The following is a 130494-nucleotide window of genomic DNA, read 5'->3' as shown; positions in this document are numbered from 1 at the left end:
AAAAGACAAAAACAAAAGAAAATTACTGAAGAAATAAAAAATTCAGCAGCTGTTATCTATCCACAACCCACCAGAAGTAGCTTTCCTTCCCCCCTCATCCAGAATTAGTGGGTGAGGACTAAGGAGACTGAGTTGGGCCTGGGTTACGTGAGATAGCTTACATTAAAAAAAAATATATGTACGTCTATATTATTTATATAAGGAGGTCTGGTTCGTTTGGTCCGGTTGGATAATTTTCGCATATGAAACCGAGAACCAAACCGGTACTTGCTGAGTCCAGCAAAATGGAACCTGGAACCGGATCGGAATCCGATGCGAACCATTGAAAATCAGTTGATTGGGTATGGGCCGGTTCCGCTTGAGTGGATTTCGGTTTTTTTGCTCACCCCTAGTGTATGCCCACATAGACTTGTTCGTAAAAATGTACCCAACGCGTGTAATGCTAGACTATAATATGGATAAAATTTAGTCAGCATGGAATAATCTTATGTAGGTCACAATATAGCGACGTCGATGGCCACGTCAGCTAGATTTGGCCCGATGTTGTGTCAAGTTTGATTTGAGAAAACGTCAAAGTATAAAGATGAAAAATAGATCTTTGCCCGATTATAAATTATATACATCTGGAAGGGTTTATTTTGACATTTTCTGCTAGAATGTTACATTTTGAGAGAAGGTTTATCTCAACTTCGCATCTTATAGTGAAGACTTCGACATTTTTCGCTCGATTTAAGCCTAACTTCAACACATTCTTTTCCGCATAGAATCTAACTAGAACAAATCACAACTATGTGGAGAGGTTCTCATCTGAGGCATTTTCGGAGAAACACATGATTTCTATGTGAATATGAAAAGCAAATACTTATAGAATTTCCTAACTCTGGTACTCTTTGAAACGACTCTTTTTATATATTGACCTTTGGCAACTCGGAAAGTCAACCTTTTAGGCTTCAAACCCACTTTTGTAGCCTGAGATGGCATTGGAGTTAAAAAGTTCAAGTTGAGGATGCGAGCCACTTGAGTTGAAAAGCATCGTCAAACCAACAAGTCAACAAGATAGTTCGAATTTTGGATAGAGAAACACCTTTTCCCCGTGTGACCAATGTTGTTGCTATTTTACATGAGTACTATACGTTTCCTCCGACCATCGTTCCGATAAGTAGATTACAAGCGTGGATAACGATCCCGTACTAAATCAACTAATTTTAAATGTAGGTGAAGTCCGTGATCGTAACCCATCAACCAGAATGGTGATTGAACGAGGTCTAGCGGTCGGAGGACAACACGGCGCTCGAAGTTAATCAAAAGGGTTATGTTTTCCTCCATCCCTAATTGGAGGAAACTTCCTTCAACTATTCTTTCGAATGGTGAGTCGTAAATGTGCACGTCGCCCACATCTACTTTGAATTAAGTTCGCGTGCGGATGATGTCCATATCTTGTCATTCCCACGGATCAGAGACGTGGTTGGAGGACTATGTTCATCTGAAGGCCGACTTTGTTTTCTTATCCTATTAGAATTTCTCTTCGGTCGTTCGCATGACAAAACAAAAGTCCAAGTTTTTTTCCTCACAATGTCTATCACACAATCTCACATGGTCAACGTGGGTTGAAAGCGGATTCGTTGACTAAACTAAAGATCTTAGACTACGTAAGTTGGATGCCACGCAAGAGATTGTTCTAAAGTTGTTATCCTATGTGACATTATTAGAGATGACGGCACGAAAAATAGAGCCATTTGTAGCAAATTTTCCCTTTGCCATGCTCTATCTTCCTCAATTAGATGTCCAAGCTGACACAGAATGGACATTCTGTCGAAAGAGTGAAATCTAAAGTCTGAAATTTTTTGTCGGGAATTTTCAGGATGAGTGGATGTACAACCATTTACCACCAACTTTGGATCAGGATCCAATTAGAGCCCAGTCACAAATTAGACAGAATTGAGAGATTTCACATAAATGCAAGTGTCTTTTGGTTGGGCTAACTTTGGTTCATGAGATATCCAACGTGTCACATGCAAGTTTTTCTACCGAAATAGGAATTGCCACGGTGAGTATGGGGCGACTTTTATCGTTGACTTTACATGTTAGCATGCAATAGCTTTTAAAGATTTGGATGCTCATATTAGAACAAAAAAAGCCAGTAAGGTCAACTTTAATTTGTTCTTGTACAAACCCTAAAGGAATATCATGACGCGATATTTCCGACGTGGAACTAGAATATGATAAGGCATCGCCTATTTGTCTAATTAGTAGGTTTTTGTGTATGAAGTATGACAATGCGCAAAGTGTAAGGACACAACGTGATCAAGAAGTTTAGGTTAAAAGGGCCAGATGAAGAAATTATACAAAAAATTTTTTTAATTCAATTTTTTTTTAAATTTCAACTTCTCGAATTCCTTCACCTATTATAACTAGGGGAAGCACGTTGAGTACTACGATTATCTTTTAGGCTCACGTAAGTAAAAACCAGTTTCTTGAAATTATGCTAATGTCACATTGAGGCCCAACCCACAAGTCTTTGCCAGGCCCAGCCCATCCAAGAGCTAAAGAGTAGATCCATTAAGTCCATGATTAGGTCTCCTAAGTATGATTCAATTAGAGATCATGCAACATGCAACTCTTTCCACTATGGAACAAATGAAAATTTGCAATGGCCGAGGCTTGACGACCGATGTAGACGCCAAAGGAACTGATGGAAGTCGGGATCGGTTGAGAGGCCTGTTACAGAAGCTGGGTCATTGAGTCCAATTCAAGAGCTAGTGGCCAAACTCAAGACCTGGCCGGCGTTGATTCAAGAGCTAGTGGCCAGACTCAAGACCCTGGATGGCATCTCCAATGCACCCCGACGACGGCCTGCATAAAAACACACACTTGCCCAACAAACATGAAGACTTTGGAAGTCAAGGCATTAACAGAAGTAAGATTACTTGCCGCCCAAGAAACTTCCTGCTTCACTTACTAAGCAAGTGGGCATGAGCAGAGAGGAAGAGAGAGTTCCTGGAAGCCAGAGCCTGTAACATTCATGTCCAGGAGTAAACTGAGACAACTGAAAAAACAAGAGAATTTCTCAAAATGTACATACAAAGAAAGACAAAAGCTGACACCCGTGCTATATGGGCATGTTGGCTACAAAATCCTTCTCTACCTAGGAAAATAACCTAGGATTCTAAGTCCTTTAATTGGAATCTATACCCCTTCCTTATGATCCAATGAAGCTATTTCACTTTCCATTTCTAACCATCTTCTTCAGGGAACAACTCCTTGAGCAAAGGAGAAATCCACTGAATCTGTATATAGGTGATTTCCCAGAGATCATCACCTTCCTTCTGCACCAGGATCTCACTCTCCTTCATCTTTGTGATGATCTTCCTCAGCAAATCCGGGACCAATTCCTTCAAGATTTCGGACTCGCCGTATGGCCCCAAGTTAGCCTTCATGCAGGTGTCCATCCTCCTCAACACTCCGAGCCAGAACGTTCGGAACCCGGGGCTCTCCGAGATCTGCTTCAGGAACTGCAGGTACACGTCGGTCAGGAGCTCCATTGCGATCTTCAGAGTCCCTTCCATGCTCCGCATCTCCCTCTCCGCGTTCTCGCGCCGCGAGTACTCCAGCATCTTCTCGTGCAGGTCGTCGACCATCGCGAAGATCACGAGGTTGAAGCAGTTTGTGCAGTTAGTCGAGGTGAACTCGAGGTCCTCAGCTAACGCGAAGCTCCTCTGGAGGGATAGGATGGCGTGGTTCCTGATCTCTTCCCGGCGGGCCAGGCTTGTCTTCCGCAGTGCCTCACCTAGCTTGACGAACAGGTTCAGCGAAAAGTTTGAGGAGCCTAGGCCTTTTAAGTTCTCCTCAAATGAGGATGCGCTGTAGCTGCTTCCAGGATCGGACAATCCGTTCCTGTGCCACTGGATCAATAGATTCACGGACTCGGACAACAGGTCCAGTATTTTCAGGTTCTTGTCGAGTGGACTGTTTTTGAGCGCCACAAAGCCAAATGCACAGTCGATGCAATACGCGTAAGTCATCCTAGAAACGTGTGTTCCGTCGGATAAAAGCATGATCAGAGTCTCCACTCCCTGATCATATGTCTCCGGGTGTCGGCCAGTGACGGATAGCAAATGGAGGACTGACTTCCATCCAAGCTGGGTTTGTAAATTTGCAGGGTATTCGATGAGCATCCTGCTGACTGATTTCGTTATGACCTCACAACACGTGTCAAGAATTTCCTTGTCGAGCTTCCACATCAAATTGATTGACCTGAAGATGAGTTCCTCGGCGATGCTGTCCTGTTGAGGTACAGCGAGGAGCTTGAGACAGACCTTTAAGAGACTCAACATGGCCTTTTCAGCAAACGGAACTGGAGAGAACAGAGGGAACTGTGCAACTGTTAACAGATTATCATGGAAAGAAGCCCAGAACGTGGAGAATCTATGAACGTTGGCCAATGCGATGGCGACGATCAGTTCCCAGCAGAAGCCAACCGTCTCTTCTTCTTCAACCGGCGTGCTGAACTTTTGGCCTTTACCAGCGGCTGCGAATATTAGAGAACGGCCGAGGTTTAGTATGGCCTCGTCGGGAAGGCTTGAACTGTTGGTAAAGATGTTCCCGATCCGGCATTGCCTGATAATCTTCACGTTCTGTTCGAATTCGCTCAAACCAAGACTCAGAGATTCCTCCGCGGTCTCCAGGGAAAGGAAATGAGAGAACCGACCCATCATACCGTAGTTTTGCTGTGTGCCGGGTCTGAAATCTTGGTTAGGATTAACTACGCCTGACTCACATCGCGTGTCCATTGCCAGGTCCGATGATGAAGTGGAAGAGGCATCAGTTTCAACCACCGATTGCGGAAGTAGCTTAAGTCTTTTCAACTTCAACAAGCAGTCGATGATATTCCTCCAAGCCCCACGAATTGAGGACCCAAAGTTGTTTGCGATGGTAAAAACAGCGAGAGTAGCCATTCTAGGCTTTAAATCATGGCTAAAAGCGAACAGAGTTTCCTCAGCAGTGGCGTACGGGTTCAGGAACGTGGTGAATTTGCAGAAGGAAGCAAGGAGCTCGTCAAGTGTGTCTTCTAATCCATATTGAGCAATCCTAGCTATCGAAAACAACCCTTCAACGCACTCGTGAAGAAACTCATCTTCATCAGCATGCTCAAAACAAGCGCAAAGAGTCGCCACCGACGGCCCTGCAATGGTAGCGAACATGTCCCTACCCAACGTACTGTTGAACTTGCACTCAACATAAGGATGAGCATTCTTTGATCTGTTCATCAGTTCTATCCATCGGCTCGGGCTCATCTCCATGGAAAGACCTGATTGGCCGTAGAGCTTGATCGCGTTATTCGATATCGAGTAAAATAGCTCGGAGAGGTACTCTCTCGGGAGATCGCTCCCGCCGTTAATCCCTCTGTTGTTCTTTATGAACTCCTCCTCTGTCATCTTCTTCTTCACCTGGGGATTGTGTTGGTCAGTGTTGAGCATAATGAGAGAATAGCAAAGAACAAAGACCGCATCCTTGCTGACGAAAACCTCCGCCGACTGCTGATCGTAGAACCTCTCCGAGAACGCCTCGAGGATCCGCTCAATCTTCTGAGCCTCTCCTGGCAAACGGAATGTCTCCAGATAAGTTCTGAGAGCCGTGTCGAGAATCATGCCTGCGCATTCAAAAGTGTCTGTGAATTCCTTGAGGACTTGAACATGGAATTCATCAGGGTCACCGAGATAATCCCCGATCATGTTCTTATCGAGGCCTGGGGTGTAGCGGAAGAAGAAAGCAAACGCCTTCGGATCCATAGGGTCAGACACCAGGCGAGAAAGCTTCAGGTACTCTATTCCCTTCCTTTCGTCACGGTTAAAATGGTTTTCCGCGATCATCATTTTCCGTTTCTGTGCTTTCCTCATTCTCGCCGACTCCACCCAGTTCTCATCCTCATCTTCGAATTTCTCTACCCAAAAGGGTCTGTATTCTGTGATTTCGACTGCATGTCTTGCTATCGTGCTCGAATTCTCTTCGCAGTTGATGTTATCTGCAATGTTGTGAATCACTATAACAAGCCCCTCGAACGCTTGGACTTGTAAACTCGTAAATGGATTAGATGTCGGAAAGGCGTGCTTGCACAGCAACTTCCCCATTTCTTCGAAGACATTTCGGCAAGTGACATTGCAGTCGTAGTTCACGTAGGCTTCGAATATGAAACTAGGTTGCCGACAAAAGTTTATGATTCCTTCGATAGCGACTTCCTGGAGTTGAGTCGAGGTTGCGAACATCGCAACTCTCAACAGGACAAAGCCGAAGAAGGCCTCCAACTGCAAACGGATAAACCTGAAAATTTTAAACGAACAGTTCATTTATCCGGCCACTTTCATCATGATACGGGAACGACAAAGATTAGTAATTCTTCCAACGTCAGAACAGAACCTGCGTAGGAAGTGATAGATACTCAGTATTGTGCTGCAAATCATAGCCAGAACAAGCTGGCTTGAAGACATTCCATAATGGATCAAATGGTGAAACAAGTCATCTTGGATCATTCTTAAGAGCTTCGGGTGCTTAGCGATTGCATCTCCGCTCAAATCGATCGCAGAATTGATCAAAACCAACGCAAAAAGCTGGACATCTTCGTCGGTGGCGTGAGATGTGTTCCCTTCTGCTTCCACTATTTCCACCACATTCAGCAACGAGCACAGGAAATGGAAAATGTCAACTGTGCATCTTACTCCATATCCAGAATCCAAACTACCACCGACATCATCGGTCTCCGACTCGGAATTGTTATCCCCATCCCTACCTTCGATCTCGGGCAACCGTGAGAATATGATCTGGATCAATTCGTGCATCGTGTACCTCGCGTTTCGCTGAAGCAAATCCCCTCTGCTGGCGGATTGTTGCACGACTTGAAAGCACGTGTTGACAATGGTGCAAACGGCTTGATCGGAGAGAAAAACCGAGGCCCGGTGCTTCATGATGCTCGAGAGTACCTGCAAGATCCGCATCATGACCGCCTCTTCGGACCCGGAATCGGTCCTCTCGAGGCGGCAATTCACGGTTGCGGTGACAATCGAGTTGATCGCTTCCCTCGCGCCGAGCGTCTTCTCGTCGAACATTTCCAACTTGAGCATCTTCAAAATCGACGAGAGAGCGATGCCGGTGGCGGCGGCAGGGACCTCGTCGCTTTGGACGACGTCGAGGAATGGGGAGAGATAGATCGAAGGGTCCATCACCCGCCATTCCTGCTGGGGATTGAAGATGAGAGTGCGCAGGGATTTCAGGGAGTGCGCTATCGAGGAATCGTATTGGTCCTCTTGGGTAGGGAGGAAGGGCCCGGCCGGGTCAAGGGGCCTTCGGATCACGGCGAGGACGGCGCCGACCTCGGTGTTGAGCATGCAAGAGAGGCCGAGTTGCTTCCTTTTGGATCTGGGGTCGTGTTTGGCCCTGTCCCTGCATTGTGAAGAGTCCTCTTCTTCTGAAGCTCGTTGGGTTAATTCTTCTGCCATTTTGAGCGCCAAGGAGACAAGATAGACACAATAAAGCAACAAAAGAGCAACGGTTGAGATTTAAAAGACAGTTAGAGATGAGAGACTAAGAGTGCTGTGAACTCTTGGCTGGTAATTCTTGGAATGGCCATCTTGTGTGGAGGACCACATCCGTCCCCAACTTTTCCTCTCTCTATCTCTCTCTCTCTGCAGTAGCATCGCCCTTATGTTTCACAAAAATGTAGATTGAGAGTTTTATTGACTTATTGAGAATGCTATAAGTCCGGTTCTACCCACAGGAAGAGAGCTTAATAGCTTAGATTATCTAGATCAGTGACGCAGTTGGGTTTCAACGCCCGGATCATTACTTTGCTTTCAAGCCCCAAAACCCATCAGCATGCAAGGAAGAACGTAGCGAATTCGGCTTAGACGAAAGTCAAAAGTTTAAGGAAGTACGGAGAAATGAAGATGACAATCAAACCAAGAAAAGGGAAAACAGAACTAATCTTCATACTCGAGGAGATGACAAAAGCGATGATCACGAGATTTCCGGATTGGATTTTTCTCGCAACATCAGTCCGGACGTAGATTTAAACAACCTTCACCAATGATGCAATTTAGATCATACATTTCATGCATCAGTGTGATGCCCAAAGCACAAGCAGTAAGCACAACCAGAGATGTGCATATTCCCAATTGCAATAACGGACACAAATGCTTATGCCCCTGATTCAAAAACAGAAAAATTTGTATTTACCATAGAAGTAGACCGGTCAAATGCCAGTCACAAAAAAAAAAACAGAAGGGGAAAAACATAAAACATGAACGACAGATCTAATTTGGCATAATTTCACCCAGACCACTAATAGTTACAGGTGACAAATGAATTATGCTCTGCCAGCATTACGAGTATAACAACAAAGCCATAAACCTAAGCAGTCGGAAAAGCTCTATTCACCAGTAGCCAGACCACACTATAAGAAATGAGGTTGAGATCACCATCCAATCCACAACACAAAATCCTCGAATGGGCTCATCCACGTCACGAGAATGGTTATAACTCACATAAGGTCATACTTACAAAATTTGCATTAGGACCAGCCCATGAGTCATTGTTACTTACGTGGGTACAGGCTCTTCAATTCATGCCAGAGGCAAAAGAAGGTATCCAGAGAATCTTCATCGTCATTCACGTTATGTCCTCCAGTTTGTGCTACAGATAGTAGCGTCTTCAGCCACTCTTCATGAAGGGTTGAAAACTCCAACCTCTGCTCGCTTGATTTGAAACTTTTGCCAACTGACATCTTCATTAGTTGGCCAGCCTTTGAAGCAGATTCAACCACCTGTTGTGGAATTCCAGCCATACAAGCTACTTGCAAGCCATAACTCTCAGGACATGCCCCAGACGAAAGCTTGTAGAGGAAAACCAGCTCCTGGTCGCTCTTGGAGTGATTTCCACCATTCGACTTGAGAGCACAGGCCATGTGTTGCAGGGTAACACGTGGATGAGAGCCGAATTCCTTTGTCAGAGGGTGGTAGTGTGTTGCAAACAATAGCCGGCAATTAACCTTCTCAACAAGATGCCGGAATACCTGTCGAGATATTTACTATGGTTCTGAGTCAAGGCTATAAAGAAAAGTATAAAGAAACCATGTTTTGCAAAGAATTTAGCAGCCCTTTGTCTGCAGAACAATGCAGTTAAGATCCATATCCTGGTAGAAGTTGGCAGGCAATCCATGGAGCTTATTAGCTCAAACATTCACACGAGTTTGGGATCAACAGAATGAGATTGTAACTCTAGTATGATTTGCACTCATCCAGAACTAGTTATGGCCGCAGATGATAACTATACTGGATGACGGGTGAGCAGGCTTTACGATGATGACACTCATTAGGCAGGAGAGAATTCTTAAATTTCATGAAAACGAGAGGATACCATAATTATTAGATTACAGGAAGAAAAAAGAAGAAAAATAAAAAGCCCAAAGCCAAGGTCTTACAGCATAGGCGATGGCATAACCATCAAAAGTGCTTGTCCCTCGACCAAGTTCATCAAGAATAACAAGAGAATCTTCAGTGGCATTTTGAAGAACTGATGCTGTTTCTGTGCACTCAACAAAGAAGGTACCTGCCGGAGAGAGAGAGAGAGAGAGAGATAAGATACAAAACCTCGAAGATTCAAAAAAGTGCAATATGAGTCGTTAATTGATGGTCATATGCTCTTTTGCCCTGCCAGCAATTTTTCATTCACACTCCTGGGGAACAATCTATTTATTTAGTACACATCAGTCTGCTCAATCTTCCTCAACTTTCACCATGAAAGTATAAATCACATGCCGAGGATCCACAATAAGTGTTTCTCAATTCAATAAGTTGATTTGACCTCACCAACCGACTGGCCCCATCATTTCTTATGGGCACAGGCATCGAGGAAAATGAGTGTTACTCAATTCAATAAGTTGATTTGATCTCACCAATCGACTGGCTCCGAAATTTCTTACGCATCCCAAGTAAGTGAGAGAAAGTGCACTCACCCAAAGATTAGTAGTTCAGGTGTCTTGACTTATGTCATTATCAAGGCGTATCGAAGAAGAGAAATAGTTGTGACAGCCTCACACCCAAAGTACCACTTAGACCTTGATTTGCCATACCCAGCACATAAGCTATTTCGAGACTTGCAAACTGAAGGATAACAAGTTAAAGCAGTAAATCAGACGACACTGATATTTCATTAGAAGGGGACTTACTCTCGCCAGCCATTATCCTATCAGTGGCACCAAGCCGTGTAAAGATGATGTCAACTGAGGAGAGTATACATCTCTCACAAGGAACATAACATCCCAACTGCAAGTCAACAAGGTAGATCAAGAATCAACAAAAGATCATTCAGAACTTTAAGGTTACAGATTGCTATTTTCATTTGGAAATGACTAAAGGCTTTAAAAATATGTTTCAATCTCTCTTAAAATTCTTTGCATCTAAAGACATAAAAACCTTTTTAAAAAATCTAAGTAAAGACTTCGAACAGCTTATATTCATGTCTTGTCCAGTTGAACCTTAAAAGTGAGGACTTAAACACATGGAAGAAAAGGCTTTTTTCACTTAACATTAGTCTCTTCCTCTTGATCTACTAATCTCATTGCTACTGTTTTACGATTACTCAGAAAAGAATGCAATCAATCATGTTAAATTTCTTTTATGCGTTGTTTGCGTAATTGCTACCCTCCCTTTCTTTTGTTCTATCAGATATTTCAGACTTTCAGTGAAAATGCAGACGTGTGTCCAGATCTGTCAAGCCCACAGTTTCTCTTTGGATGATAAAGCTCTAAAGTGCTTCATTGAACAAGGTTCAAGAAGCTTTTGATTAAGCTCATCGAACAATTGCTGACACTTTTTCAAAGATTCAAGGGCGTATCTTGCTGAAGCTTTGGATCTTTAGTAAGGCTTCAGCTAGACTCAAATCCTATTGAAAGGGCAGCTAGCTCTTACATGAAGAGGAAAAGAAACAAAAGGAAAAGCTTCATAGTTGCATATTGGCAGGAACACACACACACACAAGAAAAAAAAAAAAAACAATGCTCATGTTCCTGGGGACCTCGTGAGTTTTGAGAATGATATTTTGTGAGATAGAGTAATTATGTATCTTCTAGATTTTCATTTTAACCAAATTTGAGATTAGACAGAACTTTGTAATTTTTTCATCTCATAAGAATTATGTTTCAAAGATATTTTCACAATTTTGATATCCTTCAGAAATATTTATTTTCTTCTACCAAGTTCTTAAAAGATAGAGTAGTTTTAATTCCCGTTTCCACATAAAACAAAAGAAAACCTCTTTCCAAAACCAAAAGCAACATAAAAAGCTTTGGAAATGCTAAAGCATCTAGCAATTAGTTTTCTTTCATCATACATACGGTTATACTATAACTAACCTGGGCAAGTATAACTGCAAGACACGTGGCGCGCAAAAGTGTTGATTTTCCACCCATATTTGGTCCAGTCAACAGCAATGTATGCGGATGATAACCATCTGTATCTTCACCAAGAAATATGTCGTTAGGTACTGGCAATCCTCCATTCTCACCCAAGGCAAATGGATGCCACAGCCCTGTTATCTTAAGTATTGGTCCCTTGGCCTCTCGGCTTAAGCGCATTGTTTTTGATTGAGGCAAAATGACAGGTCGAGATGAAGCTCCAAGTGAAGATTTTGCAGTCAGTGTAAAAGATCTTAATACGTCAATACAGTTGATGGCATGAACGACAGCAGACCATTGGGGGGCTTTCTCAACAAACAATTCAATCAGAATAGAAAGGGTTTCAGCATCCGAATCCGTTACATCATGGTCCTGTTGTCAACACAAATTCGAGTAAGATAGCAACTTTGAGCAACATAAATGGCTTCCACATAACATACCACAAAAGCATATCAGATAAAGTTAAACTGTGAAAGACCAAGACCAATTAATCCAGTAGCAAATTACTAGCATAGAAACGGAAAGGTCTTTTTCTCTAGAAGAGAGGAGACAAGGGGAGAAACTTGTCTAGACTTGGGTCCATATGGATCATGTCAATCACAGCCCTTCATCATGTGGGCCCCACAAAAATCGATGGCTGTGGTTCCATATGGTCCATGGACCATTGCAAGTACCTTTTGGAATTACTGTCAACTAAAATAAAGAATCCCTCTTGAGGAACTCCTTCGATTAGATGGGCCAAATCGAGAATTCAAGTAGATGTATCAGGACATCAGTAATTCACTATACATAATGTTCTCTCTTGTTGGTCTATATGGTAGAAACAGTCGGGAGGGTTAGAAGCAATGGTTTCTCTGGTGGTGGATGTCAGCGGCTTAAGTATGCTTATCTCCATCTCATACATTTAGCCTACATTATATGATAGAACACAACCATTGAGCAACCCCACTAACATACCAAACCTCCAAAATGACTAACTAATCAGTCAGCTGTTAGATTGTCCATAAAAACAGCTCGTGTATATAAAACATCAAGTATCCTATTAGGAAACATTTGGCGTGTCTCCCAAATTTATTATGATAATAACGAGGTGCACATTTATAAGGACAGTTTCAAACATAGACAAGCTCAATAGCGGAAGGAAATGGACCTGGTACTTTGGGAAATCACTATCAATGGCTGCTTCAAATTGGGTGAGATACTTATCAAGCCCATTGTTACTGCCTAACACTGGAATTCCGAAGACTTTTGATAGCGATGAGCTTATGTTCCTTTCTTCCTGTAATAACATTAGCAAATTCACCGCAGTCCGCATGCCTTTCACAAGAGACCCAAAAAATTTCACCTGACAAAATAATAAATTAGATGCATCAACCTTTTAGAAAACTGTGGAAAAGCAATTAAGAGATTGTTTTCCTTTCTTCATACTGTCAAACATTCTTTATCAACCGAAAAGATAAGGAGTATGAAATATTTAAGCCAGATTCTTGCCCATAAAGCCTGAGAGTCGAGACAACAGAGACCAACTAAGCTGGTGAAACGTTAACCATGTAAAGGTTCCTCCCAATCAGAATATCTTATAAAGCTCATCGCCGACTAACCAAATTTTTTAGTACTTTTTGCGCAACCAACGGCAGTAACAAGGAGGCTGATCGCTGAACGCTGGACTTGACCCTCCCGAGCAGCCTTTCTAAGTCTGGCAGTTTGCGAAGATTTTGAGCAATAAGAGACATTACTTCTGGTTGTGCCGACAGACTATCGATGACATTGAGTCTATCATTAATGCTCTCTACATCTTTGAGGGGATGACAGATCCAGTGTCTTAAAAGACGCTTCCCCGAACAAGTTGTACAGTTGTCAAGGTACTTGTATAATGTACCTGAAATGAAAGCAGAGCAGAAGCATAATGCAGACACTAAAATTAATGATCAATACAAATGCAACAGTGGTACATTACGTGTGCAGAAATGCAAGTATATAAAATGTTACACTTAAGTAATTACTCACCTGATGTACCACCATCCGCACTGTTGCTGAAAATCTCAAGATTCACCAATGTCTGCCCATCCATTCTGAGGCAACCCTTATACACCTCATAAGGCGTGATATCGCCATTCTTCAAAACATCATCTAACTGCAAGACAATACCCCGAGTCGTAAACATTCAGAAAGAAGCATAAGGAGGTTCTAGTTTGTCACGTTTGAATGGCCGTTTTAACAAGCTTACCATCAACCTTGACATATGATCAATAAGACCACCTAATGCACATAAGGCAACATCATGTTGCACAACACCATCAAGTGCACAATTCGGCAAGATGGAACACCTCTTGAAGTAGTCTTTTGACTGAATTGAATCCATAACATCAGAAGAATTTGGGAAACCGGCAACTGGCATCACAGGAGTCAGTTGCACTGCCATATTGCCTGCAAGATAGAAAACCTTCATAAACATTGAAGGCATGGTAATGCCCCTCACCACTGCAGAGCTAAGACGAGCATTAACATTGTTGGTTCCATCACACACTTGACTAATGAGAAATTCAGAAGACAAAAGCAAGTAAAGAAAAAGCAACGTGCATGTAATCCTTCTTCCAGTTTAACAGGTGATAAATTATCATGCAGAAAGCACACGTCATGCCCTCTGTTAGAAATATACGTGCCAAGTTACACTTTTCATATTAGGGTCATGTAAAATACAATTGTATTAATATCGTAGCTCATACAAAAATTTTGTTGAACGAGTCGTGCTATCTAATGAGATATCACAAGAATATTATGCTTCTTTCTGTGAATAAGAAATAAAAATAAGGACAATTCAAAAGACATGAAATTAGCTAAAAAATTCGAAGTTTTTTGCCAAAGTATAACATTCTAGGTATTTTATACATGTATAATCCAGTCTATTCCAAAAGAACGAGTATTTTTTTGCTACTTGAGTGAATGTACAGGTAACTGAACTTCAAAGAATAACATGCATATATGTATTTTACGTAAAAGTATGAGCATTTACTAACTGAGATTGTGCTGGAAATTTCAATAGCCTTCCAAGTCTAATGCCTGTTTATCTAACCCATTATTGCAGTCCAACTTCGCATCCCTCTTTATCAGATCAAACACCTCCACGACATTTGCTTGTTTCTCACATAAAAGTTTGAGAACAATCAAGTGACGGCCATACACTGTATTATCAGGACTCATCTGATAAAGAGTCCCGCAATCTCTTTCAGCATACTTTTGCTCCAGAAAGTAAAATAAATAAGTCAATACTGCCAACAGGGGAACGAAATTTTCGTCACGAATATTATAGGACATATTTAAAATGGATGAAGAGATCTGCTAAATCCTGTGAGCCTAATGGTCTTGACATGTTAAGGAACCTACATTATTGGAGCCAACCAGGACATTGAAGTCCTAAATCTGAAGTCAAACTGCTCTAAGATCAATACCAAGAAGGGTAGAGCTATTGAATAGCAAAAGGTCACGAGCAGCATAACCATATATAGTGATATTCGTATATATATGCACTCTCCAGGAGAAGATGCCAGAAGCCCAGAAGCACCCAGGCATCAAAGAACCAACGCTCAAAGAGCAAGTTAAAGTCAAATAGCAAACACCCATACTCCAAACATGTACTAATGTTGCTCTACTATCCTACAACATTTGCCTTTCCCACAAGAAAATTCAATACATCCTTGCCCATGGAAGAAGGCCCAGTGAAGCAAAATCTACATTAGGTGACTTAGTACCCACGTATTGTCAGTTGTGGCTAAAAGCAGAATGAACTGGATAGATCCACGCCATTCATCAATGCAGCCTTAATTAGTAAGACACCAAGCAATGCCAAAAGAAAAGTTCCCCATCCCACACAAATAAATTCCACCCAAGCAAACAATATAAGATTTCTATAGCACAAAATGGGGAGCCTTTAGATAGGTCAGAGAACTACTGTTCCCAGATGAAACAGCAACTAGCTAACAGAAAAACAAATCTAACAGCATTACAAACGTAGTATGAATCAGATTGATCGGATTAGAGTTCTAATTTAAAAGAAAATGATAATATGTTGGATGCAATAAGATCTGAGGATTGCTTATTCTTCTACATAGTGTGTGTTCGACATCTCTCACCTGTCAATGAGTACTTTCTGATTGCTTTCAACGCTTCTTTTGATAAACCTGCAATGTTTAGAGAATACTCTGTCATGTTTAATAACCTCAAATTGGACTCTTTCCCGCCCCAGGCGGAAAACACAAATTAAAGCACTCCTAGCAGGTGCCAACGCAAACCAACAAAGCTCATTACCACCCCCGCAAAACATAAATCAAAATAAGAGCACAATTTAAATTCGGGCAGAGAGAGAGAGAGAGAGAGAGAGCTTACTTCTGCTCTCATATATTACTTCCTTGGGTGCTACCTGCAACAAGATTTGAAGTTAGTGGTTTAAATTAGCAGAGCGGTACACGCTGAGAATAAGAAGACAGAAATGAGTACCTGCATCAACAGAGCCCCCAACGCGGCACAAGAAGCATCATCATTAATGGAACCAACCCAAAACTTCAGAGCAGCACAATCAACGAAAGCAAAACCATAAGCAATTGAACTGCTCTCTTGTCCATATTCCCCCTAAAACAAAAAACGGTAAGAACACCAACCTTAGAAGCAACCTCACAATTTCATGTGTGGCGAAAATTTTAATATATACACTATCAATGGCAACTTATCTAATACCTTATTTATTCCATATCAGAATAAATTTCGTTATCCAATGAGGACCTTTGGAATCATTTTGTTGATAACGAGCCTCATCTTCACTTAGTTTCCGGGGATGACAGTTATTGCTTAAAGTAATGCATCGCGACTAGTAAAGGTTGACTTCATGCCCAATTCATACATCATCAGAGAAAGAGTAAATGCAAAAGTCTACCTCTATGCTTCAGTTTTCATCGATGGCACTGTGAAGTGCTTATATCATCTAGAGATAAAGGCGTGCAAATGAAACATATCATGGGAGTATCCACTACCAACAAAGGAATAAGCTAAATAAGCTAAATAAGCAAAAAGCAAAAGCAGACAAGATAACACTTATACATCAACCTGGGTTGAAAATATTTACATCTCGCAATTACTAACCTCTTTTATTGCAAGAAGATGAACAGCATCAGGGCCAATGTTGCTATCCACTGAGGTTGATGGAGTGATAACATGAACCAATTTTCTTGAAATTACCTAATCCATGTGATGCAGTAAAATACTAAGGTGAGCACTTGAAGTAAAAGTAAGCGCAGCGCACTAAATTCGAACCTCCTTGCACCAAAATAAAAGATAGAAAATGCTTCATGGGTTTCACATAAACTCGTGACTAGAAGAGAATATGGAAAACTAATAGCAAACTCAGGCTGGTGTAGCAGTCAAATAGGTGGGTAAGAAACTCATAGAGATTACTCAGAAGGCACAACAACAATAGACCAATGCACCATCCGTCTGAACCAGTCACTTCACTATCTAAGCATCCATTAGATGATTTTACATCTCGCTCTTTTACACCACTAGTTCTAATTCATCTGCGCAGAACATCTAGTGAAGGCAACAAGTTATTCACAATCATCACATGTTCTTGACCTGTAGAAGCAAACGGTGCCTTCAATCTGACTTGCATTCCCGTAATTTGCACATCTTGCATTCTTCAAAGGCTAAACTAGGTGAAAGCTTGTTTCCAAGTAATAGCAAAATGCAAAAAAGTAGACAAGGTATGGAATAAAGAGATGAGCAACAGAAGAAACTTCAGGTCCATGTCGCTTCTCAAATAAATTTTCATACCGTCAAAATTCCAACTAAACAACTTAAACACTAGGTAGAATATGTATATGAGATAGTCTACCACCACTTCTCACATGCAAACCAAATGAAGAGGCACATATGAAATTGGCAAACAGAGATACAACAGACAAGAACCACTTGCCAACTGAAATATTATGAGGCATGGAAAATTAAGACTTGGCTCTAGTACGTCTCAGAGAGTCCAACCCAAGAGACCGAGTTATTAGGTAAAAGAAACCTACATTTATATAGAAGGCAGACAAATTCCATGAACAAGTAACTATGGGATTCTCCAACCCATACGCTTAAACCACTTTATCGAGCTTACAGTGAAGGAGAGTGCAGTATGGCAGCCAATCTAGGGCTAAAACTGGACAACATAGATACAAATTCTTCCTGACCTTCAGTATGTCCATCAGTTCATGATCCTCAAATAGAGCAGGTGAGGCCATGTTACTGTCGTGTATTTGAACACATAAGCAAAGAAGAGAAATGGGATGCTTACAGAATTTGGACCTCTGGCTTTTGCTTGTGCAGATGTCTCCGCTTGCTCCACTCGTCCAACTTTATATCTTCAAAAACAGACACAGCAAACCTAATATACATTGATGCAGGAAAAATAGACATACAATGCAGCACCAGATGAAGTTGTGTTCATCCTAAAAAGTATAGTCCATTATAACATAAATTGGCTTCTAGAACTCATCAACTCAATGACCATGTCATATAAAGAAACTCACTAATAACACAAGCTCTTAATTTATCCATAAAGAAAAATTGGGGCAATTGATTAATCTTCATAATTTTGTAGAAAGTCGGTCATTTCCTTACCCACGAGCAACCAGTTTCTGAACAGCATCGTCAATTCCACTCTCGGAGATTCCAACCTGGTTAGCAGGGTAGAGAAAATGAATATATCAAATTCAGTTCACTACTTTCTTGAGTAAATTGCCCACTTCTAATCGGCCACTTCTAACCGGCTCACAATAAATCTAAAATGAGTTAAAACATTCATCCAGAATACCTGCCGACATTTTCCAACGCCACTTAATGTAATCTTCCAGTCAAGCTCTTTGTGACCAACGTCTGCATCCAGTTCATACAGCTCATAAAACTTTCCCTGCATTGGAAAGCATTCAATACCTTTTAGACATATGACACCAAAGAAATATAGAGCCATTACTAGAATCAGAGGGTGAATTCTGATCCAATACCACAAGATGATTTAGTGAACCAAGACATGTCAAAAACTTGGGCAGAACTTGAAGCACCATAGAGATTGGAAAGTACAAATAACTTTTCCCATGTGGAACAGATATCTTGCCTGACAAGCACCTCATGCACCAACAAAAAATCAACCATTCTTATTCTATAAATTTGCAGTGAAGCATCCTCCAATTGGAAATCTACAGTATGATCAACATAATATATAGTATGAGAAGCAGAAGAAACTAACCACTTTAAAGAAAAGCACGACATCCATATATTGACATTTAACACTCCAATATTGTCTCTGAGTAGCTGACATCTTGCTCAGAGCCTCAGGAGGTATGTAAAGCGTCTGCTTGTCATAGAGAGGATCATCAGGTCTTCTTCTGTTAGCATCCCTAATTCGAGAAGGATCAAGCCACTCAAATTTGCTTGTAGGATCCTGCGTGTCTTTCTCATTCTTATTTGACGATTTGCGAATAGAGTCATGGAGAATTTTCAACTTTTTTCCAGGATTGAAAGAGGATGAGTCATGTTTAGCCTCTAACTTAGGAGTTTCCTCTTGAACTCGCTTAAATCGAGGCACAAGGGGTCTAACACCTGGGGTTTCAGGACCAAGAATGTCACTGTCACTTTCAATTTCCATGAAACATTCTCGATCAACCTTCTTGCTGAACTTGAAATCATTGTCCTTTCTAGGATGACCGCTGAGGTCACTGACTTTATCAAATGGAGGGGAAGCCTTAGATGTACCATTGTGCGACTGTGAATTGTGCCTGCAAAAGTAAGTTTTGAGTAGCCCAATGGAGAAAGAGAAGCTAATTAAGAAAAAAACAGGTATCCATATATGTATGACAGTTCATGGACATAGAAGCGTCACGATGCACAGAATCAATATCAATACACCCGATGAGAAGAAATAGAAGTAGCCCTTAGCCACACACACACTCGTGGGGCACAGGGGAATAAGTTCATGGAAGTTCCGTGTTTGTTTGTGTTTGATCATTTCTAAACAAGAGCCTTATGCAGACTCAACACCTCCCCTGGAATGCGATACAAACATATGGGTTCTGACATTATGTGGCACAGTCAAAGGGAAGTGAAGGAACCAGCACATCACAAGAATTTCAACCTAAACCATTGCTAAAGCAGGTATCACGTTATAAACCTAAAATTAAACGTTTATTGAAAGACTGTAGCTTCACAATGACACAGCTTGAACATAGGCTAGTACTAAAAGCAAATTTTGACAAAATCAAACTAACATCTAGCTGAGTTCTATCAACGTGGTTTTCTCGCTAGAACACAACAATCAAAACTGTGAAAAAAAATAAAGAGTAATCATACACATCTGCACGCTGTTCCTCGACCTTAATTCAAACAGAAACACAGCTTCAAGCAAAAGTACTCGCTTAATTAAAGGGAAAATAGAAGCAAAAAAATAAAAGCAGAAGCACCAAACGATATAGAAAAGGCATCCAAAAATTAGCAAGCAAAAATCCCCGGCATTTCTCCGATGGATAGGGAAAAAGTACCGATCGTTCGTCTTCTCTCCACCGTCGACCCTACCAAACTTGCGCATGATGCTGGAGAACAGAGAGGGACCGCCGTCCTCGTCGCTCGACCGGAGAATCTGGCGCGGGACCTTCTCCGGCGGAGTGTCGGTGCCTCGTACTTCCGCGGACGAGCCGACCGCGCATTTGCCCGGGACGGCGGCGTTCTGCTGGTGGTGGTTCGCCGAAGGCTGAGTCGACGGGAGGCCGGAGCTCTGGCTCTCCGACGAGGGCCTGAGGAAGGAGAGGATGGACTTCTGACGCTGCATTGCGGAGGTTTTTAGGCGCAGAAATGGAGGAGGAATAAGAAGAGGAAGAAGAGAGGGAGAAGCCGAAGTAATGACTGGAACTTCGAGCGCGCCAACTTTAGCCCTCTCGATTTTTTGAGGGCAGCGCCTCAGCAGTCAGCAGTCAGCATCGGGAGGGGGTTGAAAAATCCGAACCGATCGGACCGGATTAAACCGAACCGACAATTACTTCTATTCATTTAATGACTTTTCATGTCAACGAGAGTAAAAACCAGACCGATCTCTGTCACGTCACACGTGGCGGTCACGATACGAACTCATGGTTTAAGCGACGACGACAAACACGCTTTAAACCATTTAAGAGTGTCAATTTTTCTTAATCTTATAGGTCAAGGTTTAAGCTACTTTGCTATTGTAACGAGGTTGAATGTGTAAGTGTAAGATCGGTGATTATATTCCGATGGTATGATCTATCGATTGATAGGAGCAATACTTGTCGATCTAACTTGCTCGAAGATTATTATGGAACCCAATCCACATTAAGGCCGTTATCCGAAGGGTAAACATAAGGTAGGGATTAAACCGAATCACTATAAATCGTGGTGTGCTTTACTTTTTCAGATCATTATTGTTAAAATTCGCTCCCTAGCACCGCCATCACATAATAACTATTATCAACGTCCTCCGTGCATATTAAATCATAATTCGTTTCGGGGTGCTGTTGACTTCTATTTCGCAAAAATTTTTAATCATCATTCTATCTATTCAATCCCTCCCTTCTAGGTCGTATTATTAGCCCATCAGGTCCGCGTTTTGAAATTCGAGCGCGAAAGGCACTTCAAAATGGATTTGCTGAATTCTACGAAAATCTAAGTGCGACTGGTAGTAAATGCGTTGGGGAATAGAAATGACGCGAAATCGAAATGCATTGACTTAGAAAGGAAAGGCACATGAAGTTGTAAGGCGCAAGGAATTGAGCATTGAAGGACATTGAAAGACGAGTTGTGATCAGCTTGTTAAACAAAGTTCTCTCGAGCGCATCAAATTCCAGCGGCCACCCATGATCTTTCCCTTCAAAATCTTTCAGAGCCAGGGAGAGTTGAAAATGGGAGTGACGACAGACTTAGCGTGAAGATACTTGTGGAGAGCTTCCAAGCCCATGTCCCTCCCAAAGCCACTCATCTTGTAGCCTCCGTAAGGCGCATCGTTGTCGAACGCGAAGTAGCAATTGATCCAGATAATCCCTGCTCGGATCGACCGAGACAGGGTGTTCGCCAAGTTAATGTCCTTCGTCAAAATTCCCGCCGCGAGCCTGTACTGGGTGCTGTTGGCTCTCTGTGTTGCCTCTTCAACAGTCCTGTGTTTGCTTAGTGTTTTGACATCAGCAAATGTCTGTTGTTTCATTTGCATCCAAACACATACCCAAATGTTAAGGGGTTACAGGCATACTCACTTGAACTTCATGAGCGACATCACGGGTCCGAAAATTTCGTCCTTGGCAATCAGCATATCCTCCTGATGTTTTCCGAGGAAACAACAAAAGCGCGAAATTGGAACTGGATTCCTTATTATTGTCAATGTTTCTGTGTGAAAAGAGATCAGAATTTTTACCACGACGTTGGCAAAAATCTTGGGCTGAATGTAGTACCCTTTTCTGTCCAGAGGCTCACCCCCGGTCAAAAGAGCGGCTCCTTCTCTCTTTCCGTGCTCGATGTATGAAAGTATCTTCTCGAACTGCTTCTTGTCGACCTGTTCCAGTCGTTAAATCATAAGCGATCATTCACGTCATTTTGCACATTCGATGCCAGCTATTGGGGTCCTTGACGGGAATTTGGATCAAAAGTATCGCCGACCGGCCAATTTTTTGCCTTCTCCACCAACTTCATCTGAAACTCCTGGTAGATTCCTTCTTGGACATAAACACGAGAACCCGTGACGCATATTTCCCCCTATTGTCAAAGAGTTAAGTCATGGAGCTCTCTCAACTTATCACTCATCGGAATACAATGTATCTTACTCACAGGCATAGTTTTAAGCAGCTTACTTTGTTGTAGACGACTCTGGTAAGAGCGATATCAGTAGCTGTATCTATGTCGGCATCATCGAAGACTAGAAGAGGCGATTTGCCCCCAAATTCAAGTGACACCTGCTTTAAATTGCTCGTAGCCACTGCCTGCATTACTAAGCGCCCAACTTCCGTGGATCCCGTGAAGCTGACCTTTATGATTTCGAGACAGGTAATTGAAGGTTCGATCCCAAAACAAAGCAAAAGAATGGCAATCGTAGTTTTGGTCACATTTTTTTCGATCATATGCTATTTTATTAGGGACAGATAACAATCATAAGATTAGAACTAGGACTTTACCATATCGATGTCCATATGATTGCTAATAGCTGTACCGGCTGTTGGTCCAAAACCGGTTACAACATTGATCACCCCGTCTGGAATACCAGCCTGATCAGCAAAACAACAGAAGAAACCATCAAAAGTCGAAACATCTCGAATAAGACCCTAATGGAATTGAGTGTACTAGGTCTAGTTGTAAATATTAGTTCTAAAATCAAAAGATGCAAGCAAAAAGCTTAGGAGAAGGACTGTGACAATTGTATTTGATATTGTGTTCTGCTGGAAAACTCAAAAGTGTCTTTATTTCCAATCTGATGAAACATGAAATGTAAGGTTCCGAAAATGATTGCTTTACCTTCTTAGCTAGATGAGCATAAAAGAGGGCCGAGAATGGGGTCTGCTCGGCGGGCTACACAACCATGGTGCAACTGGCCGCCAACGCGGGGCTGACTTTTATGGAGAACAAGTTGCTCGGGAAGTTCCATGGTATGATGTGCCCGACCACACTGATGGGCTCACGCAGCGTGAATGCATGGAGCTTACCCTTCGTCTTCAGTACCTCCCCATGGACTTTATCTGCGGCACCAGCATAGTACCTCAGCAGCGAGGAGGCACTGGGAATGTCCAAGTCCTTGCCCCAGGAAAACAGCTTCCCGGCATCGATAGCATCCAGAGCAGCCAGTTCTTCGATGTTCTCATCGATCAAGTCCACGAATCTCGACATGATCCGCCCCCTTTCCCGGTCATGACATGAGCACAAGTGACAAACATGAACCACCAATGATAGCTGTTGATGAGTCTATACAGACACCCCGTGTGATACTGGCAGGAGATTATTGTGTATGATGCATGCTAGCATTAGGACTGTAATACTACGATACGGACACTTACGTAGCCAGACATGCGAGGCCATGGCCCATGATCAAAGGCTTCTCGAGCAGCTTTGACAGCCAAATCAACATCTTCCTCATCACCTTCTGCAACTCTTGCCGTCACTTCTTCTGTTCTTGGATTGATTGTCTCGAAAGTCCTTCCTATTGATCCGTAACGAGGGAAAATACACAAAACAAGAAAATCAAAGATTATTCACTTGTCACAATTGAACCGCTCATCTTATATCCCAGGCCAATGAAAGACTTCACATAAACCACGGACTAGGGAAGATGTGAGTCGAAACTCGAGAGGGACTGCACCCAGTTTTATTTAGTCATGTGCCCGAAATTGAACTATTTCTGTTGAAACTTATGTTTATGGAGTAGCAGTAATCAAAAGAACAGGTGACTTGCTGCACACAAATTTTCTACTAACTTGTCACCATTTTCGCTTATGTGTTTGATGGTAGATATGTTAGTTTTAGGAAAGTCAGGCTCTGTGGTTCAAGAATATGTTCATATAATCAAAGTAAGTAGCTCATTTTTCCGGACTGGCATGCTGTCAATAAAAACAGCATAAAAATGTCTTATGTGCAATTCATAAAAAAGTACTTTCTTTCTAAGAACCTAAATTTGACTCAAGATTTACGATCAATGTCTAGATTTGTCAAACGGGTGGGTCAGATCGAGACAGGTTGTATGTAAATTATATGAGCTGGAAATGGGTCCGACCCAAAAGGGAACCAACATTTGACGGATGAATATGGTACTGAGATTTTTCATTTGCATACTACCTCTCATATGAAGTGAACAATGTGGAAAATATTTTCCTTAAAATGATAACTTGCATCACCTGAAATAATTGGTCGATGATAAAAACTTTTCATTATCGACGGCACCTTATGTCCAGCGACAACAGGGCTCTCAAGGAAAAACTTTACAGAGAGGGACCGAAGAATGGTGAAGAGATGGAAATCCAACCACCTTTCACGGAATCGACGAATCGTCCATTGATGAAGAGCTTGGTGAACTTGATCTCCAGAACATGGGCTCAGGCTTCGTCGCACTAGGCTTCGCACTTCCATTATCGTTGCTGTGCTGAGCTGCCATTACAGTAATGCGTCCGAGCTCTCCTGTTAAGTTCCAGGGAGGGGTCGGATTCTTATACTAGTGGACTGGTGCTTCTTGATTTGGCGTTTTTAGCAAAGGGATCTTTCTCTTATCTGACACCCGAATAATAACAGATAAAAGATATTGTATATGATCTCCTTAAGCCGGCTGCATAAAAAATGATTAGTTTCTCATTCCTAAACAGATTATGTCCAGGGGGAAGAATATGCTTGAAAAGCTTTTTTCATGTTATGCATGATTTGCTCCTGTAGACAGTGATAATCAATGAAGAAATTTTCAAAAAAAGCTATAAAGTGGAGCTGTTTTCTAAGAAAAAAAATGATTAATATGGTCATTGTCTTGGGATATGAGGTTGCCGAGTTAGTCTCAAATAATGGTCCGAACTCACTGACCGTCTAGCTTTTCCCAGTGGCCGAAGAGGGAGCAAATTTTAAAATTTGCAACTTCTTTCAGGTTTTTCTTCTTCTTTCTCACTTGCTCAAGTCTTTGATATTGAGGCGGGCACCCAAAAAAAAAAAAAAAAAATCGTTGCGAGCATAACGCCTGCGACATCTTTGACTGATTGGTCGTGCAGGTTGATCGAATGGTTTCGTCCTGGATCTAAAAGATGAAACATTGGAAGGCAGGCACCAAGTAGAGGAAAAGAAAAAGGGGAAAGCAGACAAAGGAGAAAACACTTCCCGACTTGCTTTCCTCTTCTCTGTCCCTGTTTTGTTTTCTGTCTTTCGCTGAGAATTTTCTGTCCTTTTCTTTGTGGTCTTCAGCCGCGAGCCCCCCTTGTTCGTGTGGGCGTGCACCGTTCGGAGATGCGGTTTGTTGGAGATACCGTTCCTTTCCCTGAAGTGGTTGAGCAAATCAATTCTTTAGTTAGGAACTAGTCATATACAATTAGCAAAGTATCCTCTGCATATTTTCCCTTTCATTGTGTTCATATGTTGTGTTATAAATAGAGCCTTGTACATCCAATAGAAGTCTAGTAGCTGTAATATTTTTAGAACGATAAAATTCTTTTCGTTCATTTATTTTTGTGAGTGATATTAGCGATCGTTTCATAAAAAATTGTTCATTTTCAATTAAACAAACGCACTCTCAGACAAAATTGGCACCGCTCTTGTAGCTGGAAATGCTGCCGGCTGAGATTTGGTCGAGCGGCAAAGCTTGGACCCTTTCTTTAAGACAATGTCCATTAGGGAAAAGTGTCAAAAAAGTCATAAACCTATTGTATGGGTGCCAATTCAATCATAAACCTTTTTTCGATGCCAATTCAATCCTAAATCATTTTTTAATGTCAATTCAGTTCTAAACATTTGGTATTAGTGTCAATTCAATCTTAGACCTTTTATTGGTGTCGGTTTAGTCATAAGCTTTTTGCATTTGTGCCAATTGAGTCAATCTAGTCAATTTTGGCCAAAAATTGTTGATGTGGACGTCGATTGTCCTATGTGATATGGTTGGTGCAGAGGTGGATATTTTTTAAAATATTTTTATACAATTTTAAATATTTTTAATAATTTTTTTGATTTATTCTTTTTCTTCTTTTTCTTTTCTTGAACTTTTTTGTTTGATTGGGGGCCGGCAAGAGTCGTCGGTTGACCCCCGCCAACCCCAGGCGAGGGCTAGCGACCCTTGTTGGCCTCCAATAAAACAAAGTGCAAGAAAAGAAAAAAAGAAAAAACCAAAAAATATAAAAATATTTAAAGATAATATTAAAAAAATGTCCACGTCAATACCAACTATGCCACATAGGACAACCGACGTCCACATCAGCGATTTTCGATCAAAATAGGTTGGGTTGACTCAATTGGCACAAATGAAAGGATTTATGACTGAATTGGCACAAATGCAAAAGATTTAGAACTGAATTGGCACTAAAAAATAGTTTAGGACTGAATTGATAGCAATTCAATAGGTTTAGGACTTTTTTTATACTTTTTCCAATTACATTATGTACACTTTTTTGAGAAGATGGCTCGACTTCAACCTTTTTATGTGAAATCCTCCTATAATTAATGCGCGTGAAGGAGGCGAAGAAATGTCCGTGCAAACAATTTAACACATAGGCTGAACCTAAGAAAACAAACCTAGGTCACATTACATTCCGTTCCCATTCCGCATCGATTCGGATTGTATCGGAGTGTCGATTTTACTGGCATGCAAGTTCATATACGCGATCTCGAGGAAACCTTACAACCAGTATATGGATATGATGTGAGGTTGAGAAAACCTTGCAGCCCATATACACTGATAACCTCTCGCATTGGATTTAATTACATAAATTACATTGGATCAAATGATTGCTTAGTCAAAAATATTGTAAGAAAAGATGTCAGTATAAGGAAAACTTTTGAGGATAGACAACAAAGAAATTGCCCACAAAAGCTGCCCGGTTTGTAGCATGAAACCTTTTTACATCATGCGAGTGCGAAAAACGATCTACATTCCTTTTCTTGTAAATTATGCCATGAATAGTATGCTGTGTTTGTTTCGAAGAAAATTTCAGGATAAAGGGAAGTGCTTTGCGAAAAATCATTTTTCTAGGAAATGCTCTTCCCCTTTTCAAGGTAGAAAATTCATTTTCCTGACTTTAAGCATGCAATTTTTTTTTACCATAAATGATTTTTCATTGACTGATCAATTTAAGTAAAACCAAATGCGTGAAAGTTCAAAAAATTATTTTGTGGAAATTGCTTTCACTCAAACAAACACACCCTTAATTATTCATTATTTAAGCCATCATATGATGCAAAGCTTTCCACCCCCATAAAATCTCTCAAAGCCATGGAGAGTTATAAATTGGGGTCACAACAGATTTCACATGTAAGTATTTGTGGAGGGCGTCCAAACCAAGATCTCTCCCAAAGCCACTCATCTTGTAGCCGCCGTAAGGACAGTCGTTGTCGAATGCAAAGTAGCAGTTTATCCAGATGATGCCCGCTCGGATTGACCTTGACACTGTGTTTGCTAGATCTATGTTCTTCGTCAGAATCCCTGCCGCTAGACCATACCTCGTATCATTGGCCCTCTTGATCACCTCCTCCGTGGTCCTGCAATCCATTGTAAAATGTTGATTGGAGCACAATATACTTTGATAACCCTCTCTGTTTGGTTCTGTTAGAGATAGTGCTTGCTCAATTGCATCCGAACTGGGATAGGTACTAATCTCGGGGACGAATAGCGGCTTGTACTCACTTGAATTTCATGAGCGACATGACGGGGCCGAAAATCTCATCCTTCACGATCACGTTGTCCTCCTGATGAAGGGAGAGAATCAGACGAAAATGTAGAACAGACAGAAGTTTAGTTACTCTCAAAACAAAGGTTCATGTTCTTTAAGGAATGGGCTGTGGATTGGTAGTGTACCTTAACATTTGTGAAGATTGTTGGCTGAATGTAGTACCCTTTGGTGCCCAGAGGCGCACCGCCAGTCAAAAGCGTGGCTCCTTCCCTCTTTCCATGCTCGATGTAAGAAAGTATCTTCTCAAACTGCTTCTTATCGACCTAGAATTTTCCGTAATTCGTGTCAGGCTAATTTTCAACCATATGCTTTATCGCAAGATCTAGCCTGTTCTTGCTACTTGATTTTGTTCGTTCTTACCTGCGGCCCTTGACGGACGTTCGGATCAAATGGGTCACCGACCAACCAAGCCTTCACCTTCGCCACTAGCTTCTTCTCGAACTCTTCATAGATCCCTTCCTGAATATAGACACGAGAGCCTGCAACACATATTTCTCCCTAAACAGAGAGTGGAATCGAGAAACCGTCATGATTTCAAGTAGTAGGAGCTTATCTTTGTTTTCGTAATTGCCATAAAAAGTTCAGACACTGTACCTTGTTTAATAGGATACCGGTAAGAGCAAGATTAGCAGCACTATCCAAATCAGCATCATCAAAGACTATAAGAGGCGATTTCCCACCCAATTCAAGCGAAACTTGTTTCAAATTGCTTGTCGCCGCGGCCTGCATCACTATGCTACCTACTTCCGTAGATCCCGTAAAACTGACCTGAAGTGAGGTTTTAATGCTGCATCATTTAAAAGCTAAAAATTGACAAGCATATTTATATCAAGTTCAACCAATGTTGTGTCATCTCAAAGAAAGAACTCTTATTCGTACCATATCAATGTCCATATGACTGCTTATCGCCGCACCGGCCGTTGGTCCAAAACCGTTTACGACATTGATCACTCCATCAGGAATACCGGCCTGATGAAAAGCAAACCAAGATTTTAGGCAAAAAAATTACCTCATCAATTTCCTGGTATATCCTTTTTTTTTCCTGACATAATGTTCAAAATAGGGTTTTCAGCTGCAATTGTATTGCTGTATTCAGAATTTTGATTCAAAACCAGTGGAACATTATTACTAGAAAGCTTAACCATCACTTCTAGACTAACAAATAACCAGATTCTTTCATTTTGTCAGGTGAAAACTAGTTGTTAGAAATTAAGACTTGCTTATTAGTACAATTATATGCTAGAAAAATGACTTATGCTCTTACAAATTAACTTTTTTGAGTCAGATTGACATACCTTCTTAGCCAAGGTAGCGTAAAAGAGAGCTGATAGAGGGGTTTGCTCGGCGGGCTTCACAACCATGGTACAACCAGCCGCCAGTGCGGGCGCAACCTTCATCATGAACACGGTGGTCGGGGCATTCCAGGGGATGATGTGCCCAACCACGCCAACCGGCTCCCGCAGCGTGTACCCTTGAAGCTCACGTGACATCTTTAGTACCTCGCCATGGATCTTGTCCGTTGCACCGGCATAGTACCTGAGCAGCATGGCTGCGTGAGGGATTTCCAAGGCCTTGCCGGAGCTGAATAGCTTCCCCCATTTATAGTGTCCAAAGCTGCCAGTTCATCTATGTGCTCTTCGATTAAGTCTGCGAATTTCGACATGATCCTTCCCCTTTGCTAGTGATATGATTTATAGTCATAGGTCATACAAAAGTGAAAATACGTGAACAATAGAATCCAGAATGAAATGGGGCTAAACTATGTTTTGGAGGTTTAGATAGAACTACATAAATTTAGCTATGTGAAACGAAAATTAAAAGACAAGAAACAAAAAAAAGGACTTACGTTACTAAATTTTTTTCGGTCCAAGATGAGTTACTAATTGAAATCGAACAATGCCACACTTATTCAAACTGATTTCAAAAGTTAATTTACTAAGTGATGTGCCAAACTATAAATGATCTTTTAAACAAGTGAGCCACATTCAAGAACCTTATAATTTGACACGTCGTTTTGTAATCCGATTGTTCTAGCATATTGTATTGAGATAACACTAGGCATGTATCATCCAGTATGCTTCTCTAAACGCAAGAAAATGAACCAAAAGCATATGTTCCTAGCAAAAATGCTAAAACTAGACATGTCAAGTGTAATAAACCTTTAAGAAAAAAAAAGGGTTACTCATTCTTAACTCATATTTGATGGGCTGAGTTATTATATGAGTTATCTATATCCTGTAAATAAGTCATAAATAGGTTTAGAATGGTAAAACCCAAAAAAAATATAGGTGTTATTTAGGTTCACAACTTTCTTAAACCCAACCCAAATCTATAACTCTCTCTCACCCGATCTCGTGATCACTTACGCCGCACTCTTACTTTAGTTTGGGTAAATTGGGTTAAATATGAAAGTAATTTAGCAATATAGGTCAAGTTGGGTATGCGTTGCGTTAGGTATAGGACACTAGATTTGTATTATATGAAAATGAGTCAAAAAGGCTAAATGGGTCAATTTGGGTGGTGGGATTATTTTCAACCCGATGTGAATTGACCCACATGTTTGATGACTAGTAGTCAAAAGAGGCATTCCAAGTGTTCAAAACAAATGTGAAAAACTAAGTCTCCGTTTGTTCGGTGGGAAAAATGAATGATTTAAAAAATAAAAATAATTACATGAAAAATATTTTCATTATTCATAGAAATATTTAGACATAAATTGTTATTGATAATGAAAATATTTTCAATTGAAACAAGTTATCACTTACAGAAAATTTTAAAAATATTTTTCAAATCATTCATTTTTCAATAAAAACAAACAGTGCCTTAGAATAGTTATTAAGTAAGTCAATCACATGTTAAGAATGTTAGGAATGGGTAAACTTTATCATTCATTTTTATCTCGATATGAATGACTCATTCCGGAAAGTACTAAAAGTTAGCTACCTTAAACTATTCAATTTCCTAAACATCACCACCAAAAAAAAAAAAAAAAAACTGTACAACTGCAGCTCTGTGAATAAATTAGGAAACATCTTTTAAGTTGATTATATGTACTCTAGCCTCTATGATTGGTCGAAGAATCCTACCAAGAAAAAAAGTCTCAATGTCTGTCAGATGTAAATTAATCGTCTCACGACATGATTGGGATTATAATAATCTCCATCAATTTTTTTTTTTGTTTAGATTTCGAATATCTGTAGTCTAATTAACTGGTGTTATTAATGTGTCATTGCTAAATGGTGTGCCATCGCACAGAACATTGTATAGCTCATGAGAAACCCACTAATATTGCTAATTTGATGATTTTGGGATTTTTATTAGGGCATTATTTTTTTAGAAATGCTTCACCGATAATGCTGTCAAGAACGATACAATGTCAATCATAGATTTATACACTATTACCGCGTGTTTTGCATAAAAAACTTCATTAATTGGGAGATCATAATAAAAAATAAATTGATAGTACTGACAGACTATCAAACTAGTAGCGTTTTTATTTTATTTTATTTTATTTTATTTTATTTTTGGTAAGGGCGTTTTTATTTTCTTCTGCCTAGAAAGCCAAAAAGATTCTGCTCATGAGCTCAAGAGCTAGCTTTGGGACACTGCGCTCTATGCTCTTGACTCATAGAGACTTTACTTGGTAGTTGATAGTTGCCCATTATTCTTCTTAGCGTTGAGACTACGCTCGAACCCGTCAACAATTCCATAGTTAAGATAAAAAGGAAAGACAAACACAAAAATCGATTCACTAAATGAAGTGTCGATTTAGTGAATGATTCCGGCTAGAATTAATCACGTCGTGTCGATAAAATCAAATTCGTGAGGGAATTTTGTGAAATGGCTCCTAGTGGCATTGTCTATTTTTAATTTGATGGAAAAAGGAAGGGAGGGGACGTACGTAGCCGGGCATGCGCGGCCAAGGGCCGTGGTCAAATGCTCGGCGGGCAGCTTTCACGGCCAAATCCACGTCCTCTTTGTCTCCCTCTGCAACTCTCGCCGTCACTTGTCCATTTCTTGGATCTATCGTCTCCAATGTCCTCCCTGTTCATCCAGTTTCAATCACCATAACACATTAGAAACTTCAGAAGAAGAAGAAGGTTTTGTTAGGAGTGCGACTCTCTGTCAAGGTCAATCGTGATTCAGCTGGTCGTTTTCCTTTAAATCCTCTGTTTTCAGTACTTTGGAACAGAACATCGAATCGTATTCATCAGAAAGAGAACTGCTCGAATGAGACGCCACAGAATGGTTTGTTTACGGCGCAACTTTATTCTTTTTCCCCTTCCGGAGAAGAAAGTATTAAGCTAGCTAGAACAGAAGAGCGCATCTTTCTGTGAGAAGTGCGTGGGGGAAACGGGAAACCAAAGGAATGGATCTTCCTCGAGGCAGCGCCAAAAAACTTGACGAGAAAACCGGCGAATCCTACCTTTGACAGAGTCGACAAACTCGCCATTGATGAAGAGCTTGGTGAACTTGATCTCTGGAACAAGATCATCGTAAGTCTTCGGACTCCCGTTTGCATTGCTCTGGTTCTCTACCATCTCTCTCTTCTCTGCACTCAGAATCTCTTAAGGGTCTCTTTATATAGTAGATAAGTCATTTTCCTTCTTGCAACACGCAGGCGTATCTTTTTTTTTTTTTTTTGGGTTGGGGGGGGGGTTGTAAAGAAATTTCATTCAAAATTAGGGTTGTCACCCGCAAACAGCACCGGCAGGCGTATTTAGGAAAGATACACTTCAGCAATAATTGTCCAAAGATTCCTAAATTTATTTTACGGCAGCCAATTAAGTCTTAAACCTTTCTAATTATATCAATTTTGACCTAAACTTTTTAATAATTTGCTAATTTAGTCCTAAACATTTTATTTGTGCCAATTTAGTCATATATTGATAAATCGTGAAAATGTTTACTAAATTGATAAATCGTGAAAAGAAAGAACCCAATTAGCATAATTGAAAGATTTATGACTGAATTGACAAGTCCTCAAAAGGTTAAGGACTCAATTGGCACAATCGAAAGATTTAAACCACCATACAATAGGTTTAGAACTTTTAAAACAAATTTCTCTTTATCCGCTGAGTATAGGTGACGAGACGAAAGATTAGCCGGGACACAAAAAGATGCTCGTTGAATGGCTTGGATAAGGGCTAGTACTTCGCACAGGCGCTACTTAAGTTGAGGGGATGTAACGTGAAAAACGTGTAATCACAGGAGACCCCTCGATCAACTAGGTTAGGAGTTTAAGATCTTCGATGTGCAACATAATTGGTGAGAAGACACAAACAATCTGACGTGAACGAACCAATTTAATTGATTGATACTTATGGCTCAAAGGTCATGTGCAAGATATTGCTAGTTTTCTTCCGGAGCATCGAACGGGACGACGGGCTAGTTTTATTATAATCATGGAAGGTAGGGAGTCTTTTCTTCATAATATGCACATCCATGTGTATTAAAAAAGTCCCAAGCTATTAGAAACGGACCAACATGCCTTTCGTATCTTAATCGTCACTCCCTTTTGCTCGAAGACTCTCTGGCGGAGAAATTTTTCCTAAAAGTCATAAATCTGTTACTTTTTTTAGCAATTTAATCTTAAACGTTTTAATTATATCAATTGATTCTTAAATATTTTCATGTTTTTCTTATTGAGTCTATCCAACCAATTATGGTCAGAATTCACCGACGTGGATATCGGGTCCTAAATGTCGTTTGTTGAAGTATTTATCACACATCGCTTGACAACGGGTCCTAAATGCACTTTATAATTATGTGGTCTCTGTTTGACAACGGGTATATCCTTTTTATGTTTATGTGGTCTCTATAAGTCTATCGATTTAAGTTTTTGAGTTGAATTTTCAAACAATATTGAAGTTTATCATTCATTCCCCAATTATTTAATTTATCTACTTGTACGTTCTTTTATTTGCACCATATATGTTTCGCTATTTCACATCTTGGTTAGGATGTCAAGCATTGAAAAATGGGCTAATATTTTCCTTCATCGCATCATGGAGGATTACAACCTAGTGGAGGAATTTCCTCCAATAAAAGCCTCATGCTTGCCCCGTTTGTTTTCTAGAGAAAATAAGGGTGCGCTATGGAAAATAAGAGTGCATGATAATACTTTTGAAAGTGAATTTTCACTTAGAAGTGCTTCTAGAGCGGAAATCCATTTAATAATATAACTTCTCAAGCAGAAATCTATTTGGTAAAAAATTTATTTCCGAAAAAAATTTCTATTTCTGAGATAAGTTTTCACTTATGAAATTGTTTTTCCCTTAATTTGATAGGTTAAAAAGAATTGTTTCTTAACTCAAGAAGTACTTCTCGCCTCACCTTCTTTCATTATACCCCCGCTCTCTTTTTTTACTACACTTGCCTCCGCCAACCTCCACCGTTGCCCACCACCGACCATTGTCCTCACTGCCAACCACTAACCATCACCCGTTGTTGCCCACCGCATAGACCTCCACCGATTGCTACCCATCACCGCCACCTACCGATTGTCCCTCATTGCCAACCACCGTCCACACCCGACCTCCGCTGGCTGCCGCTCATCGCCACCCATGACCACCGCCACCCACCAACCAACATCGCCATTGCCCACCACCGATCTTCGCCGATCGTCACTAACCGTCGACCACCGCCTACCTCCATCGGTTGCCGCCCCCTGCTGCCAACCATCGCCCACCGTCAACCACCACCAACCGCCAACCACCACCGCCAACCTTTGACCACCACGTCACTAGCCGCCGTTGTCAAATTACCGTCTCCTTCAGCCATAGTAAAAATAAATAATATTTTTTATTTTAAAAAAGTAAATAATATTTTAATAATAAAAATTATTTTTAAAGAAATTTCAAAAGTTAAAAAAATGAAGTAGAAATTTTTTTGCCGTAGACAATAATTTGTTATAGAAGATTTTGTATCAATAATATTTCAGAAGTAAAAACTTTCAACCAGAATTTCTCTAATAAGAAATCTACTTTGGGCGAAGAAAAATCAACTTCTAGAGTAGAAGTAGAAAAATCAACTTATGGCCGGAAGTTAATTTTTAAAGTAGAAGTGTTACCATGTGCACCCTAAATGATTTATAAAATATATATTTTTAAAAATGATTGCTTATATTTCTTAAAATAATTAGCCAATGAAAAAAATCTATTATCGACAACAATTTATGTATAAGCATTTTCGAGGATAATGAAAAAAATTCATTCATTCATTTTTATAAGCGAAGTAGCTATTAATTTTAAGAAAATATTTTTCAAATCATTTTTTTTTCCGCAAAACTAATGGAACCATAGAAAATTATCTTGTCATTTTCATTCCAGTTTGCTTGTGAGAGCAGAGGTAAGCTTCAAGATGGCATTTTCATATATCCTTAGCCAGCTAGCCTTGATAATACTAGCCACCTAAATGGTCAACTAATCCCATGGATGCATGGAAATCATCTAGTATAAATTTGATATTGCTTCACTCAAGAAGTGACGAGCATGAACCAGAAATCACATTGCAATAAGGTTTCATTTGTTTCACGTAAAACAACTTTCAAGAAAATATTTTTTTTTTATTTTCGAGCATTTGGTTCATAAAAAATAAATTAGTCAATGCAAACATATTTAAAAGCAAAGAAAATATTTTCCTCTTTTTGAAAAAAGACAATCGTTTTCCCTTCACCATATCAAGTGCGTACTTCTCCATGCACTCTATTTCGTTATTTAAATTTATTTTTATTTTTCCCTTTCGTTTTAAGAAAAATTAAAATTAAAATTATCTTTCTTTTCTTTATCGTTTTCTTTTTATTTCTTCTTCGGCTAGTCGCCAGTCATGGCGACAATTGGCAACCAGCCCCAGGTGAGGTGGAATCGCATAGTCCGATAAGTCATCAACAAACAAGGAAATCGATTTGAGGGATACCTAGGGATCGACAGGTCACCAAAACAATTATAGGCGAGAGGAATTAGTAACAAGGACTGTTGCCAGTTGACCACAAATTACAATTATGTGTTGAAATTAGAGGACAAGGAGGATCTGTCGGTTCCAATGTCAAATGACTATTCTTTTTTGGTCGGAACATAGACTTTCGTTACTTTGAAACACCAAATAAATCAAAGTTTTCGACATAAACACATAGGGGTTTAGGTATAGAATAAAGCCATGTGAAGAGGAGGGAGCAGGATAAATGTGCTTTTGCTGCCCAATCCGAGGTCCCACTAGTAGCTCTTTAAAATGATGATTAACGAATGCAAAACATCCCTAAAATCTCGGAGATTCCCAAACACGGTCAATTAAATTTATGAGGAAAATTTTCAAATAAGGGTTTGAATTGCATTCATATTCTCAAATAAGGATATGGAGTTAACTTTATTTCAAATAAGGAGAGGCATTTTCGTCTTTTCATTTTTTAGTTTTTTTTATTTTTGTCTAATTTTTTCGTCATTTCTATTTTTTCTTTTTGGCTTTTCTTTTCTTTCTTTTCTTTTTTTTCTTCCTCCCCTCCCCAAGCCATCGCCAACCTCGGACCACCCTCGCTTGGGCCGATGTCAAGCAAGGGCTGCCCTTCTGCCGACATCGGGCGAGGGCCGCCGTCACTCTAGTGAGGGTTATCCTCCCCAGTCCAAGTGAGGGGTGCCCTTGCCCTTGCCCTTGCCCGCCACCGGCCCGGGCGAGGGTAGCCCGACACTGGCTCGTGCAAGGGTAGCCCAACACCGACTTGGGCGAGGGTGGCCCCCGAGGGCTGGGATGGCCTAGGAGGGGAGGGGAAGAAAAAGAAAGAGAAAAAGAAAAGAAAAAAAGGAAAAAAAGAAATGAAATGAAATGAAAAAGAAAAACATAAAAATAATAAAAAACTAAAAAAATGAAAGGACGAAAATGCCCTTCGGTCAAGTCCTTTTTTGAAACAATTTAAGCGCTTCAGGCCCCATTTAAAACAAGGTCCACTTCATGCCTTTTTTTTTAAATTTTCCCAATTTATTATTTACCTTTTATCGTGTTTCCTATTGATATATTATTCCTGCACCTTAAAATTCCAGGACTTCCTCTTGATTTTCCTCCAATTTCAAGCCAAGTAGTTTCCCATCCTAGATCAACGCAGCACCCCATATTTTTTTTGCTTTCTGGGTGAAACAAGTACAGGAAAACTCTTGACGATAGACAACACCGAAATTGCACACCACAGCTGCGCCTTTTGTCGCATGAAACTGTTAACATAATCTGTGTGCCAAAATGATCTGCATTCTGTTTCTTGTAATTATACCTCATAATTCTGAATTACACATTGTTTGAGCCACCATGTGATGCAAAGCTAATGTCCCAGAAAAATTCTCTCAAAGCCAGGGAGAGTTATAAATCGGGGTCACAATGGATTTAACATGTAGGTACTTGTGGAGGGCATCCAAACCGAGATCTCTCCCGAAGCCGCTCATCTTGTAGCCACCATAAGGGCAGTCATTGTCGAACGCAAAGTAGCAGTTTATCCAGATGATGCCAGCTCGGATTGACCTCGAGACCGTGTTCGCTAGATCCATGTTCTTCGTCAGAATCCCTGCCGCTAGACCGTACCTGGTGTCGTTGGCCCTCTTGATTGCCTCCTCCACGGTCCTGCAATCCTCCGTAAAATGATGAATGTCGCACAATGTACTATAATAGTTCTCTGTGTTTGTTTCAGCTACAAAGAGTAGTGGCTCAATTGCGTCGAACCAATAGCTTTGGAGACCAACAGTGGGGCATACTCACTTGAATTTCATGAGCGACATGACGGGGCCGAAAATCTCATCCTTCACGATCATGTTGTCCTCCTGATGGAACCAGAGAGTTCGAGGATAGCGCAAAATAGACAGAAGTTTAGTTCCTCTCAAAGCAAAGCCGCATGTTCTTTAAGGAACGTGCTGTGGATTGATAGTGTACCGTAACATTCGTGAAAATTGTTGGCTGAATGTAATACCCTTCGGTGCCCATACGCTCGCCCCCAGTCAAAAGCGTGGCTCCTTCTCTCTTTCCATGCTCGATGTAAGAAAGTATCTTCTCAAATTGTTTCTTATTGACCTAGGATTTACCACAATTCGTGTCAGGCTAATTGTCTACCATAAGCTTTATCGAACAATCTACCCGATTCTTGCTTCATGCTAGGATTCGCTCTTACCTGCGGTCCTTGACGGACATTAGGATCAAACGGGTCACCGACCGACCAAGTCTTCGCCTTCGCCACTAGCTTCTTCTCAAACTCTTCATAGATCCCTTCCTGAACATAGACACGAGAGCCTGCAACACATATTTCTCCCCGAAATAGAGGGTTCAATCAAGAAACCATCATGATGTCGGGTATTCGGAGCTTATTCTTTGTTTTCGCAAACTCCAAAAAAAAAAAAAAAAATTCAAACACCTTACCTTGTTAAAGAGGATACCAGTCAGAGCAAGATCAGTAGCGGTATCTAAATCGGCATCATCAAAGACTATGAGAGGCGATTTCCCACCCAATTCGAGGGACACTTGTTTCAAGTTGCTTGTAGCCGCAGCCTGCATCACCATGCGTCCTACTTCCGTAGATCCCGTAAAACTGACCTGAAGTGAGGTATTGCAAGTTGCATTAGTCCAAGCTGAAAACTCATGAGCACATCAAATTTTCATGAAAGAAAGAACTTGGGATCGTACCATATCAATGTCCATATGACTGCTTATCGCCGCACCGGCCGTTGGTCCAAAACCGGTTATGACATTGATCACTCCATCAGGAACACCGGCCTGATAAAAAGCAAACCAAGATTTAAAGGCAGAAAATTTACCTGGATAATTTTCATGTGTATCCTCCCCTTCTTTTTTTCGACAATCGTTTTTTACAACAACTTTGTTATGACATAACAGATATTCAAAGCGTGTTTCCACTTGCTTAACCATCACTTCTAGACTAATAAATGACGAAATTATTTCGATGTGTCTACTGAACTAATTCTAAATAATTAAATTATCCATTTATTAATACAATTGCATGATAGAAAAAATGACCTCTGCTCTCAAAAAACGTCTTTCCCACGTCAATATTGATGTACCTTCTTAGCCAAATGAGCGTAAAAGAGAGCCGACAGAGGGGTTTGCTCAGCGGGCTTCACGATCATGGTGCAACCGGCCGCCAGTGCCGGGGCGACCTTGACAAAGAACATGGTGGTCGGGAAGTTCCAAGGGATGATGTGCCCGACCACGCCGACCGGCTCCCGCAGCGTGTAACCGTGAAGCTCACGCGACATCTTCAATACCTCGCCATGGATCTTGTCTGCTGCGCCGGCATAGTACCTGAGACATGTGGCAGCAAGAGGGATGTCCATGGCCTTGCCCATACCGAATAGCTTCCCAGCATCGATAGTGTCCAGAGCGGCCAATTCGTCTATATTCTCTTCGATCAAGTCCGCGAATTTCGACATGATCCTTCCTCTTTGCTGTTGATCAAATTTATAATCAAATGTAATATAAATTAATGTTCATGAACATTGGGATTCAGAATGAAATGTGGCTTCCACACAGGAAACTATGTTTTGAATTTGGATAGAACTTCCTTTTTTCATCAAAATTAAGAAGATAATACCACCAGAATTAATTCGTAAATTCACGAATCACTTATGAATACAATTTTTATCGAAATTACACTTGTTAACAAACATCTAACCGCCTACATGTAAGGATTTTTTTTTTTTTGTGGTTCCTTGTCTCTTCTTATTTAAACGTGGAATTGCAGACAACTTTATACAATCAGCACAAAAGCACAAAAGAACACACGACAAACCAATCGAATCACATGTCAATGTTTTCAATGCTCACAACTTGTCATTTGTCCGTATGGTATTGCTTGATAGGGTCGGACACTTCCAAATTCAACGGCCATTAAGTACTTTTGTTTCCTTACCAAAAAAAAAGACTTTTGTGGCCCCCCGGAAGATAGGGGAAAACGAAAAATAAATCCCAAAAATATAATTAATTTTATTATTATTTTACCCAAAATCGTATTTTGATCGTCATCATCTCAACCATTATTAGTCATGGAGAAGGTACTTTCATTTCGTTGGTCCTCCCTGATTTCTTAGGGCTCAACGCCGCCCTCCTCCCTTGCTTGCCTCTTTGAAATCACCAAATTAGGGACTGCTCAGGTTTGACCAATATTTGAGAAAATGTTACTGAAAATTGGAAAATATCTTTGGAGGAAAATTTGACGTCTTCGTTGTAATCAATGCTCCGTTAGTTTCACGGATAATAAATGATGCCGAAAATATTTTATTTTGAACAACATAACAATTTATGTCTAAATACTTTCGTGGACGTGAAAGTATTTTTTTTTGCTTGTTTATTCATTTTTTTAAGCGATTCAAATAATCATCTTTGGGAAAATTTATTCCGAACCATTCATTTTGCACAAAACAAATCAAGCCTAAGTTGAAGAAGATTTTTCGATGAATCATACGACGTAGTCACTTAAATAGAATTTATAATTTTGCCCCTAGACGCTGCAGTTGCACAAGTATTCTTTTCGATGTTACAGTTGCTTATACTAGATTAGGAAAATAACTATTTCGGCATAGCTAACTTTAATAGAAAATGCTAAGCAGTTAAAGCCGTTTTGTAAGGTGACGAGTCAATAAATTGAAGGGGCAGGGGACGTTACGTAGCCGGGAAGGCGGGGCCAAGGTCCATGATCAAATGCCTGGCGGGCAGCTTTCACGGCCAAATCCACGTCCTCTTCGTCTCCCTCTGCAACTCTCGCTGTCACTTGTCCATTTCTTGGATCTATCGTCTCCAATGTCCTCCCTGTTCATCCGGTTTCGATCACCATCGGAAACTAGAAACCCAAAAGGGAAAAGAAGAAGAAGAAGAAGAAACCGAAACCAACGAGAAAAAGAATTTGTGGGGACTGAACGAGTTTTTCTAATGGTCAACTGCAATACGATGCAAGATTTCTCTCAAGGGTCCATCTTGATTCAGATGGTCCTTGTCCTTTCGATGCTCTGTTTTTCTGTACTCCGAACAGAGCGTGTGAATTTCACTCATCAAGAGCAGAACAGCTCGAGTGAGATCAAAACCAACTTCAGGGCAATCGGATCATGGCACGACCGTAGTTTTTTTTTTTTTTATTAAACTTTTTTAGAAAAAGGATAAGCTAGCAAAGAACAGAACTTTACGAGCACATCTGTCTGAGAGAAGAGTGCGGTGAAACATGAAACAGAGTAATGAATCTTCATCAAGCCAGCGCAAGAACTTGACAAGAAAGTTGGTGAATTTCTACCTTTGACAGAGTCGACGAACTCGCCATTGATGAAGAGCTTGGTGAACTTGATCTCCGGGACGTGAGCATCGTAACTCTTCAGACTCCCGTTTCCGTTGCTCTGGTTCTCTGCCATCTCTCACTCCTCTGCACTCAAAACTCTCTTACGTTTTTGGCAGGAGGGAGGAGGGACGGTCCCCTTATATAATAGATAGTCGTTTTTCTTCTAGCAACACCTAGGTCGGATTCGTGAATCATCCTTGTTTTTTGCCTTTTCGGTTTTGACTTAAGTTCATAAAAGAATAATTTACGGAACACCGTATAAAACCTCGTAATTCGTGTTCACGACATTTAAGTTAATAGCATATGACAGGAAAATTTTTCAATCCGGTATGTTAAGAATTAAGAATTCAAGAGTTCGGTCAAAATTCATGTGAACACAAATGCACTAGCTAAGGTTTATGTGTTGATTTCTTTAACTACTATGCAAATGATATGTCTAGCATTCAGATTCAGCTATATTATGACATTTTTTTTTTTGTCTTTTTCCAACTCAAGGATGGAGTTTCATTATATTCATGTGGTATTCATGATGTAATAACTATATAAACATGACAAAAAATTGAGTTCTTATGCTCCACAACATATACTACGTAAAAGGAGAAAAAAACTCTTGTAAGTCATAAGGACAACAAAACCCTTTTAAAAACAGCTTAATTAAACCCTAAAAGGGCAATATTTTTTTTTTTTAATCATACAGTGTGGCGTGGTCGAGACGTGTATGCACTCACGCCACACGTGTTGACCACGCCTTGTTTTTCCGTCGTGCATATGGATGGAATTCCATGTGGTCTAAAAGTCAGAGGACATCAACTTATTTCCCAAAGTTGACGAGACTCGCGCGCAACTGGCGGTTGAAAGACCACGTTAAAACTAGCTATGAACTGTCTTAATTCAAATAAAATTAATCAGAGAAAAAATTTTAAATAAAGATTCGAAGTGTTCTCATTATTTCATGAAAGGGACTGATCAAAAGTATTTTCTTTATTTTTTTATTTTTCTTCCTTTTTCCTTTTTTTTCCTTTTCTTCTTGCTAGTTGACCGGCCACCGTCAAGAAAGACGGACAAAAAAGAAAAAGAAAAAAAAATAGGAAAAAAGAAAAATAGTATAGAAATTAAAAAGAAAATGATGAAAATGCCCTCGATCATGCTCTTGTTTGAAATGATGGCACTTTTAGCCTTTATTTCGTATTTTTCCTTAATCAGTTGACACGTTTAATCATGGGTCTTAGTCCGTTTGATTTCATTTTGCTCAAAATGTCTAGTCAAAGGGGATAATGGGAAGTTTGCGTTTCTATATATTTTTTTTTTTTGGCCGGAATTGCGTTTCTATATTTGGCTGTGCATTTAATGCGCATCTTTGCACCAATGAGAAATGGTAAGAAATGGCGTCCCGGTCGTTGCTTGGGGTTGACTTTTCTCTATTGGAACGAGATGATACCTTTCCCCCACAAAAAAGTAGGCAATTGCTTTGAGTGTTCCAACGATGAAATCTAACTCGTTCTTGACATTTTGTTGGGTTTTGAAAATTGGAAAAGAAAATGCACTTCAGCCGCTTGAAGGATGCATATACGTGACGATTGATATAGAATACGAATTAAATTTCAAGTATTCGTGATTTTTTTCGTGCTCTTTAAAGCTTGTGATCGATATCGATGTCCGGAAAAATATTCATGTGAATGAGAACAATCGAATTGAGCAACGAGTGAATCATGAAGCGTTTTATCACGGTGAAATTAAAATTTGAAGATCACCACCAAGAGACACCATGAAGTAAGAGGTGGGAGGCAATATGCCCTTGCCGAAGTAGCTTGGGTGATTAGTGCATTAGTGGCGTGAGTTGATGGATAAGTGCGGTCAAGCATTATTTATGATTATCATATTTGCAATAATTGATTATAGCAAAATAAGTGATGATTTTCTAAAAAATTCTAAACATTTTGTATTGCGGTCAATTCAATTTTAAACATTTCAATTTAGCCAATTTACTTTGGAACTGTTAAACAATTTTATAATGTAGCCTACTCCAACTAATTTTTTCTGAAAATTGCCGATGTAAACGCCAATTATCCTATGTGGGATGGTTGAAGGGCTTTTTTAATTTTTTTTTTAATTTTCTTAATTTTTTTCCTTTCCTTTTACTTTTTTCATTTTTTCCTACTTTCTTTCGCCGGTCCCCGGGCTTGACGAAAAAAGAAATTTTCGACCAAAATTAATTAGAAAGATACATTGAAAAATAGTTAAAAGGTTGAGGACTAAATTGGTCAAACTAAAAAATTTAGAGATAAAGACACTAGAGTATTAAAAGTTTCATACGACGCTAGCTGTGGTGTAATTTTTCTTGTCGAGTCACTTAAATGCCACTTGAAAAAATAAATAATCACTTAAGTGCTAATGCCAATTGGGTTGGCAAAAATTCAACATGACCACATTTTGTTAATTTCCTCGACCGACGTGGCTTGCCAGCATACCCAATTAGCATACCCCTAAACGACGTCATCTCCATGTTTTGCCTCGACTGTAAAACCCTAATTTGAATTTTTCTAAATTCAAAACCCTAATTCAATTTTCCCTCAAAACCACTTTCTTCCCCTAAGAAACGACAGGAATCCCTAGGCACTGAATATCAGCAGGGACTTCAATCGCCAATCTATCTCACAACCCTCATCACGTCCCACCTGCTTTTGCTTTCCGGAAGTCTACTTTGTTGTGGCTTTGGAGCATCCTTCAAGTGCCTCATCCTCAGCCTCTCGAGAAACATCATGTGCTTCATGGGCTGAACCGCCGGTCGGTGGCACGACGACGGCGGTAGCAACAGTAACACATGGGCCTGAGCTTGAGCCTTGCCAGCATCGTCGTGTGATGCTAATCTGATGAGGCACCTGGCAGAGAAGAGGGGGGAGAGTGGGAGGAAATTAGAGGAGAGAGAGATTGGGACAAGATTGCTCAACCCATGCTCCCACACTTCGTGCGTGCGGCGTCGTTTAGGAAGTCCATGTGGACTTGTTTTTAATATAAAGATGACATGTCCGACTAAATATTTTATTATAAATCTACCGAAATTTATTGCCGGAAATACTTAAGTGATCATTTTTTTTATCCGATTTGGCACATAAGTGAGGCGGCGAAAAATTTCAGTACCAAAGTAAGAACCCGATCAAAGTTTCGATATTTCTAATGTCCTTAGGCGAAGAGTTTGAAACAAATTGTCTTCTGCATAATTAATTTGGGACTTTTTAGAAAAAAAAAACTGTAATAAAATAATAAAGGGTACGGAGATGAAGGATATTTTCGTAAATATGAGGGATGACGCCAAATTCAAAAGTTTGTCTTACAATTTGTATGCATAGATATTTTTATGTCCATTCTAACACCGCCACACCATCATGAATCCTAGTGAAAATTCTTCTTTGTTTTTCTCAAAATGAAAACTGGCGATGATAAGGATGGTCAGACCAATAATTGAATTCGCTCTTGCGGTACTGGCTGCCCATTTCGTCAGATTGTGGTTCTTACGAAAATGACTCGTCAATTAAAAATTTCGTGCAATGAGCATTCACAGAATACGATATTTGTTCGCCCTTGGCTAATTTTTTTTAATATTCTCAGAAGTACGTAGTTTGTGTATTATTAGTATGGATAAATACACCGAAAATCTTAAAACTTACCGTCAAAATACAGTGGAGTCTTAAAACTTTAAAAGAGCGTCATCAAATCCTAAAACTTATCGCGGAAGTATAATTGAGTCCTAAAACTTTCAGGAAGTGCAATCAAATCCTAAAAAAAATTTAGTTTGTACAATCAAGTTCTAACGTTTATCAGCATTTTCCGTTTATCAAGTTGGACAAAATTAATGAAAGGACTCGATTGTAGTAAATTAACAAATTTTAGTACTTAATTACACTTTTTAAAAGTTTTAGGACTCAATTGCATTTTCGTGACAAGTTTTATAACTTCCAATGCACTTATTCCTTATTAGTATTGAGGTAGTGAGGGGCGGTCACCATAAGGTCATCGAATCATCGAAACAAAACTCAAATCGTCTCGCACCACTGTAGACAACAACCGCATAAGGAATGTTTATCAAGATAAATTTAAGCGTATGTGACGAATTTAGTCATCATGTGGAATGATCAACCAAAAAAGAAAAGTGAAAAGACATTACTCTCGGCAATCTACTCGATCATTAATTGATCTTGTTTCTTTGGCTTACACATTAAAGGTGTGTATTAGAGAACTTTTACAAATTAATGTCATCTTTGTTTCACGAAAAATGACTCATTTGGAAGATACTTTACTGTAAAATGATCGCTCATATTGCTTGAAATAATTAGTCAATGAAAAATATTATTATTTTTGATAATAATTTATGTGCAAATATTTTCATATACAATAAAAAAAAGCTTCCCTACAATCATTCTTGTAAGCGATACAAGTAATTATTTTTAAAATAGTATTTTTCAAATCAGTCATTTTTTGTGAAATAAAAAGAACCCAAATGTCATCCAAAATTCCCTCATTCTCAAATCGATAAAGATTTCTAATTTACTATCTTGATTGGTTCATCATTTCTATGGTGCACGGTTGAATATTGGAGACAAAAAAGGAAAAATGAACCCGACGTTTCCATTGCATATTACAGTAAGAATTTCACACTCTATTAACAAGTACTCCAAAGGGGATAGATTCGAACTTGAACTCCCTCTTGACTATCACCCTGAATGAATGTATCACATTTATATTGCGCTCCTAACAAAAGGTAAGATCTTGAGAAACTAGGGCATATTCTCACAAGCTATTTCTAGTGATGTTCTAACAAAAACAACATTAATCTACTTTAATTTTTCATAAGAAAACTCATCTGCCAAGCTATATAAATATCTGTATCTTTACTACATACAATAAAATGTGCTTCTCCAACTCTTTGGGCATTTTCAGCGTTTCCCTTGAATATCTTAAAAGATTTGAACTTCTGTTAACGTAATGTTTCCCTTTACTTCATAGTTCTTGAATTCCGTTCTAGTTAGCATTGAAAAATACTTCTTCTCATTTTCTGTTGTTTGTATTGCTTAAGAAAATGAGCCAACAAAATAATGTTTCCATCGTCAACAAAAGTAAGGTATTTGTCTCGTATGAGAACATTTCATGTTGACTTATCTTCCTAAGTGATAAAACTAACACTTTATCTTAATCTTTTATAGATTTTTACGGAAAATTCTATCAAAAACCTCAAAGTACACCAATGTGAACCAACTACAATTTTTTTTACCCAAAAACTCCTACCTTGTACTAGTGTGACGCATATCCTTTCCCTCAAAGATTGCCGTCTTGCGTGGTGGCAAGCATCGCATTGTCAATGTTTTCCCGGACAAGTGGCAATGATGTGGCGTCACGTGAACGCAACGTTGGAAAAAGAAAATGGAAACAAGCCTATAAAACAAAAAGAAATATTCCAGACCAATAAACCTCGAATCTCAACTAGCCTATTCAAGCATTTTAGAGTCAAGCGTGCTGAACCAAGAAGTTACTTCAAGATTGAAAGCTCTCTCCCCATGTGATTATTGGGTCCAGATTTGTTGGTCACCTTGACTCGATACCAGTGTTGAGTGATCTTGGGCTCTCTCGTACCAACAGTTAGCTAAAAGGATGATATTTTCCCTCATACTTATAAACCGACCACCAACTCCTTGCACAACCGATGTGGGATAAACTTAACAATAATATCTCTTAAGCCAAAGTGGCAAGAATGACATAGGAACAGAATGCAGTTGGGGAAAATTTCCTTACGTTAACCAAAAGAAAGCTTCAGGAGTCAGCGTTTAACAATTTCCTTGCTCTAAAAACCTCTGCAATAATGGATTGAAGGACTTCTTCATAGCTGCAGCAATGCACAATTGAAGGACAGTACATTTTAGTTGGACAGACAGAAATTTAAAGGATGTTAATATGACGATCTGATTGTTGATTTGATTTCTCAAACCATAGTGACCGAAAGATCTTTTAACTCAGAATACAAAAGAAGAGAAAAACAAGAGAGTAGACAGAAGAATATGTGCAGCTGTACCAGTACCGGTTATCACAAACTAGAATGATCTACTTCTTATTCTATAGGATTGAATTTGTTCGAGTGGACAATTATTTGAATGCAAAAGGGTTGCGTTGCAGAACTTTGAAACTCTCTGTGTTGGGAAAGTTCAATTCAATGACTGTTTTATCTCATGATTTAGCAGCGAAATAGCAGAATTACCTGGTATTTTTCAAGACGAAACCCTTCATTGCTGCAACCTGAATTAGGGCCTCTTCCCATGACTTCACTTCGTTGTTGTCGAAGTTCGTCCGGTGCTTGTCCAGGTCGCTTTTATATAAATCAGTTTTGAGCTTAACGTCATCAATCTCCACATCGTAGAACATGGGGAGGATTCTTCTTTTCCCCTTTGATTCTGATGTGCGTTTTGTCATGTGGGCAAGCTCGCAGAGACAACAATGACTAGAAGCATAGTTTCTAGAAAAGATGGGTATGTAAATATTGGAGTTACCAAGTGCCTGTAGAATCTCTTCCCCAATCCCTTCGTTTGACCTCAAATCATCCTGATCACTATAAACAGAAACTCGATCTTGTAACATCCAATAGTGAAGGAAATTGACAATGCCGAGACGAATGTCTAGTCCCTTAAAACATAGGAACACATCGTACATTGGTAATCTGTGGGAAAGCCAAATCGATCTCGAGACATCCAATAATCTTTCTAGGATAGTGCGGCCACGATTATCCAACACCCAGCTTTCTAAGCCCTCGATGCCCTCAATGGCTCTTAAATTTGGACACGCTTCTAGCTCTAGATGTTGTAGCTTACCCAACTTAGCCAAGTTGGGTAACTGCCCTATTAAACCACAATTGGAAAGAAGGAGGTACTGCAAAGATTCCAATTCCGATAAACCTTGAATCTCAATTAGCTTATTCAAGCCCTTCAGTTCCAAGCGCTCCAAACACCTTAAGAGTGATAGACCAGGTATTTTCTCAAGGGATTTACATCTACGTATGACCAGTTCCCTCAGATGTGTTAGGCCTAGATTGACAGGTAAGTGTGATATTGCACAATCAATTACATGCGGAACTGTCAAATTTAACAAGTTGGAAAATTGTGGCGGTGGAATAATACCCCTGAGTTTCAAGGTCGACAAATGAGATGGAAGCCGATAGGATGGTTGTTCTCTCATCGAAGTTGCTTCAAGTTTGGACTGATAGTCCCGCCAAGTAGAGCGAGGTATATTTGTCGAATTGCTGAATCTTTGTAATTCCAGATGTTCTAAATCAATGATGCTTGAGGGGTGAGGGACAAGAGAGAAGTCCGGAGCTTGAACCGCCAGGAATTTCAAACTTGATGGAAGATCCGGCACTTGTTGAAGCTCAATCGAACCCACTTCAAACTTTTGGAGATGGAGACGACTTATCTCCTGAGGCAATCTAGAAACACTAGTAAATGCTAAGTTCAATGTCTTCAAATGGATTAGCTTCCCAATTTCCTCCAAGTTTTTATCCGTCGGATCCCAAGATCGCTCGGCATATAAACCTTCAAGCATCTCCAGTCCTCCAATTGTACAAGGAAACTCCTTTATCTTAGTTCCACGTAAAATCAACACCCTTAGTTTCTTTAAGTTTCCGATAGAATCAGGTAGTTGAACTAAGCCTGTCGCTGATACATCCAACTCTATCAACGTTTTTAGCTCCCCAATTGAGCTTGGAAGTTCCTTTATCCCCACGCACCCGTGTAAAGTTAAGCATGTAAGACTCACCATCCCTCCAAATGAGTCTGGGAGTTGACGGATTTTAGGATGCTCATTTAATTTAAAACTCGACAAAGATTTCAAATTCCCAAATCTCTCTGGAAGCTTCGAGAGTCGAAAATTTTGGGGCATGACGATTTGCTTTAATGATTGTAGGGAACCGACTTCTTCAGGCAACTCCCCAAGAGAACTACACCCTTTGATATTCAAAGTCTCTAGGAGTTGAAGTTTAGAAATGGAGGGGTGAATAGTGATTAAGTTGGAACACCGAGCAAGTGTTAACGTCTCCAAAGATGTGAAATTAGAGAAGTTAGGTGTCCTCCTCAACTTTGGGCAATCTGTTAAATCCAGAACTTTTAATTTTTTTGTCATCTGCAAAGAAAAACGTGGAATTAAAAAGAATGAAACACATCAATCAATCTATATCGTTAACATAAGTAATTATTCTCATTTTTATAATACAATATACTCCAACATTTAATTGCAAATGGTGCGACTAGGTTGCTTCTAATTACTTGAGATTTATTTGATAAAACAGTTGGTTTGTTCGTGAAATATCACTGGTAACCGGTACTAATAGTGAAGTATATGAGCAATTAATTCATACTCTAAACTTGAAAAAGAAAAATGCTCATTTATAGAAAACGAAAGGCTGCTTATAATCTACTAGGGCGAGCCTGGTAAATCGATTCTTTCATTAGTCTTTTGACGACCCATAAGCGTTGGTACTTGCAAAATCAAAATAAAGCTAACGACATGCTATGAATTCATTGTAAAAGAATAGGTCTCTTCATAACTTAGAACCATTAACCAATACTCGCAGCAATTCGTAGTCTACTAGCTGAAATACACGCTCGTTTGTCAAAGCGAACGACTGTTCATAGTCTCCAAGGATATTTCAACCTGATAAGTAAATTATTTTATTTGTATGCTGCTAATAAATTAAACTTGGTACTCAGTAAAACTGAAGCGATGGCCATAATCTACTGACCATTTACCACGATACATAGTATTTTGTTTGTAAGTTACAACAGTTAAATAACACTATTAGTAAAGTATCTGCACAAATTGTAATCTACTAACTACTGAAGGGGGTCACTCGGAATACTCAAAAACAATTGGTGGTCTGCTATCAGGTTTCATGATGGTAAAAATTGTTATTTCTTCGACAATTTATCGAACTTGAAAGTTGCCAATCAGTTCTTGCTTATCAACGTTATTTCCAATTTACCATTCACCGATATTTCCAATTTACCATTCACCTATCATTCAAATTTACAATGCACACATGGAACTCTACTTCGAGTCTATCAATATATGAGAATCGGACACTTCTATATATCCCTCACTCGTGCATCTTCATGATGTAGAGTTCTACAGGGGTAGACGCACATACACGAAAGGAGTAGTATTGGCTCTAACACCATAATAGAAGGTCAAATCCAAAAGCTCAAGCTAACGGATGGAAGGAGACCGCATGAATTTAAAAAGTATATAAAACCCGTTGTCAAGTAAAGTAGGATAATATTTTAACAAATAGCTATCAGAAAAGCGACTGCAACAAGCCACAAAGCATCCCGAGTTCAAACTCCAATGCAGGCAAATCTTGAATTCCTCAAACCAAGGTGATGATGGATACTTGGATAATACTATGGACTGGGGAGCACAGCTAATGATTCTTGCTAGTACAGATTTTAAGCATATCATATTTATATGTGGCTCGATTACTAAAGCAGTCTGTAGGGAATGAGTGAGATACAGAACAACAATGATATGCCACTCGTTCTATCATTTACTGGGCTGTCATGTGATTCTAGAGCTTCCTCTTCTTTCTTTCCAAATGTGTTTAGCTGGTTGTAGTCGACTCTAGATGTTAGACTTACACAGAATGTTTTAGATCAGGGGATCACGCAAGCTATGTATAACGTGCATTGAATGATCCGTAGACATGGATAGAAGGTGATAGAGTAGCGCATATCGTACCTGGATTTGGCTCCACCCACCCCAGTCATCTTCGATGTCGCTTCTTGAAAGGTTTAGCACAACCAAATTAGCAAAATGAAAACTCCCCGCGTAAAATTCATTTTGCTTAATTTCCCAAGAAAGCCATCTTAACTCCGAAAGAAGATTGCCGAAGTTGCCAAGCATATCAATGCCTTTCACTTGAAGGAACCTTAGGTTTGGTAGAGCAGCTAGTTCTTCAGATGCAATGCCGTCGCTGCAGCCATCGGAAGTCAGGCTTAGTGCTACCACATCTTCATTTCTCTGCATATCACAGACTCAAGATTGAACATGCAACATAAACTGTTCTCTGTTTTCTCAAAATTTCAAGAAAGCTACTTAAAAAGCCAATTGTCAGGCGATGTCTTTTGGGTCTCTCTTCAAACTTTGAGATCTTTGACCTGAAGGTTTGACGGAGAGATGTAACAACCGCAAGACAAAAGCGACGGTAAACAAAGCTATCTATCGGATGCATATTTTAACAAAATTGCGTCTCTAAACGGGAAAGAACAGATGCGGTTCCAGTTTACCTTTCTTCGCTCCAGTAGTTTCAGGGCATCCTCACAAATCCACACCCTACAAAACTTGCGAGGATATACTCGAAGAACAATGTACCTTCCAAAATCTCGAACTTGGTCGTGCATCCAAAACCTGTTGTCATCTCTAATCTTGATCAAGGACCTTTGAGAGAGAACCCTCATTGCAATGCTGGGAAAGTACCCACAATCTTTCCACATGATAACCGGGTATGTTTTGTCGGTATTGATGAAAAAGCAGGCTATATCCAAAAATACCTCTTGGTGCTTATCCTCTAATCGTTCATAACTTATCATTAACGTATCTCGAACATCCTCAAAAGGACCTTCTTTTAACTTCCTCAGCGTTTCGTCCCACACTTCTCTTTTATCCAAATGCCCCAAATCTTTTCCCCAGTCGAAAAGGTTGGACCCTATCACCACGACAGCCAAAGGAAGCATGCCCACTGTACGAACAATTTCTCTTGAAAGAGCATCATATCCTTCTACAGCAGAGTCACTTCTAAATGCATGCTTATAGAATAGATGAAGTGCTAAATCAAATCTCATTCCACGAACTTCATAACGCAAAATTCCTTCAGGTTGGTTTAGGACAACTTTACTGGATAAGCTCACTTGAGTCATCGGGATGCTTTCATCCCTAGTTGTGATAATGATCCTGCTACCGGAACAAAACCAATCAGATTTTCCGGCTGCGAGTTTTTCGAGCTGCTCTTTCTTGTCTAGATCATCAAGAATAATGAGTACTTCTTTATTACTCAATGCTTTTTTTATCATCTTGATCCCACCATCAACATCTTTAATTTGGTTAGCAATCCCATGGCCGACCAAATCTGATAAGAGCTTTTTCTGCAATTCTATAAGTCCATCATGAGGTTGTGATAATGTTCGAACATCTGCAAGAAAACTACAACGCTCAAAGTGAAGAGATAGTTTGTTGAACATTACTTTGGTAAGAGTTGTTTTTCCAACACCACCCATGCCATGGATACCGACAAAACGCACGCCACCAGACCCAACATCTAACAACTTCATTATGGCTTCGATCTCGATCAGTATCTTCAACCAAATGTTCGGTCACAATTATTTGTCTTGTCTTAAGTTTATGGGAAACCTCTTCAACAATCAATTCGATTTGTTCTCCTTGGCTGCAGCAAAGAATGAAAATTGCGTTTCATTCAAAGACTAGATAGACTACAGGACTCTAGGCAATATGTAGATACATAACTCAGCTATTTCAACTACTCAAACAAATTGCAAATTAAGTACTATAATCATTTGAACCGGAAATTTTCGATTGCAGGTTGGGTTTGACATAGTTTTTTGCGGGTTTGAAAAAAGTTTTCCACCCACGCCTCTTTACCTTTTGTAGTTTTTCGAGCACAATCTTAGTCAGAATTCCATGAACTTCTAATGTAATGCCACATTGATGTAAGTTTGAAAATTTGGACACCACAAAGTTTCTTCCAAAGTAAAAGTGCAGAAAAATTCCCCTCTGCAAGAGCCTTCTTCCACATTGTGCTTATTAACCACAAAAAGTTGAGCAAATTTACCCTTTGCCTTTAAGATCCCATCCCTTTATACGTGCAACCACAACAAGGGCATTTTCCCAGCGCTTCAATTCCTCGGAGCCAAACTTCTTCTCGTGCTTGGGCATGGCTTTTCTATATAACTTGGTTTTGAGCTTGACATCGTCAGAATCCACATCGTAGAAGATGGGAAGTATCTCTTTCTTCTCACCTGATGGTGAGGTGCATTCCACCATGTGCGCAACCTCACGGAGACACCACGAACTGTTAGCATAACCCGTAGAGAAGATAGGTATGTAGATTCGAGACTTGTCAAGCGCATTCAAAAGCTCTCCACCAATTTCTTTACCTACTCGGAGTTCTTCGTTGTCGGAGAAAACGCGGATTCCCGCATCTCTCAAGCGATGGTAAAGACAACTGGTGAATCCATTGCGTGTATCCGGTCCTCGGAAACTTAGGAACACATCGTACTCTTCGCGAGATGCATCATCGGCTCTTGAGGTTGACTCTGAGTCCCTCCTTGACGCCCGGTTCTCTTTTCCAGGCCCATGGTCCGTTCTTGAGGTTGATTCCGAGTCCCTCCTCTTCCATTTCGTCAATTGTCTCCAAACCCTGCCAAAAATTACAAACTTTTAATCTGGTCGAGACTTGAAAAATAGGAATGTAAATTGAACAAGCGGGCTGAATTGCATCAGACATGTCCAGGAGCAAAGTCTCATTGTTTGCTGCGTTATCTGTCAACAAGAGCTCGAACAGAAGTTGAATCAGAGCACTTACAGTCCTCCTACAATCAAAGCAAGGATGGTGATTAGAGCCTGACTCCCGCCGAATTCCATGAGAGGGCTGATCCTCTCAGCTGTATTCACCCACAGGAGAGAACCACGCTTCTCTAAAAATGCCTAGTTGGGAGGGTTCAGTGAAGGAAGACCGACTGACTTGTCAAGGTAAAGAGAAGAAGGGCAAGGTCAATGCAGGGAGGTTGAAGGCGGGTTTCTGGGAAACGATGGAAGACGCCGAAGCTCAACATGGAGGTGCCCAGAGACTGAGGGGAGTCAACAGTGGTGGGAAAGAAAGGAGAAGTGCCGGTGGAAAATTCAAAGCCAAACATAATAAATTCATGTGCCGTGCACCTTCCGACACTAATATGATTAAAGAACAGGTAGTTGAAGATTAAAAAGAAAAAAATCTCACCAACAACCAAAAAGAAGAAAGGAACAAGAAAGGGGCAAAACTGAAATCTTCGAGAGAAATTTAACAGAATATTCCACGTTTTAAGCCGTCACAAGGACAATGGCTCGATTCGTCTCAAATTAGGAATTACATGCATTTTTCAGGCCAGTATGTAAATGGTAGGGATAACGATGCAAATGGTCCATAAACTTTGACATAATGTGCAACGTGATCTCTAAACTTTTAATTTATTCGATACAATCCTTAAACTTTTGATACATGTTTAATTTAGTTCCTGAACTATATGAAAATGTTCAACATTATTCTTCAATTAATTCAAATTAAGAGACAATATTGAATATTTTACTCTAATTCAAGTACAAAATCAAATATGTGTCAAAAGTTTCAAAGACCACATTAAACAGATTAAAAGGTCAAATGCCACATTTTGTTTCATTTTCGCCAAATGGTAAATGGTTCGGTTTTCTTTCCTTCCGGCCTATTCATGATTTTCATTGTCATTTGACAAAAAGAAAAAATGTATAATAGCTAGAAGACAAAGAAATCGTAGGTTTTTCTCTATCACGAAAGAACATTATTGGACATTGGCCGGTGGTTTTTCGTCTAGTAATGACAACACTTTTGGAGTACAATTTCTGCTTCAAAAGTGCTTGTGGAGCATTTTTTTTTTCTCCAGAAATATTAGAGGCCACTTGAAGAAGTAAAAAAAAAATTCCTCTCTTTAAAAGTAGAAAAATCAACTTCCGATTAGAAGTTGATTTCTAGAGCAGAAATGTTGCCATGGGCATTGGCCTATTAGAATTAACTTTTATGTTTTAGCTTTTTCTTTCCAAAATTTTTAGCGCACACTTAGGTTTCTTTCACTCTTAGGCCCGGAATCTTTTACATTAATAAAAAACCGACACGTTTTTTTTTTTTTCAAGTGTAACTTCTCACCATTTTTAATATTTAAGGAAATATATTTCAATATTTAAGGCAAGAACGGAAAATATTTCAATGTTTTTTTAGGAAATATTTCAGCTTAGTTTTTTTTTCCGTTTCAGGCGCAAAAAGTTAAAAAAAAGAAAAAAAAAAAACATTGCCACATGCATTCCTTTTTAATCACTCAGAATTGTTAAAACAAAAACAAAAAGCTTAGAAATATGAATAAAAGATACTACAGGAAGTGTCAAGGTCCTACTTGATCATAATTACTTTTATCTTGCTTAAAATATTCATAACTATTTATTTCACAAATATCTCCTAAATTAATCATTCTTTTTTTTTAATTTCGCATAGTTCAGCTTTAAAATTTTAATCTATTCCATATTAAAAACTACTTTCTGAAACTAATACAACTTTAGATAATTTTCTCTTACCACATATATGAGCTCAAGTTTTTCATATTATGTTCATAATTTCTTTTGATGAATTTTTATCCTATCATTTCACAATAGGAAACTTTTTTTAAAATCTTTTAAAGGTCCATTTATTGCATGCGTGCCTTGCACGTGCACTTTTGTAATGTTAATTAAGCACTCTTTTTAGGAAAAATTCTCATTAGACGGTGACAAAAGCGACAACTTGATAGAATCCAATTTGCGGCCGATCCTCAGCGCTGCATTCACCAGCAAATCATAAACGACCGGCATTTGAATCATGGATTTGTAAAAATAAGCAAATTGTGACAACATGTAATGAAAGAAGATTGGGCTATTGCCTTAGATCTTCGACTTCGCGGTTGCTCTGAATGTGATGACAACATCAAGAATAAGGGGAGGATGAAGGTGAATTTTGGTGAAAGAGATGACCAGTAGAAATAGATAAAGGGTAAATGACACGAATTATCCTTGAACTTTAACCCAATGTGCAATGTATTCCTTAAACTTCAAATTTATTTAATATGGTTCATGAACTTTAGCTCAATGTATAATGTCGTCCATGAGCTTTTAATTTGTTTATTATTATGGTCTGTGAATTTTTGTACATGTTCAATATGATCCCTAGACTTTTGGTATATGATCAATTTAGTCCTTGAATTATATGAAAATGTTCAATACTATCCTTGAACTTGAATTAATGGAAGGCCAACATCAAACATTATCGTACACTCCAGGGACTAAATTGAACATATATCAGAAGTCTAGGGACCACATTGAACAAATTAAAAGCTCAAAAACAATATTGCTTATTGGGCTAAATTGAGATAAATTAAATTTCCAAAGTTACGATTGGGAGAGTCCGGGCTAAGTGTTTGCTTAGTAATTCATTAGCTTTCCTTTGGTGGTCTAGAAATTGTTAAAAATTGTACACGTCGGCACCAGACATGTCAAGTAGGATGATCGACATCCAAGTTAGCAATTTCGGACCTAAATTGACTGGATAGACTGAATTGGCACCAAAGTGACAAGATTTAGGATTAAATTGGTATAATTGAAAGGTTTATGACTGAATTGGTATCAATAAATAGGTTTAAAACTTTTTTGGTACTCTTGCCTTGAAGATTGAAAAAGGAAAAATCCCATAAACAATGATAAAAAAAAAATAGGAGGTCAAAATCGAAATTTCAAGAGAAATTTAATGGAATTTTCCATGTTTTAACGGTGCTAGGGGGCACTTTCTAAATTTATCTCAAATTTGAAAATTCATGTAATTTTTTAACTTATAAGTAAGACTTCGTTTGTTTAAAAAAATGAATAAATTGAAAAATATTATCCTAAGAAAATCAGTGGTATTGCTTGTAAAAAAATGAAAAATAAATATTTTCATCGTTCACTAGTATATTTAAAGATAAATAATTGTCGATAAAAAAAATTAATTGACTAAATGCTTTAAATAATACAGCCGATTATTTGAAAATTGTATTTTAAATCAATCATTTTCCTCAAAGTGAATGGAGCAACGATGGTAAATAATTTTTTTTTTTTTTTTGCCTTCTGACCTATTCATGCTTTTCATCGAGACTTGGCCCACAGTAGGGTACAGGACCTAGAAGACAGAGAAAAGGTTGGTTTACTCTTTGTAACAAAAGAATCACGTCAAGCAATGTGATTGGATACATGGGGGTGATCGATTCTCGGTTCGGTCCGGTTCCCCTCAAGAATCGAAAATCGGACCGATGATACTTGTTCCCATTTTTTGGAACCGGGGACTAGATCAGCCACCCTAAGAATCGGGAACCGTACCGGACCGTCGATCCAGTCCGGTTCCCGATCGGTTCTAAGGAACTAATAACACGATAAATTTCTATACGTCTATTAGATTTCACGTCCATTCTCTACATATTTGCTTCTTTGAAAGATATTTGGTGGCCAAAAATCCTTCCAGCCAAACAAAGCGGTCCAATAACTCTTCAGGTGCGCAAGCAGACAGCTGTCTTGTTAGTCATCAGCCAAGAAAAGCAACATGAGCATCTTATAAGCTATGGAAGCCGACAAACAATCCCAACGCTCATGCAGCAACAAAACAACTCTTTCTTGGTACAATGTCATATTTTTCTTTTTTAAATTCAACCAGTCCGGTCCAGGCGGTTCGGTCAGGTCCCATGTCCCTAGAACCGGGAACCGAATCGCTCGGCCACCGGTTTCAATATTAAGAACCGAAAATTAGACTGGACTCATCTAGAACCATGAACCGAACCACCGGTCGGGTTTGGTTCGGGAGGTCCTATTTGCTCACCCCTAATTGGATATACAATAGCGTTTTTCTGTTAATTAATTGGGCTGTTCGGATTGACTTTTATTTTTCTAATTTTTGTTTTCAAACTTTGCAATGCACACTTCAATTTATGTTTTTTCAATCTTAGGATCAGAACCTTTCACGCTATGCAAATATTGACAAGTAAATTTAAGTACATCATTTTCTTATTAGTTGAAAGAATACTTTAACTCGTTACAAGAGAGTGAAAAAGTTAGATTTTGGGTTTTTAAGTCACAATAAATAGGCTCGGGAGAGTTTTGTTTTGTATCTAGCCGAAAAGAGTTAAATGAAAAATTAATAAGATTCGGCGCACAACCAAATTGAAGTAAAACGTAAAGTAAGAAATAGAAATTTTATCCTGGTTCACCTTACACTAGGGTTACGTTCAGCAGATGATTCCATTATAATTAGCACATCACATATTTCGTTACATCACTCAATTACAAGCGAACAAGAGTATATATAACAGTAGCTACTCATGAGCGGAACTCGCGTGCTTTTCGGAAGTATGCACCACATCCCAACAAAAATAGGCACATCCTTTCCTTTTTAATCATCTAAGAATTGTAAATGAAACATTCATCGTCATGATACTGCTGGAAATCGTTCTCTCTGGTGTAGAGACTGGCCCAGCTAGGCCAGACTGGTATTTTATAACGCCTGGTTGTGGAAAATTGTCTTTGGAACTTGTGGGTGCATTCATCTGAACACCTTTGCAGTACCTTGGACGACTCAAGCATGCAAACCGGCCGCCGGGTTTGTAAAGCACGACTTAAATTAATTCGTGTTGTCGGGTATTTCAATGTTAAGAATTTTGGGGGGGGGCAGGGCATTACACCTTTAAATTTTTATTTAAATGAACTAGTTACCATCTCCATAAATTTCGTTTTGACCATTGAACGAGGTAGTGCGTTCATATTATTAGTCAAGAGTGCCTTTTGACCGATGGCTATGCTAGGTGCTGTTTGCTTTCTAAAGAGAATCGTCCACTTTCCCGTTCTCATGCCCCTTTCGACTAGAGTCGCATATTTAGTAATTCCCGAACTTTCTTCATGAACGCAAGATTATGTTCATTCGAAAGACGATTGCATATTCCCGACTTACTGCATAAACTGATCTTGAAAAAAAAGTCTTATCTATGATTGCTGCGGAGTTCATTTTTGTTCTCCTTCTCTCCTTTTCTTTCTTCCTTTCTTCTTTTTCCAATCTGGTTCAGAGTGTTAGCATACACTTTTCTCATTAAGTTCCATTCAACGCGTTACTTTGCTTTTTTGTTTTTTTTGGTGAGGAAGGTTGGAGGGCACCCTCCGAGTCGGAGGTCCGCTGTTTCAAATCTCATCAACTGAAAGTTAGTTTCGACACCGTGAACAAGTAGATCCATCCACAGTTGACGTAGCAGCAGTGTTTGCAATGCCGAGTAACGGTTGGCAAATCGGATGGCCTCGGAAGTTGTAACTTTGGCTAGAAAATGATCATCAACGTAGCCTTAAAATCTCCAAGATCGTGCAACAGTAAGCGTAGCTAGAAACCCTTAACATCGTGTGAATTCTGTTTGTTGTAAAATTAAACTCGTAATTCTGAGTTACAACATTATTTGAGCCACCGTATGATGCAAAGTACTTTTCCCTCCATTGTTCTCTCAAAGCCAGGGAGAATTGTAAATCGGGGTCACGACAGATTTGACATGTAGGTATTTGTAGAGAGCATCCAAGCCCAAATCTCTCCCGAAGCCGCTCATCTTGTAGCCACCTATAGGACAGTCATTGTTGAACGCAAAGTAGCAGTTTATCCAGATCACGCCCGCTCGGATGGACCTCGAGACGTGTTCGCCAGATCTATGTTCTTCGTCAGAACCCCCGCCGCTAGACCGTACCTCGTATCGTTGGCCCTCTTGATTGCCTCCTCCACAGTCCTGCAATCCGCCACAAAATGATGAATGCTGCACAATGTGCCTCCTCCATAGTACCCTATGGTGCCCAGAGGCGCACCGCCAGTCAAAAGCGAGGCTCCTTCCCTCTTTCCATGCTCGATGTAAGAAAGTATCTTCACAAACTGCTTCTTATCGACCTAGAATTTTCCGTGATTCGTGTCAGGCTAATTTTCAACCATATGCTTAATCACAAGATCTAGCTTGTTCTTGCTACTTGATTTTGTTCGTTCTTACCTGCGGTCCTTGACGGACGTTTGGATCAAACGGGTCGCTGACCGACCAAGCCTTCACCTTCGCCACTAGCTTCTTCTCGAACTCTTCATAGATCCCTTCCTGAACATAGACACGAGAGCCTGCAACACATATTTCTCCCAGCTTAAGTACACCCCAAGTGCCATAAATTGTGTACGGCGCTCATTTTAGTGCCAAAACTTTCAAATCGATCACTTTAGTGCTAAGTTTTTGTAACTTCGATCACTTCAGTGCCAAAACTTTCAAAACGATCACTTAAGTGCTAACTTTTTTTTAAAACGATCATTTAAGTGCCAATGTTTTTAAAAAACGATCACTTTAGTGCCAAATTCACCGAGCCACGTCATCTCAAATATTAATAAAAAAAATACCACGTGTCGAATTTTCGGCAAGCCACGTTAGCTACGGCACTAAAGTGATCGTTTTTAAAAGAAGTTGGCACTTAAGTGATCGAAGTTACAAAAACTTAGCACTAAAGTAATTGATTTGAAAGTTTTGGCACTAAAGTGAGCGCCGTACACAACTTATGGCACTTGGGGTGTACTTAAGCCTATTTCTCCCCAAACAGAGAGTGGAATCGAGAAACCGTCATGATTTCAAGTATTGGGAGCTTATCTTTGTTTTCGCAATTGCCATAAAAAGTTCAGACACTGTACCTTGTTTAACAGGATACCCGTAAGAGCAAGATTAGCAGCGCTATCTAAATCAGCATCATCAAATACTATAAGAGGCGATTTCCCATCCAATTCAAGCGAAACTTGTTTCAAATTGCTCATCGCCGCGGCCTGCATCACTATGCGTCCTACTTCCGTAGACCCCATAAAACTGACCTGAAGTGAGGTTTGAATGCCACATCATTCAAAAGCTAAAAATCGACAAGCATATTTATATCAAGTTCAACCGATGTTGTGTCATCCCAAAGAAAGAACTCATATTCGTACCATATCAATGTCCATATGACTGCTTATCGCCGCACCGGCCGTCGGTCCAAAACCGTTTACGACATTGATCACTCCATCAGGAATACCGGCCTGATGAAAAGCAAACCAAGATTTTAGGCAGAAAAATTACCTCATCAATTTCCTGGTATATCCTCTCTTTTTTCCTGACATAATGTTCAAAATAGGGTTTTCAGCTGCTATTGTATTGCTGTATTCAGAATTTTGATTCAAAACCAGTGGAACATTATTACTAGAAAGCTTAACCATCACTTCTAGACTAACAAATAACCAGATTCTTTCATTTTGTCCAGTGAAAACTAATTGTTAGAAATTAAGACTTGCTTATTAGTACAATTATATGCTAGAAAAATGACTTATGCTCTTACAACTTAACTTTTTTGAGTCAGATTGACATACCTTCTTAGCCAGGCTAGCGTAAAAGAGAGCTGATAGAGGGGTTTGCTCGGCGGGCTTCACAACCATGGTACAACCAGCCGCCAGTGCGGGCGCAACCTTCATCATGAACACGGTGGTCGGGGCATTCCAGGGGATGATGTGCCCAACCACGCCAACCGGCTCCCGCAGTGTGTACCCTTGAAGCTCATGTGACATCTTTAGTACCTCGCCGTGTATCTTGTCCGTTGCGCCGGCGTAGTACCTGAGCAGCGTGGCTGCGTGAGGGATTTCCAAGGCCTTGCCGGAGCTGAATAGCTTCCCCCCATTTATAGTGTCCAAAGCTGCCAGTTCATCTATGTGCTCTTCGATTAAGTCCGCGAATTTCGACATGATCCTGCCCCTTTGCTAGTGATATGATTCATAGTCATAGGTCATACAAAAGTGCAAATACGTGAACAATAGAATCCAGAATGAAATGCGGCTAAACTATGTTTTGGAGGTTTAGATAGAACTACATAAATTTAGCGATGTGAAACGAAAATTAAAAGACATGAAACAAAAAAAAGGACTTACGTTACTAAATTTTTTTCGGTCCAAGATGTGTTACTAATTGAAATCGAACAATGCTACACTTATTCAAACTGATTCCAAAAGTTAATTTACTAAGTGATGTGTCAAACTATAAGTGATCTTTTAAACAAGTGAGCCACATTCAAGAACCTTATAATTTGACAGATCGTTTTGTAATCCGATTATTCTAGCATATTGTATTGAGATAACACTAGGCATGTATCATCCAGTATGCTTCTCTATACGCAAGAAAATGAACCAAAAGCTTATGTTCCTAGCAAAAATGCTAGAACTAGACATGTCAAAACATGTCATAAACCTTTAAGAAAAAAAAATGGGTTACTCATTCTTAACTCATATTTGATGGGCTGAGTTGTTATACGTGTTATCTATATCCTGTAAATAAGTCATAAATAGGTTTAGAATGGTAAAACCCAAAATAATATAGTTGTTATATAGGTTCACAACTTTCTTAAACCCAATCCAAATCTATAACTCTCTCTCACCTGATTTCACGATCGCTTACTCCGCACTTTTACTTTAGTTTGGGTAAATTGGGTTAAATATGAAAGTAATTTAGCAATATATGAGGGGTTGGGTATGCGTTGTGTTAGGTATATGACACTAGATTTGTATTATATGAAAATGAGTCAAAAAAGTTAAAAGGGTCAATTTGGGTGGGATTATTTTCAACCCGATGTGAATTGACCCACATGTTTGATGACTAGTAGTCAAAAGAGGCATTCCAAGTGCTTGAAACAAATGTGAAAAACTAAGTCTTCGTTTGTTCCGCGGGAAAAATGAATGATTTAAAAAGTGAAAATGATCGTTTGTATCGCTTATAAAAATGATTATATGAAAAATATTTTCATTATTCATAGAAATATTTAGAAAAATTGTTATTGATAATGAAAATATTTTCAATCGAAACAAATTATTACTTACATAAAAATATTTTTCAAATCATTCATTTTTCAATAAAAACAAACGGTGCCTTAGAATAGTTATTAAGTAAGCCAATCACATGTTAAGAATTTTAAGAATGGGCAAACTTTATCATTCATTTTTATCTCGATATGAATGACTCATTCCGGAAAGTACTAAAAGTTAGCTACCTTAAAATATTCAATTTCCTAAACATCATCACCAAAAAAAAAAAAGAAGAAACTGTACAACTGCAGCTCTGTGAATAAATTAGGAAACATCTTTTAAGTTTATTATATGTACTCTAGCCTCTGTGTTTGGTCGAAGAATCCCACCAAGAAAAAAAGTCTCAATGTCTGTTGGATGTAAATTAATCGCCTCACGACATGATTGGGATTATAATAATCTCCATCGATTTTTTTTTTTGTTTAGATTTCGAATATCTGTATTCTAATTAATTGGTGTTATTAATGTGTCATTGCTAAATGGTGTGCCATCGCACAGAACTTTGTACAGCTCATAAGAAACCCACTAATATTGCTAATTTGATGATTTTGGAATTTTTGTTAGGGCATTATTTTTTGGGAAATGCTTCACCGACAATGCTGTCAAGAATGATACAATCTCAACTGTAGATTCACGTACCATTACTGCATGTTTTGTATAAAACATTCATTAATTGGGAGATCGTATGATAAAAAATAATTGACAGTACTGATAAACTGTTAGACTGGCAGCGTTCTTATTTTTTCTCCTAGAAAGCCAAAAAGATTCTGCTCATGAACTGAAGAGTTAGCTTTGGGACACTGCACTTTATGCTCTTGACTCATATAGATTTTACTTGGTAGTTGGTATTCACCCGTTATTTTTCTTAGTGTTGAGATTACGCTCGAACCCGTCAACGATTCCATTGTCAAGATGAAAGGGAAAGACAAACACGAAAATCGATTTACTAAATGAAGTGTCGATTTAGTGAATGATTCTGGCTAGAATTAATCGCGTCGTGTCGATAAAATCAAATTCCTGGGGGGAATTTTGTGAAATGGTTCCTAGTGGCATTGTCTATTTTTAATTTGATGGAAAAAGGAAGGGAGGGGACGTACGTAGCCGGGCATGCGCGGCCAAGGGCCGTGGTCAAATGCTCGGCGGGCAGCTTTCACGGCCAAATCCACGTCCTCTTTGTCTCCCTCTGCAACTCTCGCCGTCACTTGTCCATTTCTTGGATCTATCGTCTCCAATGTCCTCCCTGTTCATCCAGTTTCAATCACCATAACACATTAGAAACTTCAGCAGAAGAAGAAGGTTTTGTTAGGAGTGCGACTCTCTGTCAAGGTCAATCGTGATTCAGGGGGTCGTTTTCCTTTAAATCCTCTGTTTTCTGTACTTCGGAACAGAGCATCGAATTGTATTCATCAGAAAGAGAACTGCTCGAATGAGACGCTACAGAATGGTTTGTTTACGGCGCAACTTTATTCTTTTTCCCCTTCCTGAGAAGAAAGTATTAAGCTAGCTAGAACAGAAGAGCGCATCTTTCTGTGAGAAGAGTGCGGGGGAAACGGGAAACCAAAGGAATGGATCTTCCTCGAGGCAGCGCCAAAAAACTCGACGAGAAAACCGGCGAATCCTACCTTTGACAGAGTCGACGAACTTGCCATTGATGAAGAGCTTAGTGAACTTGATCTCTGGAACAAGATCATCGTAAGTCTTCGGACTCCCGTTTGCATTGCTCTGGTTCTCCGCCATCTCTCTCTTCTCTGCACTCAGAATCTCTTAAGGGTCTCTTTATATAGTAGATAAGTCATTTTCCTTCTTGCAACACGCAGGCGTATTCCTTTTTTTTTTTTTTTTGGGCTTGGGTGGGGGGTCGTAAAGAAATTTCATTGACGAAATATTAAGGGTTGTTACCCGGTAAGCCCAAAAGCGGGGCATCCGCGCAGGCGTGTTTAGGAAAGATACACTTTCCACCAATAATTGTCCAAAGATTCCTAAACTTAATTTACGGCGGCCAATTAAGTCTTAAACCTTTTTAATTATATCAATTTTGACCTAAAATTTTTAATAATTTGCCAATTTAGTCCTAAACATTTCAATTGTGCCAATTTAGTCATATATTGGCAAATCGTGAAAATGTTTGCTAAATTTACAAATTGTCAAAAGAAAGAACTCCATTGGCACAATTAAAAAATTTATGACTGAATTGAATTGACAAGCCCTCAAAAAGTTAAGGACTCAATTGGCACAATCGAAATATTTACGATTGAATATGCCACCATACAATAAGTTTAAGACTTTTAAAACAAATTTCTCTTTATCCATTGATTACAAGTGACGAGACGAAAGATTAGCTGCAACACAAAAAGATGCTCGTTGAATGGCATTGGATAAGGGCTAGTAATTCGCACAGGCGCTACTTAAGTTGAGGGGATATAACGTGAAAAACATGTAATCACAGGAGACCCCTCGATCAACTAGGTTAGGAGTTTAATATCTTCGATGTGCAACATAATTGGTGAGAAGACACAAACAATCTGACGTGAACGAACCAATTTAATTGATTGATACTTATGGCTCAAACGTCATGCGCAAGATATTGCTAGTTTTCTGCCGGAGCATCGAACGGGACGACGGGCTAGCTTTATTATAATCATGGAAGGTAGGGAATCTTTTCTTCATAATATGCACATCCATGTGTATTAAAAAAGTCTCAAGCTATTAGAAACGGACCCACCTGCCTTTCGTATCTTAATCGTCACTCCCTCTTGCTCGAAGACTCTCAGGCGGAGAAAATTTTCCTAAAAGTCATAAATTTGTTACTTTTTCGACAATTTAGTCTTAAATTTTTTAATTATATCAATTAATTCTTAAATATTTTCATGTTTTTTCTATTGAGTCTATCCGATCAATTATGGCCAGAATTCACCGATGCGGACATTGGGTCCTAAATGTCATTTGTTGAAGTATTTCTCACACATTACTTGACAACGGGTCCTAAATGCTCTTTATAATTATGTGGTCTTTGTATATATATCGGTTTAAGTTTTTGGATTGGATTTTCGAACAATATTGAAGTTTATCATTCATTCCCTAATTATTTAATTAACTACTTGTACGTTCTTTTATTTGCACCATATATGTTTCGCTATTTCACATCTTGGTTAGGATGTCAAGCATTGAAAAATGGGCTAATATTTTCCTTCATCGCATCTTGGAGGATTACAACCAATTGGAGGAATTTCCTCCAATAAAAGCCTCATGCTTGCTCCGTTTGTTTTCTACAGAAAATAAGGGTGCGATGCGGAAAATAAGAATGCATGGCAACACTTCTGAAAGTAAATTTCTGGTTAGAAGTGTTTCTGGAGCGGAAATCCGTTTAATAATGTAACTTCTCAAGTAGAAATCTGTTTGGTAAAAATTTCTATTTCCGAAAGAAATTTCTACTTCTGAGGTAAGTTTTCACTTCTGAAATTGTTTTTCCCCCAATTTGAGAGGTTAAAAAGAATTGCTTCTTAACTCAAGAAGTACTTATCGCCTCATCTTCTTTTCATTATACCCCCACTCTCTTTTTTACCACATCGGCCTCCGCCAACCTCCACCGCTACCTACCACTGACCACGGCCCTCGTTGTCAACCACCGACCATCACCCGCCGTTGCCCACCACGGACCTCCACCGATTGCTACCCATCGCCGCCACCTACCGACTGTCCCTCGCTACCAACCACCGTCCACATCCGACCTCCGCCGGCTGCCGTTCATCGCCGCCCGTGACCACCGCCACCTGCCAACCAACATCGCCATTGCCCACCACCGATCTTCGCCGACCGTCGCTAACCATCGACCACTGCCTACCTTCGCTAGTTGCCGCCCCCTGTCGCCAACCACCGTCCACCGTTGACCGCCACCAACCGTTGACCACCACCGCCAACCTTTGACCATTGATTCGCTAGCCACCGCTTTCGAATTGCCGTCTCCTATGACCAAAGTAAAAATACATAATATTTTTTATTTTAAAAGTAAATAATATTTTTCAATAATAAAAATTATTTTTTAAAGAAATTTCAAAAGTTTAAAAATGAAGTAGAAATTTTTTGGCTGCCGACAATAATTTTTCGTAGAAGATTTTCTATTGATAATATTTCAAAAGTAGAAATTTTCGATTGTTACCAAATGAATTTCTTTGATAAGAAATCAACTTCTAGAGCAGAAGTAGAAAAATTAACTTCTACTTCTGAGTATAAGTAAAAAAATCAACTTCCGGCCAGAGGTTAATTTTGAAGTAGAAGTGTTGCCATGTGCGCCCTAAATGATTTAGAATTTTTTTTAAAATGATCTCTTATATTTCTTAAAATAATTAGCCAATGAAAAAAAATCTATTATCGACAACAATTTATGTATAAGCATTTTCGAGGATAATGAAAAAAATTCATTCATTCATTTTTATAAGCGAAATAGCGATTAATTTTAAGAAAATATTTTTCAAATCATTTCTTTTGCGCAAAACAAACGGAACCATAGAAAATTATCTCGTCATTTTCATTCCAGTTTGCTTGTTAGAGCAGGTAAGCTTCAAGATGGCATTTTCATATATCCTCAGCCAGCTAGCCTTGATAATACTAGCCACCTAAATGGTCAACTAATCCCATGGATGCATGGAAATCATCTAGTATAAATTTGTTATTGCTTCACTCACGAAGTGACGAGCATGAACTAGAAATCACATTGCACTAAGGTTTCATTTGTTTCACGTAAAACAACTTTCAAGAAAATATATATTTTTTCATTTTCGAGCATTTGGTTCATAAAAAAAATTAGTCAACGCAAACATATTCAAAAGCGGAGAAAATATTTTCCTCTTTTTGAAAAAAGAAAATCATTTTCCCTTCTCTTTCTTTCACCATATCAAGCACGTAGTTCTCCATACATTCTATTTCGTTATTTTGATTTCTTTTTATTTTTCACTTTCTTTTTTTAAAAAATTAAATTTCTAATTATCTTTCTTATCTTTTTTATATTTTTCTTTTTAGTTTTTCCTTCTTCTTCAGCCGGTCGCCGATTATGGTGATGGTTGATGACCAGCCACAGGTGAGGTGGTCCGGTGGAATCGTATAGTCCAATAAGTCATCAACAAACAAGGAAATCGATTTGAGGGATACCCAGAAATAGACAGGCCACCAAAAGAATTATAGGCGAGAGGAATTAGTAACAAGGACTGTTGCCAGGCGACCACAAATTACAATTATGTGTTGAAATTAGAGGACAAGAGGATCTGTCGATTTCAATGTCAAATGACTATTCATTTTTGGTCGGAAAATAGACTTTCGTTACTTTGAAACACCAAATAAATCAAAGTTTTCGACATCAACACATAGGGGTTTAGGTATAGAATAAAGCCATGTGGAGAGGAGGGAGCCGGATTACTGTGCTTTTGCTGTCCAATCCGAGGTTCCATTAGTAGCTTTCTAAAATGATGATTAACGAACGAAAAACATGCCTAAAATCTCGGAGATTCCCAAATACGGTTAATTAAATATATGAGGAAAATTTTCAAATAAGGATATGAATTGCCTTCACATTCTCAAATAAGGACATGAAGTTGACTTTGTTTCAAATAAGGGCCCGACTAAGGGGCATTTTCCTCTTTTCATTTTTTGAGTTTTGTTTTTCTATTTTTTCGTCATTTCTATTTTTTTCTTTTTTCTTTTTGCCTTCTCTTTTCTTTTTTTTTTTCTTTTTTCTTTTTTTTCTTCCTCCCCTCCCTAGGCCATCGCCAACCTCGGACCACCCTCGCTTGGGCCAACGTCGGGCAAGGGCTGCCCTTGCGCCGGCGTCTAACTAGGGCTGCCGTCACCCTGGTGAGGTAATCCTCGCTTGGGCAAGCGAGGGGTCCCCTTGCCTTTGCCGGACGCCGGCCCGAGCGAGGGTAGCGAGATGCCGGCTTGTGCAACACCGGGTTGGGCGAGGGTGGCCCCTAAGGCTGGTGATGGCCTGGGACGGGAGGGGAGAAAAAAGAAAAGGAAAAAGAAAAGGCAAAAAGGAAAAAAAAAGAAAAGAAACGAAAAAAGAAAAAGAATACAAAACCAAAAAAATGAAAGGACGAAAATGCCCTTCGGTCATGTCCTTTTTAAAACAATTTGAGCGCTTCAGGCCCCATTGCAAACAAGGCCCACTTCAGGCCTTTTTTTAAAATTTTCCCAATTTATTATTTACCTTTTATCGTGTTTCCTATTGATATATTACTCCCGCACCTTAAAATTCCAGGACTTCCTCTCGATTTTCTTCCAATTTCAAGCCAAGTAGTTTCCCATCCTGGATCAACGCAGAACCCCTTATTTTTTTCGCTTTCTGGGTGAAACAAGCACCGGAAAACTCTTGACGTAGACAACACATAAATTGCACACAACTAGGGGTGTCAATGGTGCAGTTCAGTTCGGTTTTCTAAAAAATCAAACTGAACCGAACCACTAAAGAATATACTTAAATTGAACCAAAACACATTCTGAACCGAACCGAACCGAACTGAATTTTTCAGTTCGGTTCGGTTTGGTCCAGTTCAGTTTTCAGTTTTCGGTAAATAGTGCAACTCAAAAGTATCCCAAGCGGAAACCGGCCCCCACCTCAGACAGCTGTATCCCAAGCCGCCCCCTTCTCTTCACTCTCTTCTCTAGTTTCCCTCTCCCCCACCCGAAACCCACCTTCTTCTTCTTCGCAAAACCCCTAATTCTCAACAGCTCAGAATAATCAATTTGGTCCATCTTCTTCTTCTTCACAAAACCCCTAATTCTCAACCGTTCATAATCATCAATTTCGTCCATTGAGACAGAGTATTAAGAAAGTTTCTCTGGAAGCAAAAAGCTTCCCTCAAGACAATCGCAGACGAGCACGACGAACACGAAAGAAAACAAGAACCTTTGGAACCACAATCGGCTCTTGTGGACGGGACGATCGAGAGACTCGAAAGCGAAGCTCCAACAAGAGGGCAAAGCGCGAGCGGCATTTGGTGGTAGACACGAGGCCCCTATCTTCATCTCTTCTCTGCCCTTCAAATGGCCAACGCTGAACGGTAAGAAGCCAATGAGGAGAGAGAGAGGATCGAGAAAGTGCCTCTCGAAGCAAAAAAGCTTCAAAGTGAGATGCGATGGCGATGACGAAACCTAGAACACACCCAGCGCAGCGAGAGAGCAAAAGCAAGGAAGGTGATTGATGTCGCGCTCTGACTTCATATTTTAAATGGTTCGGTTCAGTTAACTGAACCGAACCCAAAAAAAACTGAACCAAGAAAAAAATTGCAGTTCGTTATACTATCTGGACTGAAAATTGAACTGAACTGAAAATATAAGAAATTTTAGTTCAGTTTGATTTAGTTCAGTTTTAGGTTCGGTTTTTGGTTCAGTTTTGCCACCCCTACACACAACAGCTGCCCCTTTCGTAGCATGAAACTGTTAACGTCATCTGTGCGCCAAAATGATCTGCATTCTGTTTCTTGTAATTATACCTCATAATTCTGAATTACACATTGTTTGAGCCGCCATGTGTTGCAAAGCCAGGGAGAGTTATAAATCGTTCCCACAAAAATTCTCTCAAAGCCAGGGAGAGTTATAAATCGGGGTCACAACGGATTTAACATGTAGGTACTTGTGGAGGGCATCCAAACCGAGATCTCTCCCGAAGCCGCTCATCTTGTAGCCACCATAAGGGCAGTCGTTGTCGAACGCAAAGTAGCAGTTTATCCAGATGACGCCAGCTCGGATTGACCTCGAGACCGTGTTCGCCAGATCTATGTTCTTCGTCAGAATCCCTGCCGCTAGACCGTACCTCGTGTCGTTGGCCCTCTTGATTGCCTCCTCCACGGTCCTGCAATCCTCCGTAAAATGATGAATGTCGCACAATGTACTATAATAGTTCTCTGTGTTTGTTCCAGCCACAAAGAGTAGTGGCTCAATTGCGTCGAACCAATAGCTTTGGAGACCAACAGTGGGGCATACTCACTTGAATTTCATGAGCGACATGACGGGGCCGAAAATCTCGTCCTTCACGATCATGTTGTCCTCCTGATGGAACCAGAGAGTTCGAGGACAGCGCAAAATAGACAGAAGTTTAGTTCCTCTCAAAGCAAAGCCGCATGTTCTTTAAGGAACGTGCTGTGGATTGATAGTGTACCTTAACATTTGTGAAAATTGTTGGCTTAATGTAATACCCTTCGGTGCCCATACGCTCGCCCCCGGTCAAAAGAGTGGCTCCTTCTCTCTTTCCATGCTCGATGTAAGAAAGTATCTTCTCAAACTGTTTCTTATTGACCTAGGATTTACCACAATTCGTGTCAGGCTAATTGTCTACCATAAGCTTTATCGAACAATCTAGCCGATTCTTGCTTCATGCTAGGATTCGCTCTTACCTGCGGTCCTTGACGGACATTAGGATCAAACGGGTCGCCGACCGACCAAGTCTTCGCCTTCGCCACTAGCTTCTTCTCAAACTCTTCACAGATCCCTTCCTGAACATAGACACGAGAGCCCGCAACACATATTTCTCCCTGAAACAGAGGGTTCAATCAAGAAACCATCATGATGTCGGGCATTCGGAGCTTATTCTTTGTTTTCGCAAACTCCAAAAAAAAAATCAAACACCTTACCTTGTTAAAGAGGATACTAGTCAGAGCAAGATCGGTAGCGGTATCTAAATCGGCATCATCAAAGACTATGAGAGGCGATTTCCCGCCCAATTCGAGGGACACTTGTTTCAAGTTGCTTGTCGCCGCAGCCTGCATCACCATGCGTCCTACTTCCGTAGATCCCGTAAAACTGACCCGAAGTGAGGTTTTGCAAGTTGCATTAGTCCAAGCTGAAAACTCATGAGCACATCAAATTTCCATGAAAGAAAGAACTTGGGATCGTACCATATCAATGTCCATATGACTGCTTATCGCCGCACCGGCCGTCGGTCCAAAACCGGTTATGACATTGATCACTCCATCGGGAACACCGGCCTGATAAAAAGCAAACCAAGATTTAAAGGCAGAAAATTTACCTGGATAATTTTCATGTGTATCCTCCCCTTCTTTTTTTCGACAATCGTTTTCTACAACAACTTTGTTATGACATAACAGATATTCAAAGCGTGTGTCCACTTGCTTAACCATCACTTCTAGACTAATAAATGACGAAATTATTTCGATGTGTCTACTGAACTAATTCCAAATAATTAAATTATCCATTTATTAATACAATTGCATGATAGAAAAAATGATTTCTGCTCTCGAAAAACGTCTTTCCCACGTCAATATTGACGTACCTTCTTAGCCAAATGAGCGTAAAAGAGAGCCGACAGAGGGGTTTGCTCAGCGGGCTTCACGACCATGGTGCAACCGGCCGCCGGTGCCGGGGCGACCTTGACAAAGAACATGGTGGTCGGGAAGTTCCAAGGGATGATGTGCCCGACCACGCCGACCGGCTCCCGCAGCGTGTAACCGTGAAGCTCACGCGACATCTTCAATACCTCGCCATGGATCTTGTCCGCTGCGCCGGCATAGTACCTGAGACATGTGGCAGCAAGAGGGATGTCCATGGCCTTGCCCATACCGAATAGCTTCCCGGCATCGATAGTGTCTAGAGCGGCCAACTCGTCTATATTCTCTTCGATCAAGTCCGCGAATTTCGACATGATCCTTCCTCTTTGCTGTTGATCAAATTTATAATCAAATGTAATATAAAATTCAAGCTCATGAACATTGGGATTCAGAATGAAATGTGGCTTCCACACAGGAAACTATGTTTTGAATTTGGATAGAACTTCCTTTTTCCATCAAAATTAAGAAGATAATACCACCAGAATTAATTCGTAAATTCACGAATCACTTATGAATACAATTTTTATCGAAATTACACTTGTTAACAAACATCTAACCGCCTACATGTAAGATTTTTTTTTTTTTTGGTTCCTTGTCTCTTCTTTTTTAAACGTGGAATTGCAGACAACTTTACACAATCAGCACAAAAGCACAAAAGAACACACGACAAACCAATCGAATCACATGTCAATGTTTTCAATGCTCACAACTTGTCATTTGTCCGTATGGTATTGCTTGATAGGGTCGGACACTTCCAAATTCAACGGCCATTAAGTACTTTTGTTTCCTTACCAAAAAAAAAAAAAAAGTACTTTTGTGGCCCCCCCCGGAAGATAGGGGAAAATGAAAAATAAATCCCAAAAATATAATTAATTTTATTATTATTTTACCCAAAATCGTATTTTGATCGTCATCATCTCAACCATTATTAGTCATGGAGAAGGTACTTTCATTTCGTTGGTCCTCCCTGATTTCTTAGGGCTCAACGCCGCCCTCCTCTCTTGCTTGCCTCTTTGAAATCACCAAATTAGGGACTGCTCAGGTTTGACCAATATTTGAGAAAATGTTACTGAAAATTGGAAAATATCTTTGGAGGAAAATTTGACGTCTTCGTTGTAATCAATGCTCCGTTAGTTTCACGGATAATAAATGATGCCGAAAATATTTTATTTTGAACAACATAACAATTTATGTCTAAATACTTTCGTGGACGTGAAAGTATTTTTTTTGCTTGTTTATTCATTTTTTTAAGCGATTCAAATAATCATCTTTGGGAAAATTTATTCCGAACCATTCATTTTGCACAAAACAAATCAAGCCTAAGTTGAAGAAGATTTTTCGATGAATCATACGACGTAGTCGCTTAAATAGAATTTATAATTTTGCCCCTAGACGCTGCAGTTGCACAAGTATTCTTTTCGATGTTACAGTTGCTTATACTAGATTAGGAAAATAACTATTTCGGCATAGCTAACTTTAATAGAAAATGCTAAACAGTTAAAGCCGTTTTGTAAGGTGACGAGTCAATAAATTGAAGGGGCAGGGGACGTTACGTAGCCGGGAAGGCGGGGCCAAGGTCCATGATCAAATGCCTGGCGGGCAGCTTTCACGGCCAAATCCACGTCCTCTTCGTCTCCCTCTGCAACTCTCGCTGTCACTTGTCCATTTCTTGGATCTATCGTCTCCAATGTCCTCCCTGTTCATCCGGTTTCGATCACCATCGGAAACTAGAAACCCAAAAGGGGAAAAGAAGAAGAAGAAGAAGAAGAAGAAGAAACCAACGAGAAAAAGAATTTGTGGGGACTGAACGAGTTTTTCTAATGGTCAACTGCAATACGATGCAAGATTTCTCTCAAGGGTCCATCTTGATTCAGATGGTCATTGTCCTTTCGATGCTCTGTTTTTCTGTACTCCGAACAGAGCGTGTGAATTTCACTCATCAAGAGCAGAACAGCTCGAGTGAGATCAAAACCAACTTCAGGGCAATCGGATCATGACACGACCGTAGTTTTTTTTTTTTTTTTATTAAACTTTTTTAGAAAAAGGATAAGCTAGCAAAGAACAGAACTTTACGAGCACATCTGTCTGAGAGAAGAGTGCGGTGAAACATGAAACAGAGTAATGAATCTTCATCAAGCCAGCGCAAGAACTTGACAAGAAAGTTGGTGAATTTCTACCTTTGACAGAGTCGACGAACTCGCCATTGATGAAGAGCTTGGTGAACTTGATCTCCGGGACGTGAGCATCGTAACTCTTCAGACTCCCGTTTCCGTTGCTCTGGTTCTCTGCCATCTCTCACTCCTCTGCACTCAAAACTCTCTTACGTTTTTGGCAGGAGGGGAGGAGGGACGGTCCCCTTATATAATAGATAGTCGTTTTTCTTCTAGCAACACCTAGGTCGGATTCGTGAATCATCCTTGTTTTTTGCCTTTTCGGTTTTGACTTAAGTTCATAAAAGAATAATTTACGGAACACCGTATAAAACCTCGTAATTCGTGTTCACGACATTTAAGTTAATAGCATATGACGGGAAAATTTTTCAATCCGGTATGTTAAGAATTAAGAATTCAAGAGTTCGGTCAAAATTCATGTGAACACAAATGCACTAGCTAAGGTTTATGTGTTGATTTCTTTAACTACTATGCAAATGATATGTCTAGCATTCAGATTCAGCTATATTATGACATTTTTTTTTTTTGTCTTTTTCCAACTCAAGGATGGAGTTTCATTATATTCATGTGGTATTCATGATGTAATAACTATATAAACATGACAAAAAATTGAGTTCTTATGCTCCACAACATATACTACGTAAAAGGAGAAAAAAACCTCTTGTAAGTCATAAGGACAACAAAACCCTTTTAAAAACAGCTTAATTAAACCCTAAAAGGGCATTATTTTTTTATTCTTTTTTTAATCATACAGTGTGGCGTGGTCGAGACGTGTATGCACTCACGCCACACGTGTTGACCACGCCTTTTTTTTCCGTCGTGCATATGGATGGAATTCCATGTGGTCTAAAAGTCAGAGGACATCAACTTATTTCCCAAAGTTGACGTGACTCGCGCGCAACTGGCGGTTGAAAGACCACGTTAAAACTAGCTATGAACTGTCTTAATTCAAATAAAATTAATCAGAGAAAAAATTTAAATAAAGATTCGAAGTGTTCTCATTATTTCATGAAAGGGACTGATCAAAAGTATTTTCTTTATTTTTTTAACTTTCTTCCTTTTTCCTTTTTTTTTCCTTTTCTTCTTGCTAGTTGACCGGCCACCGTCAAGAAAGACGGACAAAAAAGAAAAAGAAAAAAAATAGGAAAAAAGAAAAATAGTATAGAAATTAAAAAAGAAAATGACGAAAATGCCCTCGATCATGCTCTTGTTTGAAATGATGGCACTTTTAGCCTGTATTTCGTATTTTTCCTTAATCAGTTGACACGTTTAATCATGGGTCTTAGTCCGTTTGATTTCATTTTGCTCAAAATGTCTAGTCAAAGGGGATAATGGGAAGTTTGCGTTTCTATATTTGGCTGTGCATTTAATGCGCATCTTTGCACCAATGAGAAATGGTAAGAAATGGCGTCCCGGTCGTTGCTTGGGGTTGACTTTTCTCTATTGGAACGAGATGATACCTTTCCCCCACAAAAAAGTAGGCAATTGCTTTGAGTGTTCCAACGATGAAATCTAACTCGTTCTTGACATTTTGTTGGGTTTTGAAAATTGGAAAAGAAAATGCACTTCAGCCGCCTGAAGGATGCATATACGTGACGATTGATATAGAATACGAATTAAATTTCAAGTATTCGTGATTTTTTTTCGTGCTCTTTAAAGCTTGTGATCGATATCGATGTCCGGAAAAATATTCATGTGAATGAGAACAATCGAATTGAGCAACGAGTGAATCATGAAGCGTTTTATCACGGTGAAATTAAAATTTGAAGATCACCACCAAGAGACACCATGAAGTAAGAGGTGGGAGGCAATATGCCCTTGCCGAAGTAGCTTGGGTGATTAGTGCATTAGTGGCGTGAGTTGATGGATAAGTGCGGTCAAGCATTATTTATGATTATCATATTTGCAATAATTGATTATAGCAAAATAAGTGATGATTTTCTAAAAAATTCTAAACATTTTGTATTGCGGTCAATTCAATTTTAAACATTTCAATTTAGCCAATTTACTTTGGAACTGTTAAACAATTTTATAATGTAGCCTACTCCAACTAATTTTTTCTGAAAATTGCCGATGTAAACGCCAATTATCCTATGTGGGATGGTTGAAGGGCTTTTTTAATTTTTTTTTAATTTTCTTAATTTTTTTCCTTTCCTTTTACTTTTTTCATTTTTTCCTACTTTCTTTCGCCGGTCCCCGGGCTTGACGAAAAAAGAAATTTTCGACCAAAATTAATTAGAAAGATACATTGAAAAATAGTTAAAAGGTTGAGGACTAAATTGGTCAAACTAAAAAATTTAGAGATAAAGACACTAGAGTATTAAAAGTTTCATACGACGCTGGCTGTGGTGTAATTTTTCTTGTCGAGTCACTTAAATGCCACTTGAAAAAATAAATAATCACTTAAGTGCTAATGCCAATTGGGTTGGCAAAAATTCAACATGACCACATTTTGTTAATTTCCTCGACCGACGTGGCTTGCCAGCATACCCAATTAGCATACCCCTAAACGACGTCATCTCCATGTTTTGCCTCGACTGTAAAACCCTAATTTGAATTTTTCTAAATTCAAAACCCTAATTCAATTTTCCCTCAAAACCACTTTCTTCCCCTAAGAAACGACAGGAATCCCTAGGCACTGAATATCAGCAGGGACTTCAATCGCCAATCTATCTCACAACCCTCATCACGTCCCACCTGCTTTTGCTTTCCGGAAGTCTACTTTGTTGTGGCTTTGGAGCATCCTTCAAGTGCCTCATCCTCAGCCTCTCGAGAAACATCATGTGCTTCATGGGCTGAACCGCCGGTCGGTGGCACGACGACGGCGGTAGCAACAGTAACACATGGGCCTGAGCTTGAGCCTTGCCAGCATCGTCGTGTGATGCTAATCTGATGAGGCACCTGGCAGAGGAGAGGGGGGAGAGTGGGAGGAAATTAGAGGAGAGAGAGATTGGGACAAGATTGCTCAACCCATGCTCCCACACTTCGTGCGTGCGGCGTCGTTTAGGAAGTCCATGTGGACTTGTTTTTAATATAAAGATGACATGTCCGACTAAATATTTTATTATAAATCTACCGAAATTTATTGCCGGAAACACTTAAGTGATCATTTTTTTTATCCGATTTGGCACATAAGTGAGGCGGCGAAAAATTTCAGTACCAAAGTAAGAACCTGATCAAAGTTTCGATATTTCTAATGTCCTTAGGCGAAGAGTTTGAAACAAATTGTCTTCTGCATAATTAATTTGGGACTTTTTAGAAAAAAAAAACTGTAATAAAATAATAAAGGGTACGGAGATGAAGGATATTTTCGTAAATATGAGGGATGACGCCAAATTCAAAAGTTTGTCTTACAATTTGTATGCATAGATATTTTTATGTCCATTCTAACACCGCCACACCATCATGAATCCTAGTGAAAATTCTTCTTTGTTTTTCTCAAAATGAAAACTGGCGATGATAAGGATGGTCAGACCAATAATTGAATTCGCTCTTGCGGTACTGGCTGCCCATTTCGTCAGATTGTGGTTCTTACGAAAATGACTCGTCAATTAAAAATTTCGTGCAATGAGCATTCACAGAATACGATATTTGTTCGCCCTTGGCTAATTTTTTTTAATATTCTCAGAAGTACGTAGTTTGTGTATTATTAGTATGGATAAATACACCGAAAATCTTAAAACTTACCGTCAAAATACAGTGGAGTCTTAAAACTTTAAAAGAGCGTCATCAAATCCTAAAACTTATCGCGGAAGTATAATTGAGTCCTAAAACTTTCAGGAAGTGCAATCAAATCCTAAAAAAAATTTAGTTTGTACAATCAAGTTCTAACGTTTATCAGCATTTTCCGTTTATCAAGTTGGACAAAATTAATGAAAGGACTCGATTGTAGTAAATTAACAAATTTTAGTACTTAATTACACTTTTTAAAAGTTTTAGGACTCAATTGCATTTTCGTGACAAGTTTTATAACTTCCAATGCACTTATTCCTTATTAGTATTGAGGTAGTGAGGGGCGGTCACCATAAGGTCATCGAATCATCGAAACAAAACTCAAATCGTCTCGCACCACTGTAGACAACAACCGCATAAGGAATGTTTATCAAGATAAATTTAAGCGTATGTGACGAATTTAGTCATCATGTGGAATGATCAACCAAAAAAGAAAAGTGAAAAGACATTACTCTCGGCAATCTACTCGATCATTAATTGATCTTGTTTCTTTGGCTTACACATTAAAGGTGTGTATTAGAGAACTTTTACAAATTAATGTCATCTTTGTTTCACGAAAAATGACTCATTTGGAAGATACTTTACTGTAAAATGATCGCTCATATTGCTTGAAATAATTAGTCAATGAAAAATATTATTATTTTTGATAATAATTTATGTGCAAATATTTTCATATACAATAAAAAAAAGCTTCCCTACAATCATTCTTGTAAGCGATACAAGTAATTATTTTTAAAATAGTATTTTTCAAATCAGTCATTTTTTGTGAAATAAAAAGAACCCAAATGTCATCCAAAATTCCCTCATTCTCAAATCGATAAAGATTTCTAATTTACTATCTTGATTGGTTCATCATTTCTATGGTGCACGGTTGAATATTGGAGACAAAAAAGGAAAAATGAACCCGACGTTTCCATTGCATATTACAGTAAGAATTTCACACTCTATTAACAAGTACTCCAAAGGGGATAGATTCGAACTTGAACTCCCTCTTGACTATCACCCTGAATGAATGTATCACATTTATATTGCGCTCCTAACAAAAGGTAAGATCTTGAGAAACTAGGGCATATTCTCACAAGCTATTTCTAGTGATGTTCTAACAAAAACAACATTAATCTACTTTAATTTTTCATAAGAAAACTCATCTGCCAAGCTATATAAATATCTGTATCTTTACTACATACAATAAAATGTGCTTCTCCAACTCTTTGGGCATTTTCAGCGTTTCCCTTGAATATCTTAAAAGATTTGAACTTCTGTTAACGTAATGTTTCCCTTTACTTCATAGTTCTTGAATTCCGTTCTAGTTAGCATTGAAAAATACTTCTTCTCATTTTCTGTTGTTTGTATTGCTTAAGAAAATGAGCCAACAAAATAATGTTTCCATCGTCAACAAAAGTAAGGTATTTGTCTCGTATGAGAACATTTCATGTTGACTTATCTTCCTAAGTGATAAAACTAACACTTTATCTTAATCTTTTATAGATTTTTACGGAAAATTCTATCAAAAACCTCAAAGTACACCAATGTGAACCAACTACAATTTTTTTTTACCAAAAAACTCCTACCTTGTACTAGTGTGACGCATATCCTTTCCCTCAAAGATTGCCGTCTTGCGTGGTGGCAAGCATCGCATTGTCAATGTTTTCCCGGACAAGTGGCAATGATGTGGCGTCACGTGAACGCAACGTTGGAAAAGAAAATGGAAACAAGCCTATAAAACAAAAAGAAATATTCCAGACCAATAAACCTCGAATCTCAACTAGCCTATTCAAGCATTTTAGAGTCAAGCGTGCTGAACCAAGAAGTTACTTCAAGATTGAAAGCTCTCTCCCCATGTGATTATTGGGTCCAGATTTGTTGGTCACCTTGACTCGATACCAGTGTTGAGTGATCTTGGGCTCTCTCGTACCAACAGTTAGCTAAAAGGATGATATTTTCCCTCATACTTATAAACCGACCACCAACTCCTTGCACAACCGATGTGGGATAAACTTAACAATAATATCTCTTAAGCCAAAGTGGCAAGAATGACATAGGAACAGAATGCAGTTGGGGAAAATTTCCTTACGTTAACCAAAAGAAAGCTTCAGGAGTCAGCGTTTAACAATTTCCTTGCTCTAAAAACCTCTGCAATAATGGATTGAAGGACTTCTTCATAGCTGCAGCAATGCACAATTGAAGGACAGTACATTTTAGTTGGACAGACAGAAATTTAAAGGATGTTAATATGACGATCTGATTGTTGATTTGATTTCTCAAACCATAGTGACCGAAAGATCTTTTAACTCAGAATACAAAAGAAGAGAAAAACAAGAGAGTAGACAGAAGAATATGTGCAGCTGTACCAGTACCGGATATCACAAACTAGAATGATCTACTTCTTATTCTATAGGATTGAATTTGTTCGAGTGGACAATTATTTGAATGCAAAAGGGTTGCGTTGCAGAACTTTGAAACTCTCTGTGTTGGGAAAGTTCGATTCAATGACTGTTTTATCTCATGATTTAGCAGCGAAATAGCAGAATTACCTGGTATTTTTCAAGACGAAACCCTTCATTGCTGCAACCTGAATTAGGGCCTCTTCCCATGACTTCACTTCGTTGTTGTCGAAGTTCGTCCGGTGCTTGTCCAGGTCGCTTTTATATAAATCAGTTTTGAGCTTAACGTCATCAATCTCCACATCGTAGAACATGGGGAGGATTCTTCTTTTCCCCTTTGATTCTGATGTGCGTTTTGTCATGTGGGCAAGCTCGCAGAGACAACAATGACTAGAAGCATAGTTTCTAGAAAAGATGGGTATGTAAATATTGGAGTTACCAAGTGCCTGTAGAATCTCTTCCCCAATCCCTTCGTTTGACCTCAAATCATCCTGATCACTATAAACAGAAACTCGATCTTGTAACATCCAATAGTGAAGGAAATTGACAATGCCGAGACGAATGTCTAGTCCCTTAAAACATAGGAACACATCGTACATTGGTAATCTGTGGGAAAGCCAAATCGATCTCGAGACATCCAATAATCTTTCTAGGATAGTGCGGCCACGATTATCCAACACCCAGCTTTCTAAGCCCTCGATGCCCTCAATGGCTCTTAAATTTGGACACGCTTCTAGCTCTAGATGTTGTAGCTTACCCAACTTAGCCAAGTTGGGTAACTGCCCTATTAAACCACAATTGGAAAGAAGGAGGTACTGCAAAGATTCCAATTCCGATAAACCTTGAATCTCAATTAGCTTATTCAAGCCCTTCGGTTCCAAGCGCTCCAAACACCTTAAGAGTGATAGACCAGGTATTTTCTCAAGGGATTTACATCTACGTATGACCGGTTCCCTCGGATGTGTTAGGCCTAGATTGACGGGTAAGTGTGATATTGCACAGTCAATTACATGCAGAACTGTCAAATTTAACAAGTTGGAAAATTGTGGCAGTGGAATAATACCCCCGAGTTTCAAGGTCGACAAATGAGATGGAAGGCGATAGGATGGTTGTTCTCTCATCGAAGTTGCTTCAAGTTTGGATCGATAGTCCCGCCAAGTAGAGCGAGGTATATTTGTCGAATTGCTGAATCTTTGTAATTCCAGATGTTCTAAATCAATGATGCTTGAGGGGTGAGGGACAAGAGAGAAGTCCGGAGCTTGAACCGCCAGGAATTTCAAACTTGATGGAAGATCCGGCACTTGTTGAAGCTCAATCGAACCCACTTCAAACTTTTGGAGATGGAGACGACTTATCTCCCGAGGCAATCTAGAAACACTAGTAAATGCTAAGTTCAATGTCTTCAAATGGATTAGCTTCCCAATTTCCTCCAAGTTTTTATCTGTCGGATCCCAAGATCGCTCGGCATATAAACCTTCAAGCATCTCCAGTCCTCCAATTGTACAAGGAAACTCCTTTATCTTAGTTCCACGTAAAATCAACACCCTTAGTTTCTTTAAGTTTCCGATAGAATCAGGTAGTTGAACTAAGCCTGTCGCCGATACATCCAACTCTATCAACGTTTTTAGCTCCCCAATTGAGCTTGGAAGTTCCTTTATCCCCACGCACCCGTGTAAAGTTAAGCATGTAAGACTCACCATCCCTCCAAATGAGTCCGGGAGTTGACGGATTTTAGGATGCTCATTTAATTTAAAACTCGACAAAGATTTCAAATTCCCAAATCTCTCTGGGAAGCTTCGAGAGTCGAAAATTTTGGGGCATGACGATTTGCTTTAATGATTGTAGGGAACCGACTTCTTCAGGCAACTCCCCAAGAGAACTACACCCTTTGATATTCAAAGTCTCTAGGAGTTGAAGTTTAGAAATGGAGGGGTGAATAGTGATTAAGTTGGAACACCGAGCAAGTGTTAACGTCTCCAAAGATGTGAAATTAGAGAAGTTAGGTGTCCTCCTCAACTTTGGGCAATCTGTTAAATCCAGAACTTTTAATTTTTTTGTCATCTACAAAGAAAAACGTGGAATTAAAAAGAATGAAACACATCAATCAATCTATATCGTTAACATAAGTAATTATTCTCATTTTTATAATACAATATACTCCAACATTTAATTGCAAATGGTGCGACTAGGTTGCTTCTAATTACTTGAGATTTATTTGATAAAACAGTTGGTTTGTTCGTGAAATATCACTGGTAACCGGTACTAATAGTGAAGTATATGAGCAATTAATTCATACTCTAAACTTGAAAAAGAAAAATGCTCATTTATAGAAAACGAAAGGCTGCTTATAATCTACTAGGGCGAGCCTGGTAAATCGATTCTTTCATTAGTCTTTTGACGACCCATAAGCGTTGGTACTTGCAAAATCAAAATAAAGCTAACGACATGCTATGAATTCATTGTAAAAGAATAGGTCTCTTCATAACTTAGAACCATTAACCAATACTCGCAGCAATTCGTAGTCTACTAGCTGAAATACACGCTCGTTTGTCAAAGCGAACGACTGTTCATAGTCTCCAAGGATATTTCAACCTGATAAGTAAATTATTTTATTTGTATGCTGCTAATAAATTAAACTTGGTACTCAGTAAAACTGAAGCGATGGCCATAATCTACTGACCATTTACCACGATACATAGTATTTTGTTTGTAAGTTACAACAGTTAAATAACACTATTAGTAAAGTATCTGCACAAATTGTAATCTACTAACTACTGAAGGGGGTCACTCGGAATACTCAAAAACAATTGGTGGTCTGCTATCAGGTTTCATGATGGTAAAAATTGTTATTTCTTCGACAATTTATCGAACTTGAAAGTTGCCAATCAGTTCTTGCTTATCAACGTTATTTCCAATTTACCATTCACCGATATTTCCAATTTACCATTCACCTATCATTCAAATTTACAATGCACACATGGAACTCTACTTCGAGTCTATCAATATATGAGAATCGGACACTTCTATATATCCCTCACTCGTGCATCTTCATGATGTAGAGTTCTACAGGGGTAGACGCACATACACGAAAGGAGTAGTATTGGCTCTAACACCATAATAGAAGGTCAAATCCAAAAGCTCAAGCTAACGGATGGAAGGAGACCGCATGAATTTAAAAAGTATATAAAACCCGTTGTCAAGTAAAGTAGGATAATATTTTAACAAATAGCTATCAGAAAAGCGACTGCAACAAGCCACAAAGCATCCCGAGTTCAAACTCCAATGCAGGCAAATCTTGAATTCCTCAAACCAAGGTGATGATGGATACTTGGATAATACTATGGACTGGGGAGCACAGCTAATGATTCTTGCTAGTACAGATTTTAAGCATATCATATTTATATGTGGCTCGATTACTAAAGCAGTCTGTAGGGAATGAGTGAGATACAGAACAACAATGATATGCCACTCGTTCTATCATTTACTGGGCTGTCATGTGATTCTAGAGCTTCCTCTTCTTTCTTTCCAAATGTGTTTAGCTGGTTGTAGTCGACTCTAGATGTTAGACTTACACAGAATGTTTTAGATCAGGGGATCACGCAAGCTATGTATAACGTGCATTGAATGATCCGTAGACATGGATAGAAGGTGATAGAGTAGCGCATATCGTACCTGGATTTGGCTCCACCCACCCCAGTCATCTTCGATGTCGCTTCTTGAAAGGTTTAGCACAACCAAATTAGCAAAATGAAAACTCCCCGCGTAAAATTCATTTTGCTTAATTTCCCAAGAAAGCCATCTTAACTCTGAAAGAAGATTGCCGAAGTTGCCAAGCATATCAATGCCTTTCACTTGAAGGAACCTTAGGTTTGGTAGAGCAGCTAGTTCTTCAGATGCAATGCCGTCGCTGCAGCCATCGGAAGTCAGGCTTAGTGCTACCACATCTTCATTTCTCTGCATATCACAGACTCAAGATTGAACATGCAACATAAACTGTTCTCTGTTTTCTCAAAATTTCAAGAAAGCTACTTAAAAAGCCAATTGTCAGGCGATGTCTTTTGGGTCTCTCTTCAAACTTTGAGATCTTTGACCTGAAGGTTTGACGGAGAGATGTAACAACCGCAAGACAAAAGCGACGGTAAACAAAGCTATCTATCGGATGCATATTTTAACAAAATTGCGTCTCTAAACGGGAAAGAACAGATGCGGTTCCAGTTTACCTTTCTTCGCTCCAGTAGTTTCAGGGCATCCTCACAAATCCACACCCTACAAAACTTGCGAGGATATACTCGAAGAACAATGTACCTTCCAAAATCTCGAACTTGGTCGTGCATCCAAAACCTGTTGTCATCTCTAATCTTGATCAAGGACCTTTGAGAGAGAACCCTCATTGCAATGCTGGGAAAGTACCCACAATCTTTCCACATGATAACCGGGTATGTTTTGTCGGTATTGATGAAAAAGCAGGCTATATCCAAAAATACCTCTTGGTGCTTATCCTCTAATCGTTCATAACTTATCATTAACGTATCTCGAACATCCTCAAAAGGACCTTCTTTTAACTTCCTCAGCGTTTCGTCCCACACTTCTCTTTTATCCAAATGCCCCAAATCTTTTCCCCAGTCGAAAAGGTTGGACCCTATCACCACGACAGCCAAAGGAAGCATGCCCACTGTACGAACAATTTCTCTTGAAAGAGCATCATATCCTTCTACAGCAGAGTCACTTCTAAATGCATGCTTATAGAATAGATGAAGTGCTAAATCAAATCTCATTCCACGAACTTCATAACGCAAAATTCCTTCAGGTTGGTTTAGGACAACTTTACTGGATAAGCTCACTTGAGTCATCAGGATGCTTTCATCCCTAGTTGTGATAATGATCCTCGCTACCAGAACAAAACCAATCAGATTTTCCGGCTGCGAGTTTTTCGAGCTGCTCTTTCTTGTCTAGATCATCAAGAATAATGAGTACTTCTTTATTACTCAATGCTTTTTTTATCATCTTGATCCCACCATCAACATCTTTAATTTGGTTAGCAATCCCATGGCCGACCAAATCTGATAAGAGCTTTTTCTGCAATTCTATAAGTCCATCATGAGGTTGTGATAATGTTCGAACATCTGCAAGAAAACTACAACGCTCAAAGTGAAGAGATAGTTTGTTGAACATTACTTTGGTAAGAGTTGTTTTTCCAACACCACCCATGCCATGGATACCGACAAAACGCACGCCACCAGACCCAACATCTAACAACTTCATTATGGCTTCGATCTGATCAGTATCTTCAACCAAATGTTCGGTCACAATTATTTGTCTTGTCTTAAGTTTATGGGAAACCTCTTCAACAATCAATTCGATTTGTTCTCCTTGGCTGCAGCAAAGAATGAAAATTGCGTTTCATTCAAAGACTAGATAGACTACAGGACTCTAGGCAATATGTAGATACATAACTCAGCTATTTCAACTACTCAAACAAATTGCAAATTAAGTACTATAATCATTTGAACCGGAAATTTTCGATTGCAGGTTGGGTTTGACATAGTTTTTGCGGGTTTGAAAAAGTTTTCCACCCACGCCTCTTTACCTTTTGTAGTTTTTCGAGCACAATCTTAGTCAGAATTCCATGAACTTCTAATGTAATGCCACATTGATGTAAGTTTGAAAATTTGGACACCACAAAGTTTCTTCCAAAGTAAAAGTGCAGAAAAATTCCCCTCTGCAAGAGCCTTCTTCCACATTGTGCTTATTAACCACAAAAAGTTGAGCAAATTTACCCTTTGCCTTTAAGATCCCATCCCTTTATACGTGCAACCACAACAAGGGCATTTTCCCAGCGCTTCAATTCCTCGGAGCCAAACTTCTTCTCGTGCTTGGGCATGGCTTTTCTATATAACTTGGTTTTGAGCTTGACATCGTCAGAATCCACATCGTAGAAGATGGGAAGTATCTCTTTCTTCTCACCTGATGGTGAGGTGCATTCCACCATGTGCGCAACCTCACGGAGACACCACGAACTGTTAGCATAACCCGTAGAGAAGATAGGTATGTAGATTCGAGACTTGTCAAGCGCATTCAAAAGCTCTCCACCAATTTCTTTACCTACTCGGAGTTCTTCGTTGTCGGAGAAAACGCGGATTCCCGCATCTCTCAAGCGATGGTAAAGACAACTGGTGAATCCATTGCGTGTATCCGGTCCTCGGAAACTTAGGAACACATCGTACTCTTCGCGAGATGCATCATCGGCTCTTGAGGTTGACTCTGAGTCCCTCCTTGACGCCCGGTTCTCTTTTCCAGGCCCATGGTCCGTTCTTGAGGTTGATTCCGAGTCCCTCCTCTTCCATTTCGTCAATTGTCTCCAAACCCTGCCAAAAATTACAAACTTTTAATCTGGTCGAGACTTGAAAAATAGGAATGTAAATTGAACAAGCGGGCTGAATTGCATCAGACATGTCCAGGAGCAAAGTCTCATTGTTTGCTGCGTTATCTGTCAACAAGAGCTCGAACAGAAGTTGAATCAGAGCACTTACAGTCCTCCTACAATCAAAGCAAGGATGGTGATTAGAGCCTGACTCCCGCCGAATTCCATGAGAGGGCTGATCCTCTCAGCTGTATTCACCCACAGGAGAGAACCACGCTTCTCTAAAAAATGCCTAGTTGGGAGGGTTCAGTGAAGGAAGACCGACTGACTTGTCAAGGTAAAGAGAAGAAGGGCAAGGTCAATGCAGGGAGGTTGAAGGCGGGTTTCTGGGAAACGATGGAAGACGCCGAAGCTCAACATGGAGGTGCCCAGAGACTGAGGGGAGTCAACAGTGGTGGGAAAGAAAGGAGAAGTGCCGGTGGAAAATTCAAAGCCAAACATAATAAATTCATGTGCCGTGCACCTTCCGACACTAATATGATTAAAGAACAGGTAGTTGAAGATTAAAAAGAAAAAAAATCTCACCAACAACCAAAAAGAAGAAAGGAACAAGAAAGGGGCAAAACTGAAATCTTCGAGAGAAATTTAACAGAATATTCCACGTTTTAAGCCGTCACAAGGACAATGGCTAGATTCGTCTCAAATTAGGAATTACATGCATTTTTTCAGGCCAGTATGTAAATGGTAGGGATAACGATGCAAATGGTCCATAAACTTTGACATAATGTGCAACGTGATCTCTAAACTTTTAATTTATTCGATACAATCCTTAAACTTTTGATACATGTTTAATTTAGTTCCCGAACTATATGAAAATGTTCAACATTATTCTTCAATTAATTCAAATTAAGAGACAATATTGAATATTTTACTCTAATTCAAGTACAAAATCAAATATGTGTCAAAAGTTTCAAAGACCACATTAAACAGATTAAAAGGTCAAATGCCACATTTTGTTTCATTTTCGCCAAATGGTAAATGGTTCGGTTTTCTTTCCTTCCGGCCTATTCATGATTTTCATTGTCATTTGACAAAAAGAAAAAAATGTATAATAGCTAGAAGACAAAGAAATCGTAGGTTTTTCTCTATCACGAAAGAACATTATTGGACATTGGCCGGTGGTTTTTCGTCTAGTAATGACAACACTTTTGGAGTACAATTTCTGCTTCAAAAGTGCTTGTGGAGCATTTTTTTTTTCTCCAGAAATATTAGAGGCCACTTGAAGAAGTAAAAAAAAAATTCCTCTCTTTAAAAGTAGAAAAATCAACTTCCGATTAGAAGTTGATTTCTAGAGCAGAAATGTTGCCATGGGCATTGGCCTATTAGAATTAACTTTTATGTTTTAGCTTTTTCTTTCCAAAATTTTTAGCGCACACTTAGGTTTCTTTCACTCTTAGGCCCGGAATCTTTTACATTAATAAAAAACCGACACGTTTTTTTTTTTCAAGTGTAACTTCTCACCATTTTTAATATTTAAGGAAATATATTTCAATATTTAAGGCAAGAACGGAAAATATTTCAATGTTTTTTTAGGAAATATTTCAGCTTAGTTTTTTTTTTCCGTTTCAGGCGCAAAAAGTTAAAAAAAGAAAGAAAAAAAAACATTGCCACATGCATTCCTTTTTAATCACTCAGAATTGTTAAAACAAAAACAAAAAGCTTAGAAATATGAATAAAAGATACTACAGGAAGTGTCAAGGTCCTACTTGATCATAATTACTTTTATCTTGCTTAAAATATTCATAACTATTTATTTCACAAATATCTCCTAAATTAATCATTCTTTTTTTTTTAATTTCGCATAGTTCAGCTTTAAAATTTTAATCTATTCCATATTAAAAACTACTTTCTGAAACTAATACAACTTTAGATAATTTTCTCTTACCACATATATGAGCTCAAGTTTTTCATATTATGTTCATAATTTCTTTTGATGAATTTTTATCCTATCATTTCACAATAGGAAACTTTTTTTAAAATCTTTTAAAGGTCCATTTATTGCATGCGTGCCTTGCACGTGCACTTTTGTAATGTTAATTAAGCACTCTTTTTAGGAAAAATTCTCATTAGACGGTGACAAAAGCGACAACTTGATAGAATCCAATTTGCGGCCGATCCTCAGCGCTGCATTCACCAGCAAATCATAAACGACCGGCATTTGAATCATGGATTTGTAAAAATAAGCAAATTGTGACAACATGTAATGAAAGAAGATTGGGCTATTGCCTTAGATCTTCGACTTCGCGGTTGCTCTGAATGTGATGACAACATCAAGAATAAGGGGAGGATGAAGGTGAATTTTGGTGAAAGAGATGACCAGTAGAAATAGATAAAGGGTAAATGACACGAATTATCCTTGAACTTTAACCCAATGTGCAATGTATTCCTTAAACTTCAAATTTATTTAATATGGTTCATGAACTTTAGCTCAATGTATAATGTCGTCCATGAGCTTTTAATTTGTTTATTATTATGGTCTGTGAATTTTTGTACATGTTCAATATGATCCCTAGACTTTTGGTATATGATCAATTTAGTCCTTGAATTATATGAAAATGTTCAATACTATCCTTGAACTTGAATTAATGGAAGGCCAACATCAAACATTATCGTACACTCCAGGGACTAAATTGAACATATATCAGAAGTCTAGGGACCACATTGAACAAATTAAAAGCTCAAAAACAATATTGCTTATTGGGCTAAATTGAGATAAATTAAATTTCCAAAGTTACGATTGGGAGAGTCCGGGCTAAGTGTTTGCTTAGTAATTCATTAGCTTTCCTTTGGTGGTCTAGAAATTGTTAAAAATTGTACACGTCAGCACTGGACATGTCAAGTAGGATGATCGACATCCAAGTTAGCAATTTCGGACCTAAATTGACTGGATAGACCGAATTGGCACCAAAGTGACAAGATTTAGGATTAAATTGGTATAATTGAAAGGTTTATGACTGAATTGGTATCAATAAATAGGTTTAAAACTTTTTTGGTACTCTTGCCTTGAAGATTGAAAAAGGAAAAATCCCATAAACAATGATAAAAAAAAAATAGGAGGTCAAAATCGAAATTTCAAGAGAAATTTAATGGAATTTTCCATGTTTTAACGGTGCTAGGGGGCACTTTCTAAATTTATCTCAAATTTGAAAATTCATGTAATTTTTTAACTTATAAGTAAGACTTCGTTTGTTTAAAAAAATGAATAAATTGAAAAATATTATCCTAAGAAAATCAGTGGTATTGCTTGTAAAAAAATGAAAAATAAATATTTTCATCGTTCACTAGTATATTTAAAGATAAATAATTGTCGATAAAAAAAATTAATTGACTAAATGCTTTAAATAATACAGCCGATTATTTGAAAATTGTATTTTAAATCAATCATTTTCCTCAAAGTGAATGGAGCAACGATGGTAAATAATTTTTTTTTTTTTTTTGCCTTCTGACCTATTCATGCTTTTCATCGAGACTTGGCCCACAGTAGGGTACAGGACCTAGAAGACAGAGAAAAGGTTGGTTTACTCTTTGTAACAAAAGAATCACGTCAAGCAATGTGATTGGATACATGGGGGTGATCGATTCTCGGTTCGGTCCGGTTCCCCTCAAGAATCGAAAATCGGACCGATGATACTTGTTCCCATTTTTTGGAACCGGGGACTAGATCAGCCACCCTAAGAATCGGGAACCGTACCGGACCGTCGATCCGGTCCGGTTCCCGATCGGTTCTAAGGAACTAATAACACGATAAATTTCTATACGTCTATTAGATTTCACGTCCATTCTCTACATATTTGCTTCTTTGAAAGATATTTGGTGGCCAAAAATCCTTCCAGCCAAACAAAGCAGTCCAATAACTCTTCAGCTGCGCAAGCGCATGCAGTGCTTGTTAGTCATCAGCCAAGAAAAGCAACATGAGCATCTTATAAGCTATGGAAGCCGACAAACAATCCCAACGCTCATGCAGCAACAAAACAACTCTTTCTTGGTACAATGTCATATTTTTCTTTTTTAAATTCAACCAGTCCGGTCCAGGCGGTTCGGTCAGGTCCCATGTCCCTAGAACCGGGAACCGAATCGCTCGGCCACCGGTTTCAATATTAAGAACCGAAAATTAGACTGGACTCATCTAGAACCATGAACCGAACCACCGGTCGGGTTTGGTTCGGGAGGTCCTATTTGCTCACCCCTAATTGGATATACAATAGCGTTTTTTCTGTTAATTAATTGGGCTGTTCGGATTGACTTTTATTTTTCTAATTTTTGTTTTCAAACTTTGCAATGCACACTTCAATTTATGTTTTTTCAATCTTAGGATCAGAACCTTTCACGCTATGCAAATATTGACAAGTAAATTTAAGTACATCATTTTCTTATTAGTTGAAAGAATACTTTAACTCGTTACAAGAGAGTGAAAAAGTTAGATTTTGGGTTTTTAAGTCACAATAAATAGGCTCGGGAGAGTTTTGTTTTGTATCTAGCCGAAAAGAGTTAAATGAAAAATTAATAAGATTCGGCGCACAACCAAATTGAAGTAAAACGTAAAGTAAGAAATAGAAATTTTATCCTGGTTCACCTTACACTAGGGTTACGTTCAGCAGATGATTCCATTATAATTAGCACATCACATATTTCGTTACATCACTCAATTACAAGCGAACAAGAGTATATATAACAGTAGCTACTCATGAGCGGAACTCGCGTGCTTTTCGGAAGTATGCACCACATCCCAACAAAAATAGGCACATCCTTTCCTTTTTAATCATCTAAGAATTGTAAATGAAACATTCATCGTCATGATACTGCTGGAAATCGTTCATGCCTGGTGTAGAGACGGCCCGGCTAGGCCGGGACCGGTATTTTATAACGTCTGGTTGTGGAAAATTGTCTTTGGAACTTGTGGGTGCATTCATCTGAACACCTTTGCAGTACCTTGGACGACTCAAGCATGCAAACCGGCCGCCGGGTTTGTAAAGCACGACTTAAATTAATTCGTGTTGTCGGGTATTTCAATGTTAAGAATTTTGGGGGGGGGGCAGGGCATTACACCTTTAAATTTTTTATTTAAATGAACTAGTTACCATCTCCATAAATTTCGTTTTGACCATTGAACGAGGTAGTGCGTTCATATTATTAGTCAAGAGTGCCTTTTGACCGATGGCTATGCTAGGTGCTGTTTGCTTTCTAAAGAGAATCGTCCACTTTCCCGTTCTCATGCCCTTTTCGACTAGAGTCGCATATTTAGTAATTCCCGAACTTTCTTCATGAACGCAAGATTATGTTCATTCGAAAGACGATTGCATATTCCCGACTTACTGCATAAACTGATCTTGAAAAAAAAGTCTTATCTATGATTGCTGCGGAGTTCATTTTTGTTCTCCTTCTCTCCTTTTCTTTCTTCCTTTCTTCTTTTTTCCAATCTGGTTCAGAGTGTTAGCATACACTTTTCTCATTAAGTTCCATTCAACGCGTTACTTTGCTTTTTTTGTTTTTTTTGGTGAGGAAGGTTGGAGGGCACCCTCCGAGTCGGAGGTCCGCTGTTTCAAATCTCATCAACTGAAAGTTAGTTTCGACACCGTGAACAAGTAGATCCATCCACAGTTGACGTAGCAGCAGTGTTTGCAATGCCGAGTAACGGTTGGCAAATCGGATGGCCTCGGAAGTTGTAACTTTGGCTAGAAAATGATCATCAACGTAGCCTTAAAATCTCCAAGATCGTGCAACAGTAAGCGTAGCTAGAAACCCTTAACATCGTGTGAATTCTGTTTGTTGTAAAATTAAACTCGTAATTCTGAGTTACAACATTATTTGAGCCACCGTATGATGCAAAGTACTTTTCCCTCCATTGTTCTCTCAAAGCCAGGGAGAATTGTAAATCGGGGTCACGACAGATTTGACATGTAGGTATTTGTAGAGAGCATCCAAGCCCAAATCTCTCCCGAAGCCGCTCATCTTGTAGCCACCTATAGGACAGTCATTGTTGAACGCAAAGTAGCAGTTTATCCAGATCACGCCCGCTCGGATGGACCTCGAGACGTGTTCGCCAGATCTATGTTCTTCGTCAGAACCCCCGCCGCTAGACCGTACCTCGTATCGTTGGCCCTCTTGATTGCCTCCTCCACAGTCCTGCAATCCGCCACAAAATGATGAATGCTGCACAATGTGCCTCCTCCATAGTACCCTATGGTGCCCAGAGGCGCACCGCCAGTCAAAAGCGAGGCTCCTTCCCTCTTTCCATGCTCGATGTAAGAAAGTATCTTCACAAACTGCTTCTTATCGACCTAGAATTTTCCGTGATTCGTGTCAGGCTAATTTTCAACCATATGCTTTATCACAAGATCTAGCTTGTTCTTGCTACTTGATTTTGTTCGTTCTTACCTGCGGTCCTTGACGGACGTTTGGATCAAACGGGTCGCTGACCGACCAAGCCTTCACCTTCGCCACTAGCTTCTTCTCGAACTCTTCATAGATCCCTTCCTGAACATAGACACGAGAGCCTGCAACACATATTTCTCCCGGCTTAAGTACACCCCAAGTGCCATAAATTGTGTACGGCGCTCATTTTAGTGCCAAAACTTTCAAATCGATCACTTTAGTGCTAAGTTTTTGTAACTTCGATCACTTCAGTGCCAAAACTTTCAAAACGATCACTTAAGTGCTAACTTTTTTTTAAAACGATCATTTAAGTGCCAATGTTTTTAAAAAACGATCACTTTAGTGCCAAATTCACCGAGCCACGTCATCTCAAATATTAATAAAAAAAATACCACGTGTCGAATTTTCGGCAAGCCACGTTAGCTCCGGCACTAAAGTGATCGTTTTTAAAAGAAGTTGGCACTTAAGTGATCGAAGTTACAAAAACTTAGCACTAAAGTGATCGATTTGAAAGTTTTGGCACTAAAGTGAGCGCCGTACACAACTTATGGCACTTGGGGTGTACTTAAGCCTATTTCTCCCCAAACAGAGAGTGGAATCGAGAAACCGTCATGATTTCAAGTATTGGGAGCTTATCTTTGTTTTCGCAATTGCCATAAAAAGTTCAGACACTGTACCTTGTTTAACAGGATACCTGTAAGAGCAAGATTAGCAGCGCTATCTAAATCAGCATCATCAAATACTATAAGAGGCGATTTCCCATCCAATTCAAGCGAAACTTGTTTCAAATTGCTCATCGCCGCGGCCTGCATCACTATGCGTCCTACTTCCGTAGACCCCATAAAACTGACCTGAAGTGAGGTTTGAATGCCACATCATTCAAAAGCTAAAAATCGACAAGCATATTTATATCAAGTTCAACCGATGTTGTGTCATCCCAAAGAAAGAACTCATATTCGTACCATATCAATGTCCATATGACTGCTTATCGCCGCACCGGCCGTCGGTCCAAAACCGTTTACGACATTGATCACTCCATCAGGAATACCAGCCTGATGAAAAGCAAACCAAGATTTTAGGCAGAAAAATTACCTCATCAATTTCCTGGTATATCCTTTTTTTTTTTCCTGACATAATGTTCAAAATAGGGTTTTCACCTGCTATTGTATTGCTGTATTCAGAATTTTGATTCAAAACCAGTGGAACATTATTACTAGAAAGCTTAACCATCACTTCTAGACTAACAAATAACCAGATTCTTTCATTTTGTCCCGTGAACACTAATTGTTAGAAATTAAGACTTGCTTATTAGTACAATTATATGCTAGAAAAATGATTTATGCTCTTAAAACTTGACTTTTTTGAGTCAGATTGACATACCTTCTCAGCCAAGGTAGCGTAAAAGAGAGCTGATAGAGGGGTTTGCTCGGCGGGCTTCACAACCATGGTACAACCAGCCCCCAGTGCGGGCGCAACCTTCATCATGAACACGGTGGTCGGGGCATTCCAGGGGATGATGTGCCCAACCACGCCAACCGGCTCCCGCAGCGTGTACCCTTGAAGCTCACGTGACATCTTTAGTACCTCGCTGTGGATCTTGTCTGTTGCGCCGGCATAGTACCTGAGCAGCATGGCTGCGTGAGGGATTTCCAAGGCCTTGCCGGAGCTGAATAGCTTCCCCCCATTTATAGTATCCAAAGCTGCCAGTTCATCTATGTGCTCTTCGATTAAGTCTGCGAATTTCGACATGATCCTTCCCCTTTGCTAGTGATATGATTTATAGTCATAGGTCATACAAAAGTGAAAATACGTGAACAATAGAATCCGGAATGAAATGCGGCTAAACTATGTTTTGGAGGTTTAGATAGAACTACATAAATGTAGCTATGTGAAACGAAAATTAAAAACAAGAAACAAAAGAAAGAACTTAATGTCACTAAATTTTTTTGGTCGAAGACTTGTGTTACTAATTGAAATCGAACAATGCTACACTTATTCAAACTGATTCCAAAAGTTAATTTACTAAGTGATGTGTCAAACCATAAGTGATCTTTTAAACAAGTGAGCCACATTCAAGAACCTTATAATTTGACACATCGTTTTGTAATCCGATTATTCTAGCATATTGTATTGAGATAACACCAGGCATGTATCATCCAGTATGCTTCTCTATACGCAAGAAAATGAACCAAAAGCATATGTTCCTAGCAAAAATGCTAAAACTAGACATGTCAAAATGTGTCATAAACCTTTAAGGAAAAAAAATGGGTTACTCATTCTTAATTCATATTTGATGGGCTGAGTTGTTATATGTGTTATCTATATCCTGTAAATAAGTCATAAATAGGTTTAGAATGGTAAAACCCAAAATAATATAGTTGTTATATAGGTTCACAACTTTCTTAAACCCAACCCAAATCTATAACTCTCTCTCACCCAATCTCGCAATTGCTTACTCCGCACTCTTACTTTAGTTTGGGTAAATTGGGTTAAATATGAAAGTAATTTAGCAATATATGAGGGGTTGGGTATGCGTTGCGTTAGGTATAGGACACTAGATTTGTATTATATGAAAATGAGTCAAAAAAGTTAAAAGAGTCAATTTGGGTGGGATTATTTTCAACCCGATGTGAATTGACCCACATGTTTGATGACTAGTAGTCAAAAGAGGCATTCCAAGTGTTCGAAACAAATGTGAAAAACTAAGTCTCCGTTTGTTCCGCGGGAAAAATGAATGATTTAAAAAGTAAAAATGATCGTTTGTATCGCTTATAAAAATGATTATATGAAAAATATTTTCATTATTCATAGAAATATTTAGACAAATTGTTATTGATAATGAAAATATTTTCAATCGAAACAAATTATCACTTACAGAAAAATATTTTTCAAATCATTCATTTTTCAATAAAAACAAATGGTGCCTTATAATAGTTATTAAGTAAGTCAATCACATGTTAAGAATTTTAAGAATGGGTAAACTTTATCATTCATTTTTTTCTCGATATGAATGACTCATTCCGGAAAGTACTAAAAGTTAGCTACCTTAAAATATTCAATTTCCTAAACATCACCACCAAAAAAAAAAAAAACAAATGTACAACTGCAGCTCTGTGAATAAATTAGGAAACATATTTTAAGTTGATTATATGTACTCTCGCCTCTATGATTGGTCGAAGAATCTTCCTCAACTTAATTCCCATGAAGTGTTCGAATTTCCTACCAAGAAAAAAAGTCACAATGTCTGTCAGATGTAAATTAATCGTCTCACGACATGATTTGGATTATACTAATCTCCATCGATTTCTTTTTGTTTGGATTTCGTATATCTGTATTCTAATTAATTGGAGTTATTAATGTGTCACTGCTAAATGGTGTGCCATCGCACAGAACATAGTATAGCTCATGAGAAACCCACTATTGCTAATATGATGACTTTGGGATTTTTATTAGGGCATTATATTTTGGGAAATGCTTCCCCGACACTACTGTCAGGAACGATATAATCTCAACTGTAAGTTCACGTACCATCACCGCGTGTTTTGCACAAAACACTCATTAATCGGGAGACTGTACGGTAAAAAATAATTGACAGTAGTCACGATCTTGACAGACTGTCGGACTTACAGTGTTCTTATTTCTTCTCCTAGAAAGCCAAAAAGATTCCGCTCATGAGCTTTGGGACACTGCGCTTTATGCTCTTGACTAATAGAGACTTTACTTGGTAGTTGATACTCGCCTGCTATTTTTCTTAGCGTTGAGACTACGCTCGAACCCGTCAACGATTCCATAGTCAAGATAAAAAGGAAAGACAAACATGAAAATCGATTTACTAAATGAAGTGTCGATTTAGTGAATGATTCCGGCTAGAATTAATCACGTCGTGTCGATAAAATCAAATTCGTGGGGGAATTTTGTGAAATGGCTCCTAGTGGCATTGTCCGTTTTTAATTTGATGGAAAAGGGGGGGGAGGGGACGTACGTAGCCGGGCATGCGCGGCCAAGGGCCGTGGTCAAATGCTCGGCGGGCAGCTTTCACGGCCAAATCCACGTCCTCTTTGTCTCCCTCTGCAACTCTCGCCGTCACTTGTCCATTTCTTGGATCTATCGTCTCCAATGTTCTCCCTGTTCATCCAGTTTCAATCACCATAACACATTAGAAACCTCAGAATCATCATCATCATCATCATCATCATCATCATCATCAGAAGAAGAAGAAGAAGGTTTTGTTAGGAGTGCGACTCTCTGTCAAGGTCAATCGTGATTCAGCTGGTCGTTTTCCTTTAAATCCTCTGTTTTCTGTACTTCGGAACAGAGCATCGAATTGTATTCATCAGAAAGATAACTGCTCGAATGAGGCTACAGAATGGTTTGTTCACGGCGCAACTTTATTATTTTTCCCCTTCCTGAGAAGAAAGTATTAAGCTAGCTAGAACAGAAGAGCGCATCTTTCTGTGAGAAGAGTGCGGGGGAAACGGGAAACCAAAGGAATGGATCTTCTTCGAGGCAGCGCCAAAAAACTTGACGAGAAAACCGGCGAATCCTACCTTTGACAGAGTCGACGAACTCGCCATTGATGAAGAGCTTGGTGAACTTGATCTCTGGAACAAGATCATCGTAAGTCTTCGGACTCCCGTTTGCATTGCTCTGGTTCTCCGCCATCTCTCTCTTCTCTGCACTCAGAATCTCTTAAGGGTCTCTTTATATAGTAGATAAGTCATTTTCCTTCTTGCAACACGCAGGTGTATTCCTTTTTTTTGGGTTTGGGTGGGGGGTCGTAAAGAAATTTCAATGACGAAATATTGAGGGTTGTTACCCGATAAGCCCAAAAGCGGGGCATCCGCACTGGCGTGTTTAGGAAAGATACACTTTCCACCGATAATTGTCCAAAGATTCCTAAACTTAATTTACGGCGGCCAATTAAGTCTTAAACCTTTTTAATTATATCAATTTTGACCTAAAATTTTTAATAATTTGCCAATTTAGTCCTAAACATTTCAATTGTGCCAATTTAGTCATATATCGGCAAATCGTGAAAATGTTTGTTAAATTTACAAATCGTCAAAAGAGAGAACTCAATTGGCACAATTGAAATATTTATGACTGAATTGAATTGGCAAGCCCTCAAAAAGTTAAGGACTCAATTGGCACAATCGAAATATTTACGATTGAATATGCCACCATACAATAAGTTTAGGACTTTTAAAACAAATTTCTCTTTATCCGCTGATTACAGGTGACGAGACGAAAGATTAGCCACGACACAAAAAGATGCTTGTTGAATGGCTTGGATAAGGGCTAGTAATTCGCACAGGCGCTACTTAAGTTGAGGGGATATAACGTGAAAAACATGTAATCACAGGAGACCACCCCTCGATCAACTAGGTTAGGAGTTTAAGATCTTCGATGTGCAAACATAATTGGTGAGAAGACACAAACAATCTGACGTGAACGAACCAATTTAATTGATTGATACTTATGGCTCAACGGTCACGTGCAAGATATTGCTAGTTTCTGCCGGAGCATCGAACGGGACGACGGGCTAGCTTTATTATAATCATGGAAGGTAGGGAATCTTTTCTACATAATATGCACATCCATGTGTATCAAAAAAGTCCCAAGCTATTAGAAACGGACCCACCTGCCTTTCGTATCTTAATCGTCACTCCCTCTTGCTCGAAGACTCTCAGGCGGAGAAAATTTTCCTAAAAGTCATAAATCTGTTACTTTTTCGACAATTTAGTCTTAAATTTTTTAATTATATCAATTAATTCTTAAATATTTTCATGTTTTTTCTATTGAGTCTATCCGACCAATTATGGCCAGAATTCACCGATGCGGACATCGGGTCCTAAATGTCGTTTGTTGAAGTATTTCTCACACATCACTTGACAACGGGTCCTAAATGCTCTTTATAATTATGTGGTCTTTGTATATATATCGGTTTAAGTTTTTGGATTGGATTTTCGAACAATATTGAAGTTTATCATTCATTCCCTAATTATTTAATTAACTACTTTTACGTTCTTTTATTTGCACCATATATGTTTCGCTATTTCACATCTTGGTTAGGACGTCAAGCATTGAAAAATGGGCTAATATTTTCCTTCATCGCATCTTGGAGGATTACAACCAATTGGAGGAATTTGCTCCAATAAAAACCTCATGCTTGCTCCGTTTGTTTTCTACAGAAAATAAGGGTGCGATGCGGAAAATAAGAATGCATGACAACACTTCTAAAAGTAAATTTCTGGTTAGAAGTGCTTCTGGAGCGGAAATCCGTTTAATAACATAACTTCTCAAATAGAAATCTGTTTGGTAAAAATTTCTATTTCCAAAAGAAATTTCTACTTCTAAGGTAAGTTTTCACTTCTGAAATTGTTTTTCCCCCAATTTGAGAGGTTAAAAAGAATTGTTTCTTAACTCAAGAAGTACTTCTCGCATCATCTTCTTTTCATTATACCCCTACTCTCTTTTTTACCACACCGGCCTCCGCCAACCTCCACCGCCGACCACCACCCTCGTTGCCAAACACTAACCAACACCCGCCATTGCCCACCGCAGACCTCCACCGATTGCTACCCATTGCCGCCACCTACCGATTGTCCCTCGCCGCCAACCACCGTCCACACCCGACCTCTGCTGGCTGCCGCTTATCGCCGCCGGTGACCACCGCCACCTGCCAACCAACACCGCCATTGCCCACCATCGATCTTCGCCGGCCGTCGCTAACCATCGACCACCGCCTACCTCCGTTGGTTGCCGCCCCTTGTCGCCAACCACCGCCCAACGTTGACCGCCAACCTTTGACCACCGCTCTGCTAGCCACCGCCGTCGAATTGCCGTCTCCTGCGGCTAGAGTAAAAATACATAATATTTTTTATTTTAAAAGTAAATAATATTTTTCAATAATAAAAATTATTTTTTAAAGAAATTTCAAAAGTTTAAAAATGAAGTAGAAATTTTTTGGCTGTCGACAATAATTTTTCGTAGAAGATTTTCTATTGATAATATTTCAGAAGTAGAAATTTTCGATTGTTACCGAATGAATTTCCTTGATAAGAAATCAACTTCGAGAGTAGAAGTATAAAAATCAACTTCTGGCTAGAAGTTAATTTTTGAAGTAGAAGTGTTGCCATGTGCGTCCTAAATGATTTATAATTTTTTTAAAAAAATGATCTCTTATATTTCTTAAAATAATTAGTCAATGAAAAAAATCTATTATCGACAACAATTTATGTATAAGCATTTTCAAGGATAATGAAAAAAATTCATTCATTCATTTTTATAAGCGAAATAGCAATTAATTTTAAGAAAATATTTTTCAAATCATTTTTTTTTTCGCAAAACAAACGAAACCATAGAAAATTATCTCGTCATTTTCATTCCAGTTTGCTTGTGAGAGCAGGTAAGCTTGAAGGTGGCATTTTCATATATCCTCAGCCAGCTAGCCTTGATAATACTAGCCACCTAAATGGTCAACTAATCCCATGGATGCATGGAAATCATCTAGTATAAATTTGTTATTGCTTCACTCACGAAGTGACGAGCATGAACCAGAAATCACATTGCACTAAGGTTTCATTTGTTTCACGTAAAACAACTTTCAAGAATTTTTTTTTTTATTTTCGAGCATTTGGTTCATAAAAAAAATTAGTCAATGCAAACATATTCAAAAGCGAAGAAAATATTTTCCTCTTTTTGAAAAAAGAAAATCATTTTCCCTTCTCTTTCTTTCACCAAATCAAGCACGTAGTTCTCCATACATTCTATTTCGTTATTTTGATTTCTTTTTATTTTTCACTTTCTTTTTAAAAAAAATTAAATTTCTAATTATCTTTCTTATCTTTTTTATATTTTTCTTTTTCGTTTTTCCTTCTTCTTCAGCCAGTCGCCGATTATGGTGACGGTTGACAACCAGCCACAGGTGAGGTGGTCCGGTGGAATCGTATAGTCCAATAAGTCATCAACAAACAAGGAAATCGATTTGAGGGATACCCAGAAACAGACAGGCCACCAAAAGAATTATAGGCGAGAGGAATTAGTAACAAGGACTGTTGCCAGTCGACCACAAATTACAATTATGTGTTGAAATTAGAGGACAAGAGGATCTGTCGATTCCAATGTCAAATGACTATTCTTTTTTGGTCGGAAAATAGACTTTCGTTACTTTGAAACACCCAATAAATCAAAGTTTTCGACATCAACACATAGGGGTTTAGGTATAGAATAAAGCCATGTGGAGAGGAGGGAGCCGGATTACTGTGCTTTTGCTGTCCAATCCGAGGTCCCATTAGTAGCTTTTTAAAATGATGATTAACGAACGAAAAACATGCCTAAAATCTCGGAGATTCCCAAATACGGTTAATTAAATTTATGAGGAAAATTTCAAATAAGGATCCGAATTGCCTTCACATTCTCAAATAATGACATGAAGTTGACTTTGTTTCAAATAAGGGCATGACTAAGGGGCATTTTCGTCTTTTCATTTTTTGAGTTTTGTTTTTCTATTTTTTCGTCATTTCTATTTTTTTTCGTTTTTCTTTTTGCCTTCTCTTTTCTTTTTCTTTCCTTTTTTCCTTTTTTTTCTTCCTCCCCTCCCTAGGCCATCGCCAACCTCAGACCACCCTCGCTTGGGCCAACGTCGGGCAAGGGCTGCCCTTGCGCCGGCGTCTAACTAGGGCTGCCGTCACCCTGGTGAGGTAATCCTCGCTTGGGCAAGCGAGGGGTCCCCTTGCCTTTGCCCGACGCCGGCCCGAGCGAGGGTAGCCGGATGCCGGCTTGTGCAACACCGGGTTGGGCGAGGGTGGCCCCTAAGGCTGGTGATGGCCTGGGACGGGAGGGGAGAAAAAAGAAAAGGAAAAAGAAAAGGCAAAAAGGAAAAAAAAAGAAAAGAAACGAAAAAAGAAAAAGAATACAAAACCAAAAAAATGAAAGGACGAAAATGCCCTTCGGTCATGTCCTTTTTTGAAACAATTTGAGCGCTTCAGGCCCCATTGCAAACAAGGCCCACTTCAGGCCTTTTTTTAAAATTTTCCCAATTTATTATTTACCTTTTATCATGTTTCCTATTGATATATTACTCCCGCACCTTAAAATTCCAGGACTTCCTCTTGATTTTCTTCCAATTTCAAGCCAAGTAGTTTCCCATCCTGGATCAACGCAGAACCCCTTATTTTTTTCGCTTTCTGGGTGAAACAAGCACCGGAAAACTCTTGACGATAGACAACACAGAAATTGCACACAAGTGGTTGCCCCCTTTCGTAGCATGAAACTGTTAACGTCATCTGTGCGCCAAAATGATCTGCATTCTGTTTCTTGTAATTATACCTCATAATTCTGAATTACACATTGTTTGAGCCGCCATGTGATGCAAAGCCAGGGAGAGTTATAAATCGTTCCCACAAAAATTCTCTCAAAGCCAGGGAGAGTTATAAATCGGGGTCACAACGGATTTAACATGTAGGTACTTGTGGAGGGCATCCAAACCGAGATCTCTCCCGAAGCCGCTCATCTTGTAGCCACCATAAGGGCAGTCGTTGTCGAACGCAAAGTAGCAGTTTATCCAGATGACGCCAGCTCGGATTGACCTCGAGACCGTGTTCGCCAGATCTATGTTCTTCGTCAGAATCCCTGCCGCTAGACCGTACCTCGTGTCGTTGGCCCTCTTGATTGCCTCCTCCACGGTCCTGCAATCCTCCGCAAAATGATGAATGTCGTCGCACAATGTACTATAATAGTTCTCTGTGTTTGTTCCAGCCACAAAGAGTAGTGGCTCAATTGCGTCGAACCAATAGCTTTGGATATCAACAGTGGGGCATACTCACTTGAATTTCATGAGCGACATGACGGGGCCGAAAATCTCATCCTTCACGATCATGTTGTCCTCCTGATGGAACCAGAGAGTTCGAGGATAGCGCAAAATAGATAGAAGTTTAGTTCCTCTCAAAGCAAAGCCGCATGTTCTTTAAGGAACGTGCTGTGGATTGATAGTGTACCTTAACATTCGTGAAAATTGTTGGCTTAATGTAATACCCTTCGGTGCCCATACGCTCGCCCCCGGTCAAAAGAGTGGCTCCTTCTCTCTTTCCATGCTCGATGTAAGAAAGTATCTTCTCAAACTGTTTCTTATTGACCTAGGATTTACCACAATTCGTGTCAGGCTAATTGTCTACCATAAGCTTTATCGAACAATCTAGCCGATTCTTGCTTCATGCTAGGATTCGCTCTTACCTGTGGTCCTTGACGGACATTAGGATCAAACGGGTCGCCGACCGACCAAGTCTTCGCCTTCGCCACTAGCTTCTTCTCAAACTCTTCACAGATTCCTTCCTGAACATAGACACGAGAGCCTGCAACACATATTTCTCCCTGAAACAGAGGGTTCAATCAAGAAACCATCATGATGTCGGGCATTTGAAGCTTATTCTTTGTTTTCGCAAACTCCAAAAAAAAAATCAAACACCTTACCTTGTTAAAGAGGATACCAGTCAGAGCAAGATCAGTAGCGGTATCTAAATCGGCATCATCAAAGACTATGAGAGGCGATTTCCCGCCCGATTCGAGGGACACTTGTTTCAAGTTGCTTGTCGCCGCAGCCTGCATCACCATGCGTCCTACTTCCGTAGATCCCGTAAAACTGACCTGAAGTGAGGTTTTGCAAGTTGCATTAGTCCAAGTTGAAAACTCATGAGCACATCAAATTTCCATGAAAGAAAGAACTTGGGATCGTACCATATCAATGTCCATATGACTGCTTATCGCCGCACCGGCCGTCGGTCCAAAACCGGTTATGACATTGATCACTCCATCAGGAACACCGGCCTGATAAAAAGCAAACCAAGATTTAAAGGCAGAAAATTTACCTGGATAATTTTCATGTGTATCCTCCCCTTCTTTTTTTCGACAATCGTTTTCTACAACAACTTTGTTATGACATAACAGATATTCAAAGCGTGTGTCCACTTGCTTAACCATCACTTCTAGACTAATAAATGACGAAATTATTTCGATGTGTCTACTGAACTAATTCCAAATAATTAAATTATCCATTTATTAATACAATTGCATGATAGAAAAAATGATTTCTGCTCTCGAAAAACGTCTTTCCCACGTCAATATCGACGTACCTTCTTAGCCAAATGACCGTAAAAGAGAGCCGACAGAGGGGTTTGCTCAGCGGGCTTCACGACCATGGTGCAACCAGCCGCCAGTGCCGGGGCAACCTTGACAAAGAACATGGTGGTCGGGAAGTTCCAAGGGATGATGTGCCCGACCACGCCAACGGGCTCCCGCAGCGTGTAACCATGAAGCTCACGCGACATCTTCAATACCTCGCCATGGATCTTGTCCGCTGTGCCGGCATAGTACCTGAGACATGTGGCAGCAAGAGGGATGTCCATGGCCTTGCCCATACCGAACAGCTTCCCGGCGTCGATAGTGTCCAGAGCGGCCAGCTCATCTATATTCTCTTCGATCAAGTCTGCAAATTTCGACATGATCCTTCCTCTTTGCTGTTGATCAAATTTATAATCAAATGTAATATAAAATTCAAGTTCATGAACATTGGGATTCAGAATGCAATGTGGCTTCCACACAGGAAACTATGTTCTGGATTTGGATAGAACTTCCTTTTTCCATCAAAATTAAGAAGATAATACCACCAGAATTAATTCGTAAATTCACGAATCACTTATGAATACAATTTTTATCGAAATTACACTTGTTAACAAACATCTAACCGCCTACATGTAAGATTTTTTTTTTTTTTTGGTTCCTTGTCTCTTCTTTTTTAAACGTGGAATTGCAGACAACTTTACACAATCAGCACAAAAGCACAAAAGAACACACGACAAACCAATCGAATCACATGTCAATGTTTTCAATGCTCACAACTTGTCATTTGTCCGTATGGTATTGCTTGATAGGGTCGGACACTTCCAAATTCAACGGCCATTAAGTACTTTTGTTGGCACCCCCGGAAGATAGGGAAAATGAAAAATAAATCCCAAAAATATAATTAATTTTATTATTATTTTACCCAAAATCGTATTTTGATCGTCATCATCTCAACCATTATTAGTCATGGAGAAGATACTTTCATTTCGTTGGTCCTCCCTGATTTCTTCGGGCTCAACGCCGCCCTCCTCCCTTGCTTGCCTCTTTGAAATCACCAAATTAGGGACCGCTCAGGTTTGACCAATATTTGAGAAAATGTTACTGAAAATTGGAAAATATCTTTGGAGGAAAATTTGACGTCTCCATTATAATTAAGGCTCCATTAGTTTCACGAATAATAAATGATGTCGAAAATATTTTCATTTTGAACAATATAAATATTTTCATCATCGGCGACAATTTATGTCTAAATACTTTCGTGGACGTGAAAGTATTTTTTTTGCTTGTTTATTCATTTTTTTAATCGATTCAAATAATCATCTTTGGGAAAATATATTCCGAACCATTCATTTTGCACAAAACAAATCAAGCCTAAGTTGAAGAAGATTTTTCGATGAATCCTACGACGTAGTCGCTTAAATAGAATTTATAATTTTGCCCCTAGACGCTGCAGTTGCACAAGTATTCTTTTCGATGTTACAGTTGCTTATGCTAGATTAGGAAAATAACTATTTCGGCATAGCTAACTTTAATAGAAAATGCTAAGCAGTTAAAGCCGTTTTGTAAGGTGACGAGTCAATAAATTGAAGGGGCAGGGGACGTTACGTAGCCGGGAAGGCGGGGCCAAGGTCCATGGTCAAATGCCTGGCGGGCAGCTTTCACGGCCAAATCCACGTCCTCTTTGTCTCCCTCTGCAACTCTCGCTGTCACTTGTCCATTTCTTGGATCTATCGTCTCCAATGTCCTCCCTGTTCATCCAGTTTCGATCACCATCGGAAACTAGAAACCCAAAAGGGGAAAAGAAGAAGAAGAAACCGACGAGAAAAAGAATTTGTGGGGACTGAACGAGTTTTTCTAATGGTCAACTGCAATACGATGTAAGATTTCTCTCAAGGGTCCATCTTGATTCAGATGGTCCTTGTCCTTTCGATGCTCTGTTTTTCTGTACTCCGAACAGAGCGTGTGAATTTCACTCATCAAGAGCAGAACAGCTCGAGTGAGATCAAAACCAACTTCAGGGCAATCGGATCATGGCACGACCGTAGTTTTTTTTTTTTTTTTATTAAACTTTTTTAGAAAAAGGATAAGCTAGCAAAGAACAGAACTTTACGAGCACATCTGTCTGAGAGAAGAGTGCGGTGAAACATGAAACAGAGTAATGAATCTTCATCAAGCCAGCGCAAGAACTTGACAAGAAAGTTGGTGAATTTCTACCTTTGACAGAGTCGACGAACTCGCCATTGATGAAGAGCTTGGTGAACTTGATCTCCGGGACGTGAGCATCGTAACTCTTCAGACTCCCGTTTCCGTTGCTCTGGTTCTCTGCCATCTCTCACTCCTCTGCACTCAAAACTCTCTTACGTTTTTGGCAGGAGGGAGGAGGGACGGTCCCCTTATATAATAGATAGTCGTTTTTCTTCTAGCAACACCTAGGTCGGATTCATGAATCATCCTTGTTTTTTGCCTTTTCGGTTTTGACTTAAGTTCATAAAAGAATAATTTACAGAACACCGTATAAAACCTCGTAATTCGTGTTCACGACATTTAAGTTAATAGCATATGACGGGAAAATTTTTCAATCCGGTATGTTAAGAATTAAGAATTCAAGAGTTCGGTCAAAATTCATGTGAACACAAATGCACTAGCTAAGGTTTATGTGTTGATTTCTTTAACTACTATGCAAATGATATGTCTAGCATTCAGATTCAGCTATATTATGACATTTTTTTTTTGTCTTTTTTCCAACTCAAGGATGGAGTTTCATTATATTCATGTGGTATTCATGATGTAATAACTATATAAACATGACAAAAAATTGAGTTCTTATGCTCCACAACATATACTACGTAAAAGGAGAAAAAAACCTCTTGTAAGTCATAAGGACAACAAAACCCTTTTAAAAACAGCTTAATTAAACCCTAAAAGGGCATTATTTTTTTTTTTTTTAATCATACAGTGTGGCGTGGTCGAGACGTGTATGCACTCACGCCACACGTGTTGACCACGCCTTTTTTTTCCGTCGTGCATATGGATGGAATTCCATGTGGTCTAAAAGTCAGAGGACATCAACTTATTTCCCAAAGTTGACGTGACTCGCGCGCAACTGGCGGTTGAAAGACCACGTTAAAACTAGCTATGAACTGTCTTAATTCAAATAAAATTAATCAGAGAAAAATTTTAAATAAAGATTCGAAGTGTTCTCATTATTTCATGAAAGGGACTGATCAAAAGTATTTTCTTTATTTTTTTAATTTTCTTCCTTTTTCCTTTTTTTTTTCCTTTTCTTCTTGCTAGTTGACCGGCCACCGTCAATAAGGACGGACAAAAAAGAAAAAGAAAAAAATAGGAAAAAAGAAAAATAGTATAGAAATTAAAAAAGAAAATGACGAAAATGCCCTCGATCATGCTCTTGTTTGAAATGATGTCACTTTTAGCCTTTATTTCGAATTTTTCCTTAATCAGTTGACACGTTTAATCATGGGTCTTAGTCCGTTTGATTTCATTTTGCTCAAAATGTCTAGTCGAAGGGGATAATGGGAAGTTTGCGTTTCTATATTTGGCTGTGCATTTAATGCGCATCTTTGCACCAATGAGAAATGGTAAGAAATGGCGTCCCGGCCGTTACTTGGGGTTGACTTTTCTCTATGGGAACGAGATGATTCCTTTCCCCCTACGAAAAAGTAGGCAATTCCTTTGGTGTTCCAACGATGAAATCTAACTCGTTCTTGACATTTTGTTGGGTTTTGAAAATTGGAAAAGAAAATGCACTTCAGCCGCTTGAAGGATGCATATACGTGACGATTGATATAGAATACGAATTAAATTTCAAGTATTCGTGATTTTTTTTCGTGCTCTTTAAAGCTTGTGATCGACATCGATGTCCAGAAAAATATTCATGTGAATGAGAACAATCGAATTGAGCAACGAGTGAATCATGAAGCGTTTTATCATGGTGAAATTAAAATTTGAAGATCACCACCAAGAGACACCATGAAGTAAGAGGTGGGAGGCAATATGCCCTTGCCGAAGTAGCTTGGGTGATCAGTGCATTAGTGGCGTGAGTTGATGGATAAGTGCGGTCAAGCATTATTTATGATTATCATATTTGCAATAATTGATTCTAGCAAAATAAGTGATGATTTTCTAAAAAATTCTAAACATTTTGTATTGCGGTCAATTCAATTTTAAACTTTTCCATTTAGCCAATTTACTCTGGAACTTTTAAACAATTTTATAATGTAGCCTATTCCAGCCAATTTTTTCTGAAAATTGCCGATGTAAACGCCAATTATCCTATGTGGGATGGTTGAAGGGCTTTTTCTAATTTTTTTTTTAAATTTTCTTATTTTTTCCTTTCCTTTTTCTCTTTTCTTTTTTTCCTACTTTCTTTCGCCGGTCCCCGGTCTTGACGAAAAAATAAATTTTCAACCAAAATTAATTAGAAAGATACATTGAAAAATCATTAAAAGGTTGAGGACTAAATTGGTCAAACTAAAAAATTTAGAGATGAAGACACTAGAAGTATTAAAAGTTTCATACGATGCTGGCTGTGGTGTAATTTTTCTTGTCGAGTCACTTAAATGCCACTTGAAAAAATAAATAATCACTTAAGTGCTAACGCCAATTGGGTTGGCAGAAATTCAACGTGACCACATTTTGTTAATTTCCTCGACCGACGTGGCTTGCCAGCATACCCAATTAGCATACCCCTAAACCACGTCATCTGCATGTTTTGTCTCGAATGTAAAACCCTAATTTGAATTTTTCTAAATTCAAAACCCTAATTCAATTTTCCCTCAAAACCACTTTCTTCCCCTAAGAAACGACAGGAATCCCTAGGCACTGAATATCAGCAGGGACTTCAATCGCCAATCTATCTCACAACCCTCATCACGTCCCACCTGCTTTTGCTTTCCGGAAGTCTACTTTGTTGTGGCTTTGGAGCATCCTTCAAGTGCCTCATCCTCAGCCTCTCGAGAAACATCATGTGCTTCATGGGCTGAACCGCCGGTCGGTGGCACGACGACGGCGGTAGCAACAGTAACACATGGGCCTGAGCTTGAGCCTTGCCAGCATCGTCGTGTGATGCTAATCTGATGAGGCACCTGGCAGAGGGAGGAGGGGAGAGTGGGAGGAAATTAGAGGAGAGAGAGAGATGGGACAAGATTGCTCAACCCATGCTCCCACACTTCGTGCGTGCGGCGTCGTTTAGGAAGTCCATGTGGACTTGTTTTTAATATAAAGATGACATGTCCGACTAAATATTTTATTATAAATCTACCGAAATTTATTGCCGGAAAATACTTAAGTGATCATTTTTTTTATCCGATTTGGCACATAAGTGAGGCGGCGAAAAATTTCAGTACCAAAGTAAGAACCTGATCAAAGTTTCGATATTTCTAATGTCCTTAGGCGAAGAGTTTGAAACAAATTGTCTTCTGCATAATTAATTTGGGACTTTTTAGAAAAAAAAAACTGTAATAAAATAATAAAGGGTACGGAGATGAAGGATATTTTCGTAAATATGAGGGATGACGCCAAATTCAAAAGTTTGTCTTACAATTTGTATGCATAGATATTTTTATGTCCATTCTAACACCGCCACACCATCATGAATCCTAGTGAAAATTCTTCTTTGTTTTTCTCAAAATGAAAACTGGCGATGATAAGGATGGTCAGACCAATAATTGAATTCGCTCTTGCGGTACTGGCTGCCCATTTCGTCAGATTGTGGTTCTTACGAAAATGACTCGTCAATTAAAAATTTCGTGCAATGAGCATTCACAGAATACGATATTTGTTCGCCCTTGGCTAATTTTTTTTAATATTCTCAGAAGTACGTAGTTTGTGTATTATTAGTATGGATAAATACACCGAAAATCTTAAAACTTACCGTCAAAATACAGTGGAGTCTTAAAACTTTAAAAGAGCGTCATCAAATCCTAAAACTTATCGCGGAAGTATAATTGAGTCCTAAAACTTTCAGGAAGTGCAATCAAATCCTAAAAAAAAATTTAGTTTGTACAATCAAGTTCTAACGTTTATCAGCATTTTCCGTTTATCAAGTTGGACAAAATTAATGAAAGGACTCGATTGTAGTAAATTAACAAATTTTAGTACTTAATTACACTTTTTAAAAGTTTTAGGACTCAATTGCATTTTCGTGACAAGTTTTATAACTTCCAATGCACTTATTCCTTATTAGTATTGAGGTAGTGAGGGGCGGTCACCATAAGGTCATCGAATCATCGAAACAAAACTCAAATCGTCTCGCACCACTGTAGACAACAACCGCATAAGGAATGTTTATCAAGATAAATTTAAGCGTATGTGACGAATTTAGTCATCATGTGGAATGATCAACCAAAAAAGAAAAGTGAAAAGACATTACTCTCGGCAATCTACTCGATCATTAATTGATCTTGTTTCTTTGGCTTACACATTAAAGGTGTGTATTAGAGAACTTTTACAAATTAATGTCATCTTTGTTTCACGAAAAATGACTCATTTGGAAGATACTTTACTGTAAAATGATCGCTCATATTGCTTGAAATAATTAGTCAATGAAAAATATTATTATTTTTGATAATAATTTATGTGCAAATATTTTCATATACAATAAAAAAAATTCCCTACAATCATTCTTGTAAGCGATACAAGTAATTATTTTTAAAATAGTATTTTTCAAATCAGTCATTTTTTGTGAAATAAAAAGAACCCAAATGTCATCCAAAATTCCCTCATTCTCAAATCGATAAAGATTTCTAATTTACTATCTTGATTGGTTCATCATTTCTATGGTGCACGGTTGAATATTGGAGACAAAAAGGGAAAAATGAACCCGACGTTTCCATTGCATATTACGGTAAGAATTTCACACTCTATTAACAAGTACTCCAAAGGGGATAGATTCGAACTTGAACTCCCTCTTGACTATCACCCTGAATGAATGTATCACATTTATATTGCGCTCCTAACAAAAGGTAAGATCTTGAGAAACTAGGGCATATTCTCACAAGCTATTTCTAGTGATGTTCTAACAAAAACAACATTAATCTACTTTAATTTTTCATAAGAAAACTCATCTGCCAAGCTATATAAATATCTGTATCTTTACTACATACAATAAAATGTGCTTCTCCAACTCTTTGGGCATTTTCAGCGTTTCCCTTGAATATCTTAAAAGATTTGAACTTCTGTTAACGTAATGTTTCCCTTTACTTCATAGTTCTTGAATTCCGTTCTAGTTAGCATTGTTTTTTTTTTCTTTCAAAAAAAAAAATACTTCTTCTCATTTTCTGTTGTTTGTATTGCTTAAGAAAATGAGCCAACAAAATAATGTTTCCATCGTCAACAAAAATAAGGTATTTGTCTCGTATGAGAACATTTCATGTTGACTTATCTTCCTAAGTGATAAAACTAACACTTTATCTTAATCTTTTATAGATTTTTACGGAAAATTCTATCAAAAACCTCAAAGTACACCAATGTGAACCAACTACAATTTTTTTTTACCAAAAAACTCCTACCTTGTACTAGTGTGACGCATATCCTTTCCCTCAAAGATTGCCGTCTTGCGTGGTGGCAAGCATCGCATTGTCAATGTTTTCCCGGACAAGTGGCAATGATGTGGCGTCACGTGAACGCAACGTTGGAAAAAGAAAATGGAAACAAGCCTATAAAACAAAAAGAAATATTCCAGACCAATAAACCTCGAATCTCAACTAGCCTATTCAAGCATTTTAGAGTCAAGCGTGCTGAACCAAGAAGTTACTTCAAGATTGAAAGCTCTCTCCCCGTGTGATTATTGGGTCCAGATTTGTTGGTCACCTTGACTCTGATACCAGTGTTGAGTGATCTTGGGCTCTCTCGTACCAACAGTTAGCTAAAAGGATGATATTTTCCCTCATACTTATAAACCGACCACCAACTCCTTGCACAACCGATGTGGGATAAACTTAACAATAATATCTCTTAAGCCAAAGTGGCAAGAATGACATAGGAACAGAATGCAGTTGGGGAAAATTTCCTTACGTTAACCAAAAGAAAGCTTCAGGAGTCAGCGTTTAACAATTTCCTTGCTCTAAAAACCTCTGCAATAATGGATTGAAGGACTTCTTCATAGCTGCAGCAATGCACAATTGAAGGACAGTACATTTTAGTTGGACAGACAGAAATTTAAAGGATGTTAATATGACGATCTGATTGTTGATTTGATTTCTCAAACCATAGTGACCGAAAGATCTTTTAACTCAGAATACAAAAGAAGAGAAAAACAAGAGAGTAGACAGAAGAATATGTGCAGCTGTACCAGTACCGGATATCACAAACTAGAATGATCTACTTCTTATTCTATAGGATTGAATTTGTTCGAGTGGACAATTATTTGAATGCAAAAGGGTTGCGTTGCAGAACTTTGAAACTCTCTGTGTTGGGAAAGTTCAATTCAATGACTGTTTTATCTCATGATTTAGCAGCGAAATAGCAGAATTACCTGGTATTTTTCAAGACGAAACCCTTCATTGCTGCAACCTGAATTAGGGCCTCTTCCCATGACTTCACTTCGTTGTTGTCGAAGTTCGTCCGGTGCTTGTCCAGGTCGCTTTTATATAAATCAGTTTTGAGCTTAACGTCATCAATCTCCACATCGTAGAACATGGGGAGGATTCTTCTTTTCCCCTTTGATTCTGATGTGCGTTTTGTCATGTGGGCAAGCTCGCAGAGACAACAATGACTAGAAGCATAGTTTCTAGAAAAGATGGGTATGTAAATATTGGAGTTACCAAGTGCCTGTAGAATCTCTTCCCCAATCCCTTCGTTTGACCTCAAATCATCCTGATCACTATAAACAGAAACTCGATCTTGTAACATCCAATAGTGAAGGAAATTGACAATGCCGAGACGAATGTCTAGTCCCTTAAAACATAGGAACACATCGTACATTGGTAATCTGTGGGAAAGCCAAATCGATCTCGAGACATCCAATAATCTTTCTAGGATAGTGCGGCCACGATTATCCAACACCCAGCTTTCTAAGCCCTCGATGCCCTCAATGGCTCTTAAATTTGGACACGCTTCTAGCTCTAGATGTTGTAGCTTACCCAACTTAGCCAAGTTGGGTAACTGCCCTATTAAACCACAATTGGAAAGAAGGAGGTACTGCAAAGATTCCAATTCCGATAAACCTTGAATCTCAATTAGCTTATTCAAGCCCTTCGGTTCCAAGCGCTCCAAACACCTTAAGAGTGATAGACCAGGTATTTTCTCAAGGGATTTACATCTACGTATGACCAGTTCCCTCGGATGTGTTAGGCCTAGATTGACAGGTAAGTGTGATATTGCACAGTCAATTACATGCAGAACTGTCAAATTTAACAAGTTGGAAAATTGTGGCGATGGAATAATACCCCCGAGTTTCAAGGTCGACAAATGAGATGGAAGCCGATAGGATGGTTGTTCTCTCATCGAAGTTGCTTCAAGTTTGGACTGATAGTCCCGCCAAGTAGAGCGAGGTATATTTGTCGAATTGCTGAATCTTTGTAATTCCAGATGTTCTAAATCAATGATGCTTGAGGGGTGAGGGACAAGAGAGAAGTCCGGAGCTTGAACCGCCAGGAATTTCAAACTTGATGGAAGATCCGGCACTTGTTGAAGCTCAATCGAACCCACTTCAAACTTTTGGAGATGGAGACGACTTATCTCCTGAGGCAATCTAGAAACACTAGTAAATGCTAAGTTCAATGTCTTCAAATGGATTAGCTTCCCAATTTCCTCCAAGTTTTTATCTGTCGGATCCCAAGATCGCTCGGCATATAAACCTTCAAGCATCTCCAGTCCTCCAATTGTACAAGGAAACTCCTTTATCTTAGTTCCACGTAAAATCAACACCCTTAGTTTCTTTAAGTTTCCGATAGAATTAGGTAGTTGAACTAAGCCTGTCGCTGATACATCCAACTCTATCAACGTTTTTAGCTCCCCAATTGAGCTTGGAAGTTCCTTTATCCCCACGCACCCGTGTAAAGTTAAGCATGTAAGACTCACCATCCCTCCAAATGAGTCCGGGAGTTGACGGATTTTAGGATGCTCATTTAATTTAAAACTCGACAAAGATTTCAAATTCCCAAATCTCTCTGGAAGCTTCGAGAGTCGAAAATTTTGGGGCATGACGATTTGCTTTAATGATTGTAGGGAACCGACTTCTTCAGGCAACTCCCCAAGAGAACTACACCCTTTGATATTCAAAGTCTCTAGGAGTTGAAGTTTAGAAATGGAGGGGTGAATAGTGATTAAGTTGGAACACCGAGCAAGTGTTAACGTCTCCAAAGATGTGAAATTAGAGAAGTTAGGTGTCCTCCTCAACTTTGGGCAATCTGTTAAATCCAGAACTTTTAATTTTTTGTCATCTGCAAAGAAAAACGTGGAATTAAAAAGAATGAAACACATCAATCAATCTATATCGTTAACATAAGTAATTATTCTCATTTTTATAATACAATATACTCCAACATTTAATTGCAAATGGTGCGACTAGGTTGCTTCTAATTACTTGAGATTTATTTGATAAAACAGTTGGTTTGTTCGTGAAATATCACTGGTAACCGGTACTAATAGTGAAGTATATGAGCAATTAATTCATACTCTAAACTTGAAAAAGAAAAATGCTCATTTATAGAAAACGAAAGGCTGCTTATAATCTACTAGGGCGAGCCTGGTAAATCGATTCTTTCATTAGTCTTTTGACGACCCATAAGCGTTGGTACTTGCAAAATCAAAATAAAGCTAACGACATGCTATGAATTCATTGTAAAAGAATAGGTCTCTTCATAACTTAGAACCATTAACCAATACTCGCAGCAATTCGTAGTCTACTAGCTGAAATACACGCTCGTTTGTCAAAGCGAACGACTGTTCATAGTCTCCAAGGATATTTCAACCTGATAAGTAAATTATTTTATTTGTATGCTGCTAATAAATTAAACTTGGTACTCAGTAAAACTGAAGCGATGGCCATAATCTACTGACCATTTACCACGATACATAGTATTTTGTTTGTAAGTTACAACAGTTAAATAACACTATTAGTAAAGTATCTGCACAAATTGTAATCTACTAACTACTGAAGGGGGTCACTCGGAATACTCAAAAACAATTGGTGGTCTGCTATCAGGTTTCATGATGGTAAAAATTGTTATTTCTTCGACAATTTATCGAACTTGAAAGTTGCCAATCAGTTCTTGCTTATCAACGTTATTTCCAATTTACCATTCACCGATATTTCCAATTTACCATTCACCTATCATTCAAATTTACAATGCACACATGGAACTCTACTTCGAGTCTATCAATATATGAGAATCGGACACTTCTATATATCCCTCACTCATGCATCTTCATGATGTAGAGTTCTACAGGGGTAGACGCACATACACGAAAGGAGTAGTATTGGCTCTAACACCATAATAGAAGGTCAAATCCAAAAGCTCAAGCTAACGGATGGAAGGAGACCGCATGAATTTAAAAAGTATATAAAACCCGTTGTCAAGTAAAGTAGGATAATATTTTAACAAATAGCTATCAGAAAAGCGACTGCAACAAGCCACAAAGCATCCCGAGTTCAAACTCCAATGCAGGCAAATCTTGAATTCCTCAAACCAAGGTGATGATGGATACTTGGATAATACTATGGACTGGGGAGCACAGCTAATGATTCTTGCTAGTACAGATTTTAAGCATATCATATTTATATGTGGCTCGATTACTAAAGCAGTCTGTAGGGAATGAATGAGATACAGAACAACAATGATATGCCACTCGTTCTATCATTTACTGGGCTGTCATGTGATTCTAGAGCTTCCTCTTCTTTCTTTCCAAATGTGTTTAGCTGGTTGTAGTCGACTCTAGATGTTAGACTTACACAGAATGTTTTAGATCAGGGGATCACGCAAGCTATGTATAACGTGCATTGAATGATCCGTAGACATGGATAGAAGGTGATAGAGTAGCGCATATCGTACCTGGATTTGGCTCCACCCACCCCAGTCATCTTCGATGTCGCTTCTTGAAAGGTTTAGCACAACCAAATTAGCAAAATGAAAACTCCCCGCGTAAAATTCATTTTGCTTAATTTCCCAAGAAAGCCATCTTAACTCTGAAAGAAGATTGCCGAAGTTGCCAAGCATATCAATGCCTTTCACTTGAAGGAACCTTAGGTTTGGTAGAGCAGCTAGTTCTTCAGATGCAATGCCGTCGCTGCAGCCATCGGAAGTCAGGCTTAGTGCTACCACATCTTCATTTCTCTGCATATCACAGACTCAAGATTGAACATGCAACATAAACTGTTCTCTGTTTTCTCAAAATTTCAAGAAAGCTACTTAAAAAGCCAATTGTCAGGCGATGTCTTTTGGGTCTCTCTTCAAACTTTGAGATCTTTGACCTGAAGGTTTGACGGAGAGATGTAACAACCGCAAGACAAAAGCGACGGTAAACAAAGCTATCAATCGGATGCATATTTTAACAAAATTGCGTCTCTAAACGGGAAAGAACAGATGCGGTTCCAGTTTACCTTTCTTCGCTCCAGTAGTTTCAGGGCATCCTCACAAATCCACACCCTACAAAACTTGCGAGGATATACTCGAAGAACAATGTACCTTCCAAAATCTCGAACTTGGTCGTGCATCCAAAACCTGTTGTCATCTCTAATCTTGATCAAGGACCTTTGAGAGAGAACCCTCATTGCAATGCTGGGAAAGTACCCACAATCTTTCCACATGATAACCGGGTATGTTTTGTCGGTATTGATGAAAAAGCAGGCTATATCCAAAAATACCTCTTGGTGCTTATCCTCTAATCGTTCATAACTTATCATTAACGTATCTCGAACATCCTCAAAAGGACCTTCTTTTAACTTCCTCAGCGTTTCGTCCCACACTTCTCTTTTATCCAAATGCCCCAAATCTTTTCCCCAGTCGAAAAGGTTGGACCCTATCACCACGACAGCCAAAGGAAGCATGCCCACTGTACGAACAATTTCTCTTGAAAGAGCATCATATCCTTCTACAGCAGAGTCACTTCTAAATGCATGCTTATAGAATAGATGAAGTGCTAAATCAAATCTCATTCCACGAACTTCATAACGCAAAATTCCTTCAGGTTGGTTTAGGACAACTTTACTGGATAAGCTCACTTGAGTCATCAGGATGCTTTCATCCCTAGTTGTGATAATGATCCTGCTACCAGAACAAAACCAATCAGATTTTCCGGCTGCGAGTTTTTCGAGCTGCTCTTTCTTGTCTAGATCATCAAGAATAATGAGTACTTCTTTATTACTCAATGCTTTTTTTATCATCTTGATCCCACCATCAACATCTTTAATTTGGTTAGCAATCCCATGGCCGACCAAATCTGATAAGAGCTTTTTCTGCAATTCTATAAGTCCATCATGAGGTTGTGATAATGTTCGAACATCTGCAAGAAAACTACAACGCTCAAAGTGAAGAGATAGTTTGTTGAACATTACTTTGGTAAGAGTTGTTTTTCCAACACCACCCATGCCATGGATACCGACAAAACGCACGCCACCAGACCCAACATCTAACAACTTCATTATGGCTTCGATCTGATCAGTATCTTCAACCAAATGTTCGGTCACAATTATTTGTCTTGTCTTAAGTTTATGGGAAACCTCTTCAACAATCAATTCGATTTGTTCTCCTTGGCTGCAGCAAAGAATGAAAATTGCGTTTCATTCAAAGACTAGATAGACTACAGGACTCTAGGCAATATGTAGATACATAACTCAGCTATTTCAACTACTCAAACAAATTGCAAATTAAGTACTATAATCATTTGAACCGGAAATTTTCGATTGCAGGTTGGGTTTGACATAGTTTTTTGCGGGTTTGAAAAAAGTTTTCCACCCACGCCTCTTTACCTTTTGTAGTTTTTCGAGCACAATCTTAGTCAGAATTCCATGAACTTCTAATGTAATGCCACATTGATGTAAGTTTGAAAATTTGGACACCACAAAGTTTCTTCCAAAGTAAAAGTGCAGAAAAATTCCCCTCTGCAAGAGCCTTCTTCCACATTGTGCTTATTAACCACAAAAAGTTGAGCAAATTTACCCTTTGCCTTTAAGATCCCATCCCTTTATACGTGCAACCTCAACAAGGGCATTTTCCCAGCGCTTCAATTCCTCGGAGCCAAACTTCTTCTCGTGCTTGGGCATGGCTTTTCTATATAACTTGGTTTTGAGCTTGACATCGTCAGAATCCACATCGTAGAAGATGGGAAGTATCTCTTTCTTCTCACCTGATGGTGAGGTGCATTCCACCATGTGCGCAACCTCACGGAGACACCACGAACTGTTAGCATAACCCGTAGAGAAGATAGGTATGTAGATTCGAGACTTGTCAAGCGCATTCAAAAGCTCTCCACCAATTTCTTTACCTACTCGGAGTTCTTCGTTGTCGGAGAAAACGCGGATTCCCGCATCTCTCAAGCGATGGTAAAGACAACTGGTGAATCCATTGCGTGTATCCGGTCCTCGGAAACTTAGGAACACATCGTACTCTTCGCGAGATGCATCATCGGCTCTTGAGGTTGACTCTGAGTCCCTCCTTGACGACCGGTTCTCTTTTCCAGGCCCATGGTCCGTTCTTGAGGTTGATTCCGAGTCCCTCCTCTTCCATTTCGTCAATTGTCTCCAAACCCTGCCAAAAATTACAAACTTTTAATCTGGTCGAGACTTGAAAAATAGGAATGTAAATTGAACAAGCGGGCTGAATTGCATCAGACATGTCCAGGAGCAAAGTCTCATTGTTTGCTGCGTTATCTGTCAACAAGAGCTCGAACAGAAGTTGAATCAGAGCACTTACAGTCCTCCTACAATCAAAGCAAGGATGGTGATTAGAGCCTGACTCCCGCCGAATTCCATGAGAGGGCTGATCCTCTCAGCTGTATTCACCCACAGGAGAGAACCACGCTTCTCTAAAAAATGCCTAGTTGGGAGGGTTCAGTGAAGGAAGACCGACTGACTTGTCAAGGTAAAGAGAAGAAGGGCAAGGTCAATGCAGGGAGGTTGAAGGCGGGTTTCTGGGAAACGATGGAAGACGCCGAAGCTCAACATGGAGGTGCCCAGAGACTGAGGGGAGTCAACAGTGGTGGGAAAGAAAGGAGAAGTGCCGGTGGAAAATTCAAAGCCAAACATAATAAATTCATGTGCCGTGCACCTTCCGACACTAATATGATTAAAGAACAGGTAGTTGAAGATTAAAAAGAAAAAAAATCTCACCAACAACCAAAAAGAAGAAAGGAACAAGAAAGGGGCAAAACTGAAATCTTCGAGAGAAATTTAACAGAATATTCCACGTTTTAAGCCGTCACAAGGACAATGGCTAGATTCGTCTCAAATTAGGAATTACATGCATTTTTTCAGGCCAGTATGTAAATGGTAGGGATAACGATGCAAATGGTCCATAAACTTTGACATAATGTGCAACGTGATCTCTAAACTTTTAATTTATTCGATACAATCCTTAAACTTTTGATACATGTTTAATTTAGTTCCTGAACTATATGAAAATGTTCAACATTATTCTTCAATTAATTCAAATTAAGAGACAATATTGAATATTTTACTCTAATTCAAGTACAAAATCAAATATGTGTCAAAAGTTTCAAAGACCACATTAAACAGATTAAAAGGTCAAATGCCACATTTTGTTTCATTTTCGCCAAATGGTAAATGGTTCGGTTTTCTTTCCTTCCGGCCTATTCATGATTTTCATTGTCATTTGACAAAAAGAAAAAAATGTATAATAGCTAGAAGACAAAGAAATCGTAGGTTTTTCTCTATCACGAAAGAACATTATTGGACATTGGCCGGTGGTTTTTCGTCTAGTAATGACAACACTTTTGGAGTACAATTTCTGCTTCAAAAGTGCTTGTGGAGCATTTTTTTTTTCTCCAGAAATATTAGAGGCCACTTGAAGAAGTAAAAAAAAAATTCCTCTCTTTAAAAGTAGAAAAATCAACTTCCGATTAGAAGTTGATTTCTAGAGCAGAAATGTTGCCATGGGCATTGGCCTATTAGAATTAACTTTTATGTTTTAGCTTTTTCTTTCCAAAATTTTTAGCGCACACTTAGGTTTCTTTCACTCTTAGGCCCGGAATCTTTTACATTAATAAAAAACCGACACGTTTTTTTTTCAAGTGTAACTTCTCACCATTTTTAATATTTAAGGAAATATATTAAGCATTGGCAAGAACGGAAAATATTTCAATGTTTTTTTAGGAAATATTTCAGCTTAGTTTTTTTTTTCCGTTTCAGGCGCAAAAAGTTAAAAAAAGAAAGAAAAAAAAACATTGCCACATGCATTCCTTTTTAATCACTCAGAATTGTTAAAACAAAAACAAAAAGCTTAGAAATATGAATAAAAGATACTACAGGAAGTGTCAAGGTCCTACTTGATCATAATTACTTTTATCTTGCTTAAAATATTCATAACTATTTATTTCACAAATATCTCCTAAATTAATCATTCTTTTTTTTTTAATTTCGCATAGTTCAGCTTTAAAATTTTAATCTATTCCATATTAAAAACTACTTTCTGAAACTAATACAACTTTAGATAATTTTCTCTTACCACATATATGAGCTCAAGTTTTTCATATTATGTTCATAATTTCTTTTGATGAATTTTTATCCTATCATTTCACAATAGGAAACTTTTTTTAAAATCTTTTAAAGGTCCATTTATTGCATGCGTGCCTTGCACGTGCACTTTTGTAATGTTAATTAAGCACTCTTTTTAGGAAAAATTCTCATTAGACGGTGACAAAAGCGACAACTTGATAGAATCCAATTTGCGGCCGATCCTCAGCGCTGCATTCACCAGCAAATCATAAACGACCGGCATTTGAATCATGGATTTGTAAAAATAAGCAAATTGTGACAACATGTAATGAAAGAAGATTGGGCTATTGCCTTAGATCTTCGGCTTCGCGGTTGCTCTGAATGTGATGACAACATCAAGAATAAGGGGAGGATGAAGGTGAATTTTGGTGAAAGAGATGACCAGTAGAAATAGATAAAGGGTAAATGACACGAATTATCCTTGAACTTTAACCCAATGTGCAATGTATTCCTTAAACTTCAAATTTATTTAATATGGTTCATGAACTTTAGCTCAATGTATAATGTCGTCCATGAGCTTTTAATTTGTTTATTATTATGGTCTGTGAATTTTTGTACATGTTCAATATGATCCCTAGACTTTTGGTATATGATCAATTTAGTCCTTGAATTATATGAAAATGTTCAATACTATCCTTGAACTTGAATTAATGGAAGGCCAACATCAAACATTATCGTACACTCCAGGGACTAAATTGAACATATATCAGAAGTCTAGGGACCACATTGAACAAATTAAAAGCTCAAAAACAATATTGCTTATTGGGCTAAATTGAGATAAATTAAATTTCCAAAGTTACGATTGGGAGAGTCCGGGCTAAGTGTTTGCTTAGTAATTCATTAGCTTTCCTTTGGTGGTCTAGAAATTGTTAAAAATTGTACACGTCGGCACCGGACATGTCAAGTAGGATGATCGACATCCAAGTTAGCAATTTCGGACCTAAATTGACTGGATAGACTGAATTGGCACCAAAGTGACAAGATTTAAGATTAAATTGGTATAATTGAAAGGTTTATGACTGAATTGGTATCAATAAATAGGTTTAAAACTTTTTTGGTACTCTTGCCTTGAAGATTGAAAAAGGAAAAATCCCATAAACAATGATAAAAAAAAATAGGAGGTCAAAATCGAAATTTCAAGAGAAATTTAATGGAATTTTCCATGTTTTAACGGTGCTAGGGGGCACTTTCTAAATTTATCTCAAATTTGAAAATTCATGTAATTTTTTAACTTATAAGTAAGACTTCGTTTGTTTAAAAAAATGAATAAATTGAAAAATATTATCCTAAGAAAATCAGTGGTATTGCTTGTAAAAAAATGAAAAATAAATATTTTCATCGTTCACTAGTATATTTAAAGATAAATAATTGTCGATAAAAAAATTAATTGACTAAATGCTTTAAATAATACAGCCGATTATTTGAAAATTGTATTTTAAATCAATCATTTTCCTCAAAGTGAATGGAGCAACGATGGTAAATAATTTTTTTTTTTTTTTGCCTTCTGACCTATTCATGCTTTTCATCGAGACTTGGCCCACAGTAGGGTACAGGACCTAGAAGACAGAGAAAAGGTTGGTTTACTCTTTGTAACAAAAGAATCACGTCAAGCAATGTGATTGGATACATGGGGGTGATCGATTCTCGGTTCGGTCCGGTTCCCCTCAAGAATCGAAAATCGGACCGATGATACTTGTTCCCATTTTTTGGAACCGGGGACTAGATCAGCCACCCTAAGAATCGGGAACCGTACCGGACCGTCGATCCAGTCCGGTTCCCGATCGGTTCTAAGGAACTAATAACACGATAAATTTCTATACGTCTATTAGATTTCACGTCCATTCTCTACATATTTGCTTCTTTGAAAGATATTTGGTGGCCAAAAATCCTTCCAGCCAAACAAAGCAGTCCAATAACTCTTCAGCTGCGCAAGCAGACATATGTCTTGTTAGTCATCGGCCAAGAAAAGCAACATGAGCATCTTATAAGCTATGGAAGCCGACAAACAATCCCAACGCTCATGCAGCAACAAAACAACTCTTTCTTGGTACAATGTCATATTTTTCTTTTTAAATTCAACCAGTCCGGTCCAGGCGGTTCGGTCGGGTCCCATGTCCCTAGAACCGGGAACCGAATCGCTCGGCCACCGGTTTCAATATTAAGAACCGAAAATTAGATGGACTCATCTAGAACCATGAACCGAACCACCGGTCGGGTTTGGTTCGGGAGGTCCTATTTGCTCACCCCTAATTGGATATACAATAGCGTTTTTCTGTTAATTAATTGGGCTGTTCGGATTGACTTTTATTTTTCTAATTTTTGTTTTCAAACTTTGCAATGCACACTTCAATTTATGTTTTTTCAATCTTAGGATCGAACCTTTCACGCTATGCAAATATTGACAAGTAAATTTAAGTACATCATTTTCTTATTAGTTGAAAGAATACTTTAACTCGTTACAAGAGAGTGAAAAAGTTAGATTTTGGGTTTTTAAGTCACAATAAATAGGCTCGGGAGAGTTTTGTTTTGTATCTAGCCGAAAAGAGTTAAATGAAAAATTAATAAGATTCGGCGCACAACCAAATTGAAGTAAAACGTAAAGTAAGAAATAGAAATTTTATCCTGGTTCACCTTACACTAGGGTTACGTTCAGCAGATGATTCCATTATAATTAGCACATCACATATTTCGTTACATCACTCAATTACAAGCGAACAAGAGTATATATAACAGTAGCTACTCATGAGCGGAACTCGCGTCTTTTCGGAAGTATGCACCACATCCCAACAAAAATAGGCACATCCTTTCCTTTTTAATCATCTAAGAATTGTAAATGAAACATTCATCGTCATGATACTGCTGGAAATCGTTCTGTCCGGTGTAGAGACTGGCCCAGCTAGGCCGGACTGGTATTTTATAACGTCCGGTTGTGGAAAATTGTCTTTGGAACTTGTGGGTGCATTCATCTGAACACCTTTGCAGTACCTTGGACGACTCAAGCATGCAAACCGGCCGCCGGGTTTGTAAAGCACGACTTAAATTAATTCGTGTTGTCGGGTATTTCAATGTTAAGAATTTTGGGGGGGCAGGGCATTACACCTTTAAATTTTTTATTTAAATGAACTAGTTACCATCTCCATAAATTTCGTTTTGACCATTGAACGAGGTAGTGCGTTCATATTATTAGTCAAGAGTGCCTTTTGACCGATGGCTATGCTAGGTGCTGTTTGCTTTCTAAAGAGAATCGTCCACTTTCCCGTTCTCATGCCCTTTTCGACTAGAGTCGCATATTTAGTAATTCCCGAACTTTCTTCATGAACGCAAGATTATGTTCATTCGAAAGACGATTGCATATTCCCGACTTACTGCATAAACTGATCTTGAAAAAAAAGTCTTATCTATGATTGCTGCGGAGTTCATTTTTGTTCTCCTTCTCTCCTTTTCTTTCTTCCTTTCTTCTTTTTTCCAATCTGGTTCAGAGTGTTAGCATACACTTTTCTCATTAAGTTCCATTCAACGCGTTACTTTGCTTTTTTGTGTTTTTGGTGAGGAAGGTTGGAGGGCACCCTCCGAGTCGGAGGTCCGCTGTTTCAAATCTCATCAACTGAAAGTTAGTTTCGACACCGTGAACAAGTAGATCCATCCACAGTTGACGTAGCAGCAGTGTTTGCAATGCCGAGTAACGGTTGGCAAATCGGATGGCCTCGGAAGTTGTAACTTTGGCTAGAAAATGATCATCAACGTAGCCTTAAAATCTCCAAGATCGTGCAACAGTAAGCGTAGCTAGAAACCCTTAACATCGTGTGAATTCTGTTTGTTGTAAAATTAAACTCGTAATTCTGAGTTACAACATTATTTGAGCCACCGTATGATGCAAAGTACTTTTCCCTCCATTGTTCTCTCAAAGCCAGGGAGAATTGTAAATCGGGGTCACGACAGATTTGACATGTAGGTATTTGTAGAGAGCATCCAAGCCCAAATCTCTCCCGAAGCCGCTCATCTTGTAGCCACCTATAGGACAGTCATTGTTGAACGCAAAGTAGCAGTTTATCCAGATCACGCCCGCTCGGATGGACCTCGAGACGTGTTCGCCAGATCTATGTTCTTCGTCAGAACCCCCGCCGCTAGACCGTACCTCGTATCGTTGGCCCTCTTGATTGCCTCCTCCACAGTCCTGCAATCCGCCACAAAATGATGAATGCTGCACAATGTGCCTCCTCCATAGTACCCTATGGTGCCCAGAGGCGCACCGCCAGTCAAAAGCGAGGCTCCTTCCCTCTTTCCATGCTCGATGTAAGAAAGTATCTTCACAAACTGCTTCTTATCGACCTAGAATTTTCCGTGATTCGTGTCAGGCTAATTTTCAACCATATGCTTTATCACAAGATCTAGCTTGTTCTTGCTACTTGATTTTGTTCGTTCTTACCTGCGGTCCTTGACGGACGTTTGGATCAAACGGGTCGCTGACCGACCAAGCCTTCACCTTCGCCACTAGCTTCTTCTCGAACTCTTCATAGATCCCTTCCTGAACATAGACACGAGAGCCTGCAACACATATTTCTCCCGGCTTAAGTACACCCCAAGTGCCATAAATTGTGTACGGCGCTCATTTTAGTGCCAAAACTTTCAAATCGATCACTTTAGTGCTAAGTTTTTGTAACTTCGATCACTTGAGTGCCAAAACTTTCAAAACGATCACTTAAGTGCTAACTTTTTTTAAAAACGATCATTTAAGTGCCAATGTTTTTAAAAAACGATCACTTTAGTGCCAAATTCACCGAGCCACGTCATCTCAAATATTAATAAAAAAATACCACGTGTCGAATTTTCGGCAAGCCACGTTAGCTCGGGCACTAAAGTGATCGTTTTTAAAGAAGTTGGCACTTAAGTGATCGAAGTTACAAAAACTTAGCACTAAAGTGATCGATTTGAAAGTTTTGGCACTAAAGTGAGCGCCGTACACAACTTATGGCACTTGGGGTGTACTTAAGCCTATTTCTCCCCAAACAGAGAGTGGAATCGAGAACCGTCATGATTTCAAGTATTGGGAGCTTATCTTTGTTTTCGCAATTGCCATAAAAAGTTCAGACACTGTACCTTGTTTAACAGGATACCTGTAAGAGCAAGATTAGCAGCGCTATCTAAATCAGCATCATCAAATACTATAAGAGGCGATTTCCCATCCAATTCAAGCGAAACTTGTTTCAAATTGCTCATCGCCGCGGCCTGCATCACTATGCGTCCTACTTCCGTAGACCCCATAAAACTGACCTGAAGTGAGGTTTGAATGCCACATCATTCAAAAGCTAAAAATCGACAAGCATATTTATATCAAGTTCAACCGATGTTGTGTCATCCCAAAGAAAGAACTCATATTCGTACCATATCAATGTCCATATGACTGCTTATCGCCGCACCGGCCGTCGGTCCAAAACCGTTTACGACATTGATCACTCCATCAGGAATACCGGCCTGATGAAAAGCAAACCAAGATTTTAGGCAGAAAAATTACCTCATCAATTTCCTGGTATATCCTTTTTTTTTTTCCTGACATAATGTTCAAAATAGGGTTTTCACCTGCTATTGTATTGCTGTATTCAGAATTTTGATTCAAAACCAGTGGAACATTATTACTAGAAAGCTTAACCATCACTTCTAGACTAACAAATAACCAGATTCTTTCATTTTGTCCCGTGAACACTAATTGTTAGAAATTAAGACTTGCTTATTAGTACAATTATATGCTAGAAAAATGATTTATGCTCTTAAAACTTGACTTTTTTGAGTCAGATTGACATACCTTCTCAGCCAAGGTAGCGTAAAAGAGAGCTGATAGAGGGGTTTGCTCGGCGGGCTTCACAACCATGGTACAACCAGCCCCCAGTGCGGGCGCAACCTTCATCATGAACACGGTGGTCGGGGCATTCCAGGGGATGATGTGCCCAACCACGCCAACCGGCTCCCGCAGCGTGTACCCTTGAAGCTCACGTGACATCTTTAGTACCTCGCTGTGGATCTTGTCTGTTGCGCCGGCATAGTACCTGAGCAGCATGGCTGCGTGAGGGATTTCCAAGGCCTTGCCGGAGCTGAATAGCTTCCCCCATTTATAGTATCCAAAGCTGCCAGTTCATCTATGTGCTCTTCGATTAAGTCTGCGAATTTCGACATGATCCTTCCCCTTTGCTAGTGATATGATTTATAGTCATAGGTCATACAAAAGTGAAAATACGTGAACAATAGAATCCGGAATGAAATGCGGCTAAACTATGTTTTGGAGGTTTAGATAGAACTACATAAATGTAGCTATGTGAAACGAAAATTAAAAACAAGAAACAAAAGAAAGAACTTAATGTCACTAAATTTTTTTGGTCGAAGACTTGTGTTACTAATTGAAATCGAACAATGCTACACTTATTCAAACTGATTCCAAAAGTTAATTTACTAAGTGATGTGTCAAACCATAAGTGATCTTTTAAACAAGTGAGCCACATTCAAGAACCTTATAATTTGACACATCGTTTTGTAATCCGATTATTCTAGCATATTGTATTGAGATAACACCAGGCATGTATCATCCAGTATGCTTCTCTATACGCAAGAAAATGAACCAAAAGCATATGTTCCTAGCAAAAATGCTAAAACTAGACATGTCAAAATGTGTCATAAACCTTTAAGGAAAAAAATGGGTTACTCATTCTTAATTCATATTTGATGGGCTGAGTTGTTATATGTGTTATCTATATCCTGTAAATAAGTCATAAATAGGTTTAGAATGGTAAAACCCAAAATAATATAGTTGTTATATAGGTTCACAACTTTCTTAAACCCAACCCAAATCTATAACTCTCTCTCACCCAATCTCGCAATTGCTTACTCCGCACTCTTACTTTAGTTTGGGTAAATTGGGTTAAATATGAAAGTAATTTAGCAATATATGAGGGGTTGGGTATGCGTTGCGTTAGGTATAGGACACTAGATTTGTATTATATGAAAATGAGTCAAAAAAGTTAAAAGAGTCAATTTGGGTGGGATTATTTTCAACCCGATGTGAATTGACCCACATGTTTGATGACTAGTAGTCAAAAGAGGCATTCCAAGTGTTCGAAACAAATGTGAAAAACTAAGTCTCCGTTTGTTCAGCGGGAAAAATGAATGATTTAAAAAGTAAAAATGATCGTTTGTATCGCTTATAAAAATGATTATATGAAAAATATTTTCATTATTCATAGAAATATTTAGACAAATTGTTATTGATAATGAAAATATTTTCAATCGAAACAAATTATCGCTTACAGAAAAATATTTTTCAAATCATTCATTTTTCAATAAAAACAAATGGTGCCTTATAATAGTTATTAAGTAAGTCAATCACATGTTAAGAATTTTAAGAATGGGTAAACTTTATCATTCATTTTTTCTCGATATGAATGACTCATTCCGGAAAGTACTAAAAGTTAGCTACCTTAAAATATTCAATTTCCTAAACATCACCACCAAAAAAAAAAAAACAAATGTACAACTGCAGCTCTGTGAATAAATTAGGAAACATATTTTAAGTTGATTATATGTACTCTCGCCTCTATGATTGGTCGAAGAATCTTCCTCAACTTAATTCCCATGAAGTGTTCGAATTTCCTACCAAGAAAAAAAAGTCACAATGTCTGTCAGATGTAAATTAATCGTCTCACGACATGATTTGGATTATACTAATCTCCATCGATTTCTTTTTGTTTGGATTTCGTATATCTGTATTCTAATTAATTGGAGTTATTAATGTGTCACTGCTAAATGGTGTGCCATCGCACAGAACATTGTATAGCTCATGAGAAACCCACTATTGCTAATATGATGACTTTGGGATTTTTATTAGGGCATTATATTTTGGGAAATGCTTCCCCGACACTCTTCGTCAGGAACGATATAATCTCAACTGTAAGTTCACGTACCATCACCGCGTGTTTTGCACAAAACACTCATTAATCGGGAGACTGTACGGTAAAAAATAATTGACAGTAGTCACGATCTTGACCATCAGACTTACAGTGTTCTTATTTCTTCTCCTAGAAAGCCAAAAAGATTCCGCTCATGAGCTTTGGGACACTGCGCTTTATGCTCTTGACTAATAGAGACTTTACTTGGTAGTTGATACTCGCCTGCTATTTTTCTTAGCGTTGAGACTACGCTCGAACCCGTCAACGATTCCATAGTCAAGATAAAAAGGAAAGACAAACATGAAAATCGATTTACTAAATGAAGTGTCGATTTAGTGAATGATTCCGGCTAGAATTAATCACGTCGTGTCGATAAAATCAAATTCGTGGGGGAATTTTGTGAAATGGCTCCTAGTGGCATTGTCCGTTTTTAATTTGATGGAAAAGGGGGGAGGGGACGTACGTAGCCGGGCATGCGCGGCCAAGGGCCGTGGTCAAATGCTCGGCGGGCAGCTTTCACGGCCAAATCCACGTCCTCTTTGTCTCCCTCTGCAACTCTCGCCGTCACTTGTCCATTTCTTGGATCTATCGTCTCCAATGTTCTCCCTGTTCATCCAGTTTCAATCACCATAACACATTAGAAACCTCAGAATCATCATCATCATCATCATCATCATCATCATCATCAGAAGAAGAAGAAGAAGGTTTTGTTAGGAGTGCGACTCTCTGTCAAGGTCAATCGTGATTCAGCTGGTCGTTTTCCTTTAAATCCTCTGTTTTCTGTACTTCGGAACAGAGCATCGAATTGTATTCATCAGAAAGATAACTGCTCGAATGAGGCTACAGAATGGTTTGTTCACGGCGCAACTTTATTCTTTTTCCCCTTCCTGAGAAGAAAGTATTAAGCTAGCTAGAACAGAAGAGCGCATCTTTCTGTGAGAAGAGTGCGGGGGAAACGGGAAACCAAAGGAATGGATCTTCTTCGAGGCAGCGCCAAAAAACTTGACGAGAAAACCGGCGAATCCTACCTTTGACAGAGTCGACGAACTCGCCATTGATGAAGAGCTTGGTGAACTTGATCTCTGGAACAAGATCATCGTAAGTCTTCGGACTCCCGTTTGCATTGCTCTGGTTCTCCGCCATCTCTCTCTTCTCTGCACTCAGAATCTCTTAAGGGTCTCTTTATATAGTAGATAAGTCATTTTCCTTCTTGCAACACGCAGGTGTATTCCTTTTTTTTGGGTTTGGGTGGGGGTCGTAAAGAAATTTCAATGACGAAATATTGAGGGTTGTTACCCGATAAGCCCAAAAGCGGGGCATCCGCGCTGGCGTGTTTAGGAAAGATACACTTTCCACCGATAATTGTCCAAAGATTCCTAAACTTAATTTACGGCGGCCAATTAAGTCTTAAACCTTTTTAATTATATCAATTTTGAC

At 39.0% G+C, this 130494-nt stretch overlaps 6 protein-coding genes, 1 long non-coding RNA gene and 7 pseudogenes across 8 annotated transcripts; 1 reads left to right on the top strand and 13 right to left on the bottom strand.

The window, feature by feature from the left end:
- Positions 1 to 2959: 2959 nt before the first annotated feature.
- On the bottom strand, positions 2960 to 7660 carry LOC115729907 (ARF guanine-nucleotide exchange factor GNL2). Its single transcript, XM_030660537.2, has 2 exons — positions 6415 to 7660; positions 2960 to 6318 (listed from the first exon to the last, which is right to left on the bottom strand). The coding sequence occupies exons 1-2, from the start codon at positions 7488 to 7490 to the stop codon at positions 3234 to 3236; spliced, it is 4161 nt and encodes a 1386-aa protein (XP_030516397.2). The 5' UTR covers positions 7491 to 7660; the 3' UTR covers positions 2960 to 3233.
- A 539-nt stretch (positions 7661 to 8199) lies between these two features.
- LOC115729906 (DNA mismatch repair protein MSH7) lies at positions 8200 to 20422 on the bottom strand. 2 transcript variants are annotated; one of them, XM_030660540.2, is made up of 17 exons: positions 20008 to 20422; positions 18720 to 19248; positions 18288 to 18383; positions 18095 to 18150; positions 17769 to 17835; positions 16577 to 16672; positions 15938 to 16069; positions 15827 to 15860; positions 15574 to 15621; positions 13671 to 13870; positions 13451 to 13577; positions 13045 to 13322; positions 12594 to 12788; positions 11402 to 11818; positions 10217 to 10313; positions 9470 to 9597; positions 8200 to 9061 (listed from the first exon to the last, which is right to left on the bottom strand). In XM_030660540.2, exons 1-17 carry the CDS (start codon positions 20292 to 20294, stop codon positions 8585 to 8587), a joined length of 3264 nt encoding a protein of 1087 aa, XP_030516400.2. In that variant the 5' UTR covers positions 20295 to 20422; the 3' UTR covers positions 8200 to 8584. The 2 variants fall into 2 exon arrangements, with proteins under 2 accessions (XP_030516400.2, XP_030516396.2); XM_030660536.2 differs by having other exon boundaries at positions 11402 to 11815; positions 20008 to 20420.
- Positions 10320 to 10795, top strand: LOC125314785. Its single transcript, XR_007198214.1, has 2 exons — positions 10320 to 10580; positions 10733 to 10795. It is a non-coding gene; the product is annotated as an uncharacterized LOC125314785 (long non-coding RNA).
- An 859-nt stretch (positions 20423 to 21281) lies between the features above and the next one.
- On the bottom strand, positions 21282 to 24708 carry LOC115729908 (annotated as a pseudogene).
- Positions 24709 to 27278: 2570 nt separating this feature from the next.
- On the bottom strand, positions 27279 to 32423 carry LOC115733949 (annotated as a pseudogene).
- Positions 32424 to 37168: 4745 nt separating this feature from the next.
- LOC115733806 (aldehyde dehydrogenase family 2 member C4-like) lies at positions 37169 to 41292 on the bottom strand. The gene is made up of 9 exons (XM_048277410.1): positions 41123 to 41292; positions 40505 to 40647; positions 38904 to 39287; positions 38509 to 38598; positions 38245 to 38418; positions 38000 to 38137; positions 37765 to 37902; positions 37594 to 37655; positions 37169 to 37458 (listed from the first exon to the last, which is right to left on the bottom strand). Exons 1-9 carry the CDS (start codon positions 41235 to 41237, stop codon positions 37185 to 37187), a joined length of 1518 nt encoding a protein of 505 aa, XP_048133367.1. The 5' UTR covers positions 41238 to 41292; the 3' UTR covers positions 37169 to 37184.
- A 5473-nt stretch (positions 41293 to 46765) lies between these two features.
- On the bottom strand, positions 46766 to 54024 carry LOC125314619 (annotated as a pseudogene).
- Positions 54025 to 59399: 5375 nt separating this feature from the next.
- On the bottom strand, positions 59400 to 64659 carry LOC125314616 (annotated as a pseudogene).
- Positions 64660 to 70456: 5797 nt separating this feature from the next.
- Positions 70457 to 74577, bottom strand: LOC115732859 (aldehyde dehydrogenase family 2 member C4-like). The gene is made up of 9 exons (XM_048277401.1): positions 74413 to 74577; positions 73789 to 73931; positions 72181 to 72564; positions 71786 to 71875; positions 71522 to 71695; positions 71285 to 71422; positions 71050 to 71187; positions 70879 to 70940; positions 70457 to 70743 (listed from the first exon to the last, which is right to left on the bottom strand). The coding sequence occupies exons 1-9, from the start codon at positions 74525 to 74527 to the stop codon at positions 70470 to 70472; spliced, it is 1518 nt and encodes a 505-aa protein (XP_048133358.1). The 5' UTR covers positions 74528 to 74577; the 3' UTR covers positions 70457 to 70469.
- Positions 74578 to 80029: 5452 nt separating this feature from the next.
- On the bottom strand, positions 80030 to 87191 carry LOC125314614 (annotated as a pseudogene).
- A 5481-nt stretch (positions 87192 to 92672) lies between these two features.
- LOC115733106 lies at positions 92673 to 98001 on the bottom strand (annotated as a pseudogene).
- Positions 98002 to 102717: 4716 nt separating this feature from the next.
- LOC125314615 (aldehyde dehydrogenase family 2 member C4-like) lies at positions 102718 to 106814 on the bottom strand. The gene is made up of 9 exons (XM_048277400.1): positions 106648 to 106814; positions 106039 to 106181; positions 104445 to 104828; positions 104050 to 104139; positions 103786 to 103959; positions 103549 to 103686; positions 103314 to 103451; positions 103143 to 103204; positions 102718 to 103004 (listed from the first exon to the last, which is right to left on the bottom strand). Exons 1-9 carry the CDS (start codon positions 106760 to 106762, stop codon positions 102731 to 102733), a joined length of 1518 nt encoding a protein of 505 aa, XP_048133357.1. The 5' UTR covers positions 106763 to 106814; the 3' UTR covers positions 102718 to 102730.
- A 5470-nt stretch (positions 106815 to 112284) lies between these two features.
- Positions 112285 to 119445, bottom strand: LOC115733664 (disease resistance protein L6-like). The gene is made up of 7 exons (XM_048278049.1): positions 119307 to 119445; positions 118554 to 119141; positions 116996 to 118148; positions 116448 to 116729; positions 116224 to 116314; positions 112928 to 114836; positions 112285 to 112558 (listed from the first exon to the last, which is right to left on the bottom strand). Exons 1-7 carry the CDS (start codon positions 119363 to 119365, stop codon positions 112486 to 112488), a joined length of 4155 nt encoding a protein of 1384 aa, XP_048134006.1. The 5' UTR covers positions 119366 to 119445; the 3' UTR covers positions 112285 to 112485.
- A 5461-nt stretch (positions 119446 to 124906) lies between these two features.
- Positions 124907 to 130224, bottom strand: LOC125314620 (annotated as a pseudogene).
- Between the last annotated feature and the right edge of the window lie 270 nt (positions 130225 to 130494).

This window comes from Rhodamnia argentea, chromosome 4 (genome assembly GCF_020921035.1).
Source record: "Rhodamnia argentea isolate NSW1041297 chromosome 4, ASM2092103v1, whole genome shotgun sequence".
Taxonomy (NCBI): domain Eukaryota; kingdom Viridiplantae; phylum Streptophyta; class Magnoliopsida; order Myrtales; family Myrtaceae; genus Rhodamnia; species Rhodamnia argentea.
The sequence above is the reverse complement of the archived record's forward strand: the minus strand, read 5'-3'. Positions and strand labels throughout refer to the sequence as shown.

Bases quoted from the DNA above. Each gene is read 5' to 3' on its own strand.
- LOC115729906 (XM_030660540.2), bottom strand. From the start codon at position 20,294: ATGCAGCGTCAGAAGTCCATCCTCTCCTTCCTCAGGCCCTCGTCGGAG. The intron at 18,384-18,719 runs GTTAGTTTCTTC...TTTCCAATGCAG, and splicing joins TCGTGCTTTTCTTTAAAGTG to GGAAAGTTTTATGAGCTGTA. The intron at 11,819-12,593 runs GTCCATTTCCTT...TTGTGTTGACAA, and splicing joins GTGATTTCCCAAAGTACCAG to CAGGACCATGATGTAACGGA.
- LOC125314615 (XM_048277400.1), bottom strand. From the start codon at position 106,762: ATGGCAGAGAACCAGAGCAACGGAAACGGGAGTCTGAAGAGTTACGAT. The intron at 106,182-106,647 runs GTAGAAATTCAC...CTGGATGAACAG, and splicing joins GTTCGTCGACTCTGTCAAAG to GGAGGACATTGGAGACGATA. The intron at 104,140-104,444 runs GTACGTCGATAT...GCTTTTTATCAG, and splicing joins ACGGTCATTTGGCTAAGAAG to GCCGGTGTTCCTGATGGAGT.
- LOC115733806 (XM_048277410.1), bottom strand. From the start codon at position 41,237: ATGGCAGAGAACCAGAGCAACGGAAACGGGAGTCTGAAGAGTTACGAT. The intron at 38,599-38,903 runs GTACATCAATAT...GCTTTTTATCAG, and splicing joins ACGCTCATTTGGCTAAGAAG to GCCGGTGTTCCTGATGGAGT. The intron at 37,459-37,593 runs GTGAGTATGCCC...GGAGGATTGCAG, and splicing joins ATGTCGCTCATGAAATTCAA to GACCGTGGAGGAGGCAATCA.
- LOC115733664 (XM_048278049.1), bottom strand. From the start codon at position 119,365: ATGGAATTCGGCGGGAGTCAGGCTCTAATCACCATCCTTGCTTTGATT. The intron at 116,730-116,995 runs GTAAACTGGAAC...TGTGATATGCAG, and splicing joins AACTACTGGAGCGAAGAAAG to AGAAATGAAGATGTGGTAGC. The intron at 116,315-116,447 runs GTACGATATGCG...GACTACAACCAG, and splicing joins GTGGGTGGAGCCAAATCCAG to CTAAACACATTTGGAAAGAA.
- LOC115732859 (XM_048277401.1), bottom strand. From the start codon at position 74,527: ATGGCAGAGAACCAGAGCAACGGAAACGGGAGTCTGAAGAGTTACGAT. The intron at 71,423-71,521 runs GTAAGGTGTTTG...CCTCTGTTTCAG, and splicing joins CTAGTATCCTCTTTAACAAG to GGAGAAATATGTGTTGCGGG. The intron at 71,188-71,284 runs GTAAGAGCGAAT...GGTAAATCCTAG, and splicing joins ATGTCCGTCAAGGACCGCAG to GTCAATAAGAAACAGTTTGA.
- LOC115729907 (XM_030660537.2), bottom strand. From the start codon at position 7,490: ATGGCAGAAGAATTAACCCAACGAGCTTCAGAAGAAGAGGACTCTTCA. The intron at 6,319-6,414 runs GTTCTGTTCTGA...TAAAATTTTCAG, and splicing joins ATCTATCACTTCCTACGCAG to GTTTATCCGTTTGCAGTTGG.